Source organism: Megalops cyprinoides, chromosome 15 (genome assembly GCF_013368585.1).
Source record: "Megalops cyprinoides isolate fMegCyp1 chromosome 15, fMegCyp1.pri, whole genome shotgun sequence".
Lineage (NCBI taxonomy): Eukaryota > Metazoa > Chordata > Actinopteri > Elopiformes > Megalopidae > Megalops > Megalops cyprinoides.
The window spans coordinates 8005654-8127549 of NC_050597.1; the positions used below are offsets into that span (position 1 = coordinate 8005654).

The 121896-nt window shown below is 41.2% G+C and overlaps 7 protein-coding genes across 13 annotated transcripts in view; 1 reads left to right on the top strand and 6 right to left on the bottom strand.

Moving 5' to 3' along the window:
* Positions 1–12965, bottom strand: part of hkdc1 (hexokinase domain containing 1) — a 13821-nt gene extending 856 nt beyond the window's left edge. The window contains exons 1-18 of one of the 6 annotated variants that reach the window (XM_036546378.1): positions 10734–10801; positions 7931–8093; positions 7457–7605; positions 7170–7289; positions 6922–7017; positions 6514–6613; positions 6219–6402; positions 5732–5887; positions 5677–5682; positions 5406–5639; positions 4776–5080; positions 3760–3908; positions 3380–3499; positions 3096–3191; positions 2741–2840; positions 2214–2397; positions 1147–1302; positions 425–658 (exon numbers count right to left, since the gene is read on the bottom strand). In XM_036546378.1, coding sequence (XP_036402271.1) covers positions 425–658; positions 1147–1302; positions 2214–2397; positions 2741–2840; positions 3096–3191; positions 3380–3499; positions 3760–3908; positions 4776–5080; positions 5406–5639; positions 5677–5682; positions 5732–5887; positions 6219–6402; positions 6514–6613; positions 6922–7017; positions 7170–7289; positions 7457–7605; positions 7931–8093; positions 10734–10796 — 2615 coding nt within the window. In that variant the 5' untranslated portion in view covers positions 10797–10801. Of the gene's footprint in view, positions 1–424; positions 659–1146; positions 1303–2213; positions 2398–2740; positions 2841–3095; positions 3192–3379; positions 3500–3759; positions 3909–4775; positions 5081–5405; positions 5640–5676; positions 5683–5731; positions 5888–6218; positions 6403–6513; positions 6614–6921; positions 7018–7169; positions 7290–7435; positions 7606–7930; positions 8094–8131; positions 8147–10733; positions 10802–12947 lie in introns of those variants that run through there. The other 5 variants (XM_036546381.1, XM_036546377.1, XM_036546376.1 and 2 more) reach the window with 5 other exon arrangements.
* On the bottom strand, positions 12680–22366 carry supv3l1 (SUV3-like helicase). The gene is made up of 15 exons (XM_036546383.1): positions 21964–22366; positions 21526–21603; positions 21102–21209; positions 20804–20918; positions 20316–20484; positions 19485–19596; positions 18794–18871; positions 18359–18450; positions 17495–17675; positions 17300–17393; positions 16432–16651; positions 16002–16082; positions 15468–15644; positions 14568–14716; positions 12680–14164 (listed from the first exon to the last, which is right to left on the bottom strand). Exons 1-15 carry the CDS (start codon positions 22247–22249, stop codon positions 13762–13764), a joined length of 2343 nt encoding a protein of 780 aa, XP_036402276.1. The 5' UTR covers positions 22250–22366; the 3' UTR covers positions 12680–13761.
* A 2504-nt stretch (positions 22367–24870) lies between these two features.
* Positions 24871–32579, bottom strand: vps26a (VPS26, retromer complex component A). The gene is made up of 9 exons (XM_036546610.1): positions 32497–32579; positions 31060–31209; positions 29862–29937; positions 29046–29202; positions 28604–28768; positions 27744–27850; positions 26300–26368; positions 26018–26160; positions 24871–25699 (listed from the first exon to the last, which is right to left on the bottom strand). Exons 1-9 carry the CDS (start codon positions 32497–32499, stop codon positions 25586–25588), a joined length of 984 nt encoding a protein of 327 aa, XP_036402503.1. The 5' UTR covers positions 32500–32579; the 3' UTR covers positions 24871–25585.
* A 3629-nt stretch (positions 32580–36208) lies between these two features.
* srgn (serglycin) lies at positions 36209–40228 on the bottom strand. The gene is made up of 3 exons (XM_036546907.1): positions 40070–40228; positions 38955–39093; positions 36209–37363 (listed from the first exon to the last, which is right to left on the bottom strand). The coding sequence occupies exons 1-3, from the start codon at positions 40134–40136 to the stop codon at positions 37120–37122; spliced, it is 450 nt and encodes a 149-aa protein (XP_036402800.1). The 5' UTR covers positions 40137–40228; the 3' UTR covers positions 36209–37119.
* Positions 40229–61930: 21702 nt separating this feature from the next.
* Positions 61931–79484, bottom strand: LOC118789946 (phosphatidylinositol 3,4,5-trisphosphate 3-phosphatase and dual-specificity protein phosphatase PTEN-like). Its single transcript, XM_036546696.1, has 9 exons — positions 78978–79484; positions 70065–70149; positions 69236–69280; positions 69052–69095; positions 68726–68964; positions 68167–68308; positions 66124–66290; positions 65516–65734; positions 61931–64710 (listed from the first exon to the last, which is right to left on the bottom strand). The coding sequence occupies exons 1-9, from the start codon at positions 79054–79056 to the stop codon at positions 64525–64527; spliced, it is 1206 nt and encodes a 401-aa protein (XP_036402589.1). The 5' UTR covers positions 79057–79484; the 3' UTR covers positions 61931–64524.
* Positions 79485–88212: 8728 nt separating this feature from the next.
* On the bottom strand, positions 88213–92117 carry LOC118790151 (multiple inositol polyphosphate phosphatase 1-like). The gene is made up of 5 exons (XM_036546992.1): positions 91428–92117; positions 90876–91070; positions 89770–89867; positions 89277–89407; positions 88213–88877 (listed from the first exon to the last, which is right to left on the bottom strand). Exons 1-5 carry the CDS (start codon positions 92020–92022, stop codon positions 88526–88528), a joined length of 1371 nt encoding a protein of 456 aa, XP_036402885.1. The 5' UTR covers positions 92023–92117; the 3' UTR covers positions 88213–88525.
* Positions 92118–93583: 1466 nt separating this feature from the next.
* Positions 93584–120929, top strand: LOC118790152 (phosphatidylcholine:ceramide cholinephosphotransferase 1-like). 2 transcript variants are annotated; one of them, XM_036546993.1, is made up of 6 exons: positions 93584–93810; positions 115022–115935; positions 116272–116389; positions 117974–118127; positions 119865–120031; positions 120457–120929. In XM_036546993.1, the coding sequence occupies exons 2-6, from the start codon at positions 115313–115315 to the stop codon at positions 120628–120630; spliced, it is 1236 nt and encodes a 411-aa protein (XP_036402886.1). In that variant the 5' UTR covers positions 93584–93810; positions 115022–115312; the 3' UTR covers positions 120631–120929. The 2 variants fall into 2 exon arrangements, with proteins under 2 accessions (XP_036402886.1, XP_036402887.1); XM_036546994.1 differs by lacking the exon at positions 93584–93810 and adding an exon at positions 112935–113023.
* Positions 120930–121896: the final 967 nt, after the last annotated feature.

The window sequence follows — 121896 nt, forward strand, 5'->3', positions numbered from 1 at the left end:
CAAGGTTCATGACATTAAATACTAAACACATCAGCTCTTAGAATTGAATTAACCCCTTGTACTGTATAAGGCTGTCTGGTAATGTTATATAAGTGAGCAACAAAGCATTTTAGTGTTTATCTGTTTATGTGAAAAGAGGAGAGAAATAAACAGTAAATCGAATAGCTTTTAGCAGCAATAGCAGGAAAATTTCTGAACAGTGTTCACAGCGCATTTTCTTAAATATAATCAAATGGAGTCTTACAGTGAGCACTGTCATCTGTTTTATCTGCCGTAACATATACGAGACACACAGAAAAACATCACCTCCCATCTGTACATTCCAAACTCTTTTACACTGCCAGTGTACTGCGTAACCTTCAATACTCATCTGCCATGCCATAACACAAGCATACATAGTTGTCTCCTATTCCTTGATACTCACTGTGGGTGGAGTTTGTAGAGGGTCCCGTCCACCCCCACGGTGACGTTCAGGTGGTCCAGTCCTCGGTTTTCGCGGATCTTCTCGACCACTGCGGCCATGCCAGCGCCGCACAGCTGGGCCGCCCGACGAGACACGGCGCCGCACACCTCCTTCACGATGATGCTGTCGTCACAGGTGCTGTCCAGACCCAGGTTCTTCAGAATGGACCTCACCTGCAGCAGCGCTAGACGGTCACTGGGGGGGTGGGGGGGGGGGGCAATACAGAGATATCATGCTTCCTGTACGAGATTCACTCCAGTGCACTACATAGTCACTCCAACGCTGACTACCAGTGCTGCCATACTAGAAACAACTTCTGAAACAGAGCAGCGCCTGGTCTGGAGGGACAAAAAAGTATGCAGAAAATTTGATCACTTGTGTGCCCTTGCTTTTGAAGTCTGGACAATCTGGATGTATTGTACTGGCTATATCTCTGATATGGATAAAAAGGACTGAGAGAAAAAGGCAAGAACTGACAGGATCAGGGTACTTCAAGTCTGGAAGGCTGCAGTGCCACCTAACCACAGGTCAAAAATTACACATATGCGGATAAAGAGGTTTCATTAATAATGAGGGTTGTCAGTTTAAAAAGAGGAGATGTGTGTCTTTCAGAGCCTTACACTGTGGATATGCCTGTAAAGTGAAACAATTGAGACAAACATGCACAACCATGTTGACCACACCTCTCAATCTGGGAAAGGAACTTGGTCTCAAAGATGCCCCGGGTCTTCAGGCACTCAGTGATGTGTCCTCGGAAGAGCAAGCCTCGTTTTGTGAGGTCGGTGAGGATCTGCCTGACGATTTCACCTAGGTACATACCGCTAGTCATCTTCTCGAACCTACAACGGCCAGAGAGCAGCTTAGCCACCATATCCACAGCAACATCCTGTGCAATATCCTTACATGGTTTTATTCTGGCATTTAACCCTGAGGGCATGGTGCTCTCCAGTGCAGGGTTTTTAAATTTTATTTCTTGGTACACAGAGACGTTATCAATCCATAATCTCCCAAATTTATTAAATTGCAGAAAGCACTATTACCTGCAAATATCAATACTGCCCAATTACAGATAATTGTCTGTATTGATTATTGTGTCTGTATTGATAGTTATCATACTTCTAAATAAAGGAAAACAAGAAATGTAAATAGCAAATATCAGACCCACATGATATATTTAAAGTTTTATTAATTATTAATGATTAATTAATCATTAATAAGTCGATAATGAGAATGATTAATGCAATGATGCAACTCCTTTGAGTCATGTTATCCATAAGGTTTCTTCCTTTCAGCAATGGAGTTTTTCTCTCCCATTTCTGGGGGTTGGGCTCTTGTGGGGTTAAGCCCTGCATCTCTGTAACTCTGTGGAAAATTGCCTTTGTAAATCTTGCTATACAAAAAAATTGAACTGAATTTTCTCAAATCCTTTTGAAAATATATAGCATTACACATTACATCTTAAATCCAATTAAAAGCCTGTGCAGAGGTGATTCAGAAGAAACCCTGAATGTGCAACATACATTTGAATGTGCAAAGTACTGTTAGCCTATAAATATCCACAAAGATTGTAACCACCCAGCATTTTTACAGTGCTGGACATCCCTGCACCTAATAACCTTGTTGACCAGCCCAGGATGAAATGTGACATCATATGGCAGTCGAGCCAGTTTCTTTTGTCACTCATGCTACCTAAGACACATGACACATGCTACCCAAGTTTTTATGAAGTTATAAGCAGGCACGGACTCACCTCTGTTTCCCTACGTTGAGGGACCCCTCGTCCACCTCCCTGTCATACTTAGTCCTGATATCCTCCAGACACCCGTTCTCCCCGAGGCCCCCCCATTCTGTGTTCACGCACATCCGACCCTCGTCCCCCTCCACCGTCTCGATGTTCCTCATCTCCTCCATGTAGCACACGTTACTGCCCGTCCCTGTCAAACAGCACACCGCTGCTATGAAATGACACCCCTCTTTAGTAGATCAGGATTTTACACGTCTAAGGCTGTCAGTGCAGCATAGAGGTAAGAAGCAGGACTTGTAACTGAAAGGTTGCCAGTTCAGTTCCCTGCTGGGGCACTGCTGCTGTACCTTTGGGAAAGGTAGTTAATCCAGAATTGCCTCAGTAAATATCCACCTCTATAAATGGACAACTTTATGAAAATTATAACTGATGTAAGTCGCTCTAGATAAGAGCATCTGCTAAATGCCAACAATGTGGTGTAATGCTTGTTCCTCTCCAAAATATCTCCCATTACAAGAGGGTGCCTCACATACCTGCAATGAGTCCTATCTCACATTCAGGGTCTTCATAAGCACATGTCATCATTGTGCCTACTGTGTCGTTCACCACCGCAACAATGTCCAATTCAAACTCCTACAGAAGGAAGCGTTACACTGAGCACCTACTTTTACTAGCAAGGGATGCAGCACTACACAGTAGATATTTACTGGACTACTCATTCAATGTTAAATGCCACATGTGACAGAGAAAGACTCCATCTGCACATGATGTTGGACTTTTAACATGTTGTGGCCATCATATTGTTATACAGAAAGCACGTCCATGTGTTTATTTTCCATTAATCTGCTACACCTACAAATGGTACTTTTGGTGTGTACATTTCCTCACATTTCTTCTTTTGATGGCCTCTCTCAGCATGTCCACGACGTCATTTCCCTCACAGTCTGTCGCTTTGAAGCCTTTAGTCCAGCTGACCAAACTTCCCTGGAAGGAAGCAACACAATGGGGAAAAATAAAACACCATAACATGAACCAAGACTCTTTTGTTAAAAACAGTGCATTAAAAAAAGCGACTGGTCATCCCGTTTCTGCTCAAACAGCCCCGTTGAATGCTTGCTAGTTTCCTCTCGCACAAAAGCAAACACGCAGATAGCAGAATGGTTGCTCTTTACCTTATCGATTCCAGTCTGTCTGCAAGGGAAGGAGAATGTGAATCCAAGAGGGAGACAAGTGTTCTTCATACCCATGTAGTCAAGGAAGTCTGAGATGCACTGAACAATGTGGTCGAACAGCTAAAAAGTCAAACAGGAGGTCAGTTATACTGGGGTCTGAACTATAGAGTACAGTTTATAAAACAGTACTCCCGCTTGCTCCAAGGCAATGGACCCCTGAGGTTGATGGTCTTGAATTACAAGTCGGATAGGATGGATAAATTACAAGTTATCTTAGAGGAAAATGTCTTTCCATAATTAATATAAATATTACCTTCAGTGCATGCAAATATTAGATTAGCTGGCTGCAGAAATAAGGGATCAGACTGGGGAGAGCTCACCTCCTCTCCAGTGCCCTGCATGATCTCCAGGGGAATAGCATAGATCTTGTTGTACATGCGAACAGACTTGCGTAACCCAGTCCTGATCTTCACCACCAGCACGCGAAAGTTGGTTCCCCCCAGATCTAAAGCCAGGTACTTTCCTGTTTCTGAAACAGAAAATGCTGCCATTGGGCTACGACTGCCAGGAAGCTGTAAAGTTCTGTAACTGCGTGAGGCATTTTGTTCTAAGGGAAAATACTTTTAATTGTTTCTCTGAGATGGCAGTTTGTTCAAATGGTGATTGTACGAGTGCTGGCCAATGCACTGCATGTGAAAACAGCAAGAAGGAGAAAGTGTACAAAAATCAATAATATATATTTTAGGAATACAACAAAACAAAACAGAACCAGCTTTGCCAAACCACAGCTAACTGCTAACTGCTCAGGTCAATCCCCAGCCCTCCTACCACACACCTGTATTTAAAACTTTAAACTGCTCAGATCAATCTTTTAACTGCTGCAGCAGCCACACAGCCATTTTAACACCAACCTGTTAATTATATAGGTGATGCATGTTAACCAATAGCTGGTTTAAAACACATTCGTAGACATTCCACACGTGGACAAAACAATTAACCAGACTGAAGATTAAGTTGATTCCATGCGCTCAGTTATTAATAAATCTGTGAATTGGTAATTAACACATGGGATCCTACACAGACATCCGAACACCACTCCTAACACAACCATTGCTAATTATCCACAGGGGTAGGCACAGTTCCAGAAGTGAAGGCACAGTGATATTACATAATCCTTCCTAAAGCCTGTGCATGCTAACAACCAAAACAACAGCAGTAATCTCTGCAGCCAAACAGTGCTGGTGCAGCTACGTCATTCTCTATGGCCTCCTGCTTCAGCCGATCCAACCCCTGAGAATAGTTGTGGTAAATGAAGGACCCTGCATTCAGAACAGTGTTGTGGATGGAGGCATGGAGTAGCCCTGCCCTGAGGGACATGGCCCTGCGGTTCCCTCACCTGTCCCATCGGGGGTTCTGTACACATACGAGGGCAGCATCTTGACGGAGGCCGTGCTGTGCGTGTCCTTCTTCAACCCCCGCTCCAGCCCCTCGCGCATCCTGTCCCGGACCTGCTGCAGCTGCTGCCGCGTCAGGGCGAAGGGGGCCAGAGTGTCGTCGACCTCCCTGCGCTGGGCGACCAGCCTCTGGGCCACGGCTGTCACCATGGCGGCCCCCTTCCCGCTGCCGCTCTCCGACAGCACGAAGCGCACGTGACACTCGGGCACCAGCCGCCGCACCACTTTGTGGAGCCGCTTGGGGTACCTCAGGGACAAAAACGGGCAATGAGACACTGTTAACATGCTCGATACCGTACCAAGGAAAACAGTACTGATGAGAGTTAGGGTGTGCTATTTTAGGTTTACATAATATTTATAAGGAATTAGCCACGTGTAAGTGTTACTGGGGTTTATAGTGTATGGCTAGTTAAACATAAGGGCAAATGTCTTTGTGATTTTAGTGATTTCGTGATTTTGTGAGGTGGACTGGAGTCCTACTTAATGCTTTGTTCCCTCCCAATGACCACTGCGAAAATGGAGGAAGAATTCTGAGCATCCACCCATGGGAATCAGTAAAACAGCTAACTCACTGAGGATGCGTCCTGTAGACCGTCCCATCCACCCCCACGGTGGTCCTCAGGGTTTTCTGCTTGCGGTTTTCACGGAGACGGGTTAGGATGGCTGCAAGGGCGGCGGCACAAAGGTTGGCCGATCTGAAGGACACGATGGTGCAGACGTGTTGCACGGCCACGCAGTCATCCTCAGAGGGATTCAAACCCAGGTCCTGCAGGATGTCCCTCGTATTCTTCAGGCCTTCCTTATATCTTGAAACAGCACCAAGACATTACAGGCTGATCTCACCTGCTGCTACTGAAAGTGAGTGTGAATAGTTAGGCTTCGGGATGAACAATCTTACTTTTCAATCAAAGCAACGTGTTTGGTCTGGAATTTGCCTTTGGTTCGCAGAGCGTCTGAAGCCCGGCCCTCAAACAGCAGGCCCTGCTTGGACATCTTCAGCAGAATGAGCCTCACCAGCTCGCCCATGTACATCCCACTTACCATTTTCTCAAACCTGGGGCACAGCGAGTTTGAGAAAAGAGTCTTTGATCAACAATGCATTCCCCAGCACAAAGAGCACTATCTGTTACTTCTTCAAAAACTGCTCATTTTCAAAAAGTTATTTTTGAAAATATTTTAGGGGAGATGAAAGATCTATTATCCTTCATTATTAACACACCTGTCTACAGTGTATTATTTTACATTTACTAAGTTTATTATTTTATGAGGGATTTTATTTAGGACTTTACTAAGTTTATTATTTCATGTTTATAGATTTTTATGGAGCATGTCTATATTTATGAACTTCAACTCAGAGCTCACTTAGAAGTTTAAAGTTTGCTCACAGTTGCTTTCCAGGGTTGATAGAAGCCGCATCGATCTCTCTATCGAAGTCTGTGATAAAGTCATCGAGAGAACCGTCGTCCCCGAACGCCCCCCACTCGGTGTTGATGCACATCCTGCCCTCGTCCCCCTCCACCAGGTCGATGTGCCTCAGCTCCTCCATGTAGCAAGCGTTGGTGCCTGTGCCTGAGAACCCCTTCGAAATGTCAAAGGCTTTCTGTTCCTGATTCCATTGTTCCACCAATTCAAAAGGTTTATTAAGGTCATTAGATATTAGATTAGATTGCTAATTCTCACCGACGATAACTCCAACCTCACAGTGCTGGTCATCATATCCGCAAGTCATCATGGTGCCCACTGTGTCATTGACCAGGGCCAGAACCTCCACATCCATTCCCTGCCCACACCAGACACACAATCAGCACTTCAGTCTCAAAGCATGGCAATAATATTGGGTTAACAAGGAAATTTAATCCATGGCAAACATCTTCAGTCATCAGAGTAAGGTGATTTTATTCATCTGTACTTTCAACTAATGACCTAGTATGACCTTTGACCTCTGTCTGACGGTTTCCAATCACATTATTACTAATTCTGATAATGTTAACATGGGGTAATTAAAGAAATATGTACCATCCAAACAAATAAAATATGACAGATTATGATCCTCCATGCCAGATTAGCAAACGATGCCTCAGTAGTTACCCCAGCTCGGGCGATGGCCTGCCTTAAGGACTCCACCACATTTGTTCCTTGCACCCCTCTGGCCTTGTAATTCTTTGACCAGGACAGTAGCACACCCTGAGCCAGGATGGAAAACAAGGTAGACAGTCCAAACATTACAAAGCGAAAGAGTTGCACTTTTTTTGGTTTCTTCCCAGAAGGTGCTGACAGAGACATCTGTTTTACCTCACTAATTAGTTATTAATTAATGAACGCATCATTAGCGGTACCTCATCCAGCTTGGACTGTCTGCACGGGAAGGAGAAAGTGAAGCCCAGTGGTTTTTTCTTCTGATTGATGTGATTCTTCTGCATGAAATCCTTTAGGGACTCTGCCACATGATTAAACAGCTACAGGAAGAGGGGCCAGTGCTGTGTTAGCATGTTGCAATTAATTTAATTTTTTAGGTTTTTACAGTCAGCTATTATTGTAGTGCTGTGGGATATCTGACAAGCCCAGTTAAAGCTCCTCTACAAAATGTCCATCTAAAGAGAACAAAAGTATAAAAAAAACTCACATCTGCGCCTCTGCCATTGACAACCTCCTCTGGGATTGGATAGGTCTGGCTCTCCATCTCCACCTTCTGCTTACCATCCTCAGACACCTTTACCTGCAGCACTTTGAACCTAGAGCCCCCAAGGTCCAGTGCCAGGAACTCTCCTTTCTCTGGATGAGAGAACCAAGGGAAGGAGATTAACACAGAGCAGTGACTGACCCCAGTGAGACAGACAGAGAGAGCCTAAACCACAGACCAGTCACCAATCCAGACAAGTCACCTCCCCTGAGAAAGAGACAGAGAAAGATCACAATGGAACTGTCACTGACACCAGAGAGGGAGGGAGAGAGAGAGACAGAGAGAGAGAGAAATCATGATGGACCAGTGACTGACCCCATAGAGAAACCTCTAAGTACTTTGGCAGCTCTATTATTCTAGTCAGCTGTATCAAGTGGGTCCTTGACTACCACAAGTCTGATTCATTCAGTAACACACCTGATCCATCAGGGGTTGAGAGGACATGGGTGGGCAGCATTTTCACTGCGGCCGTTGGGTTGCTTTCCCCGTTGAGTCCCTTCTCCATCTCAGCCCGGAAACGAGCAGAGATGTCCAGAAGCTGGTCGTCTGAGAGACGCATGGCGTACAGGAACCTGTCCACCTGTAAGAGCAGACAGACACGGGACTGTCAAAAAACACATCAGCACCTGCAAGCAGATGCCTGAGGACACAGCCCCTTCTGTCTGAAGATGCAGCTCTACGGCTGCAGTGTTCAGCCTCTCTGTCACGTGGGGAACAGAGTCAGGTGCACCTGCTGAAACTCAGCTGACAATCTACAGTAGCAAGCCCTAATAAATCTCTGTAAAGGTGTATGTCTTTATATTTACACAGCACAGTCTCTCTGTCACTTCTATGTCTTATGGATTGCAAATACTTGTAAGCTCATATCCCAAGCCCAAGTTATTACCTTATATTATTGGCATTTAGCAAATTCTCTTATCCACAGAAACTTACACAGGTTACAGTTTTCATGTTATCCATGGACACAGCAGGATATTTACTGAGGCAAGAGGAAAGTAGCTTTCCCAAGAGTCTAACAGTAGTGTCCCAGCAGGGAATCAAACCAGCAACCTTTTGGTTACAAGCCCTGCTCCTTACCACTATGCTACACTGCTGCCCCAAATCCTACTGTGAATGATTATCGTTGTATTGGGTCTTTCGGTAGGCAGCAGAACACAACAGTAGCCTAGGTACATTCTATGGGACAAGTCCTGTCTTAGAGTTCTCTGCTCCTGAAAATGAATCCAACCAAATGCGTCATGTCTCCGTGTGTAACAGAGCTAAAAGCGAGCTGGTGAGCCCTACATAAAGCTGAAAAGAGGTGTGGACCTCTTTCACCTTTGTTATGTCAGTGCACTGACTTGGATAACTGGCTAAGCTCAGCCTGGCCACCAGAGGCTACTGCAGAGAGGGAGGAGGTCAAGAGGGGGTCAGCGCTGCAAAGCTAAAAGTAGCAGCTTTTGAGTCCTTTGTAAAGCTAGTAGGGTAGCAGAGCACTTTCAGCAGTGACATCACTTCCTGAGACTAAGCTAGTATTATTGCCTAAAGAGCTAGGGGAAATTTGCTTTTTGGTTAACTGATAATGCATTGGTTTTTAGAGTGGATTTCTAACTAGAAAAGAGATTTGAATCTCACTTGTGGAGGTGTTTACAGATTACTTACCATGTATGTGTCAGAGGGGAAATCAGGATTAAATCTGCACTCCACAGTAACACTATTGTCAGTGTTGCATTTTGTATATCAGTTCACACAACACTGAATGATGTCACGACTACAGTACTAACATACAATAAAACCTTTTGAAAATGACATTTTAAAAAAGTTAAATCTCTTTTTTTCAAATCTTGCAAAATAGGAAATGTGAAGTATGGGTATGTCTAAACAGAATGTTCACCTTTGACTGCATTTCTAGCTTTGTGCTGAGCAAGCTCACTGTTCTGTTGAGGATCACCCCTGATGGTATCTTCTGTAGACACATCCACCTCTTCCATTTCAACCATAAAGACACGTGCTGCTGTCATTTCAAATATAAATACATACCCAGTTGTGCCAATAGAAATATAAATGAGACAGTGGCCATAACCACATAAATCCCACAAATTGGGAGAATTTTATATATATTATACTGTACATATAGAGGAAGCAGAGGTATACCCAGGGCAGAAAAAGGCAGGAATACATAAACAGATAAATGCTCATGCTTCAAGTTGACAGCCGGAAAAGTTGCGTAAGCAATTCACAGCGATACACAGATAACCAGGGTGTGTGTCAGCTACAATAAATATGCAACAAATATACCGTTGCCGTGGCAACTAATGGTAGGACATTGGTAGCAAGACTAGATTCTCAAATGCATACAATAGTGTAATGCTCACTGATTGCATCTCGGTAGAGTTGATTTTGATGCAAACGGAGGCTCGCGCTCTTAAAATGTTCCATGCTGATAACAGCTGAGTGTTTTTGCATTGTGTCAATCTGCAGGCTGTGTGATTCAGTCCCAATGCGTGACAATCCTGAGGCTAAAGTCCTCTTCCCTACCCCTTTCCCACTATCCTCCCATGGTGATCTCTAATGGGATGAATAAGTTACTCATTATTGGAGCCACAATGTGTTTGATAGAACCACATTAACTGATGCAGCTGGTCAAGGTTTGCACCTTTATTCTGCAGAATGGGTGTGTAACACATTCCGATCCTGTTGACAAACTTTCCAATATGAATATACTTTTATGATAGTATATGTCATGCAAATAATGCCTTTCACTACTACAAACATGAATCAACTGAAATACTAGCGGCTACAAAATGCTTTGGTGTTTATTGCAAGATGCAGTATTACAAGAGTTTCTAATCTAATAAGTAACAATCTTTGAGTTTGCACCCATTGCACCCACACAAAAACTTTGCATCTATTGCTACTGTATTTGTTAATGTAAGTTCAGCTAAAATTAATAAATACAACAAAATCTGTCAGAGGAGTGCTATGGGACATACTGTTCGCTAGCCCTCAGGGCTACTGGTGTGATGTATGTTTCAACTTTTATTTCAACTTTCCCCCCAAATTTCACTATCGCTGCACACCTCTCAAGTATGATTCGTACTTAATATTATACAAACTCAATGACAGCCAACTTGCCACTGGGAGACATAGCTGTTAGCATTTTGCGCTTGATACATTTAGAGAACTAAGAACTGCTTCAAAGTTGTGCAGTCACATTGCTCAAACATCACAGGCATCTCACCTTCTTGATCTGATCCTCCTTAAGTTTGGAGAAATAAAAGGAGAGCAGGTGCACAGCGAACATCTCGAGTCCTTCACGGGTGGTATCTTCAGACTGCTAGAGGGTTCGCACAGACAGGATAATTTAACTCTCCAAACAGATTCAGTTTCATCTGAACCCCTGTGCTTTCCTAGTCCATAAAGCCCTTTCCTCCTGGCTCTCCTTGCTCTATCTCTCTGCTTGAAAGGGAACTTTTCACTTCTTGCGGCTGTTTTCCTCCTCAGTGAGAGCTAAGCCAAAGCCCACCCCTCTGCTGGCTCAATAATTAATACCTCAGCCTCCCATTAACAGCCCTCCTCTCTGCTCTCTCCTAGCAATGTGCTGGCCCTGTTCCAGCGACACCGGACTTTCCTCTGGGACCATCGTGGCTGGTCTCCGTTCGGTTCAAAGGAGTCTTGACACAGCAAGGAGTGAAACAATAAACCAAGGAGACATAACTCCCAAAGTCAGACTCAAGATTGTTATAATTCCTGATCTTTGATGTGTATTTACTTAACAGGAAGTGAAAAGGCATTGTTTTTGTCCTTGTATTTCAAAGGTAATCACACAGAAGCGATTATGACTTTCCCAAAGCAGGTTATCTTTCTGAAGCATTCATTTAAGCTTCAATCCTGAAAACTCTGCACCCTGTCCTCAAATACCACTGTTCTTACTTCAAGACTTCTGAAACCATTTTATCAGGTATAAAAACCTCCTCCATACTAACAATGTAACCTGGCTGTTCACAGGAATGAATTATTTTAATTATTTTAAAAAATTATTTATCAGCATAAGCATTTTAAAATGATCTGATCATTATTAACTGTAGCAAACTTCATCTACAGCAATTCTGTAACTGCTTTCAGAAACTTCAGTCTGTAAATGTGTTCAGGGATACAGATGTTACTTGACTGTGAAACAAAGTCTTAAACCATCTGAAGGTTTGATAGCCGCATCTCAATTGCTGGATTTAGAGGGGAAATTTGTTATGTGGGTTTTGGTATGAGAATGGGCACATGCTGGCTGCTCTTTCTGTGTTTTGAAAATAGGCTAATCCTTCTTTAACAGCACAGGGGCAGCACTGTTGAGTACAGCTTGTGTGAATGTAATCTACAGTTACTGCAGACATGCCTTGGGAAAATGCAGCCACACACTTCAACCTAAATCTAGAAATTTACAGTAAAATGTCATGTGGCCACCATATGTACTGTACCTAATATTGGAAAAGTTAAAGCAGACAACCTACACCTGATTCACGGTATTTGCATAGTCAGGAACAGCCCACTCATTTTAAAAGATTACATTATGCAAAATAAAATCTCTAATCAGAACAATAGGCACTACTGGTCAATAACTACTTTTTCTAAATTATTATTTCTACATAAATTCCTTTTGGCTCACAGAAGTTAGCTTTGGGTTTTTCCAAAGATAGGTTAAAAGTGTTTTAGGTTTTGACTGTGGAGTTTTATTCCCACATGTCTAGATTGAACATAAAAAAACACTTCAGAGTTGGAATCACTAATTGGACATTAGACTCATCTCACCACAACGTCTGCACTCACACAGGAAGAGTGAAGCAAGAGGAAGGCAGCCCTCCAGTACACTCCCCCAGTGTGTTACATTCCAATACACTCCCCCAGTGTGTTACAGTAAAACGGGTGCCCATTGGAGGACAGGCGCGACTCCGGTGTCATCATCTGGGCAACTGATCATCTGATTCAATGTCTGATGAACTGCACGGTGCCTAAGAGTGGTGTGGCAAAACCACAGCCAACCTACAGGGAGAATGTGTGTGGATTTATTCATCTCAGACAGGGAGAGTGAGCGTGTGTGTTCGCGTGGGGGTGTCTCAGACAGGGAGAGTGAGTGTGTGTGTGTGTGTGTGTGTGTCTCAGCCTGGGAATGGGTGCACGTGCATGCGTGTGTGTACATGTCCAGGGGTCAGAGTCCACACACACACCCAATGCACTGAATGAGCCATTACTTTTCTGCTGAGCCATTCTTTAATGCTGAGCCGCACTGTTCTCTTCACTGTAATAATTATAACATTACTGGTGCTACCTTATTATTTGCAGGGTTGGTGAGGAAATAGCAGAATTAAAGCACTGCCCATACACCTCTTACAGGAATATAACTCATAGAGAACAACAGGGTTGTGTTCACATTTCTGCATGAGAAACTGTTTTAATGCTTTGCCCCCTCATGCAAAGCTCGTTTGGAATAGCCAGTTGTATGTTAGGCTCATCTCACCATGACCTGTGCAGTCATACAGGAGTACTGAAGCAAGACAAATGTAATCTTCTTAGAAAAAACACTTGATTAGTTATTATCAATGCAAGTCCCACAGTGCACCACAGAGAAGCGGGTGCCAACCGGAGGATAGCTGCTCCACTAGCATCACACGGGCAACTCACAGGTACAGGACGGGTCGGGTTTTGAGAACAGCAAAACTCCAATCCACCCATACCTCCGGTGGAACAAAGGCAAGTTGTTCTGCTATTGTGGGATCCCACACATTGCTGGCCGATGACATATATTTGATCAAACCTAGAGCTCAGACTTCACTTGAGATGAATACATTGGCAACTGAGCCAGGAAAGACAAATGATATTTAAGAATGGAGGTTGGTCCACATCCCGAGAAAAAAACCAAACTGGGCATGACATTCAGGTAAATTTCACTGATTTGTTTTAGTCTTTACACCATCCATTCAACTCCCATCACCAAAACTACCTGCAGAATCTGAACGTATACATTTGTCAGCATAAAATTTGGTGGACACTCTGAAAGACACCCCCTCCCAGGATCTCAACCTTCTGTAAAGTAGCAGCTACGCAGCATCTGACCCCACAAATTTACTTTGTGAGTTACATTTGAGTCCCCTAAAACCACATGATAAACTTATCATTCCTTTCCCAAAAATAAAAACACACCCACGTTCTCCTGAACACATCAAATACAAATCTTGTATTTAAAAATGCTAAGAAATCAGAAACTCTGACAACAAGGGTCACTTCTTTTTCTTCTTCTTCCCTTTGCCTTTGCTCTCTGTTGCCTTGACGGCGTTGCCATGGTTACTCCTTTCCTCCAGCCACTCCCTCTGTAGCCGCTGCAGGAGGTCAGGGGTCAGCAGGCCATCCTGCAGCAGCCGGGAGGTGAGGGACTCGTCCATCTGTTGGTCGCCCGCCCGCGGGGTCACGGCTTTCGAGCCTCTAACCTTCCTCTGGGCAGGCTTCTGGAGCTGGTTACCGAGAGTGCGGGAGAGGGGAGATGAGGCGTCACCGCCGGTGTGGGACTCGGTCGCCCGAATCAGCCTCGTGATGTTGCGAACGCCCGCCTGGATCACATCATCCAGCTCCTTCTGAATGTCCCGGACGAGGATGGCATCTGGGAACATGTCCATGAAACGGTAGCTGCAGGAGATTAAAGAGTCAAGAGATTATTATTTCTGCTCTGCCATCCACTAATACAGAGCAGCTACAGGAAGAGTCAATCGGTTATTACTTCTACTGTCATTAGTCAATGGAGCAGATACAGGAAGAGTCAAGGGGTTATTACTTCTGCTGTGGTTTTAGTCCATATAGGTACCACATTACAACGGGATGTTAACAGCTGCAGAAGAACACAAAAATACAGCCCAAAGACTATTGTGCTGTGAGCCATGTGAGAAAACAGGCTGAATCTACAGAATGTTTCTGACTGAGACACAGTTGCCCAAACAGCGGCAGCGTAGTTGGTGACTTTTTGGCTCCTATCGATCCTACTGAACTTCTCCTGTTAAGGTGCTGTTATCTAAGGCGTAAAGTGTGTGAGAACCTGAGCCACAGGTAGAGATCCAGCACGTCGTGGACAGCCTCCAGGTGCACCAAGTCCTTGATGTTCCGGGGTGAGGCCAGAGGCCAGCCGATGTGTTTGCACACCCAGTCGAAGGTCAGGGGCTCATCTCTGCTGAACTGCCTGGCAAACTGGAGAGGGGCGGGGCACAGTTACAATAATGCCTCACCAAACCCCGCCCACATTAACTCTAAGGAGGGGCAACAATTCAGTTTCAGTTGAGCACATTGATGCACACAATTTACTAGACTGGACTGGACTTTCTAGACTGGTTCAGCCCTACAGTCCAACTACCACCACAACAATATAGTGTCTTGGGTTGAAAAATTAGTTTTATCCACAGGGTAACGTTTATGACAAAAGTGGACTAAAAATATTCTCAGTGGTGTCAACAATTATGACAACAAGAACATATTCTTTGGGTTGTTTGTCTTTACAAAGAGCCAGAAAGGATCTTTGTCATCTTTTTTGTATTTTCTGAAAGTTCAGTCAGAGAAAATTCAAAACAAGGGACTGATTAATTTCTATATTACATTACATTATTATCATTTAGCAGATGCTCTTATGCAGAGCAACAGTCTACAATTTTTTACATGTTATACATTCATACAGCTGGATTTACTCAGGCAACTGCAGGTTATGTACCTTGCCCAAGGGTACAACAGCACTGCCTCAGCAGGAAATTGAGCCGGCAAGCTTCTCGTTACCAGCCCTGCTCCTTACCACTATGCTACACTGCCTCACTGCCCATATTTTTGTGCGCGTACGGAAATTCCCACATGCTTTGCCCAGGGCCTGCTCTGTGGCATGGCCCACACAGTGCACACTGCTGCTCACTAGCACTCAGGGGCGTTTAGCAGTGCTTAGTCCCGCTGGCCTTACCTTCAGGAAGGAAGTGCACACAAAGGGCTGCTTCTTGTTGATTGGTGCAGTACAAAACACGTATCGAGAGCGCAGGTTTAGCGGAATGTGCTGGATCATATCAGCCAGGAACTTGAAGTCGTCGATGTTGCAGACAAAGTAGACCCCATCCACCTGAGACAGACTAACAAATATATCCTGTCGGAGAGAAGGAGAACCAACAGTTAGGGCAATAACTCACAAAAACTTACAGTTTTACAAATACAAATCTATAATTATTCACAAGACAAACACATCCTTCAAAGCAGTTACAATGTGTTTATGCATTTTAATTTTTGCAGTTTATTTAAAAAAAGCTTCTACTCACTATGTAGTAAATCAGGTGGAATGATCTACTTCGCAAGTATATTCAAAAAGAGTTCAATCGGAGTGATTCAGTCAATGAGGAAACTGACTGTAATGATGTGGCACTGTGTCTCTCTTAGTGCACACCACATGGCAGAAATCAGCTTTGAGCCTGTGCCTCACACTGTCCTTCACTGAAGGTTTACTTACGACCAGATTAGACAGAGTGGCGTCCGGAAGGTGGTAGGCAAACATTTCAATCTGCTCTGCTGTGGGGTGCAGTCCCGCTGCCTACAGGTAGAGGGCAGCGATAGCACAAATAAGTGGACCGCTAGTGAGTGAAACAACATTAGACTTGAAAGATGTGACAACAGGTACAACGAGAATTAGAGATTAAAAAGTAAGAAAACAGTGAAACAGAATGGAAAGAGAAGTGGATGTGCGCAAGCTAGGCCACCATCCACACAGAAGTGGCCATGAACCACCCTTCACACAGTAACCCTTCATTCGGTCATATTCTACCCTTGACACAGTAATAGCCATACAGCAGCACTACACCACTGTGCCAGAGGACAGGATTCTGCAATGCCGCATGTCCCAGACCTCTGTAACGCCGCTGCCAGGTGACCTCTTGCCTCACCTCGATGGGGTCGACCGTGCGGCTCAGGATCTGCTTGAGCACAGGGAGGTCGTCGCGGTGCATGGTGGTGACCTCTCCCTCCTTAAAGACGGAGCTGAAACGGCCCGCCCGGCCGGCGATCTGGAGGGCCTGGGAGGTGCTGATGGTGTCCAGCTCCTTCTCACCCTTCTCATTGACGGTCGGCTTCACCAGGGAGTTGAAAATGATCCGTTTGATGCTCCTGGAGGGCGGACACCACATTGGAAGTCCAATAACTACACACATGCAGGGATTAACACTGACCGTTTTGCCATGCTGTGTGGCAGTAATCAGGGTACAACAGGCTTCGCTCAACAGTACTGTCTCATTATATTGTTCACCACTGAGGTGCAGGACCAAACCAGCCACGATGGTGGTCAATGCTCCTACATAAACATGAGGTCATTTTGCCATCTCCCTTCTTTGTGCTGTGTTTCTCATAATGACGACTCCACTACGACTCCGAGTCAAGATGGAATGATTATTTACAGCTCACTGCACAAAGGGTCTGTGAACCACACTACATAAGGTAGCCTAATAAAACAACAAACAGTATACAGTGTGTAGCATGAGCACTCATGAATGAACACCAGGAATGGTCATGGGTACCCATGTATGCATAAAAACCCATGATGATTATATAAATACCCATGAACAGTATATAAAAGACCACAAGCACATAAATATCTATACATAAGCAGCCATCTCAACACTACCAGCCACCAAACAAGAAAACAGAGCTGCTTCTTAACTACTCTTAGCATTGTGATGCACTTATTTGGAAGTTGCTCTGGGTAAGAGTGACTGATAAATGATGTAATGTAATATAATGCTTCTGCCTCATACTTACAGGTTCAGCCCCATTCCAATAGCATCTGTTGCTACAAGGATTTTGCATGGATCGTCTGGGTCATTGAACTTCTTTGCTTGAGATAATTTGGTGCCTGTTGGGAAAGGAAATAAAATGTGAAATAAGTGAAATGAAACTTAAACTGTACTGATGATTGTTTCACTTGCTTGGAGGCAACGGAAAAGCCAGACTGACCAGGTGGCAGGCTGCCGTAGATGACTGCACACTCCAGGCCCCGGACCTCGATCTGTCGACTGATGCTGTATATATCGTTCTTGCTGAAGCACACGATGCAGTCCCCAGGACGCAGGTTGTCCAGGGATTCCAAGGCCTGGTCTAACACTGTAAAGGGTGTCAGCCTCTTGTAGTGCCGAACCTGGTGGGAACAAAAGACTTCTTAGCACCAGCCATCTCAAAGAATGTGTAAACTAAAAGAATAATATTGTTTCTTCTTCTGATTTCTATTTGAATTTCTGAAGTGGACAGAATAAATGCCAAATCAAATGGAACTGAGGTAGGAGTCTTAGTTTCTAGAGCAGAACAGTTCCAAAATGATCTCATAATTACCAGGTGCCTTTCTGCTCAGGGGAAATGTGCTGTTTAACAGGCACTGCTATGCTTTTATTGGAAAGGCAAGTATACCATGTCCCCAGACACTGGGGTTATGCTAGTGAGTCATATACACACCTATAACAAAAATGCTTTCAATGTAAAAAATGACTCAAGCTACTATCATATATTATTTATATGTCACTATACATACATCACTATGTATATATAATGACATATAAATAATATATCTCTCACACACGCGCGCACACACACACACACACAAAACACTTCTTTATTTACCTCACTATATTCCCACTCATATGCAAATACCAAAGAGAAACTTTTAGATTGATCTAGGTGAGGGTAGTATACGAAACTCCACCACCACAACTCTACTCTGTCCAATCTGACGCTTGTGCTGTATGCTCTCTGTGGCAGTGAACTCCACTGGCATACCCAATTGGTCATACACATGCTGATGATGCACACTAGATTTCCCAGACTCACCTCCACTTCCTCCCCTGTGGTGTACATGAGCTCTGTGATAAAGTTAATGGCTGCAGGCTCACCACACACGTGGATCTCCTCCGCACACAGGCCTGGACACACAAGCAGAGCATGGGTTACACACGGTAATAGCCAAAATAATACCAAAAGGAAAAAAAAAAAAAGAAAATATTTTGTCTGATTCAGAGATGTAAATAATTCTAACAGAGGTGGATCCAAGAAAAAAATATATTTCGCAGTGTGAGCAGTGTCTGGGACATTAGTAAGTGACTAGTCTAAATAAGCACACAGCTTTGAAAGGGCTCCAAGGCCTAAAAAAGAAGCAGGATTCCAGGTTTTCAACAGATAATGGACACTAATGGATAACAAGTACCTCAGTACTCTTGCTGTGCACCTGAAGCAAGGTACAGAGACACGTGACGTGAAGTGACTCACCTAATAGGGCTCTGGTCCAGGCCCAGCCTCTGGAGGGATCTTTGATCATCTGGATCTCATCAATGACTGCTACTTCATCTGGGAATATAGACATCATTATCTTGCACTCAAAAAACAACAAAAAAAACCCAAAAACTGCAGCCGTCTGGCAATATTTTGGGTTCAAATCAAATGAGAGAGGAGTGCAAACTGACACAGAAACGATGTTTCATCCATTTCAACCTTCATTCTCACTTGCAGGTTCACCAACCGTGGCGGTTTACATAAACGGGGTACATGAATTCCGCATTCAACACTGCAAATGAGCTGGCCAAATAGGTGCCTTTGCTGATTTTTGGTTTTTTTTTTTAAATAAAACATACATCATCAATGAAAAACTAAACCTTTTTTTAGATTCACTGATGTTCTATACTGTGAGGCTAATCCAGCCTGTAAATAATAATGTAAAAAATATAATAACATAAATATTAAGTTTGTAATTAAATTGACTCCCACACCAACAACAATAATATTGTCCATCACGACATTTTCCAAGGACACGGCCAAGGACACTTTCCGAGGAAATTTTGATATTGCCAAACCCTATTGAATATTTCTGACATCAGCACGTCAGCAGAAAATATCTGTTAGGACATGTTTAAATGTTTCCAACTGCAGAATAAGTTAATACAGTACAAAACGGGATACCAACATGGAGTTGTAACACTGCACATCTCAATGGTGCAAGCAACGTGACCGGCTGGTCTCCCCTCTGGGTCTACAAAGGTTCTCTCCTCTCCGGTCACCAGGTCACATGGTACACCCTGGGAAAAGCACACACATGCTCACTGGAACACCGATTCCACCCCCTGATGAGGGTATCCACTGTTCACATTACAGTTACATTACATCACAAGTTCCCTAACATCGTTGCTTTCATTTAAATGAGATGAAAGCTGCCCTGTACAAAAGCTGCCACCTACTTTTAGTCTAGAAAGTATACCTAATGTAGGCTACTCTTGCTGTTCAGATTGAGCAGTCTACTTTATTGCAGAAGCTAATTTCATCCTCTTTACTTGAATAGAAAATAATTATCTCTAATGAATGCAAGGTATAAACACGTATAACAGTTATGTCAACAAGTCATAGGTTACTTACTGATAGATCACATCTTTACCAGATATTCTTGTGTAAGGCTTTTCAGAAAACCGTTGAGGGATGTGTTAGCTAAAAACTGAGACCCTGGCATTACAACAGTTTTTGAAAATGGTTTGAACAAGTATCTAACTTTTTTTGCCTGTAATGCGATTGAAGACAGGACAATTCTCTTGAACCACAAATTACACTACCTTAGCTACGTAAACAGTGATTGCTGTCAATCCTTGCCTTTACAAATCAAACTGATTTGGACTGAAACATTGTCTTCATTAGCAAGCATGGAGATAATGAAAATGCAGACTGACAAAAACTCGGGGGGGGGGGGGGGGGGTGGTGGCAAAAATAGGTTATATGGAACACTTCAGAAGAGAAGCAACATACTTACAGCAGCATTGCTTTTCTCAAAGATCTCATGTGCAAGTAGCTTCAGTGGTCCACAGTATACACCAGACTTGGCTGCCAAGTATCTCTGAATGGCATGATGGGTCTTTCCACTGTTTGTGGGGCCAGCGTGGAAGATCACTTTCCTCTGGATAGCTCTGGCCTCAGGGTACCTGTAACAACACAATTCACATTCTAAGTGTTGCTGGTCCAAAATCCCCCAGTGGCCTGTACACTGAAACATCCGCATAGAAACAAAGTAGTTTTACACAAATACAAACTGAACTGCGGCTATAATCTGAAAATGCCTTTATCCACTTTATTCATTAGATTGCAATGGATATTAAAATGTCAACACAATACAAGACACAAAATAATTCAAACAGAGCACTGTGTGCCATGTTCAGTGCTTTGTGGCAATTTCCATTGTAAAAATGCCCTGAAACGAGTAAAATTTGACTGGCTGATTGATAACATGAATGATGCACCTACCAATTAGCTGGCACACGCAAATCACTGATCTTGCGCAGGTCATCCATGCAGTCCAACATAGGAAAGATCTGTTTAGCGTGTCTCATGAAGTAAGGGTAAATATCATCTATGTGCCCTGAAAATATATGAAAAAAAATACACATCGTAAAGTAATTCTATTAGCTTGCAAAATCATGTTTAATTAAGTTAAAATAATGTAATGTAATGTAAAGTATCATTAAATTAATTCAGGATTTTCTATCTCCACTTTAATTAGCAATTACACATGGTATTTTGTGTGGTTTCCTCTCCTGCTCACCGGCTCCACAGCAGATGTCATTTAGGATGATGTGAAGATCTGCACTGATCGCTCCTACTTCCAACACATACCTCCTGAAGCTGATGAAGGCCTGATGGAAGAGCCGGGCTGAGAGACGATGTGCACATCATTAATAAAGACCAGTCAAGACAATACCACAACAGCCTGAACTACTCAATTTTAAAGCGATTTTTAAAGGGCTGCCAGCCCATAGAAACATCCTCAAAAATAAAACTGCCCTGCATCCAGTGGAGAATCTTATCAATCATTGTCAGGGTGGCTGGTGAGAAAAGAAAATCAACGAAACCACCCAGTGACGTAAGGCAGGGGCACGTGATCTTAGGGAAACAGCACCTTTGAAACTGCCACACCAAATGGACTTTCACAGTGCACTTTCCTTTTGGGAATGTAAAACAGCTCTCACCATCTAGACCGTGCTCGGCTGCTAGTCTCTGCATCTCCTTCCTTTTGTAGAATCTGTTCAGTACTTTCAGCAGTTCGTCTGTATAACATAAATCGTTGTCAACAGCAATCACCAAGCAAGAACCTGTCCTTTACAGCAACAAGTCATTTTGTAATGTGTTTTAAGTAACGAGTAAGGGTAATGCAAATAAATGTATGCTATCTTGTAACAATATCGATTTTGCATTCATCTTTTACGTGCTACTGCATACAAATTCGCACGTGGCTACCTATACTGGAAACCTAGTCAACACAAGCGAAACTACCCTATAAAACATCTTTTACCCCACATAAACAGGTTAGCAACCTATTTTGCCACCTGAAAGGTGGAGAATAACATACGTATACAACTATCCATGGCAGGTCGGCAAAAACGAACAAGCTAGCTAATGTTAGTTACTTTTGTCAAGTGGCTGCGTGAGCTCTTCTCCAACAGCCCCGTCGACTGAGGCATCACTTTTAACGTCCAAAGGCACGAATAGTGAGGTGTCTGGAGGCCGAGACGAGCCGCTCGAAGAGGCATTTCTGCTTGAGAACAGAGATGCAGTCCGGGGATGTCTAAGTAGCGTTGCACACTGTCCAGAGCCTCTCTGGTCGACTAAACCACCGGCAGCATTACGGACAGAGACGCTGCTAAGTCGGGGTTTAACCCGCGAAAGCAGCAACATGCAGCGCTGAACCGACATCCCAACGCAAATACGCTAGGAGACTTTCACCCACGGTCTTTACTTTCCCATTTCTCAAATTCGTAAAGTACTATTCATAAAACTATCATGCCACTTCGGCAGAGGACGGTCAACATGAGTTTCTACATAACAACGTGCAGAAGGACCCTTCTTTTGTGTGGTGTTCAAAAATATGCCGGTTGTATTGTGTGGAAAAATATATTGTACTACAGTGACATGTACTGTATATTTGTAAATCAGTATGTGTAGTCAAATGTAAGAAATATGAGTGATAACATTTCAGCTCTTCGACCAGTTTTCTACGGAATATTTTGTTACAGTTTCTTTGGGAGAAAGGTAGGGGACCAAGATGAAAGTACAGTCGTAATCCTCGCGCAGACATGCGCACTGTTGTCATTGTCGCGTAAATAGTGTTTACATGCTAGTTGCTAAGTGTTACTGTTACTGGTAGTGGTGGCAGTGGTCGTTACTGAGTGACTTTAACAAGGTTGTCTCCAAGCTTGTCATTTGCTAATTAGTAGTGGGTCATGTGTATTATATGTAGATCTAATCCATATGGGCTGTGACAGAAAGGTAATGAATTACACTGATTAAAACATGTTCTTTAAATGTAATTATCCTAGTTAGCTCGTTAGCAATAGCTATGCATTTGTTTTCTTAAAATGCGCTTAATCCATGGCTCTGATCCAGATGCCTCCCAAATACAGTACAGCCGACGTATAAAACGCCTACGCGTTACTGCGCTCGTTAATTTGACACAACAGCAGTGCATTCTACTAGAAAAGTGACCCTAGCGGAAGTTGAAAGCTGCTGGAAAACTATGAGGTGGGAAAATACGTCACTGCATTGTCTCCCACCAGATCACACAGCGCCTACATTAAGCTGAATTCTCAAGTAGCCTGCCATTGGAAATATGAAAGTAGTTCGGTTTCCGATGCGAAAATAAGTAGGTGTTGGTCATTGAACTTCGACAATGTACTGTAAACAGCAAATTCATTCTTCTTCTGTGTCGGTAACATGCTTTAGTATGATTTCCGGGTTCCGCATGCCCTCAGTAATGCGGAGAGTTTAAGTATTTGTGGGCGGAAGCAGAAAAATACACGACTTCACACATGAGTTCCACGAACTCTCAGACCGATGTACTACCCATGGTATCTGTGTGATCACAGCATGATCATGAGTTAGCATCTCAAGATCAACAATAAATGAAGGATGCTTGTAATGCATGTCAGAGCATCTAGAAGGAAATGACCCAGCGATCTCTGTTGGAACAGATGACTGCTCCGGATGTGAAGAAATCTCGTTTTTTTTTTTTTAAATTAGGACAGTCGATTGGTATACCCCTATGACTCAGATAAAGGCGTTTATGATTCATGTACCATACATGCACACATACAATACCGGATACTTCACAACGTTTGGCATAACATCCACACCCAAACACAACCTCAAGTTTCCAGACACCCACGGTTACAAAAGTACCCCTGCCATCAGTGTTCTTAATATTATGTGTACATACATGCCTTCCATAGCTTATACATATGAAATATTTGTGTTGGTATTTCTATCATACCAACAAATGCTCTAATATACATCTATATTATTCCTATACTTTCCACAAATATCTCTACATCTGTCCTGTATGCCTCCACATGTTTAAAATTCAGTGTACTAAATAAATATACATCAGTATAAGTAAACGGCTTACAATACTATATCTACAGTAAACACCCCAGAGCATGTTACTCCTACCCTTTGTAACAGAACGGCCTCTATTCCTTATCACTTCCCCCCTGCTACTTGAACTGCTCACCCTGCCAATCCAATATCTTAATATCCCCAGTGCTGCAACATCACACCACCTTTACGCACAGAATGCTGTGAGCAGCACAATCACATGTAAGCAGCCTATTCTGAAACTTGAACTTTCTTGTGACACTTTTAAGGAGGATATCCAAATAGTACAGCTCACTTACCAGTAGAAATTTGAAACTTTTATTGTGTACAGGTGAATAAATGTATGGATAAATTCTATGTACAGTTTTTCCGAATATTGACAAATTTCACTTTGTTTAAATCTTTGTAAAAATGGGGAGAACATGCAAGTGACCAGAGGAGTATTTGGCATAACCATTCATTGGTTCCTTACAGGCACTTACACACAACAAAACAGGACTGGAGATTGCTCCTGTGTGGTCCTTTATATTGAAGACCACACTAAGCCAAGGACGAATTTACTGCGGCCTTATCTATGCACTAGTGCATTCCTAACCACTGAAATTTAATGCTACTCATCTTCTCAAGACAGACAAAAGTTAACTGACAAAATAAAAGTCAGTTGAAGTTCCCATACATAATTCCACCACATAGCATGGTGTGCAACAGAGGAAGTGAAACATCTTCATGCATCTCTAAAGTTCAATTAAGTTGATCTGAGGTGGGTGTTGGACAAATCTTAATAACAGAAAATTTCAAAGCTTCAAAAATATTCAGAAATCTTGAAATCTTTCACTGAATATTCTCAAATGCCTCTTGCAACACCATCAATTCAAACATAAATTTATTCTGAAATTTTAAAATGAAAACCATTCGCAACACAGCATTTGTTAAATGAGGGGAAAAACAAACATAACATATAATTCACAAACATAAATGCTAAATAAATTAGACTTTTGATATAACTTGTTTACATCTCCTCAATGATTTCAAAAAGGGCACCGTGGGAACATGGCTGTGGTCAGAATGTGTACTTTTAAAGGCGGGACTCATGGCCTATTTTTAACACATCATCATGACTCTATATTCACAGAAATTAACCGGCCTGCATGCATTAGGACATTCTTCCTAAGACGTACAAACAGTTTTGTACTAGTTGTATAGATTTCTTCCTGTTTAGACCTTCTTGCATGACTAAGTGTATTTCTTCGTGTGGGAGGCTCTAATGTGCGGTATAAAAGGAATGGCTGCTTTGAAACATTACAGTGTTTTAGTTTTCCCATTTCGTATGTTACAAGGACAACAGTCTGCAGATTCAGCAAGCTTGATTTCGACAGCAGAGTGGATGGAAAAAGGCGGTGTGAAAGGCGGCTGTGCGAGGTGGTGGCATGTGGTCACTTTTTGGCCTGCCTCACTTTTATTTCAGACCAATGGCGTTTCCCCTCCTTGCTTCCAATTTGCTACTTTTCAGAGTTCCCGCCCCCTTGCTTTCAAATCACTGCTCTGCAGAGTCCCAGCCCCTTGTTTCCAATTGGCTATTCTGCAGATTCCCCCCCCAACCCCCACCCTTTCTTCCAATTCGCTACTCTGCAGAGACATCGCCCCTCCTCCCTGGGTTTTTCACATTTCTGGCTGCTCAGCAGGGAGGGCTGGCCGGGGTTCGGACGGCTCGTAGCGCTGGTGGTAGTTGCGTTTCCTTAGTTTCTCTGGGGCCTTTCTCCACAAAACGATCTCCTGGAGATGGGGAGAACACACCCGTCTTTAGAGATGCAGCTCTGAGACAGTTTCCAAAAATATCTTTAACAATAAACATCAATTCAGTGCACTCTCATTAATTTATCTACAACCTCCATGATGAACACAGATCCCTGACTGCACTGAAAGAATGCTATAATATGACAAAGCAAACAAATTTACCAAAACTGTGAGAAATTTTTAATGTATCAGCTGCATTTGTGCTAGGTGTGGTTATGAATGCCTCCGAGTTCAAAATAGGCCTATTATTCAGATTCCATCACAACCACAGCATTCTGCTACCCTGGTGCTGTTCACCTGCTGTTTGAAGTATCTCCTGTCCTCCTCGTCAACCAGCACCAGGTTGAGGAAATAGCGGACAGAGAACTTCTTGTTGACGTCTCTCATGGTGGCAGTGAGGTCATAGCCGGCCAGGAACAGCCGAATAGGAATTGACTCTCCTGTAAAAAGAGACTCTTGGTCATCAGCATGAATGTCATGAATGTCATACTATGAATGTGAAAGGTGAAAATAACTTTCAAATAAGGTAGAAGTCTTGTGGGCTGATCATGTTTCCATCTCCCATGCTCCACTACCTACCTTTTACAGGAGCTCCATCCATGATCTCATACTTCGCAACCGTCTCAGTTTCCGTAGTTGTGCTTGGTCCTGGCGAGGAAACAAAATTACTGAAGCACGCTTCAAAGTGATCTTCAAAGGGTAATGCTTTCAAGATATCATTTTTAACTATAGTTATAAAAACTAAAATGTATACCTGCATTCACAACATGGCACTTTTATTACATTCACAGACCTGGATTAGCTGAAGTGCTAGGATATGCCAATATACTGCTTGTGTCCTGTCATACTTATGTGTTTATCTTTTGTGTCATAGTTAGCAGTTACTACACTTCTCTTTAAGAATTGTTTCTGTTGCAAGTGACTTTGCACACACTGATGCACTTTTGAACTGTATCTGTGATTGTACTGAACTGTGTCATACTGTTTTACGGTTGTATACATTTTACTTTTACTTACTTTATTTACTGTAGCGAGTGCATATTGTCAGTTGCTATTTTTTTACACACTAAGATGCTAAATTAACTTCCCCACGTGGGATAATTAAGTTACAACTGACATGAGCACACTGCACAGCAGAAACTGGCACGGTCTCACCTCAGACATTTCAGTTTTAACAAAACGGAAGTCAAAACCAATGAGTTATGAGCCCACTGCTTAACCAGCCTCATTTTTACAGCTACTGTGCCGTTCATATTGTATGAAGAAGAAATGAATTAGTCAATAGGAAGTATCGAACAGGTTATTAAATGATTTACCTGCTACAGCTGACCACAGAGTCAATTTATAATCACACTGGAGTGCATACAGTGGACCATGCCAATGTTTCAGCGCTGCAGGTTAAATCCACTGATACAGAAATTATCCAGCAATTCAGACAGACTGCGGTGAATCCTAATGAAGCAATCCTAAACACTATACTAACAAGCTCATTATTCTCCAAGGCCAAGGTCAAAGCCAGCAGTCAAGCTGGTGAATAACTTCTATATGCGAGCAGCCAGAGCCACCAAAGGTGCAAAAAGTGCACTCTAAACCTTTTTAAGTATGTGTGTACACGGTCTTAGAGGTCTTAATCTGCTTTATTTCATAGAATGTCACATGGCAGCGTGAAAACCCCCCAAACTAAGTAGTTTAAGCAATTTATTGTGATCCTTTAAACTAGCTGAAGTTCTTTACATTTTCTGCTCATCTAACAACCACCTGAATGCAAGTTGGATGATTCAGGCATTTTGTCTGGAAAAACCCTGACGTTCCAAACGAAAAAAGTACTGTCATTTATGGCAGGGTGACATTCCAAGTCAAGTAAACATTTTCTGTTCCCGTACAGGCCATAGGACCATTCTCAGAAATTAACGGCTATCATTTAGGAGTTTGTTCATGTGAAATCTGATAGGGGCAGGTTGTAGCAGTGGAGCGGTTTGATTAGAATAGCCCGTCTGTGTTTATTCTCTGTCTCATGTCTCACCAATTCCTGTGATCTCCTTCTTGATTAACTGTAGCTCCATGTGCTGGATTTTAATCCTCACCAGCAGGAAGTAGATTTTGCCCACAATGACATCTTTCAAGTGGTACCTGCGAAGGAAAATCAGAAAGTTGACATTAACTTTCCTCAAATCATGAGGAGGTTTTTGACCCTTTTACCCACGCTGGGCCCCATACAAAATTGCAATGTGAGTGAAGACCATCCCGTAGATGACTGTTTTCACTGCAGCATTTAAAATAAGACATCCATGTGCATGTTGATCTTGATCACAAAACGCTTACATGCACTGAGTATAAAAAAGCAATAGAATTTAGCGTCTTACATGGATAACTGAACTGAATGTAGAATAAAATGGTAATGTACAGGTGGCCTTTTTTTCAGAGTGCTTAAGGGAACTGTGCACTGAAGTGCAATAACAGTTATCCATGGATAAATGGACTGAATGTAAAATTTAACAAATGCCTATCCTCAGACAACGTTTGCCTCCAGATGCATTATGGGACTTGTAGAGTTAAAACGGCATGCACAAGAGTGCATATGTATTGGAGGACTGCAGTTGCCTTGTCATGCACTCCCACATGGGTTTATGGGCCAGAGCTGAGGTGGTGACAAGCTTAAATGCATTACTGGAGACTATTAGAATTGGTTAAAAATAAAAGAGAAAATGCATGGGTGAGGGAGATGTAGCACTGAGTCAATTTTAATTCTCAATGGGCAAGTTCATGTCGGAGGAAAAATAAGGGTACAAATTTGATGCCAATGTAACTCTGTAGGGATGTGAATATGACTGACGGTCAGCAACTACATGCTGGTATGTGGGGTTAAGGTCGCAGCCTTCTTACTTGGACTTGTTATACTCAAACTCTATGTGCAGGCAGTCCTCGATGCCCACTTCCATCTTGATGGAGTTATTGACATCGGGGTACGTGGCCAGCTGATGGACAATGAGGTCATACTCCTTAACCAGATCTGATAGTCTTCTAACTATCGTCACTTTGAGGAAGTACCTATAGTGGAGGGAACACAGTTGATTTGACTTCTACAGATTTATAAGTTCAAGATTTTAACATCAGTACTGTTTAGCTACACATGCACACGAATGCATGTAACACCCACTTCCCACCTGACAGCGACACTTTTACATACTGACATATAAAAGCTGTATATTCTTGCTTTATATGCAACTAGCTGGGAAATTCCAGCTCTCATGCAACCTTTTTCCTCTGAATAAAAACAACAACGATGCAGGAGGCTGGAGGAGGGTGGGGGCGGTTTCCAGCACACCTCAGTCGGACGTTTGCTCCCACGTAGGACTCGTATGGCTTCTCCACCTGCATGAACTCAAAGTCGTAGCTTCTGTTGTGCGTCAGCTCCCCCGGCAGGGCCAGCTCCTTCACCAGGTTCACAAACTCATGCGTGTTGCTCTTGTCGCTGAACAGCTCTGCCGGGGCAAAGGGAAATTTTAAACAGGTAGGTCTGAAACATTACAGTGTTTTAGCCTTCCCGTTTTCGTATGTTACAAGGACAACGGTCCGCAGATTCAGCAAGCGTGATTTCGACAGCAGAGTCGATGAGTCTTGTCAATGTAGCGCACAGGGATACAAACAGCCCTCAAGCAAAATGACTAGCAAACAAATCTTGTCAGATTAATTACAGGGCTTGATTTGCAGTAAAATCAGCTGATTTTGCATAAACTGTTAGTTCAACGTTCTACTTCACACACAATGAGGCAGTCTTCCCTGCAAATGTAGTCTTCCAAATAAATTGTTTGCATTTTCTGCATTCCTTCAGGTGGGCCCTTGAGCTTCTCTCTCAGTGCCAAACAGGGCTGTCTTTCTGTCACCACAGCTCAAGGTTCTTCCAAAATGACAGAAGTTATTTGGCTGCAAAGTACTGTCATCCTCACAACAACATATTATCTCCTTAGCATGCCTTACCACGAGTGGCTAATACGTCTTCAAAGGAGACACCCAGTCCACATACACCCCTCTCTCCAAAACACACAAACAGACACCCCAACAAAGACACACTCAAGAATGTGCTGAAAGCCTTTTCATGGATCATGTCATTTAACACAAAGACACAGGACTCGAAACCCACCGATCTGGCCAACAAACTCAATTCGGATACCCTGGTGCTCTAGTCTCTTCCCTGTCTGTTTCACAGTGAGGTTCACCTGGAGAGAAAACACACACATTGCAGTCCAGCAAGTCAATATTTCAGCTTCACAATTCCTCACACACACATCCCTGAGAGCAGACCAATGGATAAAAGTTTGATAGTAAGGCAATAATAACACACAGTACATATATACATTAGTTTGTTCCAGGAATGAACTGCAGGGCTTGATAGTAAGATTTTGGAATGGCCTGTTGTGCCAATAAATTTGAAAGCTGACTGGTTCACTAGTGGAGCACTAAGGTATATTTACTGGCATATGTACAAATGGATGCAAACAGTATTTCACTGTAGTTTGGTGAATGTCTGAAGAGGATGTAGAGCTTACAATACAAATATCTTCCAGGACTTCCTTTTACAGACACAGAGAAAAAATTATATAGCTAACACAGCTGCATGGCTGCTATATACTGCTGGGGATGCTGCAATTTCCTGATGCACAGAGTAGTAATGAAACAGATCTAAAATGTGTGGAATGTCATTAATATGCTAATAACTGAGTTCATAACGAGTTGATCATTTGAATCAGCTGTGTTGGAGCAGGGAGAGATCTAAAACATGCAGGGCAGGGGGTACTCCAGGAGAGGGTTGAGAAACACTGACATAGCACAATACAGTGGAGGGGATGGTCTCTGGAGGATAGGTGCTACACCACTGACGTCATCCAAGCAACTCTCAGGTGCCTGACATATCACAGAGTCCCTGAGAGCTGGGAGGACGTGGAATAGCCATAGCTGATCTACCCACCCCTATTCCCAGCAGGATGGAGCCAATTTGTTCTGCTGCTGTGGGATCCCATTCATTGCCTGCAAATGATACAGCCGGTTTCCAACCTAGGCCACAGGGCTAAGCCTGCGCTCAACGGGAATGCCTTGCTGACCAAGCCACATGAGAAATAATAGCCCATACAGTACACATAATATCCAATACAGTCATAGCATTTTCAGTATTTGAACAGTCAATGCCTGTATAGCTCACTGGGTAATCAATTACTTGTTTCCACACCTAGAAAAGAGTTTTGCTGACACAGTATGCTCTTGAAAAATACAAATAAAACATGTGTCTACAGGAATCTACAAAGCAGCTTGTTTCCCCTAGGAGCTGAGGAACATGGGTTTACCTTCCCCGAAACCGACTCTCCATCATAGAAGAGGAAGTGCTTTTCCATTTTTCCCTCCTCTGTCTTGAGCTCTGCCGTCTTCCTGGTATCCGCATCGTTGAGGACGACATCAATTTCACACACGGGACCGAATAGCCCTCCGAGGAAACTCTGAAACACAGGAAAAACAGCAGAATGTCACTTCAGGCCGGGCAGCTAAAAACAATGTGTCAGGAAACGCAACCTCTAACACAAAACCCTTTGGATGCTTCATCAGACAGTCAAGATAAATTTTACAAATCAATAAACTCTCAACATTTCACAATCACACAGACTAGTTTACATGGGTTAGTCCGCTCCAATATTACACGTTATGATGCATCGGAGTTAGCAGCTAATATCAATAACCTCTTAAAGATCACAGGATAAAACGGGCACTACGTAGAAATCATTCACAAATGTCAAACGTCATGCTGGTCTTTATACAAATTAAAATTGAAAAAGCGAGCCACTTTGGTCATGTAGACTGAAATCACTTGAAAGTAACTGAACAGGTCAAATAAGCAACACAAAAGCGTAAATTACTGTCAAGTATGATCGCAGTATTTTCACTGACTCTTAAGAGAATCAGCTTCAGTGATTTTGAAATGTGTAAAAAACGCACACTGAGGCTAGCACCCTGGAATTATGCCCACTGGGCACAGGCTAGTGTGATGAATGTTTTGCGACCCATTATAATATACATTTGTCACAGGCAGACTAGCTATCCAGCTAGCTAGCTATTCGGCTAACACTGAACAATAAAGCTGTTCCAAAACGTATAACAAATATTTTGCATGCATAAAACTGACACCAACCTTCCACGTGTGCAGAATATCACGAAACCATTTATTTACGCATATCCCTAATCAAGCAATCCCAAAGCTTTGTTTAACATGAGAAATTTAATATTCAGGTACGTAGCCAGCTTCATGTGTTCGTTTACTTAGCTAATGGTAACAGTTACGTAGCTCTCCACAACTGTAGCTAGCCGGGTTGCAGAAAATCTGTCTTTAATATTGCTACGGTATGACCATAGCTGAGGCAGCAAAACAGCGAGCAAGGTAGCGAGCTAGGCGGCTAATGGTGTGATTTAACGGTGTTTATGCTATCTCGCTAGCTCTCCAATCAACCGCGCTCGCAAAAAAAAAAAACACTTGTTACCATCCGATCTAGGAGTATAGTTCTGTCAAGCACTACAGTAGATAGTGAATAATATGGGCCTCGAAGCTTCCTGTTCCCAACTAAACATGCAGGAAACAGCACTTGATCAGACACACTGTGTCCTCAAGATGAACAATCAAAACAGGAATTCTGCCAGCTAAAATGTTCCTTTCAATCAAGAGCGGCGCTCAGTGAATCAATAACTCTGTGTTTACACGACACCTTACGCCCTTTTTTGTTTCGGTTTATACTCACCATTTCAATCTGCTTCCAGAAAGTATATGGCCGTAGTTTATTACGATCCCTTGTAAACCCTTTCCTAACGCTTCCTTAGTCATGTGACCCTGGGATTCAGTCATGTCATATGACTGCCTTAGCGCTTTAACCCAGCTGCCACAGATACTGTATATATTCAACGGTATGACTGTGTGACTAGTTTTCAGTTAACAGGAAAAAAACATGCATCATACAGAAAGTCCAAGTCCTTTTTCCGTAGTAAGTCAGAAAAAAAAAATATTGGCAAAATAGGTCGGCCATTAAAATTATTGATATTTAAATGAAGACGTTACACTAAACAGTCTGGGCCACATTGCCTCATACAAACAGGACCTGCACTTTTCCAAAGTAAACCTGCTGAGTATTTCCTAAATTCTTTCGTTAAATTTATAAAACTGTGTCTTTGGTCCGTTTGAACCAATCACAAGGCGGGATTTACAGTGACCTCCTCCCGTTTTACGGAGGCTGGAATTCTCTGTATTCCTAACTTCAGGCGCTCGTGAGAAACGGTTTATGTTGCGGAATTATAACAGGCTCTGGTAAATAGAAAGCATTTATCCACCAAAGGACCCTGCACCATGTTCTGACTTGAGTTAAAGTCGTACCTTGGGTGACAAATACAGTTTTTTGTTTGCTTGTTGTTTTGAAATATGATTAGTGATATGATATTAATTTTTTGTATGTTTTGCGTTGTATGTGTGGTGTTGTCTGCATACAATAGACTAATGAAGACTAATTAATTGAATGAATGAATGTAAATTACATTTTACAAAACTGAATGAGCAGTTTACTAAGCTATCATAACAGTCACCAAATAAACAACTAATGAAAAAATGGCCAAAATAAAATTAAGCTAATGATATGGCTATATGGCATGATAGCAACATAGCTAATGACTCAGTTGAAAAGTTAAATCTGTATTTCTTAGCAGGTTCAGCGCTAAGAAATACAAAGGGGGGGTGCATAAAAAGTCATAAATACTATGTAGACAGTGGGATATGGGGGTGTACTGAGGTCCATCTGGGGGTGCAATGCACCCCCACAGCACCTGGCCTGTTTCTTAGTATAAATATACATCACATTTTATGGACAAATGATGTGTGGTAACGTTACCTGGATTGATGGGATCAACTGTGGCAGTAACAACACTCATTGGGAGTGGCGCCTGTAACGTTAGCCTCTCACCACAGGTGAGCGACCGACTGGAGAACAATTTAGTTATAAAACACAACTGAACACAACATACTTAGAAAATAACAATGGTCAGGCCTTGTCAACCATAACAAGGACTTTCCCTTGGGTCCCTGTGTACCGCAAGAACTACACCCCACCTTGTGGAAAGAAAACAGAAATTTAACATGGCAGTGCCAATGTGCCCTAGCTTCCTAGCCTCTCTGAACAGCATCCCTTAGCACTACCTTAACTGCACTAATGGCTGACAGCGGAGCGGCTTTATAGTTATTTAGGGCTGTTGAGGTTAAACTGCCAGTAGCATTATTACAATTTTTTTGGCTAGATCTTAGTTATGTAGCTACTTGGCTAGCTAACTTCCATGGACAACCATGATGATGGCAACACCTTTTTTGCCAATTGGTAGAAGAAGTGACGTGCAATTAGCTGTAATGAAAATCTTTTATTATTATTTAAACATAGGAAGAGATAAATGGTAAAATGCGTGGATTGGTACGTCAGAGCATTCGTGATGACGTAATGCTGGCAGGAAAAACTAAGAAGAAGAAAAAAGGAAGAAAATGATAATGGTCTCAGTTTGGGTGATTATCGTGTTGCCATATGAGAATCTTTGCAAATTCTGTATGTTTAAGTGAAATTAGATGGTAAAGAATGATAGTAATGAGTCAGACTTCAGGGACATTGTGGTTATTTCTGTAGGAAACCCCCAAAAGGACATAATTGTACAGTACCAGCCAAAAGTTTGGACACAGCTACTCATAGAAGAGTTTTTCTTTATTTTTAGTATTTTCCACATTTTAAAAGAGAAAAAAAATAATAGTAAAGATATCAAAACTATGAAATAAGCTAAATGGAATTATGCAGTGACCAAAAAAGTGTTAAATAAATCAAAACTGTCTTATATTTCAGAATGTTCAAAGCCAAAAATATTTTATTTTTGGAAAATAAATTTATACATAGGCATCAACTTCACTATTTATATTTATCTAAGAAACAAATTCCAAGCATTTAAGTATAAGTCTTTCGGTCAAAATGTCTTTGAGGGAATGTTTCCCGTTACCTTAATCAGGTGTGTCCAGTGACTGGTACTGTGTATGTATGGAGTAAAGCATTGAACTCTCAGTGGTTTGTGTGGTGTAAAGGACGCAACAGTCAGTGCTGGATATGTGTGAATTAAAGGGCATAACTCTTGGTGCTGTTTAGATATGGGGTAAAAGGCTTATCTCTCAGAGTTATATAGGCATGGGATAAACTAGGTCTAACTCTCAGCACTGTATAGGCATAGGGTGGAGGGGCTAGCTCTCTAGTTACCTAGGTATGGGGTAGAGGGCCTAACTCTCAGAGTTACATAGGTATAGGGTATGCTCTGCCAACCTGTAACTTGGCAGTTAGCATCACCAAAATATCAGTGGAATGAACAGGTTATTGCAGAAGTAGGTTATGAGAAAAAGGGGAAAAAAGATGACGGCCCATAACGAGAACTCTGCAGACCAAGAAGTAAGGAAATGGCAGCAAGCTTATCTACATGCTGTCAAGTCACATTCTCTCTCAGGCAAAAAAGGCCCTGAAAATCCAGCGGAAATTTGTGCCATTCGGTACTTTGAGAAAAATTATCTTTTATGTGAATGAGGTAATGGATATTTCACTGATAAGTATCCTAGTGTTACAATTTCATAATTAGGGATGTTTCAGTTGCATGAAGCACTTGCATTTCCCTGCCCAGTGGGGAAGCCTGTTCTGAGAATATAATGAAATGTACAATACATAAAAATAACTTGTATAAATAAATATTCAGGACAGTCAAATTATTACGTCTGTGGGAAGAGTTTCCGAGATGGGAAGTTTTAAATCAGCTCCTTGACCCAAGCCTGCATCAAATTTGCCGATGCGCACAAACGGCCCAGAAATAAGACAGCATTTTTAGGTTACATTGAGAGTACACTGCGTCACAGGAAGGACTTCGTCGCTGTGGTGTGCCACTATCTTGTCAGCAGATAGAGTGTGCGCAGCATACAAAAGGGGGCCATGTCATATCTGATTCTTTAGCATGAGACTGAGCAAGATAAGATCACAGCCTCATTTTTCACAAACTCTCTGGCTCTAAAAACCCCAGAATGTTCCATTGCTCATAGCCAAAAGTCATGATTCTTTTCATTCAGCTGCAGCAGGAAAAGAAATTCTTCTGTTGTACATTGGCAGAGGATATTTAATTTTCACCTTTGTTCTAAATTATATGAAACGCAGTGGCACTGAGCAGGGCAGTCTGTTTCCCACCTTGTAAACTTGACTTTCACTCTGATCTGTTATTGCTTGGTTCTTTTAACCTCTGATTTCTTATAGTATTCCTCTGTATCAGAGTACTTTTTCTCTACTTACTGGTACAGAAAAAGTACCATATCTTGGATAGAAGTAAGCAGAAACATAACCTATCCAATATTTATAAGATGTAAGTTGATCATGGCCACACATTTCACAGAGAAAAAAGGAAACAAAGGTGTAATTACTGACAAGACAGTAGATAAGTTTTTATTTAATTTTTCACGTAATCCTTTACTCTTTAATATAATCCTTAATAGATTTAACTGAATGCGCTGGTCAACTGGTCACGTTTTGAGGACAGTTTCATAGTTTGTGCACATGTAAGCATGGGTCCTGACTCACTTTGTGACAGTCACAAAGATACTTAAATATTATAAAATACACATACCAAACCAACAGGAAGAGAGAAAAGGGTGCAGCGAGTGTCTGCATGTCATCTTTATCAAACTTTACAAGACAGAAGCCACAAATAGGAATGGCAAAAAGCATTCATTCCAGGAAGGTCCATTTTCTCGACCACAAGCATGCACAGTTTACACAGAAGAAGGAAATGAACACACCATATTAGTAATTAACACATAATTTTAGTCATGCTCATGTCCTATGAATAATTTATGTTCTTGTTAATTATTGTTAATAAATGCACAAATAGGCACCGGATAACCTTTATGCCCAGGCCACACAAGTGTATGTGTGTGTTTTCAGTCATGTTTAAGTGATCATTTTTATGTAGTATCATCTCTTTCTTGTAAATAATACTTTAATGTGAGGATGTTTTACAATATACTTGAAGTTGAATTGTCTATGCAACAATTGTCTGTGCATATGGTCATACATTTCATAATAATGTAAAAATATATAGACTGAGCAGAACAGTATGATAAATATACAATTATTATAAACAATATATATAATTTATTGTATTTAACCTGAAGTAGAGCAGGAAAGCGGGGGCATTTAAAAAGTATTTAACCCTGAGAGAGGTTGTTGGATATCTTGCTTTAATGTCATACTACAAAAACCATATCAGATTAAAGCTGATGTTTTTCCAGCAGGTTGGCAGGTTACATTTTTTCCTGTAACTGTAATAGACTACAGGATCAGGTGTTCTTCCTGCATCTCATTATTCAAGCCCTTCTTCACTCTCTCCGGGAAGACATATTCTGTGTAGTCAACCTCAGTGCTGCCCTCCTCCAGCTGTGTGCTGCCTTCTTCAGCTCCAAACACGCCAAGCTGTTGCCCATCTCTCATCCACTGGTCTCCTGAGCCTATATCTGCCTCGCTGGCACCAGAACCTTCGGTGGATTTGGTGTCCAGCTCCTGGTTGTTCTTCAGTCTGGAGAAATTACAGAAGCACACGAGCAGTTAGGGGTGAGGCTATGTCCCAGAGCCTAAGTCTATGCATTTTAAAAAACATTATGAATGCTTGACTTTACAAAAATACTTCATGTTGAGTGCCAGTGTATTGTTCAACATTGATATTTAAGCTAAATGTATGTCTCATCCAGGTTTTTATTTTGATAACCTCTGATCCTGTGTTGCTTTTCAACCACTCCATACTGCCAATACGGATGTTTTAGACTAACAGTTCCAAAAAACAAAATGTTTTTACTGTCTACACCGCTGGTAGGAGGTCGTCTTGTAATCATTCTTTTGTGCTTGCCTGTCTGCTATTAAGCAAGGTTGCTGGCAAGTGGATATACCTGGAAGAAACTTTCTGAAATTACCAGCTTAAGGGTATGGAAAAAACATTAGATTTTAGGGCTGAGAAATAGAAGTGCAAAGCACGAGACAGCCGCTCCAGCACAGATGAAGGTTCATGAAAAATGTATGTTTGGATAACTCCCCATGAACACTACAGCTGCCAAGAGTGGAGTCATGTGGATTATATCCATTTAGAGAGCATACAGAACTCATATATAGTGATATGAAAGCATGACATACCACGTTTAGCATGTCTGTGCACTGTCCTCGGCCCATTTCTTTAGGTTTATAAGCAATGGGGAGGACGCTGCCTGGCTGCCTGCAACATGTCCGCTTCCTTAGTTATCTAACCACTGAAGAGGAAGCTGCCTCAAGAGCAACATGACAGCAAGAGCTCGGCTTCCTTTCAGAGGAATGTGTGAAACAGGGCAGGGTATGTGTCTGTCTGTTTTGCTGCTGATTTCATAACCACAGCCTTCATAAAATAAATTTTCACAAATGCTTCAAACACAGCGGCGTGTTTATGCAGCTGTACGTGAATTCCATTACATAAAATACATCAATGTAAATACACAGATGACATGCAACTTTAAAACAAACTCTAGTTTGGTAGAGGTGTTATGCGCAGCGGTAGCAGAATGACACCTAATGCATCTACAGTCTGAAAACTTTTAATTGCAGGTATCTGGTAGAAAACTTTCAACATGCCTTGAAAAGCAAAACCAAGCTGTGAACACTCAGTGCTATGCATTCACAGCATCGTCTCTCCTTGCATGGAATCATAATTACTGCATGTTTTTTTGCACAAGGAAAAACAGCTATGGCTCTGGCCAACTTTCCCTCTATATCCTCAGCTGGGTGATTTCAGGGAGGAAATGGTATTTGTCTGAGAGGAAATACACTATTGTTTACAATATAAGAGTCCCAAACAATGATCAATATGCTGCAATGTAGTCCAAAATAGAAGGTTGGGTTACTTTTGAATGTAAGTTAGCAGTGTGAATGAAGGAAGAAAGCAGTTTGAGCCAGTTTGTTATTTTTCCTGCCTCTCACTGTCAGTGTCTCTTGCAAAACATAAGATATGTGCGCCAATCTTCTAAATCTGTAATGGTGTGCAGTTTCTCAGTGTCGCCCACGTGACTTCCTTAAGTGGGTGCTGCGCTGTAAAGCTTTCCGATATCAAACAATGCTTCAGGGTTTACGATTTCTGGTAATTTACTCACAGGTCCTTGACTGCTGAGGAGGGCAGGCGATTGCTGGGCCCAGGCAGGTCTATCCAGGGCCCCTGTTGCTGCTCGCAGTTGGAGTTTTTGCCGTCGGGTCTACATTTGACCCACATATACCTCCCTTTGGTTGGGGCGCCTGTGTAATCAAGAAAAGCATGGCATCAGATAATCCCTCTTTAGATCTCATCCCTGAAATCATAAACCTATATATTTACTGACTTTTATTAGGCTTTTACTGACTTTTATTTAATCACTTTTAATTTACTGTTTATGTCTTCATACATATTTTTTTCCTTATGTTTAAATTAAATGTTTGTAGCAATGTAGGTGGCTGTTAAGAGAAAACATCTTAGAACCCAACTGAAAGCGATGTAATCTGAATATTCTAATTTGAACGTCAGACATTTGCAGATAGGTGGACATTTGCATCGATGTATTTTTCACTGTGTACAGACCGCTGAGAAACTAAAATATAAGATGTTAATTAAATATTTATGTGCCACTCTTACTACTGCGTCACTAATTACAAACAATAGTTTTGATAATTACAATGAAGATTACTTTATGAAAAACCATACTCATGTGTATCAGTAATTCCACGATTACAATAATGATACGTAAAACTGATAATTATCACTGTTGCTGTTCATTATTATTTCTGGTAGTACGAGTGCTTTGTACACAGCGCTTTGTCACCACGCTTTGAGACAATCTTTGTTGTAAAATGCTCTATATTTGTTTGCTGTTGTTTTTTTTGTTGTTGTTGTAGTACTAATAGTAGCCTACCGTCATTATAAGAATCAGCCAACAAAGAGTCGGGAAGTCTGAAAACTTAGTGTCACCTCTTTAATTGCGTCACAAATGAGTGGTTATTAATGACTGTTTTCTGAAGGTAAAAATCGACGACTTGAACGACGATAACCTGAAGTTTGTCTTAACTTTTTTAATTTTTCAAAAGCCCCAGACCACTACAGTTAATTAGTTCACACCATAATTTCATGTGTTTTTTAAGGATACCGTTATCCAACTATACTTGAACCATCAGTGTTAAACGGAAAGGGAAAGTAAAGATGATGTACGTTAAATGTATATTGATTAAAAAACAAACCTACCTTGGGCATTGTGTCCTAGCAGGCATAAAAGTGCCAAAACCACCGATATTTTCAGAAAGAGTCCCATCCTTTACGATACAGTGGCCAAGAGGATGTATTCTCGAAATATCAACTTCTCTGAAGTAGGCTGCGCACAAGTTACTCACACTACAGAATACCCCAAACCCTGCCCAACTACGCGTCATGGTTTCCTGAAATCAATCGACGTCAGTTTGGCAAGAACTTTTTAACAGTCGCAAAGGAAAATTCCTCATGCATTGCAGATTTACCGTATTCTCACGCAATTGACGGTGGCTGTTACTTAGGAAAATTGCGTAACTTTAGTTCTCTATGGCTGTACATGTACTACCCATGTACTGCATGTATATATTGATCCAAAGCTTCACTGATATTGACAGAAACAATTAAACATGCATATAACCAATACAACTGTACTCGAAAAACTGACACTCAGCCCGGGATGCAGTCAACACGCAGTCTTTATCTCTGACGAACAGTTACACGTGTTACGTTTTCTTCACAAACACAGTTAAAATAGTTCATTGATCACCAAATGTTACGAAAAACGTTTTTGTATTGAAAAAAGTTCCATATTTTTTCTTAAATCAAAATTAAGGACAAATTGGGTATCCGTGGCTGTAACATTAAAAAATGTAAAGCCTTGTCTTGCCCATTTTTTGGAAATTAAGAAAGAAATGAATACAGCAATACTGTTCCGTTTACTGTGTCTCATAAAGGGAGAGTGGAAAAATATCACTCCAATGTGGTGGATGTGGAGACATGCATGAGTATGAGAATATGTGTTGTTGGTGGGGAGGAGGTGGGGGTGGGAGGTGTCCTGATGAAGATTTAGAGTAACTAAAGAGATAAAATGGGTGGGTCCTTTCATAATGTTAAGAGGAAAGTCGAGCCCAGTTACTGTAGCTCGCCATCGTGCTACAGGTGGAAAAGGGAGGAATGCAGTTTACCAAAATGCCAGCTGTAGTCTGCAGCCTCTTTTGTAACTGCCCTAAAACAGTTGGGCACTACAAAGCTGCTTTACAAGAGGAATTACCTTTAAGAGGTAGATGTTATTTTGCTATGTATTTGGGTGAAAGATATTTGAAAATACACGGAAGTGGGAGCATGGTGGAAGCTTAACCCACGCTTTTGAGTCAGCAGATGAGGAGTGTCCAGAAAAACTGTTACTGTGTGAAACAGCTGTCTTCACCTCCATGGCAGTGCTGTCAGTGTCAGGGGTGTGCCGATGTAGTTACAGAGGGAGTGAAGGAGAGGTGTAAGAGATATGGTGGGTTGAGAGGTGAGAAGATTAGTGTGCCTGTTGCAGGGGGTCACGGCGCAGTGCATTGGGGACGTCAAAGTCATAAAACAGTTCAGCAGATTCAGTGGTGCTCATGGTGGAACAACCCTTCCTGTATGCACAGAGTGAACAGCATTGGAGACAGTGGAGGTAAGCTTAGCCACAGCAACATATGTGGAGAGTTTTCTTTCATGCAAGACATACTACTAACTTGCATGTGTGCACATGCACAACATCGCAGTCTTTTACTCGGAGAACACGGTTACTTAGCTAACCTTAAATTATCTAATGTGGAAAGACAGTGGCTTGTACACATTGCAATATGTGCACCCTTTATGTCGCAAGGAACAGGATGTCGGCACATCCTGCACCAATCAACCTGAGGACAAGGGAACTAGGCTCTCAAGAACTAAATTAGGTCCCACAACACCAAACTCATGAGACAAATAGACACTGCAGCGAACAAACTAATAAACAGACTCAGAAGGAGAGACACCATCCTGAAGCAGAACTACATTTTGGAATTTAAGACCTGTTCAGTCAGCCTGGTGTCTATCTCCGGCACTTTATGGGACTTGACTCATGTATTCAGACTTGTCCTACACCAAGTCAGTTGGTTTTCATTTGTGAGCTGCTTTCTTGAGTTCAAACCACAAATATTTGAATGGAATCACACATACTCTCTCGACACTCTCCGGATGCCACAAATATTTGATATGAACCGCAAATATTCTCTGGACACTCTTAGAGGTTGTCCTCGAACAGCGGGTTGTCTACACCCCACAGCCTGTCTACAGGTGTCCCTGAAGGCTCTGTACTCAGCCCCCTCCTCTCCTCTCCATATGTAATCTATCAGCTGTCATCTCCTCCCATGGCTTTTCATACCACTTCTATGCTGACAACACACAACTTTTCCCGTCTTTTCCGCCATCTGACACAGGTTTCTGCATGCATATGAGCTTTCCTGAAAGATTTGTGGATGGTGGACCACCACCTAAAGCTTAAGACTGAGATGCTTTTCACCCCACCCAGGTCCTATTTCAAGACCTCGCCCTCAGCCTAGACTCTAGAAGCCTTTTCAGCAATAGCACTGTCAAAAGCCTTGATATAATACTTGATAACCAACTGTCCTACTCTTCTCAGAATGCAGCGCTGAGTTGGGTCTAGAGATTCTTTTGTACAACATTTGAAGGATCTGCCCCTGCTTCACTATGTTTTCAATACAGCTCCTAGTTCAGGCCCTGGTCCTTTCACACTTGGACTACTGTAACTCCCTCTTTGCTTGTATTCCTGCCTGTACAATCAAACCCCTACAACAAATCCAGAATGCAGCTGTACGACTTGTCTATAATCTCCTTCAATGTAGTCAAGTTACTCCCATCCTCATCTCATTTCATTCCTGTTATCACTTGCATCAAGTTCAAAACCTTGCTTCTGGCATACAGGACAGTGAATGAGACAGCCCCCTCATACCTACAATCAGTTCGTAGCCTATGTTGTGCCAAGACTACTGCACTCTGCAACCTTGGGGTAACTGACTGTCCTATCCTGATGGGGGTGCTACTCTTAGACATGATACCTGTCTGCACCGGTCCCTTAATGATGGAATGAACTGCCCACAGGGGTCAGGACAGCAGAGTCACTGGCTATCTTCCGACACAGACTAAAGATCCACCTCTTCAGACTGCATCTCGCTTCCACCTCTGTCCCCAATCCCTAACATCTGCTACTTGTAGTACCTGCTGTTTATTTTTTCATTTAGCATGTTAGGAGACAGTTCTGTGGAATGGAATGGTGTTTGATCTGGAGACAGCGATGTGTATTAGAATACAAACGCTGGAGACAAGTCATGTGTATTCGAATACAAAGTGATGCCACTACATCCGACCAGAGCCGAACGGCGCCTCTTGATGGTAACAGTCTACGGAACACAGGGTCCCCCATGACCACATATGGGCTTCACTTCCGAAGTTTGAACCCGAAGGAGCCAATTAGACAATGGGGTTCAGGAAAGGCCCAATTAGAGAGGGAGCTGTTTAGCAATTCACAGCTCCCCAAAACCAATCAAAAACAGCACGCCCTCTGGTCATTGTAACTCATGTAAATGCACCTACTGTAACAATATAAAAAAGAACTAAACCTTATACTTGTTGAACTTCTGCTCAGTGCTGATGTTCCCACGGCCGGCCGTGCAAATAAACTTTCCTGTCTTTTTCTACGAACATCTAATCTGCTTCTTTGTTGGAACGAAACACGTTTTGGTATTCGGGACATTTACTAACAAGTATTATGATGTGTTTTGGATTCTGTGTTCTGGTGACTCATGTATTGTATTATACTTGGCTTCTTTTGCCTAGTCAGATTGTACAAATTAACTTGTGGTAGGGCTTGAAGAGTGTTATGCTCACACTCACTGATCTGGAAGTGTTGTTAGCCTGGTCTGACACTGTTGCTCATGGATACACTTCTGTTCTGTTGTGCTGGAAGTCTTTCTGGATGAGAGTGTCTGATAATGTAATGTAATGGAATAGAATGAGATCTGGAGGTTGAGATGGTCAGTTGAGTGCAGGCCAGTTGTGCTCAGTTTAACCATTTGTTTGCAGGTTTGGATGAATTCTTTGGTTCATTGTTATTGCCAGATGCAAAACAACTACAAACACCTACAGCTACACCATAATAACCCCACCCCACATTGAACGCTGAGGAAAAGGCGCTTTCTTAACACAGGCTTCACCTTTTCATGCCAAACATCAAGCTGGTGAGAATATTCAAAATGGTAAATTTTCATTTCATCTGACTCTTTTTGCAGCATGGCTTCAGAAAGAGCCTTTAATTTAACAGCTGCGTTCTGAATCATTGCCACTGGTGGCAAGACAGGCATGCATTCTTTCCCTGACTGGGTTGCCACTGTCCCCATGGCCTCAAATGTCTAAATTAAAACTAAAAACCTTTCTATTATAATTTGTGTTTCTTCTGAACTATACAATTTGCTGCAAGCATGATCTGAGAAAAGTGAATTGAGAAATTCTTCTGTCACAGTCGGAGAGCTACAAAGCCATGCAATAGGTTGTTGCTGCTTCATAATATAGGTTGAGGAATTCCTAGGCAAGATGTGCTCAGAAGCCTCCCATGAAGGACAATGCATGCACACACACATTGTTCTGGATCTGCTTCATGTTTTTGCTGCCATGTTGTGGTCTAATGTGTAATGATTGGGATGGGAGTAATGATTGCTCCCCTGATGTTGCATTCTGTGGCATATAGGAGCATGAATGTACAGTTCCGAAAGGATGGAAATGTGGAAAGTAATATTCGTTCAAAGGATGGATCTCCGCTCTGATTCCTGTCTAAACTCCTTCTTTTGATTAAGTGCATGCATTCAATATCCTGTAAATAGATGTCCTGAGCGACAGTCCAATCCTTTTAAATCGACATCATTTTTGAGCAGTAAGTAAACATGTCCACTCTTCTTTATGGTATGTGGAAGCCTTGTCCAGACAGGAGGGCCTTCACCTGTCCTCAAGAATATGAACTCTTTAGTGTTTAATTATATTCATTGTATATGTTTGTTTAATTGTATGTCATGGTGCATCCTCATCTCACTTATCTTTCATTTTTATTTGCCATCTGAAAAACATATCTGTATCAGCTGTTTTTTCTGTTGATTATAATCAAAGCATTGCTGCATTCAAGGGAGTATTTCATCATTCTCAAGCAGTTCCCTATCATGGAGATTGCTAAATCTAGCACAAATCTTTAACTGGTTCCTACTGTTGGTTCCTTATTGTAGCCAGCATGCAATGATCATGCATTCAGGGGTCGGAAGTTCTGTTTGCAACTAGCAACTTTGGTAAATTTCAATTTAAGGTGTAAATATCTGAGTTTCAGCCTTTTCATGTCTTGATTTCATCTATTTAAGCCATACACCTGTACAAGAATATACTCTGCTACACCAGTGAATGGGGATCCCTGTGAGCAGACATATATTATGTGACGTAGAGTAAGAATACATGCAATGTAAGTCTAAGAATGTAAATACCATAATATGCCAACAATCATACAGATTGAGCGTGGAGAGCCAGTCTTTAGAAAACACACTGAAACTGCATGGGCAGGAAAGACTAAGTGTTATAGTGTTCAACATAACTACATTTAGCGCACTAGACACTCACATCAATTTGATGGGTTTGGAGGATAGCTATATCTGTAACTGTCGAGCATTGCTCAGACTGTTCCTAAAAGTGTTGTGCATCTGCTGCTTTCTTTCTGTAACTTGCAGCCCTGTGCTATGCTGCTTTACCCCTGGGTGTCACCCTGAAATGGTGGAGAGGTTGCTGGAGCCCTGGTGCTCTGCAGTGAAATATACAATAACAGTCCAGGCCACAGGGATGGGAATGTAGAGCAGAAATTGTTTGACTCTGCAGTGTCCTGTGTTTATCCCAGATGGTCTGTCGTAGACCTGAATGTGTGCTCTGTGGTTTTGGACACAACTGTAAGTACTGGATTCGGAAAGGACTGGCTACAGATCTGTACAGACGCTATCCTGACCCGGGTTATGGAGATCTCATATGATGGGGGAAGAAAAAAAACACTGAATCAACATTGTCTAGCGCCTGGGTGGGAACATGAGAAATTCAATTATTATGGATTCAGAAAGTGATATGGACCATGATGGAAGGCATATGGCAGCAATATGCAGCTTGCATGAAAGGAAGACATGCTGCATTCATCGAATATACTGTAATGTTTATTTATATCCCTAGTTCTCCTTGCAGTATTATCTTGGATAAAAAAGATCCTTCCTGTATATCACCAGATGGAGTTACTACGTTTTTGGCAGGAGATATGTGGATAGATCCCATGAATTACACACCCATGAGTACAGCCAATGAGGCTTCCCACAGCATTGCTGTGATACTGCTACAGTGCTCTTTGGACTAAAACTTAAATTATATTTTCCCTCTTGTTTCAGCCAACCGGGGCCAGCTCACACAGATCCAAACCACAGTGAAGCTCCACAGTTTTTGATTGGAGGCTCATATTGTTCATGTTGTCTCACTGCATACTGAGGTTTAACAGTTGTAAAAATGTTCCAGCAGATTAGGAAAATGCCCTCTTTTACTTAGCATGTGAGGAAGGGAAGCACTTCTTAATGGTAAGAAGAAAAACGAAAACTGTGCTCACTAAGGTTAACAGCTGCAAATGTAAATGCTTCCGCTCGTTTTAGAAACACAGTCTCCCCTTCCTTTCTTAGTCCAGTCCTCCCTCATTCTTATCTTTTAAAATGTTTTCAAGTCTGGAAGATGGACAGAACGGAAGAGTTGTTCTTCTCGGGAATTTCACAATCATCCTCCATGGCTCCTGGACAAAAGTGCCTTGCAAAAAGAGAGAGCATTTTTACATACAGTATTGTGCTTAATAAAAGCTTTACTGTCCACAAATAATTCTAACAATGTGGACTGGCATGGCAATCCTTATTAAAATTTTAACATAATAAATCTGGGGTGGGCAGTAAAACTCCACATAAAACATCTACAAAGCAAAGAATTAAAAGATCAAAACAGTCAACAAAATGAAGGCAATGGAGAGGGGAACAGCATAACCATAGCCATGGCTCCTGCCAAAAAGCTTGGGGAGAGACTACACTTGGCTGCACTTGTAGTGATGTGTGGGGCCCTCAGTTGAAACTAAACAGGATGTGATCCACTATGCAGAGGCCTACAAACCCCTTTCACCACACCATCCGTGGAGGTCTGCTTTGGCTACCATGGAGACCATTCTGATGAAATTCCTCAGCAGCCGGGGAAAACATCATGGAGAGAAACCTGTCCTTTTGGCTGAAAGACAGTTCTTCAACGATGGATCATTCAAAGGACAATTCTTCAAGGGTCGATTGATTCAAAGAGTTTTTTGAGGGAGGTTTGTTCCAAGCAGTTAGACAGCTGTTCAAGGGTGGATTGTTCCTCAGTGTTTTATCTGTATTTCTGGTGGCGTCTGGGTAGTCATTGTTTTGGCTTTAAGAAATATGTCTTGATGGGGTTTTATACTGTATGCAAAGCCTTGTTCCATCATCCTTGCTATGATCACATGCACGTTGTAGTGCCTAATTTAAATTGGGTTAAAATTTTATACACTTGACCAAGTTACTAATTCATGGAGTTTAAGCTTGTGATGGGATTATATAAGTCACATTATTGGTGAACAGAGGCCTCTGTATCTTTTACATACAGTAATGATTTCGATGGACAGAAATTGTGAACCATAGGTTTGATGTAGAGTAAAAGAACACTTGTACTTTGTGAACAGTTTCAACAGCCTGTTGGTTTTGTTCCCTCCATCTTTCAGTTTCAACCCAAGGTTTCGACCATTTTAGGTTCACCACAGTCTGTCCGTTGCACCTTTGTGCCAACAGATAGACAGAACATAAGTTCAAATGAGAAGGCTGTGGACCAATGCAAAAAAATCTGTGTGACTGACAATTACATACCACAACAGTGAAATGATCCAACCTCACTTCTTTTATGGTTTGTGTCCATCAAGAGAACGTGTTGTACTGTGTGCTACATAAGAAACTGGAAAACACACATTTCAAGGAAAAGATGAAACTATGGCAAAAGCTGCCTTTATGCTGATTGGTTCCCTGTTCACTTGGGTTGCTTGTCTGATGAAGCTTGTCCAAAATAGTTTCAGTAACCACAGCCTTGGGGAACCCCACTGATACCTCAGTTGTGTTTTAAGGCTTTAGAAGAATTTAAACAGGAACAGAAAGTTCACTTGCACGCATCTCACTGGGTCAGGGAAAGCCCTCTGTTCCCTACCATTGAGCAGTCACCTACAGGTGCCCTTTCCTGCCCATTGAGTCAGGGACAGGGGTAGGGTGGTTGGCCAGAGTTTGCTGTCACACTGCTGAAAACACCCTGTGGACGACTAAGGCAACTGCGGGCTACATAAACAGTATCTGGGAGATGCACCAGGGGGCTTAAAGTGTGAAAAGGAGTCGAGTTGGTTTGCATGGGTCGGACTGCATGCACCTTGCCCTATGCTCTCTGCAGGTGCAGAGGTTAATGCGATGGGGAAAACTTTGTGTCTTCAATAGGTGGGTAGAAAAGAGGGAAGAGAAACAGGGATGGAGGATATATCTCTAACACATGGTGGTCAAGAGTTCAACAGTGATGGTACAGGAAAACTAAAACCAGCTTGTCCTCACTTTTTTGGTTGTTCTGTTGGAATAAAACTAACACAGGCCTGAGTTTGCCTTGTGCACAATTTGACTAGTATGTGTTCATGTACATGTACAAGCCATTCTGGTCTTTAAAAGCAAGCAGATAAATCTTAAAACTGACACAGATAAATAAACACATACTCAATCATTTAAAGCCACCCATTACAGGAGTCCACCTTAGATCCGCAAGGACCATATTCTCCCCTGCAACTGCACTAGGTCCATATGATTGCACAAGCCTGCCTTGCTTACTGCCACAGGCCTGACAGCCTCATGACCGGAAGATCTATGCTGCAGGATCACACACGTGGCAGATAGAGAAAAGAAGCACAGCCACCGTTTTTTACTATTTCAGTTTGTTGGAAGATTAGTGTCTCAAGTTTTTGTTAGTGGACACTTCTACCTTGCCAAACAGCCAAACAACCTACAGTTATTTACCTCCCTTATTTTTTTTTTTATTATTGACATTAACAAGAATGTGTCTTTCATTTTCAACAAATTTACTATTAGTATTTACATTATCTGTAGCATTTTAGTTATGGCAAAATACATTTTGCTGCACAGAAAGACAGTGGCAGTGTTTCACAGATGCTCACCTTCGGAGTGCACGAGCGAAAAAGCCTAGAACTAACAACCAATTACACGTTGGCTGTAGCTTCTGATAAGTGCAAGAATTTCTTGCGGTTGATTTTGAAAGTGATGGCTCAGATATCTTCAAGAAGACAGATGGTTGGTGAAAACGGGATGCAATGGCTCATTTTCTGATAAAGTACTAAGGTTATCGTAAGCTTTGATGTTCACTTCTCTTAGTTGGAAATACAGCAATTGCAGCTTGGGTCTTTAGCTTTGGGAAATGAAAGAAGTGCTCTGCAGGTGTGATGGGGATCCTGGACTAAAAACGACACCAAGGCAGTAGGTATGTAAAATGAGAATTTTTTTTTTTTTTTTTACAACAATGTACGACAGTCCAGCAGAACACCACCATGTAATACTGTGTCACAAGGCACAATATTACACAGCACAGATGCAGCAATGCAAAACAGTGTTACACAGTAACATACAGCCCAGATATGAGCAGGTGTAGCTATAATTTACTTACTTATCCTCTTCACGCCTACTGACACGTAAGGCAGAGGCAAGAGCTTCACACTGCTGTTTGTCTGAAGCCTCTTTTGCAACCTGGCCCCGGGCCCAATTTCATTTCCTTTCAGCTCTTGTTGTTTTGGGTCATTCAAGTTTATGCCTTCCTTCAGGGGTCCACCTGAACACTGTTCCTGAAATGTTATTGTCTTTGCATCGCAGGAGGTTCCCCACTCTATCCATGTTCTGTTACTAAGGGTGACATCCATGGTGTCTTGAAAGCCAGAAAATTCACATAATGTACCTGAGGTATACATACATATTGCGTACATATTGGTTGGCACTTACACATCAGTTTAGGCTCTCATAACTCTTTAGCACTGACATTTGTTCATGTACGGTTAGGGGTGTGGTTAGCTTTTCATGCCACTTTATTACTATTACTCTTGCACTGAAGTGACTCTGAATAAGAGCATCTGCTAAATGAATAATGCAACTCAATGTAATGTATTAGATTCACAGTGTAAGTTGCTCTGGGTAAGAGTGTCTGTTAAATGACAATGAGTTTAAAAAAATGTAATGGTCAGTAGTGTTTTGTTTGTATGCTATTCCATGCCAGTTGAGGAGATGTAGTTTGCACTTGCACTTTCTAAGCTGATCTGGATAAAAGCATCTGCTAAATGTGCAGTGTAGATATAAAAGACTACAATGCATCAGTAGCTACTCTGAATGTCTGCTTCATTAGACCATGGAGCATGAGGGGAGTGAGGCTACTGAGACAGCATTCTCCAGCTCCCCCTTCTGGAAGCAAGGATGTAGTACAGTTTAAAGCTTTCATTTTCTGCAAGGACTTTAAAGTGAATTTTGCTCTTTTTAACTGTGTTAATACCTCAGATTTTCCACAACACTAAAGTTATTGGAGGGGCAACATATCTCTAGTGACTGTGCTCTTTTCCCAATTGATGGATTCCTTTTTATTTCTAGAATACACTCATTAAGGTATACAACATGACAAGACATATAGACCAGAACTGTTTTCTTATAATCAACATACATGATCATTATAAGATAATCATACAATTTTAATGATCAAATCTGAGTTGACTTTAGTTTAAGTATATATTTATTTTTGAGTGGTTTAAAAATAACCTAAACCTCAATTTCATTTAATCAATAATAAACATTTAATATGATTTTTTCATATGAAATCATTTTTACTCTCCTTAGGTTCACAATATAGGTAGTTGCTACTTAATGTGAAAGATGCCATCTCTTAGCCCAGAATGTGGCCTGGGAGATATTTACAAAATAACAACCCTTTGTCATCTGCTGTAAGGCAGGTTTTAGTAGATTTAATTTTTGTAGTCTCTGGTACCACCTACAGGACAAAAGAAGCAACCGTGGCAATTTATATATGTTTAAATTTAAAAGGGTTAAAGTATTGTTTTCATGCCCATAACATCTGACCAGGAGACCAAAGGGAGGAGGAGACCGAAACTTCAAGAAAAATATTTTTGATATATCAAAGTTCCCTTCGGCTATGTATTTATTCCAGGAGGGACGTGTATGAAGTATAGCTGTGGGCCAGTGGCAATGTTATAAAAATGCACTATAACAATAAAATTTGATTGAGACCAAAGAATTTTGCTGGATTTATACTACATAAAATATTTACTACTTTGCAACTGAATATATTATTTGCTTGCTAGCTAGAATAATATTAGATGAAAATGCCAACCGGTGTGCAAAGCGTTGTTAAACAGACAGCCACATGTTAACAAAATTCACAGTTCACACTCGCATTCTCTGGCATAGCAACAGTTAGTTTTTAAATAAAACACCTACTACATTAGAAGAAGGGCTAGTTTAATCACTGCAGCCCCTCTCTTTGTCAAGTACTGCTGGAGATAGGTGTTTCTTTCTGCTGAAAAAAGTTTTTGATGGAGGGAATTTTCTTTCAAATTAAATGCCCCTCGCCTCCTTCTCCTGTTTCATTTTTCTCCACTCTGATAGATCTATTTCTCTATTTCCGCAGATCATAGACTACTTGCAGCATGCATGCTATTAGTTAATGCAGATGCCTGTGCATGCATGTGAGTCATGATTGCTCAAGAGGAAATCTATTGGTGTATGTTGTTAATTTGTTCAGATAGTTTTCTTGGAACATTTAATTTGCTGACTTGCAGACAATTATAACATATCTAAGTTCTAAATAATACAATAGTTGTGTTAATCTGTCTTCAGACACGTATTTGAAAAAGATACAAGATTTGCATCCCTTTTTGAGAACTGTAGTGCAGTAATATGCTATGAATAGTACAACTGTAAGTTCTCCAGTTGGCTCTGTTATTGCTTCAAGATACCCTGTATGTTGATGTGGTTGAGGCCCCTCAGATGCGCCCCGCTCCACCCCTGGCTGTGACCAATTTGATTTAATTCAGATATTTCTGATGACATCAGACAGACAAATAAAGCCACTGCAGCAGTTTCTTCAGTACAGCGCACTCTGCACATGAAAGTTCTCAACCAGGACGATCTGACACTTGTAAGCAGTTGATTCTTAAAAGTGAATTTCAAAATAAAGGTGTAAAATATACTTGTATTTTTTAAGCTTTTTTCCTTTTAATAGAAAAAAAAGTTCAAATCTAAGTTCTTCAGACATGGGAAAAATGTATTTGAAGTGTTACATATAATCCTTTATTTATAAATGTAATCCTTTATTTATAAAGGGAACCCACAGAGGCAGAACAGATTAGCTTTGTTCAGCAGGGGGTCGGTAGGTCAGCCAGGGCCTCCTCGTCTCAGTGCTCTCAGGCACCTTGCAATTCATCAGGCACCTGTGAGTTGCTCAGATGACATCTGATTACAGGATGGGAAGGCCTCAACAGGTTGTCTCTTGACAGCTGTGACCTGAGCGCGAAAGTGCAGCTGCACCCTCTGCTGTATCACTGCAACAAGGAGGAAGCACTCAGCAGGCCCTCTGACCCCTGTGACCCCCGCAGGAAGTGCAATGGGAAACCCAGGCCAGGCCTCTGTGCTTCACATGTGGCTTCCCGAAGAGGGTGCGGTGCTGTAAAGTGCCATCACTGCCCTCTGCTGGCTATCAGTTAGAAGGCCAATACAAGTGAGGGCTTTGCTGATGGGTTTGACCCCAGAGAAGATGTGCTTTATCCTAGAGAGGGTGAACCACTCTGGTATGATGCCATCCTAAAATTTCCCCCCTGGTGCCTGTCAGTCACACTGGGGCGCTTCATCAGGCCTTTCACTTGGCATGTTTGACCCCAGAGACAATGCACTTCATTTAGGGCAACAGCACTGTGCTCTGGTGCGTGGATACAGTAGGGTGGAGTGTAACTAAACCTTTCACTTGACATGTTTGAATACAGAGCAGGAGCACTTTATTCTTGAGGTACATTACATGTGGGCGAGGGCGCTGTACTCTGAGACATGACTATAAAAAGAGGAAGTCTCACCAGGTCCGGCATATGTAACCCCAGGGGGAGTGCACCACTGCATGGGGTAGGATTTGCACTCTCCGGCAAGGCCCTAACTGATTACATTCACCTGTACATTTTGTAATTTTAGCAGACATACAAAGAAACACACATGCACACATACACACACACACACACACACACACACACACACACACACACACACACATACACACACACACACACACACACACACACACACACACACACACACACAACACACACACATACACACAGGAGCAAATAAACACACAGAGGAGCAAATAAATAAATAAATACATCAGTAAATACATAAAAAATAGGGCGAAGAATGAAATTGCAAGACCACAGCTGGACTGGGCAGAGTGCCGTGGCCTCACTCTATGGACTCTTGCAGACAGAGTCCCATTGTCTTTGTCTTACTGAGTCTTTGTACACAGAGGCTGAGAGATGAGGCTGCTGCCTCCGTTTCCACTTCAGCAAAGACACACCCAGGAAATGCCCTGCTCAAGTTGACAGGCAGAGGAGCAGTCACCTAAGAGGGGGAAGCCTAAACTACTGACTAATTAGCACTTAAATGCATCCCCAAAACTAATTTTTAATAATAAAAAAAAGTCATATGATATCTATAGGAATCTACCTGATTCCCTGCAGTGCTTATACACTGTTAAAACACAATACAGTTCCAACATCAAGGTTAAAGTTGAAAAAGTAAAAAAGCTATCCAAACTACATACGCACATACACTGGGCCTAATTATGTTTTCAAACACACAGACATACACATACATCCACACATAAAATGCACGCACAAGACCCAGTTCTGTAACACACCCACACATGCACACACGCACAAAGACACAAAGACACACACGCACACACACACACACACACACACACACACAATATGCACACGGAAATGCACGTACACACACACACATACACCTACACATGCACACACACAAAGACACACACACACACACACACACACACACACACACACATACACGCACATGGAAATGCACATACACACAGATACACCCACACATGCACACACACACAAAGACTCTGTTGGGCATTGTCTGCACATTAATAGAGAGATGAATACTCAATTGCTGTAAAAATGCTCAATGAATATTTCACTACTGCAGAGAATAAAGTTGAAATTTCAGAACTCAAGCTGCAGAAACTCTTCAAATTTAGGGCATGCTTTATAATGAACAAGAACCCAAAGAAATTATTCCCAAAGAAAAAGATCAAAGGAAACCAGAGCAGGCAGCATTAGAAATGTACCATGATCATGGAGTAATGAGCCCAGAGGCCTTCTTAATGGCGCTATCTTCTAATTATAGAGAGAGAATTCATTTTTCAGGATTCACTAGATACATGACAAAGAGTGAGAATCTTAAAAGCCAAGGATTTGGAGGCTGGTTATCTCCATACAGGTCCCATGCTCTTACAGGGTGTTATTGGTGTGTTTCTGAGATTTGCTCACATAAGGTGCAGTATAGGGAGGCCTTTGCAAACTAGAATTAATATAGTATGTCCTTGCTGAAATCAAGCATACAAGAATAGGTCTCATTAGTGTACTAAAATCCATTTATGTGAATACCACTTATATTTAAGTGTGCATCTTTTCAATAATTCTTCACAACTTTGACTGTCTTCGTGCGATTCTCATCTCAGTGGTTGCTATGAACAATGAAAAAACACCAGTCCCTTTGTCCTCTTTAATCTGAACTTCTAACTGTTGGTCATCTTTGTCCTACCTAGATAAAATAGATGTTTTTTGCTGTGCATTTCTGAAGCTGACAGCTTGTCAGTGTGCCTTCAGCAAGGTCTAATCTATAAATATACATTATATGCACCCTTACAGTCCAGGTTGTTTCAGATAACGCATATATCACATCTCCCTTTTGGATTCAAGGATAATCACATCAAGAATAATCACATCCAACATGTCATGTCCCAAAAAAAATCATGACAAGAAAGGTGACAGAAGGTGACAGATAAATGACTCAGCTCATTCCAGGGGTATAAACTCCTATCCTGTCCAAAGTCAGAGACAGACAGGCCATGAGCATGGCAGAAGGACGTCAGTACATATGGGCAGAGATGGGCAGTAGTGCATAGTGAGATAAGAAATGTAACTGAATGCGGTGGTGTGGTTAAGGACCCACTACACCACCACCAGAGTTTTGAACAGAGATGAGAACAGAGATTTGCAGGGGCGTAAAGACAGTAACAAGTACAGATTGTACAGATGTGTTTTGAAGTCATGTTTGTACATTTTCACTGAAGTAAGTCAGCAAATGAGAACGTTTTCCTGCACGCCGTTTGCCAGTGAAATGCTCCCCATGCAGCAACAGTCCCTCATCATACCAGTTTCAGACACACTGCACGCTACGCTGAGCTTTGCCTTGGAGACCGAGCGAAGCATGAGGTGGCTTCGCTCTGGTGCCGCCTCAGGGTCTGAAGGTGTGGAGGTGGAAGTGCAGAGGATGCTAGCTGTCTCATGACTCTCCGCCAGGGAAACAGTAGTCATGTGTGCTGTCATGGGGAGCTGTGTGCTGAGCAGCTCAAGGTTCTATAAAAAAAAAGAACAATCAGGAACAGTCAGGCCACCTCAACTATCGCAGGAAATCACAAGCTGGTTCAGCCCTCAAACCTTCCTGACCATTCAATACTGAATGACAAGGTGGAAACTAGCTTGTGTGCTTAATACAGAACCTCCACAGAATCTATACGTGTATTTAAAAAAAAAAAAAATCAGCAGGCTCCCTTTGCTTGGTGAGTTTGCTGCATTAAGACTTTTCTCAAACTGTCAAAGGCATGTTCACTCATCTCTGACAACATACAGGGGGCAGAGGTTTTTTTCACTTCCTGCTTTATTCTTGGCTTAATACAAAAGCAGCGCAGCTGTGCAATGGAGCCAGGGGGAGGATCGTCAGCAGCGGGCGATTCAGTTGATCTAGCAGATCACAGGTACAGATGTGAGTAGATGTGCCTTACTTACAAAACTGTGCTAACAAAAGACGAGCTGGCTTGCACTTGGCAGCACAGTAAACGCTTCCCGTTGTGTACCAGGTTAAAGGCCTCACAGGAGGCAGAGCTCCAACTGTCACCAGCAGAGGCAGTGAGGAGAAAGTGAAAGTGTTAGGGATGGGTCACTGCTGTTCCAGCTGTGTCAACTGCTGGGTCTGTCTGTCCAAGATCACACATTGGTTCAGAGACGATGAACAAACAGAGCCTTTAAGAGCTCTTGGAAAGCAGTGCAGTTTTTACTGGAATTTAAAAAAATTACACTTTGTGAATCTTTTCTACATTACCCTGAGCTTTCAGTATATTTTTGAGAGAATGTAGTTGGTATTCTTGTTATAATAAAAACCTAAAACCTACACACATGCTTCTAAGGTTAAGAGTATTCAGCCCTCTTGGCTTAATTATGGAGCCGGCCATGGTTGTTAGCTTTGTGTATATCTTTTCCTGCAATAGTACTTCCAAGGTCATACATACGCACTGTGAAAAGCAATTCCATTAGCTAGCAAGCCCATGCATTTTGAATTCATAATGTAGTTCTGTGAAAGCAAGACAGAGATGGATGCTTTGTTCCTGGGAAGGTGAAGAGCTGTTGCAGGACTCCCCAGGGAACGGAGGGACTGTAGGTATGTAAATCTGTCCAATGCTGGCTCTGGGAGAGACAGACTACAGACAGCCCTCAGCTGGTCAGGTCAGCAAGGTCAGGACCTGGAGTGTGTGGGACATCTGTCTCCCAGAGCACCACTCAAAGGCTGCAGGACCTGCCTAGCCTGCTGTACTGAAGGACTGCATTCAAGCAAAGCTGCTCATTTGCTCTCGAACAGATATAATCAATCTGGAGGGGACTCTAAACCAGCAAGAACCTCTAATTCAGCCAAGGCCTGAAATAAACACCTCCACTAAATATGAGGGTTCCAAGTGTGGGGCTGAGCACTGACTGGAAATGTTATAGCTGAGCTGAGAAGTATGACTAAGAGGGAGAGGTTTGGAGCAGTAAACCTCCTGTACCCAAATAGGATAAAACCATTATGGTCCCACTGCAGAGGACTGCTCACCTTTTGACATAGCCCAGATTCAAACCAGCAATATGAAGTAAGCATCCTTACAGACTGAGGTACTTTGTAGCTTGTTTTGTTTTTGTTAAGAGTACTACTGATAGTTTGATTTTTAAGAAAGGTTGATTGTAAAAAGCTGGTAAAAGGCAGGACCAAAGGAGCCTTTCACCCTGCCGCTGATTTTACACAAAAGCAGGCTATGAGTTTCAGTCCTTCTTGATTAAATGTCCTCCTCTGCACTGGAGTCTGGGAAAGCACTGGCAGGTCACACAAGAGAGGCCGCGTTGAGGCAATGAGTGTATCTGAGGACATCGCGTCCCTTGCGGACTCCTATGCAATGAGATCTAATCACTCTGCTACAGCACGTACTTCAGCCCGGGATAAGAGTTCCTGTAATTATCAGCACAGCATGGACAACCTTTACGTTCAACCAATTAACCCACTCCTGCACCGGCTTCTCCGCCTTGGACAGAAAAATTAAATATTATAACTCTCAAAGGGTTTTCTCTTCAAATATATTTTCTCCTGATTTGCCCAGGCCTTTGGGGTAAACATTGATTTCTGTTGAATGTTTATCAGGTTGCAGCTTTTTCCAGTTGCAGCTTTTTCCTGCGGGTGTAGTGATAATGTAGTACATGACCTTTGATATCAGTTGGTGAATTTCTGTTCGTAGGTTCATTTTCCTAAGAATTACATTACAGCACAATTGTATCAAAATGAGTGAAAGAGCTTAAAAAATAAAAAGACAGACAATTTGCATTATATTGCATTTGTTTTTTAACCATTTTTGTGCCAGGTACTAAAATTAGAAGATGCACATAATTCAGTCATGTAATTAAATGCAATTAAGGGTAATCTCTGACTATGGTACAAATTATCTGCCTAAATAAACAGGTAAATCCAGAAAATGCAGTGTAGAGTGTAAATTAAAGATGCCTCTGTAGTGGTGTGCCTTTATGTGTGTGTGTAGTGTATCAGTTCTGTAAATAGCAACACATTGCGTGATAAGACAAGGACACCGTTATGCAGTGATTATGTAAAGCCCTCTCTGTTTCTACACTCCCTATAATGCGTGCGCCTACAGGCAACCTGTTTCTGTTATCTAATGAAAATACAGTACGGTCTGTCGCATACACCATCCTACGCGTTTAAACACAAGCTGCCACAGCAAGCAGAGGTGGTTTTAACTACAGAGAGACCTTCACACTTAATTTAGTCAATTTCAACATTTAGAGGCTCTTACTTAATCTATGGAAACACCTTTTCTGAGATCAAACAGTTCAAAGGCAAGCAGCCCTCTGCATCTTAAAAAAGGAGATTTAAATCCACACGCAACTTTAAACATGACAAAGTCATGTTTAAAGGGGAAACAGCTGTAAGATGTAAATCAATCATGTGCTGACCACTGTGCTACACTGGGGTGGCAGTGTAGCATAGTGTTTAAGGAGCAGAACTCTGAACCGGAGGGTTGCCAGTTTGATTCTACCCAGGAGTGCTGCTGCTGTACCCTTGGGCAAGGTACTTGACCCAGAATTGCCTCAGTAAATATCCAGCTGTATAAATGGATAACACTGTAAAAACCTGTAATTGATGTAAGTTGCTGTGGATGAGAGCGTCTGCTAAATGACAGTAATGTAATGTAATAACGTCTGACCAAAGCAGCCTGACTGGTCATTGTACTATGGTAACTGCTACTGAATGAGAGATTAGGGGACCTACCCTGTCAGAATTCTCTATGTAGAATCCTGAAGTCTCACCAGACATCCCTGAAATAACTGGAGAAGCAACAGGCAAACGGGATACTAATGATATGTTTCTATATTGTGAGTGGGAGGGGGGGGGGGTGATGGCATGTTGCAATGTAATTAGAAGAACATCCGCACTGTAGACATTCACCAAGTCTTTAGTTTGACCGTTTATTTTGTGAAAAAAGACAATCATTTGGATGGATGATGAGGAAGAGGAATCGGTGGTGATGAAAAACAAGACGACATGAGTTAACCCTGAGTATTGAACCAAAAAAAAGTTTTTCAGAGAAAAAGGAAAGTCCAACAATAATCTGATTGAAGCCTGAGGATGAAATGCCTGTGTAACAAAACATAATAAAATCATTCAGACAGAATTACAGTATGTCCAATTTTTACTAGTCAGGTCTACCAGTCAGTTTCATACACTTGACCCTTTGACATATACTGCGTACACACACACACACACACTCACACACACACTCACACACACACACACACACACACACACATTTTTCAACAAACCAATATGCACATTTTAATGAATAAGGTCCATAATGTCTTCATAATCTTCATTTCATTTAGAGATCCTCAGGGAGTTGCAAGCTTTAATTGTGACTTTCCAGCATTTTCAAGCCTGAAATTCAGGTGGAGAAGTTTCTGATCTGAACCTAACCAAACCTGTAAAAAAGTACCCATCATGTATAGGCATAGGGGAAGCCTTTGATCTCAGACCTTCTTTTGAATAAACCACATCAGGCCTTACTTTGCCAAGTTTGAGAGTGGGGACCCTGAAATTAACTGCCTTGTATTTTGTTCAAGGGTCACATAGTCCGTGCTCACCAGATGGACTTTATTTTCGTTAACACTCTGACTAATTCTTTTATACAACCCCAAGTGCACTTCCCCTTTTAGTTTCAGATCATTGAGAAATCAATTGGATTGGTGTGCTCGGGAGCCATGATGTCATATCCTTGTCTGAGTTCCTCTTTTCGCTCACATGGTGTGGCCCAGTGTTCACATTTTTATTGGTTAAAAAAAATTGGAGAGATCTTACCAGTACATTAGCCAAAAGCGAACATGTTCATAGTGTATAACCTGCCAAATGCAACTCTTTCTTTCTGCCTATCAACTGTTTCCAGAGGACAAGAATTGCCCTGAGTTCCTATATCAAGACAGACTTCAACCAACGCAAGGAAAATTCAAATGTCACACAAAAGAAATCCAAAGTAGTCTGGGGATTCAACCTGTGTAAACTGAACAGAAAGCCCTAGGGTGTCACGGATTCCTTTTCAAAAAATATTAGACTCTGACAGAGGTTTGGAGAATGATACAGAGCCCCGAGTACTCTCTCTCTCTCTCTCTCACTGTCTACAGTCACTGTGGTTAAGATCGTCTCATAGGGTGTACGAACAACCATTACAGTGAACTTCTGTGAACTTAGCTCTCTCACACCTGAAAATGAAAGTAGAGAAGCTTTCCAACCACAAGCCTCCGAGACCAGGATCTGAAACCCACGTGACTCATCTTCCTGAACACCCGAGCTCCAGCAGAGCGTGCAACTGCAGAGGCTCTGAGGACATTTCACTCTGAAGGACATCCTGTGCTTCAGAATGATAGGCAAAGTTTTAGAAATCAGAGGAGGGGAAAATGAGTGGCTGTCCAGGACACTGTCACAGTTAACCAATATACATTATATTATTGTCATTTAGAATACACTCTTATCCAGGGCAACACACACAGGTCACAGGTTTTACATGTTATCCATTTGTACAGCTGGATATTTACTAAAGCAATTCTGGGCTAAGTACCTTGCCCAAGGGTACAGCAGCGCCTTGGCAGGGAATCAAACCAGCAACCTTTCGGTTACGAGCCCAGCTCCTTACCACTATGCAACACTGCCAAAGATAGCCTATCAGGATAACCACACTGAGAATGAAGATGTGAATTAAACCTCTAGGCCATCGGCAGGTGACAGGCCTTTCATCAACATGACCCATTTTGACTCACTTCATCCAAGGTGTTCCTAACATCCCATGAGGTGATGTTAATTTGCCCTATTTTACAACCCCACAGACACTCTGACTTTAGACACACAAACTAGTTAAAGCCTAACTTAAACAGCTAAAAAGTGAGCACCGTAGTGAGACCATTTGCTGAGCAGACTGGTTGGAAGCAAGTGAAAGGGCATTAGTCCTGTCAGAGGCGCAGAAAGCGAGTTCATGTTCAAGGCTCTCACCCACCAGAACTTTTGGAAGAGTGAGCCAATGAGAAACTGCTAAAACCTTACATCACAAACCGACATCCTTCCCTCCATGAATTGGAAGCATGTGACCTCATTGTGCCAGCAAATACACTGCTGCACTTACAAGACAGGGTGCCCATTCGATGACTGTCTAAATATATAGCATTGCATCTTATCTAATGTCTACCTCAGGTGGCACGAATCCATCTCCAACACACAACAGCCCAGATCTCAGGGACCAATAGCGTCAAAACAAATTCTCACGCACAATGACAAGAATGAGATTTTAATTGGTTTTTATGTCGATTTTTTTTTATAACACTAAGATAAAGGGTATTTGAACACATACAATAACAAATGACATCTGACGTGTATGAGCATCATTATAACCTGTACAATTTTCATACATGGTTGGTTGTGTATTCTCAGTGCATAGCATTACACACAGGGTAACTGTTGCACAGCACAATAATATCCAGACAGGCTGAAATGGAATAAGGCTGTCTTACAGACTGAAGATATATACAGAGTATATATACTCTACATATAATGAACCCCGGAAACGTCAAAAGGCAGAGCCACGGGAGGCTCTGCCCACTTCTGCAAGTAAAGCCCCCTTTGATTTTAGTGCAGTTCCACCCCTTTTCCATTTGCAAGCATGACAAATGTATTCTAACAGTATTCAATAATTAATCTTTTTTTCTTTTTTTTTTCAAACAGTAAACAAGAGGCACTTTGTGGCAACCACAGGTATCGTAATAACAATATTGCACAAATATACTAAGAGCTAGTGACATTGAACTTGCACAGTGGCACCTCTATGAAGGTTTAAAGCAGAGACTTCATTTCAATGCTGCCTGTCAACTCCACTGTAGTTTTCACCTGTGCCACAGTTAAGGGCCTCAAAAGGCTGCTCCAGTGCCCAGCCCCCTGATAAGTTACTTTCAGAAGAGGCTGCAGATGCCTGGAGACAGCCTGGGGCCTGACAGGGCTCCCAAATGGAGATGCCCTCGAATAGATTCACACATTGAAGCTGCAGAGAATTCAAAGTAAGCATAGCATCCAGAGTCTAGGGACAGAGGGGAAAAAAGCCTGCAGATGGTCTTTGCAGTGATATTCATGAATACTGTCAAAGTTTCACTTTATTAAAATGTTTCTCTTTCTTACCCCCCCAAAAAAAAAAAAGTCAGGACATTTTCAGTCAAAGTGACATTTTCGTCTATGGGAATCCATGGATACAAAAATGAAAGTTCACACAAGCCATTTTCTTCTATCTCCACTTCTAACTGATTCTATAGCCTTGTTTAATGGGGGGAAAATGGCATCACTGGAGCAGGCTGAAACTGCATACCAGCAACCATGTCAATCTCCAACACATGTAGCTTTAATGCCACGCACGGCATTAATACATATATTACATATAGAACTTCCACTATATAGTCAGTGCATGGGCGAGAAAGCAGAAGCAGTGTAAATTTACTCAACTTCAAGTAAGGCAAAGAAACAAAGATGAAAAAATAGAGCATGCTTAATTTTGGCAGGTTTTTCGGTGATGTAAGACGTAACCAATCACTTTTATGCCTACATCAAAAAGGTATGAATTGGGTTGGCTATAGCATTTTCTACAACCCCCCCAGCCCCTGTCCCTTTCAATAAGTAGGACATATTTTAAAATACGAAGGCAAGCTGAACAGCAAATATAGTGGACTAACGAAAAGGGTGGAACCATACAGATTACATCTTTTTTCCTCACAGCATTCCAGCCAGAGGAACTGTAGTTTTTTTTTGATTGCACTGTAGTGTTATGACAGTTTGGCATGCCTGCAAACGATACATTTAAATATTTGTATACAGAGCTCTAACTTCTCAAGCAAGCATGAGACTTTCATTGAAACTGTAGCTGTGCTACTGGCAGTCCAGGAGGAACAAGAGCAGTTCGAATGAACAAACTCGGCGAGGGACAATTACTGCAGACGACCAGAGAAATAAGCACATGGCTGTGCGTCACCTAGCACCTGCCACACACAATAGTGCACGTCCATACTGCCACTTGCACCGTATGTTAGCCATCGTTTTTTTTTTTTTTTTTTTGGCTCCTAGTTACTTTGAATTTAATAAATGCTTTTTTTTGGCAGTTTGTAAGCACCACTACTGGGATACAGAAATGATCCAGATTTACTTTGACCTCCTACAGTACAGAAAAACAAAACGAGACGAGACAACATCGCCCGTCTCGCCCGACGCAAAAAGGGGACAAGTTCACCGACTTAGCGGTCAGTTCTAAATGAAACTGATAAGCGCTTTTGTACAGGTACCACACAAAGATAACCTTCCAAGATGAATACTGAAAATGGCTTACAGCTTAATGGATGGGGAGTTCCATGCATTACACAATGCGATCCCATCTGAGATTGCCTATTGTAGAAAGGCGTGTTATACCTGCAAACTCCAAGGAAATGCTCAATGCTATTTGTTAATGATCAGCCTAAATATGATGAGCTTAAACAATGTGAAACCTCTTAAAAAAACATTGTGCACCATTTATTAAACATGGACATCAATTTCCAATAACATGCACACTGCTTTTGCTGTTTAAATGTATTGTGTTAACATTATTGCAACACTGTTTCCCTGCTGTTTTGTGTATTATATTTTTTATTATCTTTGAATAAAAAAAACATTGACAATTACATAGGATGCCTTTTTTCTGCATATTGTCAACAGAATACACAGTGAAGGAATGGCAAATGCTTAGATGTCAAAGTCTATTCATAATAATCAAGACTGCAGAGTCCTGACATGCGCACAGACATCAGGGTCATGTGACATGACCTGCAAACAGCATGAGAAGCATTCACAGTAGGATTGGGGGGCAGAGGAGGGGTGCTGTGGAGCAGGAGGAGGATAGAAAAACTGACAAAAGCACTGGCCTTGGTTTCAACAGGAGATGGAGCAGCGTGTTCATATTTCACTCTTAACCTCTTCCCATACCTTATCTCCCATCTCCTGATTGCTTTACATTTATCCATTGTCTTTTTGACACAAATAGGTATATACATTAACAGCTACGAAAAAACCTCTTTCCAACGGGCAACAGTGTCAACATCTTGTGGATGTACAGGGCAAAACAAAACAAAAAAAATTGGTCAGCATAACTGTTCCTATAACTTGGTGGCATTAAACAAGACACGAATGTTCTATTGCCGTTTGGGGGAAAAAGGGATTTCCTTTCAGTTTGTATTCAAGTTTTGTCCTTTTTTTTTTTCCTCTGGTGCAATTTTTTCCCATAAAAATATTTCAGACTTTTGTTATCTGTGGGTGTTGCTCTTCATCATATGGTTCGTTCTCTGGGTCAGAGTCCGTGGTGTCTGAGTATCTATAGTGATCGGGTTCATTGTCACTAACATCCGGAGTCACTGATGTCGAAGTGCTGGCCTCAGAGTTTGACGGCTCCTCCACGGTTTTTGTAAAGTACAACTTCACCTGAGGGAGGAAAAGCACAAGTTAGGATGGAGTAGTGTGTGTGTATCTGCAGTGTGGTATGGAGGTTAAGGAATAGGGCTTTTAACACAAAGGCTGCTGCTTTTTTTTTTTTCTTTTTTTTTTTTTACACCAGGCTGTGGTACTACCATTGTATAATCAGGTGAAGTACTTCAACAGTGCCTCAACAGTTGTACAATCTAAAATGCTATGCTTGAAGTGTTCCAATGTTATGCAGAACTTCATCACAGTAAACACAATGGGTACTAGTGACTCATGAAATGAATACAAATCATTCCTACATAAGCAGCTGTCTTGAAGCAGGTCTTCACTCCAGCTTCAGTTTCCTAATTTTCCTTCCTCAATTCCCTGCTCCTCACACTGTCTCTGAGGTGATTACTGCTCTGCCCCTTAATCTGGTTCTGATGTAAATCCTACACTAGACATCTGAGAAAATTAGCACTTCAGGAATGTAGCATCTCACTTTACTTAGAAGTACATTTGTACACAAACTTGAACATTTTTCAGTCTCAATGGGTTAATGAAACCTGTTCTATTAAAGAACATTCAAGCAGGACTGTACAGACTAATTTGGCACCATATGACTTGTACGAGGAGTGGTGACATTTACAGTCATTCATACTCTAAGAAAGAATCTGTGGGTGTGAGCTGATTCATTACTTCAATCTCCATAGCAGTAAATCAGTTAATCATACTATCCTACCTATTTAAAGGTTGAAGGGTAAACATACAAGGTTTTAAGAAAATCATACCAATGTCACCCCCCCAGCTCCCAAAAGTAACTCACCTTGAAGTTTGGAGAGAAGTATCTGTTGGCTTTGTCTTTATTTGCTTTGTCCAGATCATTCTTGGTCAATGACAGAATAAGGTATTCCTTGTCATCCACACGTTCCGCTGGCTGTATCCCATCCATCTCCTTCACCAAGCTTCCATTCTCCACTTTCTCCAAATTCTCCTCTGGTCCAGGTATGAAGAAGGTGTTGACCCAGAAGTGGAACATCTTATCCTGCCAAAAACACCAGGACAATCACAATCCTTCACACAATAATTAGAACTTGAGAAAAAATTATATTGATAAAATCTGAGGACAGCTTGGTATACTGATTGGCTGGAGATGATAAATATTTACATAATGGTAAGGCATAAGCCCCCTAACCCACAGGTTACTGGTTTGATTCACAGGTGGGGCTGCTGATGTACCCTTGAGCAAGGTACATAATCCAAAAATCAGAAAATATACAGCTGTATACATGGATGACATGCAAGTCAAGCAAATTTAAGATGCATCATGCTGCAACTGGTATGTTAGCCAGAAAGTCAACTATAGTATCTGCAACTATCTTCAGAGTTGATATCTGTACATGAAAACTAGCTACTAGACCAGAGGAAATGTACCTTTTTCAACATTTTGTTTTGCTTGTGGAAGAACTCCACTTTGATGTCACCACACACTGGCAGGGGCTGTGGGAACCCGAAGTACAGGTACTTCTCTTCACGCCTGGTGTTCGCTGGGTTGGAAGTGTGAATCTTCACCTTCAGCTGGTACACCACAAACTGCGGATCTGCAAAAGAGGCAGCAGCGGTTTCACTACACATGGAGGGTCAGTCTGCACTTATGGCTGACCTTCCCACCTTTAGAAGCAGCTGAAGAGAACCAAGAGAAAAAGAAGCCAGAAAGAGAAAGGCACTGCAACAAGAACAGCCAAGACTGGGGACGTATTGCAGCTGTCATCGGAAAAGGGGCACTAACGGCAACATCAAACACACTGGCAGCTGAAGTGCACATTCGCATGTTGGGAGACTGCGGGAACGTTGTGTGTGGTGTGTGGACGTGTGTCTTCACAGACACTCAAACCCTCAACACAGCAGTGATTACCTAAATTGGAGAACTGAAAATGAAAAATGGATTAAAGATCGCTTTACCCCAGTGCCAATTCCCTTTTCTGAACCCATGTGGAATCTGCTCACTCTTGTTTTTAAATGCAGTTTCCCCTCAGAGAGAAAGAGGGAGATTAAAAGGCAGACTTGAATCCTTCCTTGGATGGCGATCAGAAACATGTATATATAATACATACGAATATTTACACATACACTGCTGGATATTAAGGACATATTTCTATATCAACATGCAAATTGTGGCCATGTCAATATATTTATAATCCAAAAAAACCTTTTGGTTAACTGAGAGGAAGTACAGCTTCAAACTGAAACCTCCAATGATGCACACAGCTGTCTAAAAATACTTATATACTTTAAGTGATTCTGGGCTGAACATGTACAGCCCTAAAAAATATCTAATCTTTCTGTGAATCCATGTAGTGGTGGCCAGTGAGTATTTCCAATGGGTCTCGTGGAACTATTCTACTCATGGAAATGTGATCAATAATACCTCACAGCACTGACGCAGCTGTGCAAAATGTCATTTTCATGCACAACACCAAGGCACTAAGCAGGTTGTTGCTAAGAACTGGAAAATTGACAACGGGTTGCTTTGAGAACAGAAGTGAAGTGTCACAAATTCAGAATTGGGCCCTCTGAAAGAGACAGCTTGAGAGTTAAGAAAAGAAAAAGGCATTACTTTAAGCGTCAGATGTCAGGGAAGGCCTTCACACCAGTTACAGCAAGACAGCATTCGAATTCAAACTGACCAAAGAAAAATCTCCTGAGTGACTCACTGGTTAATGCGCTCACTGTTAGCAACCGCGGAGCTCTACAGCCTTGGTTTGATCACAGCCGTGTCATCAGCCAACGATGACCAGGTGCCCACAGTCATGGAGCAAACTGGCTTTGCTCCACCAAGGAGAGGGGCAGGTAGGTCAGCCAGTGTTTCCCTGCCTCACCACTCACACACTCTGGGACTCCCCAGGCAACTGCAAGGTGCTTGCATGACAATAGCGAAGTAGAGCCTATCCTTGAATGAACGCCCACTCTACTGTAGTAGGCTGGGTGGCTTGCAGGGAGAAAAATAGCCGTTGGCTACATCTGAGTGCATTGGAGGATTGCATTTGTCTCACTTCAGTGCTTCTGCACAGGTGCAGCGGTTGCTGCTGTGACAGCAGCTTAGTATACAATTGGCCATTCCAAAACAAAAAAAATAGCAGGTAGCATTAAGCAGAAAAAGCATTTCAACACAAAATTAAGACTTCATAGTAAGGTTCCACACATATCTTGGCAATTTCGACAAGTTTAGGAGTGCATTTTGGATAAAGACAACCCAAATGGCCAGAAAAATAAAGACAGGTTAAGAATGGTTATTAATACTGCTGGTCATAAATAAATGGCAGATTGGAAACATAATGCCAATGTTGATATCAGCATTGGGAATCTTCAGCAAAATGTTGCTGGACACACATTCAGAGCAGGACAGAGAAAAAGGGAGTTCAGCATTTCAATGCTCTGCCGCAGCCTCCCAAATCCCTCTGTGAACAATGTACTTACTGCATGTTCCTCCACTGAACATGGGGACCGTCTCAAACACCATCTTATGAAACAGCAATGCCACTGGTTTGTACTCCAGCTGGTTTTTCAGCAGGTAGCTGTAGTAGAAGACGTAGCGCCTCTGGCTGGGAATCGTCACTCCCTGGGGAGTGAACAGATAAAAAGGCATTTGTTTAGATGCAGAAGTTCAAACGTAACATACCTGCTCTCAGTCTACTACTTGGGAGTTGTTTCATTTGGCACCGGCCCAGGCAAATAAGAGCGTTATTCAAATCCAGCACTGAGAATATTACTTACCTTGATAACATGAAAATCAGGGAGGAACATGATATCTCAATTCAGTGTTTAAATCAAATTAAATTGCATACACTGGAACAGTAGTCCAGTGTTGAAAGCTGATTACTGCCCTAAAGCAACAGTCCTCCTGTCAACCTGTGGCAAGGTCTTCAGCAAAACGTATGTATAAACACGTACGTATAAACACCATAGGCTTTTTGAGAGTGACTGACACAGCTGGTACAGCACTGTGGAGTTGAGAGATGAGGACACAGTCACTCACCTTCTTGTCTCTGGTCCTCACTTCACCGTAAAAGTCTAATGCTTCTTGTGCTTTCTGGAATTTCCCTCGGTGCAGTAAGTAAGCACAAATCATGACGCCCGTACGTCCCTTTCCCGCTTTACAGTGAATCGCCGCAACGTGATTGTCATCCTCACTCAGCCATTGGTCAAGGTCTTCACAGAAAGGTTTGATAAGCTCTAGCTGGGGAGGGTTGTGGTCTTCAAAGGGGTACTGTGCAACTGAAATGTAAGACTTACATTTAACCAACTTTTCTTAAGTGAATGAACAAATGAGAAATGGTTCAAGGACACCTTCAAACAACTCACCTCTGCAGTTAAATTTGGCAGCGTCATAGTGTCTTTCTGCACATCTGGAATGAAAAAGCGCTCAATTGTTATAGCCTTTCATATCTTTAGTAATCCTTGCGTGTAAATGGAACATCAATTACATTGCAAAACAATGACGTACAGAGAATAATGATGCCGTTGTTGAAACTGAAAGTATACTTACAGATTGTATATCTTGTAATGGTGTTTATGTTTAGAATCCAGAAACCTAAGGGAAAGGAAAAACATTTAAATCTTCGACAAACCACAAAAAACAGACTATATTTCAAGTTTCATTTCTCTGCTTTCTTAATCTTAATTGAAAGATGAATCATAATTAGGACTCAAAAGACCACCAAAGTGCAACAAATCCTTATTTTGGAAAAGGTTATTTTCAATACATTGATTAAATTTAATCATCCCCTATGGCAGTGGAATGTCTACAAACTCAAAACAACCAAACTGAACTTGTCTGAGTGGGTATTAACCTTTTGTGGTATTAAAACAATTTTTATGTCAGATCACAGACCTCGGCCAACTTCACTGCTGTCCCTGAGTTTAGTGTAAAAAGTCATGTATGTGCTTTAAGGTTAATTATGCACATGCCTAACCACTAATACTGTGCCAAGATGTACACGTATTCAGCTTTAAAGGCTTAGTCCTACTCAGACCTGACTGGTTTGAAGAAAACTGAGGAGAGACGATGCAAGCTACTCATCCAACACCCTCATAAGGTAATAGCAATACAAATACAGAAGCTGAAACATGACATATTTATGAACAATGACAAAAATTGTTAATTTGATCTATACAACTGAATAGGACAATGTGTTTGCAGGCTGACAAGATCATGTTAGCAAATCACACAGACAGACCAAGTCCATCATGATTGAAGTCCACAGATGAACAGATAAACAGTCTTCACAGAATTGCGCCAACGCTGTTGAAACTTGTAACCCATGACAGCATCAAAACCACCGGGGCATGTGGCATATGAAAGCAAAGGTACTTACCTCACTACATCGTCTATGTTGTTTCTGTAGACGCCCTCAAGTCTTTCAGCAGGAAAGCCCATAGCGATAATGTTAGGATAAATATCTGAATGCAGGTGTCAAGGAAACCTAGAAAGAATGTCTTTAATGCAAGTCCAGCAAATAGACAGGTAAGGTATGGAATGATAATGCATATACTGTATATTCACTCATGAACAGAATAAACCATGAAATACAGATCTAATGGATGCTGTACACTGTAGATGATTCAACACACATATTTCCACTCAAGGTCAAAGTGAAGAAGTGAGCACTTGGTAAGATACAAGGATGACCACAATAAAATTCAAATATAGTACAAATATATGCACAGCCTCTATTAAAACCAGATAAACACTTGTCGTTGGTAAGTCCTCTTACAGGAGAACTATGGTAACTGGAATACTTTACATATCTATATATTTTGGAAGCAGGGAAATTCTGACAAGTCAAACAACTAGAAATAAAGGCTATGCAGAGATTTATTTGCCAAAAATGTCTCACTGCTGGTTATACTGGACTTAAAGAATAGAGTCCACATTAAATCACGCCCAGAAACGAAGCATTCACAATGACTAGCGCCTTCCTGTTGTCGCGCAATAAATTGCATTGTCTGTGGAGAGATGAATGCAGCTAGGCACAGCCCCAAGAGGGGTGTGGGGGCGCAAACCTCTAAATATTTCAGCTTTCACCACACTCCTCTCACCCCATTACCTGGCAACAGCCAACCACTTGAGAGCAAGAAAAAGTAAATCATATGAAAATGATGGAAAATTAGATCTGCAAATAATCACTCTTGAAAAAATGACTGCTATTTCATTGACTGCAAACAATAAGTATTCTGAAATCAAATAGCAACAGCAAGGGGAGGAAAAGAGACCTACTTGGAAGCAATAGATGGCCTTCTCTATAAGAACCCAGGAGGAGAGAAGCTCTAGTCTAACACACCACACATGGGAATGTGATCCATCAAATTATGGCTGAATCTGTAATTAGCTTTTTTTTAATGGAACATAATGCAAAGCTATGGAATCTATGTGTACATAACCGGATTTATACAGTCATAGGTATCCGCCACTATTTGCACAGCGTAATGAGTCTACAGTAAATCAAGGTAAAGAGGTAAGCCTATAAACATACAGTGGCACTGCAGATTTAACTTGGTATGCATGGCATTTATGCATATGAAAACTGCAGTCAGCATTCAAACAATGCGATAAAGATGCATGACTCAGACACTTCCAGTAATAATATAATGTACAGTTCCTCAAACACACTTACGAAACCACCACAGGACAGGTTTACTTGTTAGGAGTCATTAAAAAACCCATAAATGATTAAATTAACTTAAACTGTAAAGATAAACATCTGTATCAAGGTTGAAATAAGTAACACATTCAAACTGTTGAAACAGACAAATCAATAAAAGAGCCTTTGTTCCCAAAACACATTTCTAAAGCTACCGTGCTATATTGCAGGTACAGGAATGGTCATAATACCACTTTTTACCTTTATAGTGACTTTGAAAAAGAAATCATAACTTCTCTGAATGCATCATTGTTTAATCCCACACATTTAAGCACTGACTTTCACATATGTCTGAAAATCCTGGCCAAAAGGCAAATACAAATGATTGTCACTGTCATTTCAATGGTGCTCAGAATTTCAAAAAAATTCATTGAAATCTTTCAACACACACCATCATGAAGCTCTCAAGCAACTTGAGACTTTTCTGAAGCTAATGAGCTCATTTTCAAAGGGCAAGCTGGAAACCTCTCGGCTACAGAGCTGTTACAAAATCCCATTCATCTCAACGGGGCTCAGTGTTTCAAATGTATTCAAAAAAAAAAAAATTCAGAACATCATCATCAAAATGAAACCGGCTACATGTGCAAAATGAGGCAGCCTATATTCTCATAAGATTTTTTGCCCAAAACCCCTTAAGAAAACTGTCCGTAAAGTACTTTCTTGATAGAACAACCTACTGGACACCTGTCACTCAGACAGCCTTCACCTCTGTGGCTGTTGCCCTCTACACATAAACGAAGACTCGCTGTCCTCAGGGATCATCCTCTGAGTCTGTAGACTATTTGATCCTCCTGTCCACTTTCACAGAGCTAGCAATCTCATACACCACCCCATGCTGATTCTCTTCTGCTCGTTCATACCAGGTCTCTTCAGGACTCCGTCACTCCCCACCAATCCCTCACAGCATGCATACAGCAAGACTCAGTCCCTGGCCATTAACTCTTCTACCTGTACATCAATCACTGGGTTGTCCTCATAGGCTTTCATGTGTTCTATACAAGCGTTTCGGCATGAAGACACCGAAAGAGATCAAAATGCCACTGTGATATAAAGGAACGTATTAAAACAGCAATATACAAAATATGAAATAAAGCAAAGAACTACTCTGCTACCCAAATTCCCTTGACAATGTCTCATGACTGTTCATCGATATGCTAGGTTAATTACTGGAAAACTCGGGAGCCTGACAACAAGACATTACTTCTGAAGACAATAAAATTAATGACTCCAATAAAAGTACCTCTTGGGACTCAAAATATGAAAAAGCTACCAAAATGAGCATGACACTAATAAACCATCACATAGAGGTAACACACTGTAAGGTACTTTCAGAATCACACTCATTTCCAAAGTTTAGTCCTCTTGTGGAGGTGTTGCGATCAAGAAGTTCAAGTAATTGCACTACATCACAGCATGTTAATTTAACAGGAGTGAGCTGTTAACCAAGTACAGTGACTAATTCACCCTAGCCCTACATTATGATGAAGTGGATATTTTATGTCAATTGTCCTTTTCTTCATGAAGACAACTACTATCTTGTTGTAACTCATTAATTAAAAAGCAGATGATAGAATTCTTGATATAATTCTTTCAGGGCCAAGTAACATTTCCTGGTTTTGGTATGACTGTATAATGACTGGCCTCCTTTTTGCAGTCTGACCACAATAACCTACCAAGAGGAAGAAATTCACCCAGGCACCCCATCAGCCTATGTCTTTCTGTCCCAAACACACAAGTACACTGAAATATTTCAGCGTTTCATTGATCATGTGTGTATACATGTGGTAAAATAAATGTATTTTAGGACAGAGCTGGCACAAAGAAATACTTCTTTGTGTCATAAGTAATATACTAGTGTGACATACAGTATAATTTAATGCCATATGCAGTTTTCTGTGGATCTCTGCTCAAAATCCTTTCAGGTTCATGTGGACATTTAAGGGTAATGTAGCAGAATGCAGAGAGCCAGTTAGTGTGAACAAACCAATTGCCCCTGATTTTCATAAAAATACATCTGCTAGATGAATCGCATAAGTTAAAAAAGTAAAAAAAAAAAATTTACATTTTAAGGAAACAGCTGAATGAAGCAGGACAAATACAGAAACAGGTGTTATTTACAGGCCTTGTAGTTACACTTATCAGTTGTAGAAAATGTCAGCTTATACATACCTTTTTTGGTCATTCACAACACATAAAATGAACACGTCTGAGATCAGTCTAAGTGACTTCTAAAATTATCAGCTGCACTATTAGGCAAAACACTATCCACACAGCTTGTCCAAAAAAAAAAAAAAAAACTGAATTCAAACCTGCAAAGATGCTTTTTGCTGCCTGATGAAGATCCAGCTGGACGTTCTATCAGTTATAGACACTAAGATTTTCTATTCTCCTTTCTCCTAGCCAAAAGCTTGTCAGATTCAGCAAAGTATTCCTTGGTTCTGGCAATGTGGGGTGGGTAGCTATATCTCAACTGAGCCGAGGAAAGTGGAAAGAATAAAACTAAACAAGACTGATCAGCTGTCACCATTTGAACAAGAGATAGACCGGGGCCTAAAAATGACTGCTTAGTCAAGACATTTCTACCAAGTAGAAAGACGAGGGACACTTGTCAAGAGTTAACATTTGACAAACAGCCACACATTTATATAAATTATCCTTTGCATAAAATAAATTAATGCAAAGGATTTTGAATTTTGGAGCATCTACATTTGCAGTCTGAAAAATAAAAATGGTGGATGACAGAGAGAACTCTATTGCAAATGTATGGTCTTGTGGATGCTAGTCTCAGAAAAGAAGCAGGTATACATAAATGAGCACACTGACAGAATGATGCACAGGAAAAGGATTAGGCTACATCCCAGCTTTGTACGGAGAAACAAATACATGTCCAGAAATGGAACACATACTGTGCAATTTAAAGAGGAGATATGAGATTTAATTTCACCAAACCAGACGCATATCAGAGCTATCAGACAGCATTTGTAGTGTACACCACAGAGTCTAGCTAAAGATGGGTTGACTTTATCTAGAAGGACTAATTCTTGCTATTACAATCTCACTGCTTGTCTGCAGTGCTGCCTTTCCATGACGATGTTCAACAACTGAGGGCCAAGCCAACAATCTGACTATATGCCACAGAATGACCCTTATAACCTACAATTATCAAGAAAAAAAAAAATCAAGATGCCAAACAGAGGACATGAGGGTTGATTTTGAGCAAATATATAATTACCACTTGGTCATAAAATACCATTAGACAAAAGCTGTGACAGCTCCCTAAAGGTAGACCCCACAATGCCCATAAGACATCATATTCTTTTCAGTGTCTTAATGCTTAACAGGGACCTTAATATAACATTACACTTTTTAATAGTTAGTTTGATGCTGTGGCCTACACAATACTCCTTAGCTAATCAACACTTACACACCAATCCAGGAACTGACAAGCCAAGTTGCAGTTTTTGTTTAATTTCTGCACCTGGACTAAGCACTTCCAATATCCTGCCATCTCATTTTCTTCTGAACCAAGGGCATCTGCATCTCCGATACAGTCATTACTCCTGCCTTCAGACAGATAAGCACATAATGCTTAAGCACACAATACGCTTCCTGGATAACACATCGACTTTGTTGTGGCTAACAGCGAACATGCAAGCAAAGAGTGAATAATAAAAAGTTTAGAATAAGCAACTTAAATTTTCAGCTGCAAATCTTTCACCATCTGACAAGCAATCATTGATTACACTTAAATGTTGATTCAAACTCTAACAAAAACATGCAAGAAAATATAGCATAGTTATGTTCACCTTTTCCCTTAAAGCTGCATCACAGTGACCAGTGGGCACAGTGTGAATTCTTAGACATCAAAACCCATGTGGTGACTCTGCACCGACTGCCACATTCTGTATTCAAGCCCTCTCATAATATACATCAGGTCTGCCCACAGCACACTTGCTTGCAGTTTTCAACAATCAGACTGAGTACAAAGTTTTCTGGGGAGCAAAAAGGCTAAGATCCAAAATAAAATGCCTTTTCCCCCCATGACTACATTCACAAGCAAATGCATTTTGTGGTACTCCCCATCTATTAAAATAACATGATGCATGTTCCTGATATAAGCTTATACCTACATAGGTTAAAAGATTTTCAAGGAATCTTGAGGCATAATTCAAGCTAGCTGTCATGGCTAACAAAAAAACAAGTTTGCAATTTGCAATTTTGTTAGCAACAAGCAGACAACTGCATGCAAAAATATCTTGCACGTGTTCTAACTAAACACCACACGATAATGCATGTTCTGACCCATTCAACCACATAAGATAATGAGTGAAAAAAATTCACCTTTACAGGACTTTTTCAGGATACTCTGATCAGCATGTATACAGGGATATTAGCAGTAGAGGCATTTCACATTGTATGTAAACCACTTATTCAGAATATGGTGGTAACCAAGGTAAAGACCACTATCCACAATAGTGTGTGCATGTAAACATAGCACAGTCAACCATGTTAATCTGCATTACGCCACAGAATCAAAGTCTTCATGTCAAACTTCCAAGCTATATGCAACTGTTGTCACAGGTAACAAGCCAATTTGTTGAGCGATTTAAAATGTACGAATAGGAATAAAAAGGTAAATTAATTCTTTACAATATGGGCAAGAATGAGGAATGTAAAACATTCTGATTTCTTCTGTCAAGCAAAATTACCAGCAGAAAGATAAAAGCTATTTTAGGAACAAATTAAGCAAGGGTCTTTCTAAAGCCTTGCTATTGTAAAGCTGCAGCTCCACACAGAACCACCACAGAGACTGTGCTCTATTTTAAGGCCAATTTCTAGAACTCTGATACAGCATTACATAAATGGAGAAGCCATATTGTTTTAACCAGCATGCCAAAGGTATAAAAGGCTCACCCAGCAGCCAACATACATTTCAAATTAAACATCACAGCAAATTAAGGACTTCTAACATTACTTTTTTCTTTGGATCCGCGGTTATCAGGATGACACCCATACAGAAAACTCAGAACCCCGTGACTTTGTTTTATGCCCAGAAACCATTTTATGCTTCTGACACTAAATGACTGTTAATAAACTTGAACAGCTTTAGTTTGACTCTTTACATGTGGGCGGCAGCGGCTTGCAATGGCTGGCCCTGATTCATTTTAACAGCCATGATTTGCTGAACTTGACTATAAAAAAGGCCTTATGCAACATGTAAACCCATTTTCAAAGTTATCATTACTTTCATTGTTTTACAGTGTACGGAACACATGGCTGGGAAAAGCACATATGCAGAAACTAAATGAAATCATGCCAATGAAATACCATAATGCAGCCCAACATCATCTGGGAGATCTTAAAGCCTCCTTAACTAAGCATGCATTCATTTTTACTTTCACTTTCCACCCAGCAACATGGTTACATACAAATGTGCATCTTACCATTAGACTCAATCAGTATACCATCTCAAAATATGACAATATAATCTTAGAGATGCCTTCATCTTTCACATCCATGTTTGACTTTTCAATTCCATGGTGAGGATCTTTTTCATTCCAAAACTTCTGTCAATCCAAATTAACATCTAACATGACAAGACCCACAATACCCATTTCACATAAAGCAGCACAATGACAAATGCCACCCAGTCCACAAACTAGTTACAGCCAAATGGTAACAGGCACGTCAGAAATCAATGTGGACTGCTGGGCAGTTCAATATTAAAAACGATTGGCTACTCAACTGCTTGCATAGGTTTGTCACTGAACTAAAGGCTAATAGCATGGTTCCCTCTGTAGCTTCTTAACTGCAAGGCCTTTGGCTACGTTTGAAATGCATGAGGAAGCAATATTGAATATCACATATTTATTTGATTGGAACATGCTCTTATTATGGCCTTACATAGTTCCATTAAAAATATCATCCATTTATACAGCTGGATATTGGCTGAAGTAGGTAGGTCAACGGTCCACGTGGGAAGAAGAACGTGTCACAATTATTGTGTGACATATGTCACAACATAAATCTACTGCAACACATATTGCAAAATAATGTAAAATGAGACATGCATAACATGTTCAATGTATATTACTAGCTAACATTAAGAAGGGCACTTCACAGAATATGAATTGCATGCATAATATGCAGAGTAAAATTTCAAAATGTCAATTCATTTCAAGTTTACCCTTACTTGCATCCCATAACTAGGTCACACACAAAGCTTTACACGTTGCCCAGCGGCTTTTAGAAAACGGTACACTTGAAAATGGTGAGGCAGAATTCAGACACACCAAGTTCGTGCTGACAACCATTAGATTTCTGTGCTAGTTTGCTTACAGCTAGGTGTCAAACGAGGAAATTGCAGACGCATGGATACTTCTCTTAAAAATTCATAACAAACCTTCATAAAATGTTTCAGTGCAAAGCTGCCAAATGTATCTGGTAAATGCACACAGTCTACACAGCATGACCATGTTTGTGACTGCAATAGGTAACTGGACGGTTTGCTCGCAATAGCTAGCTCGCTTTATTTTTAAAATGTCAGTATTTAAACAGGCAAACGTGTATCCCCCATTGAAACAATAAACACTACTCTAAGACTCTGCCAGCTCATTTTATTTGTAAAACTAAGTGGCTACCTTAGCTACTAAAACGATAACACATTTCAAGACCCATTCCTTATAATAATTTCTAGTCTGGCCAGCTAAGTATCGTTGTCTTGTTAGCCTTCGGGTAAATAACTTAAAACTAACATTAACCTGCCTGGCTGATGGCTAACGTTACATCAACAGCTGGCTAGTTATATTGTACTGACATGTCATTTGTATTTCAGTCATTTAGCTGCAAAAAAAATAACCAGCCAATTCGATATTTTCGCTAACTCTTCATCCAGTTAAGACTCTAGCAAGCTTGCTGCATAGCTACCCATCTACCTAAACATAACTTACATCCAAAGGACAACAATGTCGTCGATGTCATGACAGTTATACAGTAAGCTAGCCAACTGTTAGCTAGCTAGATGCTGATGCAATGGCTCTTTGTGTACCAGTGCACTGAATGTGAACTTATTAGCTAGCTATCTAGCTAACGGTTAGCCTAATCCAACAAGATAATCCAGTACTTTTGCCATCTAGGCAAAAACCTGCACCTAATTTTCAATTCCATTCAACCCATGTGCAACATTAAATATGACATCGATGTTGACCAAAAGGCTTTAATATTTAGATCACTATATTAGTTACATAGCTAGCTTGCTACTTAACAGGATGCTCGCTAACGCACCTCAGACCTATTACCAGCTGGCTCGCCAGCTATGCCAGGGAGGTTGCTGGTTAGCTATCAAATTGACTGGCGAATCCAATCTAAGTAACGTTAGCGGACAGCCACCTTTGCTAGCATGAGCTGTCGATATATCAATTAACTCGCTTAAAACACTAGTGCCGGCTACCGACCTAGCTAACTCGCCAACCACTATTAAGACTTACAGCTAGGTTGCTAACTAGCTATCCAGGTGAAACAGATGCTAGCAAGGTGGCTAGCGCCTTACCGTTGAAAATCAAGAGAAACCGAGAATAAAGAGGATACAGGTCAAGTCCAAATCGAATCCATCTTCCTGGTATCTCCTTTTGTTTCGGCTGACCATTTCCTTTATGATCGCAGCCATCGCCGTGACAGGAGTCTTTAAGGTTTCAGGACCAAGATATGGTAGCGTTATTGTTGTCTTTGTTAGAGATGGCTCTGTCCCTGATCGCCTTCTCGATTTCGCAGTTCCCTCGGTGTGTAACAGGCTAGCTAGCTAGCTGTCGATGCGGGCTGGATTAGAATGGCTTCGGCCGGATCATAAAGGAGGGCCGCAGTCTGTTCCTCCACAGGCCCCGCTTCCCCGATCCAGGAATTCGTTTTGAGATCCCCACAATTTAAAAACACATATAATTCTCCACCACTCGAGGCTTAATGCATTAAAAACGGCCAAAGTCTCTGAATCTGCTGCAGCCGCCGTTTTTGAGTCGATAAAGTGGAGAGAAACCTCTCCTGCTCCTCTAACCCAGAAAACTGACACTCTCTCACACGCATTCACACGTAGCTAGCCAGCTAGCTATGTAGCTAGCTAGCTTGCTACACAAGCTAATAATATATATTTTTTAAAACCCAAAGCCTTCAAAGGAACATTCCCGGTCGTAAAATGTCAGATAGTGAAAAAACTGACAGCCTCCACCTTAAAATATAGAAATTATACGGAAACACCATAACCAGAGTCTTTAAAATATTTTTTCCACGAATTAGTCCCGGCGTATCTTCTTTCCACGAATATCCCCAGCTAAACTCTCAAACTTCCATCATGGCTTCCAACAGAGAGGAAAAAAGACAAACTAGGCTTATACTGTACCACATATCCTGCCGCCATGCACATATATAGTTCTAAAATGGCTTCTGGTGCACCTCTCCTACAAAAGACCATCTATCGTGCAGGCGAGTAAATTTTTTTACAGACAATATATAACGAATTAAAATGTAATACATCCGATTTTACTCTTAAAATGCCTTCGTTTGTGTCGTGCGGACACCGTTTCTGAGAGCGGAAGGACACTGGCACAGCGCAGGGAACTCTTTTCTGTTGCAAGATAGGTCACGTGTTACACTAATTGGGGAAGTTACCAATATTATATTTTTCATTTCACCTTAATAATTGACGTTTTGGTCATTTTTGTTGCTGTCACTCCGGTGATTCAAAAGTAAATGTATGCTGTGCTATAGCTTAATCAAGCCATGCCGAAAGTGTCCCAGGAATTTGAATTTGTGTCCAGAATAGCGAAAAAAGTCAGATAGTGCTCGCTTGGTTACAAAGCCAGCAAACTTGTGAAGTGCTTACGCAAGCAGAAAGTATTCGCTGCCAACCCGAGCAGCGAGACCGGCCAGGCGTGTCACAGAGACGGAATTGAGACATTTTAAAAACACATTTGATGCTTAACAAAATACACCTCCCACAGAGTCTGATACGAGTGACATGGTGAGCACGCAGATTTAGTGGGTTCATCTTTCAACTCTCTACGACCAAAAATAAAATAAATATAAATAAATACATCCATGGCGCCACCTGTCAGGTGTGTTTGTTGGCGTGTGTTGCAAGTGCAACCGTATCTGGTCTGCCTTGTTCCAACCAAACTGTTGCTGTTAAACCAGTAACATTAGTTGCGATTTGACTATTTATCTTCGCAAAAAGTAGCGGACTATATAATAATCAGAACAATCTGCTCAAACCCGTTACTTGAAGGTAACAGTATCCTGACATTACATTAGGAATTTATTTTAGGTACTCATTTGCACATGTGCAATCGCTTGACGCTATTTTGTGCAGTTCTAAGCCTAGGTACTTCAAACACAAAGTTTATACACATTGGCACCGGCATCACAGGCGTTGCAAAAACACTCTTTGACCACCACACAAAGAAACGGCATCCTGAGAGTCTATCAAGACTAGATTTAACGGTAATCAGAAGTGTAAATGTTTTTTGTAGCGCAAAAGTGTGTGGCCATTACAGCTATAAATATGTAATTTGTTTGCACATAAACATGTATTTTGTCATGGCAACTGACCAAATATAGAGACAAGCATTGCGCTTTTAATGATGTTAGTCAAACTAAATTGAGATGGATGAGAGATAAAAAGGATTAAGACCAGTTAGGAATCTGGGTCACACACTTTGGACTACGGCCATTTGGAAACATACATTTTATGTCTTATTCATTAATGCAACTACAGACAGAAAACATTTATGAACAGACGGATTTAATAATATGCAAGGGGAGGCGCTGCACATGCTGTTCATACAGCACTGCACACACTGTCTATTCACAATTACAATGTGCTTAGAAGATGGTCACTACTGTATTTCATCATTTCTGTATTTAACTGAGTAGTGAAGTGGTGGCCATACATATTTATGTCCTATTTATTTCCAGATGAGGATGTGAAGATCCCATTATTAGCTTTATTTACTGTTCTCTATTTGAGTATGGCTACTTGTATTACTTGCTGTTTCTTTTACGTGTAGTACCACAGAGATTTGGATTCTGTGATCTAGTTGCTGTGATGTATGGTAGTGTGGGTATGTGGCTTCCCTTAATTCCCAGGCTGTCTAGTCAGGTTGCACAAGTTAACTTGTGGTAGGGCTTGAATAGTTTAATGCTTGCACTCACTGGTCTGGGAATGCTGTTAGCCTGGTCTGACACTGTTGCTCATTCAGCTTCAATGGATACACTTATGTTCTTTTGTGCTGGAAGTCACTCTGTATAAGAGCGTCTGCTAAATGAATGTAATGTAATGCAATGTAATGAGTACCATCCAAATGACCTAGAGTTCAGGTTATAAATTTTAATGGAATTACCTGAAACATCAAATGATCTGATCTTCTGGATATCTAACTGAAATCTGCTTTATCATGAGACATTTCTTCTTCATGATAGAACATTTATATCTTGGTACAATAAGCTTCTAAACAAGCTGTTCCAGTTATCTCTGAAGCTTGTACTAATGATGGTTCCTCTGCTTTCAAGTCTGCAGTTACAAATGACTGGAATGTCTTACAACAGAGGCTACAGATCAACACATTCATCTCTGGCCTGGTTTTTAATGATTTAAGTCCTTTCAAGCTAAACATTGAAATCTTCATGAGCTCTCGCGAACTGCGCAAATACTGGCAGCACTGGCAAAGTTTGAGTCAGATTTAGGGGATGTAGACATTGCAGTGAAGTCCAAAGTGAAACTGTTGTGCATACTAGTTGCATCTGTGTATTTATATGGGAGTGAAACTCCAAACGTCATGGTAGAGGTAGCAGAATCAGAAAGGACAGTGCAGACACTGGAGATGAAAGAGTCCTCAACATCTCCTACTTGGACCATCTCAAATCAAGATGTCCACAACACTGTCCAGTGCACTGGATAGGAAGGTGAAAGTTAGAGGGCACAAGTTTAACAATGCCATAAATGGCCTAGGACAGCATTACAAAATGGTTTCTATAATAAACGCCAGGGTTCAACATTAAGGGTTGCCTGATTGCCCGGGGGCAAGCCTGGGGACGTATGTTACTTGCTTGTCAAGCGAGTAAAACCAGCCATTGACTTGCCTGATTGGAAGTGGAAACACACTATACCAACTGTCTAGTGTCACTGAGCACTATAAGGCATGCAATTTTTTCAGCTCTGCATGCCTTTCGCAGGGGCTTACACAGTTTGCAGTTTCTACACTAGGTTGCGAGAGAGGAAAAAAACTCCTTTTTTTATTGCTCATGAAGTAGCAATAGCAGCCTATAGGTGAAAGTTTTAATAAAGTGACCAAATGGCAGTGACATCAACTATAGCATGGCAAGAAAAAATTTTGACATAGAGTTTGAGTAACTTACAGAAAGGTACAAGTGTAATGAACCACCTAATTAGGTTTTTATTCTTAGTGTCATATCATAACTTAGTGAGTTCAGCTGGTTAATATATGAGCTAACTAGCTAATTGCTTAGCAGCTGGAAAAATATCCAGTTAGGTAGCTAGCTAGCAAGTTGCCATATATTGCAGAAGATGACTTTCAGCAAGAAAAGTTTAACTGGCTTGGATTCATGTACAGCCGGTCTCAGCTTGTAGAAACTGCTCACAGAGGCACCTAATGCAGTTTCCAGCAATGTACAGCTGTGAAGTTAGTTTTCCACACATATTCATCTGGGGGAAAAAAAAGTGTCACTGCCCATTCTGATGTGACTGATCCGCCGGACCTGCCTGCATTGTGCTGCAATAAATTAGGTTACGTTACATCATTTTCTTTACCATACTAAATAGGTACCCTAAATTTAGATACTCTTATCCAGGGAGACTGACTTACACACCAGATGTCTGAATGAGGTGAATAAACCACAATGCAAATGCGCAGGTGATCAGAGTTATGATAAAAGTCATTTTGGTCTCATACCTCCTAGATGATTGATGTATGACACTTTAGTAGTGCCTGTCTGGTTTAGCATGTGCTTCCCCTCAAATCACCGAAAGGAAATACGTAAAGACAGATACCCTTTGTTCTTTCTGTGTGTTATCATTCTTCATGCTTTCCATTGCGGACATTTCAAACCAATGAAGGTTTTTTTTTAAAAATTGTTGTAATTCTTTGTAATTCTTTCTATGCTTTGGATTACTTTGGGATGATCAGGGTCTATTTTTCTTTTTGAATTTACAAATATCTAGCTTTCCCTTGTCCTGCTTTTCCCCTATGACCACTTCGTGGAATCCAATGAGAACTTCATGCTTAGGGTTGGACAAACTCTGAATCTTCTTCTTGTACTTTTTTATTTGTTGTCTTTTATGAGCAATTACACGGGACATTATACAGTAATCTGAAAAACAGAAATTTAATTTTTGGCTTATAAATTTAGCATAACTTAAGTAAAAGGAAACACTGGTGGTATTTGTGATTTCTGTACTGCAGTATACATTCCAGTCACGAATCATGATTTTTAATCAAGCCTTTTCAAGCCTTCCAACATTACATCTAATACATATTTCAAATGCAAAAACAAGTCAGATATTAAATCAGTGTGAAACTGCCAACACATTTGTGTGTCTAAAACAAGAAATGACTGGTTACCCTTTAACTAACTGGTGCTGTGCTGCAGTGGTCCAGAATGTTTCAGTTGTGAATTCAGATGGTCTTGTGTTCTTATACTTGATAATCATCCAAGGCATAAATTGAGCAGCTCTGGTCCAGGTCCTGTAAGTGATTGGATGGTGAAGGTCCAACTCATGTCAAAAGGAAAATGGCAGCTGATGCTTTTGTGCTGCGAACTGCTATTGTTGTCTGAGAAAATACTGTGATGTGGCGTCCATCTGTTTTTTGCACATCACAGTGAAAGGAACTCTTTACAATATGATATTTACACAATACTTGCATAAACAAAAGCTTTCATCTCCTAGCAATCACAGTGCAGGTGGCCTCAAAAGTCCAAATAATGACAAATGTGATGAAAGATTTATAAATCAAAAAGTACAATCTGTACATTTTTTTGACAGTCTAACACACAGTGTACCTGCAGGCAGTTCCCAATTCAAAGGTTAAGGATATAAACCTCAAGAGCTGTGGAACAGGCATCAGCTTGTGTTTTCTCTGTTCAGCTTTGAATCTTTTTACACCTTTGGTGGTCACTAGAGTTGTGTTCTGTAGTGCCACCTGGTGGCTCAAAGTATCAGGAAAAAATGCAGGAAATTAATATCGCACCCTGAGATGGCCAAATTCATAAATTCCATATGCACAGGCCTGCTGAGTTCATCCTCCACACCTCTGGCTGTATGGCAGTATGCTCGCTCACAAATTTATCTGCATAAGCACTGCACATTAAAATAGCTTTATAAATGACAATGAAAATGTTTTTATTGTGGTCAGATCACAGACCTTTCACAGAAGTGAGGTTTATGATCACAGGTTCTTCTGTAGGGAGCAGTAGTGCCTCACATGAGCTTCTGAGGCCATGAGAGCCATAGCATCATAAGGGGGTTCTTCCCATTCTTGGCCAGTGTCCTCATTTTGGTGTCGGAGATTAACTGAAAGTCACAGTATCTGAGGTGACAAGACAGAAGAGAGTGAGCAGGCGATCCAAAATCGCAGTTGAGACCTGACTCCATGACTCTTTTGGTGTTCACGTAAATTACCATGGTGACAGGAATGATTTCCACAGATGTGAGACCAAGATCATGGTGAGAACCCTGCCCGCCCCAGCTTGGGTTTATACAGGACCTGCTGGATGTCTGTGTGGGGCATGCCAGCTAGGTGTTGGCCCACGATGTAGAAGTTGGCGCTAACAATCATCAGGTCCCTGCAGTGTCATGTGGGGGGCACACACACACACACACACACAAATACAGACATGCGCATGCATGTACACAATCTTCACTGACTTTTAAGATGTGCTTTTACTTGTGCATTTTCTGCTGTATATTCTGACTATTTTATCACTCCAACTCCCTCTATTGCATTTATGTTTCCTACCTTACATATTAATTAGCTAGGCATTCATTCTGAAAATTTCGTATACATTAATTTGCTGGTTCATTTAAAATATATTAACATTGATTTAACTGCAATGGTTTATGCTTATGGCTCACCTTTTTTGTGGCTTATTTATTGTATTATTTTGAACTGCGTTTTTATGTACGGTTCTTTCTGCGCACAAAATTGCCCACTAGGACAGTGATGTTCTATTGATTGTCTACTGCTGTGAATCTTTCTGTTCTGATGAGTGGCTGTGTATTTGTGACTGTTTCTTCTGGAGGTGGGAGTGCAAGTGTGGGGCCTGGGTCTCAGCTGAAAAGCAGGGTGCAACTTTATTGGCCCTGTGCACATCACAGGTGAGGGATGGTGGAAGCTGGCTTCAGGATGTCCTGCTCTTGGACGGCTGCGTGTTTCCACACACAGCAGAGCAACGGGATGGCGTGATCCTTGGTCCAGCTGCCCAGTGGATGAAACAGTAGAACTGGGTGTGTATAGCTCCATTCCAGCAGCTGGTGCTTTGCGTCATGGATCAGCAATGCGTGTCTCATTGATTTTATTCTTCTTTTTCTACAGTCCTTTTTCTGTATCTTTAGCAAGGGTGCCAATAATTCTGGAGGTAACTGTATATTCAGTGGATCCCCAGCTCCTCCTTCCAACTGCTTTTATTTCCTGACAGAATTTCTGATGGAGCTGTCTGGATGTCAACCTTTTGATTTGTCCCAGTGCTTCCAAATCCCCACTTACCACTCTCTATCACCATCTGAAAGAAATAAGTGATACCATGCAATCAAAAGCACACAGTGAGATACTGAGATTGAGGGAGGCATTCTGCCACTGATCAAACACAGCTGAAAATATTCCTGATGTAAATTATATCCACCATGTATATGGCATCATCGATTCTGGTGGATAAAGCGATCATACAAAGCAGATGGACTAAAACTGTCATATAATATTGATACATCTTACAGTCAGCCTCAGTATTGAACACTTAAATGTATTATTATACTATAAATGTAACAATAAATCTTTGCAATCTGAGAATACAAGCAGACATCTATAGACAACACTGGTTTATAGCAGTGGTTGCCTGGTGATTACAGATGGTTGTGGTTACTTTGATATAAGGACGGTTCCTCACTGCCTGGCACCACGTTCTCTTTACAATGCTCATAAAACTGAGGGATGGGAAGAACTGCTACTCTGCGACCTTTGAACTCCAGGATAAATGCAGCACAGCCATTGAGCTTTTCCTTGTCCTCTGTAGAAATGGGCACAGAGAACAATGGACACAAAGAAACTGAAGGTCCCACATGCCAGTGTCATTACACTGTGTTACTCCCCATCTCTGAATCCTATTTGGCAGAGAAACAATATGAATATTATGTCACAGTAATAAAAAAACAACCTTGTTAATCATGTATAATAAAAATGTCATGTAACATGTCTAAAGCTCTCTGTTTTAGTGTATTGTCCTACTGGTGCTGTACCCAGATGTGGTACCAAGTAGTAACCTTATTAGCTACATTGTGGAATCAACAGCGTGCATCCAATTGGAGGAGGAGATAGCATTATGCAACACTGGTGTATTCATTAGAGCAGAATAAGTCCTAGCAACCTGACAGACATTAAAACAAGACCAAATTTTATTCGTACTTAATGTTTAAATTAATTACGTGTTTCTTTTAATTTTTCAACTGCAACACCAAGTCACTATATATCATGGTTGTGAGGAGTGCCATGAAACATTTTTAAGGAAACTTGGAAGTCATGAATGATTGAAATCAGAGCCATTTGAAAGCAGTGGAACAGAGTAGGGTGTTGGGAATGGAGGAATCTTCTCACCATTCACCCAAGTGCTGAAGTGTAGAACCTCGAGGAACCCCACTCATGAATCTCCTTGGAGGACTGATCTATGCCTGTAGCCACTGTAGGTCCAGCTTCAAGGAAGCAGGATCACCTGTCCATCCACAGAGGAGACAATGTAGCCAACCCTGTTCCAACTTTATAAGCAGCAGGAGTCAGTGGGAAACATCCACAGAATCAATCAGAGTATACCACTCTGTGTTTTGAATAAAGATTTCTTCACAGACAATGTAAGAAAGTTACACTTCGTTACAAAATACGTATTCAAAGATGAAAAAAACTTTCACAATGTCAGTATTATATGAAATCTGAAAGAACCCCATCCTCTCCTGAACATGAACTCATGTTAAATATTAAATGTAGGTTAATATTAATTTGTTCATCTTAAGAAAATGACTGCAGGTGCTCTTTAACTGGAAACAAATGGATTTCTTTATTTAGGCATTATTTAGGTTTGTGAAATAATCCATGTCAATCAATCTGTCAATTCTGTAAAGGTCTGTCCTATAATGTGGAAAAAGAAAAAAAAACATTTTATTGCAGCCACTTTTGCTATTCAGAGCTTATTTACTCAACACAGACTTTGACCCTCTTGGCTAAGCATACACAAAGTGTACACACATGTACACTCACAAACCTGTGTAGCCTTTGCCCTGGGGTAGCCTTTGCCCTCTCCTACAAGGCCCTGACAGACTACATTCACCTGTACCTTTTGTAATTTTAGCAGACATACAAAGAAAGACAACAATACACACACACACACACATACACACACACACACATACGTGTTTTGATAGCCTTATATTTTCCTAAATTAAATGTATGTATAGCTACCATGGTCTACTTTCCTTAGGCTTTTAGATGTAGTGAGAATAGGAAAATGGGAAAACCACACGAGGAAATCATGGCTCTGAACAAGTAGCACGTCGGCAGCAAGTCTTTATTTTACATCTTCATCTAATAAAATGCATAAAGCAGCTGGACGCTGATGCTGCAGCCATATTAAAGTTTTCCTACTTTGAATTCAATAAAAGCGAAAGAAAAGACAGCCAAGACAAGGAAAGCTATTGGAAACTCCAAATGCCTGCAGTAGTACAACAACACTAAACAATTTAATAAGGAAATCTCACTTCTGATAGCTGACAGCTCAAGGCATAACTATGCAAAATCCTCTGCAAAGGGTCTTAAAATTACACCTTGAAGATTTTCAGATCAGCGCTGTGCGCACACGGTGCTCCGGGTGACTCAGGGCATCTCGCACTCTTTGCGGAAATCACAGCCCTGCAGCAGGTCCTGGAAGGCCTCTCTGACGGCGTGGTACAGAGGGGCGGGGTGGCTGATGCTGGGGAAGGCCAGAGGCTGCTCGTTGAGCAGGAGCTGCAGCCTGAGACCCTCAGAGCAGTCGTACATCACCAGCACCAGGTTGGCGGCGTAGGGCATGAAGCGGCTGGTGCGGTAGGTGCGGTTCTGCTGCGCGGCGTAGTTGTCGGAGGTGAGGGTCACGTCGTCTCTGAAGAAGCCCATGAGGGACAGGAGAGGCAGGAGGGTGTCTGCGTGGCCCAGTTGCACTGTCACCGCTTCTGTCACATCACCAAACCTGGACAGCCAACAAGGAGGCAGAGGTGAATCCTTGCACAATTGTTTTGAGGGGAACAACTCAGAAAAGAGTTCATTTTCAGCAAACAAAGGCAATCCATTCCAAGGAACATATCTACATTAATTTGTTCATTTTAGTTCTGAAAGCATCACTGTCGGAATGAAATTGTCAGCAATATGCTCATGGATTCTAACTGTTTTACTTAAGCTGTTAAACCATTTGTTGTTTCCATCATTTAGGTTCAGAAAAAACATCATTCACAGATGTATTTTTCAATATTTTACGTAGGATTATGGTTGATCCTCACTAAAACAGTTCACATTCATCAAAACGCAATATATTATATTTCTAAAAATGCTACTAATGCTGCTATCCCCCCCCCCAAACACACACACACACCTGCTTGCATTAGCAATGCGGTCAAGGCGGTTGAACACATCATGGAAGAGAGAGCAGCTAGACTTCTGGTTAATCTCATGACCATAGCCCCTCTTCCAGTACTGTTTCAGGTCACTTGCATATTCCAAAACCTGTCAATCAAATCAAATTACTGATGAAGTGAGTATGTACAGATTCTAAGAATAATTTAACACTGGATTTATAAAGACATAATAACCCAGGACTGTCATGGCAATATTTAATGGGTTGTTTTATATCAGACAAAAATGCAGTTGCAAATACTATTAAATTGATTATCTAACCATTTCTCATAGTGTAAACAGAGACTCTTGGATTTTACAGGACCAGATTTGAAATGGCGCAAAACACATTCTAGACTGTAAGCAAAATATTAATGACATGCATAAATGGACACGCCTATATCTTACTGTCATCTTATGTGTTTCTCACATTAACTCTACTCAACAACCTGCTTCATGCTGTATTCCAATACCTGGGCATCTGTTTCATCAAAGAGTCTGCACCATGGGGAGTTTATGGTCTTGATGGCAAACTCATAAGCACACAAATAGAATGCAGCCTCGACTAAATCTGTGGAGAAAATGCAACAACAGTCATCATACCTAACTAATCACAAGGAATCAATGTACCCATTTGTTTTCACTCAATTTAAAGCATTGTTAATGACTCACATTGCATACTGCAGTATTGTAGTAATATTGTGTAGTGATAAAGAACAGGGCTTGTAACCCAAAGACCGCCCATTAAATTCTCTTTTGGGGCACTGCTGTTGTATCCTTTGACTAGGGTGACCATACGTCCTCTTTTTCCCGGACATGTCCTCTTTTTGGGACCTAAAAAAATGCATCCCAAAAAGAGGACACGTCCGGGAAAAAGAGGACATATGGTCACCCTACCTTTGACAAGGTACTTAATCCAAACTGTCCCAGTAATTGTGTAGCAGTAGGCTATATATGGAGAAAATATTTAAACATAGCACACAAATTGTAAACTTTGTAAATCACTTTAATTTTGAGCTTCTAAACAACTTTATGTCTGATAGCTTTAAACCAGGCAGAATTTCTAAATGTGGTCACTAAAGTATTTACCACGAATATTCCATATAAGGAGACCTCCCACGGATAGAGGGTAGAGCTGTGTCTGCAGTGAAACCTGTATGTTTACCATGTTTGTTTAACTGCGGCCTGGTATCACAGCCAATCCAGCTAACGCACAACGTTGCAGCAACGTCGCCAGCTAGTGCTCATTTGGTCACCGCGGAATATGGTCGCCAGGACTTCGAGGTTATGGACGGACAACGTCACAAAATTACGTTGCCGTTACGAAATGGCACCTTTACTTTCCACGTTGTTAGCTGGGTACGTTGTTAACGAACTATAGGAAATAATTTTGTTGGTTGGTAAATGGTAAGGCTGAAGCAACAGCATCATCTGGCGGCATCTGCAATACCGGCATCCTTTCACATAATGTGATAGAGATTGGTGGAATCTATCTCTTATTTTAGCCTACCAAACACTACAAACGTACATCGCTATTACCTGTTTGATGCAGTCAGTCATACTAATGAAATTAACTAACCTGTTGTGATATGAGTGTGCGGAATTTGCAGGCGATCAGCAACCTTCTCCCGTACACTCCTCATTTCAGCTCTTGACCTGAACAAATCAAACTCTGCAAGAGCTGTGCTGTTTTGGGCAACGTCTTTGATAAATCTTCTGCACCGATCGAAGAATCTCATCAGCTCGTCATTCACTTCATGATCAAACTCCATATCTGTAAAAAACAAAATACTTGTAGACCCGTTTCCCATAAAAAAATAGTTATCCGACACCCAGGCATAAACTCAAAGTTAGGCTATAAATAGGCCTATTGTGATATTATAATCATAGGAAAACAAGTGGCCATTTTAATTTATGCTCATTTTAAGGGGCAACTACTAAACCGTACTGATAAACCTCCGAGTACACTGTAACTTATCTTTAGCCTTTTAACCCACCTGTAACGTTTCAGTGCATAACCCACAAACTAGACCTGGTTTACATCATAATCAGACAGTATTATTCGTTACTATCAGTCGTTATAGCCAACAAACAACAAAAACTGGGTAAATGTGCCACGTTAACAGGTTACCTTCAATATTCCAGAGATTCTTTAGTCCTTGTTTGAAAGAGTTGATGCTATCCACACATCTGTGTTTTGAGCTGGTCATAAATTTGATGCGATTACCACGTAAATTTCCTTCAGAGATCAAAGTTGGGAACGCCGTAGCCAGCCTAACAGCCAGGTGCCTGAGATCCTCTCGGCCCTTTTCCACGAGGCGACCGTCCATGTCTTCGCTATACCACATGTTCCACTTAGTTTTAATATCTTGCAGCCAGATTTCATTGCCACTTGCCTGTGTTAACACAAGACTGGACATATTTTGCATCTTTTTGACATTTTGTGTCGTGGGATACCTTGTTCCATGCCTAATCAGAGCAGTTAAATGAACTGCGTTGCAATCAGCAGACGGGGGTTTCAACAGGGATTTGTTCACAGACAGTATGTCATATATCAGATGTGGATTTACCTCTTCATATCTGCCTTTTGTACCGAAATATTTTGCAATCTCTGGTATATCCGGAATGGCAGAATTGACGTTTCCAGCCGAAGAAATCGAGAAGCGACCCAGAATAAAATTTAAAGCTGCCAATATAAAACTTAGTTTTGATACTGTACAAATCATTGTATTATTCTAGAAAATTATTATGACGTACTTAATCAAATCCTTTGTCTGTTTTATCGCATAAAAGCACATCGGTTATTTTGCCAGCGACTTTTAAGCGGTCCACAAGAATAATTAACTAGATTTTAACATTCTCTCAATGGAATTGTGGGATGTTTGGATTTGGATTTCACAACAGTGGACCGAAAGGGGCAAGCAAAAAAAAAAAAAAATTGCCTGACGTTTTCTGCCACTAGAAGGTGCCCAATAGCCATGATTGATTGGCTTCAAACGCGCTCGTAGGATGTATAGTATTTGTATCTGAAGGACAAATGGAATTCGTAATAATATGTTAATAATTTTGACAATGTCATTACTTCAAATTATTCCAAATTCCCAATTAAATAGAGGACCTGGGTCCCAACCCCAAATCCTCAGTCTGGATCAATCAACGTTGATTGTTGCAAGGACAGAGTATGTCATGCACGCCGGTACACGTGAGGCACCACCGCATGAATGATAACAGGACTGACATTGTGAAAGGGGTCACTTCCAGGAAACATTAAGAGGAAAGGCCTACTGTCTTTGTCAAAGATGTTCTAAATCGTGCAGTAATAAATCTTTTTTTTTTCATTTCTCGATACAAAACTTTTTTTTTTTTCATTATAAATGTAATTAGAATGAGAACACTGATCATGCTCTAAGACGTTAACTGAACTTTGAGCAGAAGGTCACAGATATAAATAATACATGTTTAAATAATATATATTAGATATTTAAATTGTTTACATAGCCTTCAAATAGGCTTCTGTACAAAAAAGATCGCCCCTCCAAAAACAGAAGAAGGAGTTATGCAGTGTAATAGTTCGAGAGAACTGGATACATTGTTAATAGATCAACTGAAAGGGCAGTAAATAGTTACAATCTTTAGATCCGATTTATTTAAATCACCCTGAGTGAGTAATACACAGAGAATGCATTTCCACAGGAAGTCTGCTGTAAGATTTATAAATAGTTTTTATTTAAAGGAAAAGTGTACACGTAACCCGTAAGTCTACATTTTGTGGTTTCACTTTTCTAAACTGCGTTCTGGTTCATGTGTGTCGCATGAAACATAAACGAGAAAAAATATCACTATTCAGTTTTCAGAATCTCAAAATAGACTTCAATGGTCAGTATCGACACTACCCAACACATATGTGTATGTTGAACAGAGGTTATTCAATGAGGCATATAATAACAACGATATTATCCTTCTGTTCCTGGCAGACGACTCGCAGAAACAATAGCTAACTGAACACTACTAACAAAGCCTCAGTTTACTCTTGAGTGGGCATTGTCACTTAGAGGAGTACTTCAGAACGAAATGATGAACTCACAGACCGAATCAAGACGTTTCTTGTTTTAAAATGATCATGTGGGCTCAGAATATAATAGGACATCCACGCCAACACAATAGCCAACTCGTTCCAGGTAATGGTAATCGCCGGACCCTCCGAGGTTGCGTAAAATGACGCTGTGGATTGTGGGCTAAGAAAGGAACCCCCCTTCTACGCGCATCAAAATCCGTAAAACGTAGCCGCCCACCACACCATAAGCTACGTTACAAATTATGTTAGTAAGTCGCCAGAACTGCGGGCAAACCAGCATGTGAAGTGAAACGATCAGGTTCTAGTTAGTGGAAGACATACAGGCAATTATAAGTTTTACCTTTATTTCAAGAAAGAAGAACATGCTTGTGGGTTTACTGCTATTCGCCAGCTGTGCCAAGATGATGTACAAGTAGCTAGCTGGCTAACTCAGAGATCGGTGAGTACACTCAAAGTAACAATGTATCAAGGGAGCTAACTAGCTACATAACTAAGGTTGTCTGTCTGCCAACTAATTACCTAGCCATACCACTCATTTGTGTGGTTAGCTGGCTAGCTAAGGAGATGTGTAAAACAGCTAACTGGCTACTTCATCCGAAGAAATGGCCGTGTTGCTTGTTTACGCTGGTGAAAAGTAATTAACGTTAGCTAACCTACCTGTTTCTAATGGAAGTCTATACACTTATGTTGTTTGCTGGCTAACTAGTAAGCGTAAACTAGTGGCACTTTTTTCTTAAAAATCAACTTAACATTAGGTAAGAAATTGTTGAGGTTGAGAGCTAGTAACTATTTGTAAGGGAAAAGGTGTTAGCACTCTCTATTTGTAAGGTATTGGCTAACGTTAGCTAGCCACTTTATGTGTTTGTGTATATCTGTGGATGCGGTGGGCTCTCTTAATAGTGAGCCTTACTGACTAGCTAGTTAGTAGCTTTAGTGATATCCCTCACCTGTTAGCAAACGTTATCTATATATTGCCAGACTCTACCTAGTATCGAAACAAAGGCCAGTTGTTGGTAAGACAGTGACTGTGTTTCCCATAATGCAGAAGAGTGGGTTGAGTTTTGTGAAACTGATTAATGTCAGCTTGTTATTTTGCTAGCCATGTAGCTAACTATGTCTTCTTTGGTCTTGAGGCTAGCTAGTTCATTTTAATTAGCTTGATGGCTTTGCGTGGTGTGGTTGCATGCCTGCTACATATTTAGTCTACCTGTTGTCGTCATGATCAGTAATAATAATAAATAATAAGACAACTGTCTAGATTGTTAGCTATGTTAATTAAAGATTGTGTTTGAAACCACTGTTTAACCAGCTAAGCATTCATAGAAACTAAGCATTTCAGATGTCCGATAGCTGTAGCTAGTTAGAAATTGCGGCTTGCCTTGAGAAATTGAGAAAGGCCTAAAGCCCTGAAAACTGCTCGGATCCCTTTCTGTTGAATCTTACTAGAATAATATCTTCCTTAAGCGCCATACTCAATTTTCGATGTAGACTGTTCTGAAGAGTGACTGTAACATACATTAGTTTCCAAGTTAATTGAGGTGTCTTGCCTGCTAGTCTAGCTATCTGTCACCATATATTCACGTCCATGGTTGGACAGGTATTTGGCTGATGATTTCGTAATACAAATACTTGATAGATGATTCCTTTGGGTGATGTACGTTTCTCGCGATATTTGCCAATAACTAAAACAAGCCCTTTCAGGTTTAAATGATGAAAAGTGTGTGCATGTTGAAGATCAGCAATATGTGGAAACCCCAGTGTTATGAACTGGCGTGCTTCAAATTTTAAAAACCGATTTCTGCCCAAACTCTTCATCTATAGTACAGTACTTGTTTCATTCACACACTGTTTCATAAGGCAACATTTAGCGACTCTATAAACACACAAAGCAGGTTAGAGAATGCTTTTAATCAAGTGGACTGTCAAGTATTTCATTTTTAATATATGTAACATTTATTTTGCATATTTCTTCCTTTCTCTGAACTTTTAGCAAATATCACGCCAGGTGTTTTCTCAATTTGCCCTGACTTGTTTCTGTGTCAGTTGTAGAATTTGATAGACCTGAAAAACTCCCTTTCTCTCATAGCCGGTAATCATTAAGCTAATCATTCATAAGCCTATTCTATGCATTGATCTGTTGACTGAGTAGGGCTACTTTAATATCCTGTTATAGGGCTGGATATTCACTGAGGCTGTTGTGTGTTAAGTACCTTGCCCAAGGGTACAACAGCAGTGGGCCAGCGGGGAATCAAACCAGCAACCTTTCAGTTACTAGCCCTGCCCCTTACCACTACTCCACTGTACTTTCTGTAATTTATTACTGAATAAGTTCCTCAAATAATTTAATATTGCAAAATTAGATTTTTAGATGTGCCAAGCACTTTGCAAGTTGACTTTACAAGGATGATTGTAGAACACTTGTTAGAGAAACTCAAACGTTTTCTTTCTTTTAGAGAAGAGCTTACTACCAGCAGCCAGTGAAAAATTAGCCAGTCCGTAACATAATGTTTCAGCATCTGTTTCAGGCAAGCTATTTCCTGTAGAACCACACCATCAAAGAAGGAACAAGAGAGTCATTGAATGAGCAGGATTTTTTTTATTATTATTTCCTGTGAGTCTCTTGAGAGAAAAAAAAAAAACACTTGTGTATTAACAATACAGAGTACAACATCACACCAGTATTCAAAGTCATACACAGACAGAGATAAGTAATCAAGTCTATGACAAACAATTATGTGCCCCACAAACTGTGTTCTGCACAATGGCTTTAAAGTGTCTAAAAGATTTCAAAGTACTTCTGATTTCAGAAGTTGTGGCAAGTTGTTCCATGCCCATGCAGCACAAGGAAAGGCAATTTTCCTTAGCTCTGAGAATATCCTGGGATCATTAAAAAACAACCAGCTTCTGTAGTACTGAGGACACAGTATGCATGTGCATAACTTCACCATAGTCAATCACAGATAGAAAGGTTGCTCAGACAGGTCTTGCCTCAGAGGAAAAGCAAGACGTGTTTCAGAAATACAAGCCCAGTTTTATTTTAGGTTTCCTCACAAGGTTATCAGTGTGTGGTTTGTAGGTGAGCATGCTGGCCAACCATTTAGGGGCAACAAGATGAGAGGACTGGGTGAAAAGTGAATATTGGATAGCAGCAAATGACAAGCTTTTTGAGTTGTGGTGGGAATGGGAGTGTTTATTTGTTCCATCAGCAGAGTCCTACCATGACCAATAACAGAAGCAGAGTGGAATGATTGAAAGCTAGGTGTCCCAGTTGAAACAGTAGGTGATTTTGCTCTTTCCAGATTTGTATTGTCTAGCAATAAAATGACAAGCTTTGTAACACTAATAGTAATAATAATAGCCAGAGCCTGATTTGGTGTCGCATATGACAGCTTCACATTTTCAAAAATCATGAGGTGCATCAGAGCCAGCTCCCAATGATTCTGCAGATAGAGCTCCAATGCCTATCTTGACAAGTGTGCTGGCTGTATACGCACTTTCAGAAATGTGCTGCATACTACACTTGAGCCAGAATGGTCTTGCATTCTGTGGGGTACCCTGTGGTGTAATGTTACTAATGCTAGCTATTTGAGTAGGAAGAGTGCTGGCAAGGTAACAAAAAGAGGATTGGAGAAAACATGGTTTGCTGTATAATTTCACAACCAGTATGTGGTGCAATGAATGATTTTTTTGAGTGTTCTCTATATGTTTTAATTCATACTCTGAATTCATGTGTTTTGAAATTGTTTTAGAGATGATATGTTGAATATTAATCCTCCTAGGCATTCAATATCATTAAAATGTGTCTTTGCATTTAAGGCAAGGTGGTTTAAATTTCTTTTCTTTTTATTCTCAAGGTTTCCCATACCATCAATTTTTATGGTTTATGTATTGCATTACCATCACTTTATTAAAAGTAATAAATATGTCAGATATTAATCATCACTCTTTTAAATCACTGAGGAAGTGATAGTTGAGTATTAGGGCTTTTAAGATAAAGCAGATCTTATTTGATCCCCTGTTGTGTGACCTGGTTTTTTCCATGGAGCCACATGAAACAGGCTTTTGCCTGGGGATAGGGAAGCAAACCACAACAGAGATATTTTTGCTCTTGCTTTTTAAGAAGGTGGGTTATGTGGTCACTCCCTTGAGGTTCAAAAATTCAGGGATAGAGTAGAACTGAAACAAAGTAGAGTCTCAGGATGAAATGTTGCTAGCGTTCTGAACAGTAGCATTCTAAGTGGGGTTATTTGGTGAAGAAGGTAACAAGATGCTTAACAGTATGCCTGCCATAGAGCGAGAGGGTACAACATGGTTTGATGACCCAGAGTGAATGACTGTTTTGTCATCATGGATGCATCGTTGACATTTAGCACACCTCTAGATCTGCAGATGAACATATGGAAGAAAGAATCATCTCTGTGAGTCTAGACACTAACCTAAGTGTATAATTAGGATTTTTACCCCCAGTTGTCTTTGCGGTGATCAGGTGGTGGCAGACCCATGTGGATGCTGTCTCCATAGAAACATTTGCTTGAGTTTAGAGGGTTTTGAGGAGGTGGTTTTCTTCTGTAAAGAGTTTAACTATAATTTTGGTGGTGAAACGCTTACTGCTTATTGGTTAGCCCATGCACATACAATGGTGGTATTTGTGGTTGAATGTTTGACTTGACAAAGTGGTCTGTCTTCAGTTGCTGATACCATTCTCATTCTGTATTGTTTGTCTTGCATATTAATTGCTTGATTTACTTATGTAAAGCAATTCCCATATTCCATAGGTAGTCTCCATATTCTATGGGTATGGTGCTACCTAATGGAACCACATCTGTTATTGCCTCATAGGACTTAACTCTAGTGTGTGCGTACCACATGTTGTTTTCCTTTTGTATTGGGATGCAGTGGTACGTTAGAGGATGCAGATGGGGAAATCTTGCACAGAACATGACTGGAGCTGCTTGCCTGTTGTTTTCCACTCCAAATTGGAAACACATGAGAGAATTCTCAGAAACTCACACAGTGTGTCCAAGTTTATTGCGTCTGAAATAGCCAGTCACACACGAACTGGCCCTCTTTGATGTATGTGGCATAATAGGACTACCTAAGATTCGCTTTTTGTTTTCACAAACATTGCCTGAATTTGCAGAATTTTTACTGTTACTTGACCCCTGCTTTTTTTGGACACATTGCTAACTGACCTTTAAGCTCCTAAGCCAAAACCGTTAAGCCAAACCACAAGACGTAAACTGAAATGGCTCTCTCTTATTTTTGGTGTCATCAGTTGTACACTAACCTAACCTCACCATTACCACATCCTTCGCACTTGGGCAGCAGTGTCGGAGCATTTACTTATACATGCGCCCACTACAACTATTTTTCCACAGTGCCCCAAGAGAGCAGATGCCCACTGGAGTCTGGGCAATTGGTACATCTCCTTGACGTTATCTGAGCTCCCTCATCTGAGCTCCATCATCAGTAATATTTTGTGATATACAAGGTGAAGGTGAAGAACAGTGATGTGGATTTTTGAGGGTTGGTGCCAGTTAGTCTCTGCTGGGACGTGGAGAGGCTGATACCTTGGCCCCCAAAGCTGTTTTCCCTCCAACGCAGGCCCTGACCTTTATATAGTGCACTTATAAAAATTCCCTGTTGACTCACAGTAAATCTTCCTTTGGATGTGTTTTGGGTGTAATGCCGTACAGACACTTTGCAGACTTTCACAGATGCTGCACAGATTCACTAATCTTAATAGCTTGTGGATTGGCAGATGTACTGGGCAGGCCGAATGGGGTCAGCCGTTTGGATGATTTAAAAAATCAATGAATCTGTGCTGCTCACTTTCTGATACAGTACTTATTACTTAACATGGCCAAAGGTGACTTTTGTGATGTTATATTATACATTATGCATTTAACTAACTGGTGGCAAGAAACATTACAGCCAGTACCCTGTTTACATTCATGCAGATGAATGTCGACCTTTTTGTCTTGGTGTCTCCTGATTTTTAAGCATCTGACCGTAGATCAATAGTTTAAGCTATCTCTGCCTACAAGGCAAAGTGGTATGAGTCATCAACTTCACTTCTGCTGTACAGGGACAAGACTGAATATGGTGGCCGGTGTGCTTTCAGGAAGGGGAATTAACTAACCATCTTACTGGGCAGATTTGGACACAGCCCGAACAAGCAGCTCCCCTGAGGTGATGACAGTACCTTAATTCTGCCACTAGATGGCATAACGACACACTAATAAGGGTATCTACCAACGTAGTTATAGCCTCTGAACAGTGCTTGTTCTGTTCTTGTTTTCCAGCTAAAAGCACAGGGCAAGTTGTATTTTGGTCCAGTGTCCTCATTTATTTGTCCCACTTAAATTAAACCTCAGATGACTCCAAATATAGCAAGAGGGTTGCAGTTACCTTTGTCTGATATTGATCATCTGCCTGGAGTTGTGTACATGCAGGCAGTCAGACTGCATGTGAATCGAATGCACTGTGTGGATGAAGCCCTTAGTGCCACTTTCTGTGACTCCCACAATTAGGTCAGAAGACCACATACATGAAAGCGGTGTGGAAGAGTGGGACTCTATATAGAGACTGTTTATTCAGTTGTGTGTTGAGAAAAAATTGTGCTGAACTTCTATTTAACCCCCTTCCTTACCTATAAACAGGTAAAAACCTTTAATTAGATCTTCTGAAATTCCTCCCAGTGAATCACTATTAATGAGGATGGTTTTCAAGTTAAGCAAATACAGAAAATAAGGAACAGGAATGAAGAAGAATGGAGGATGTCACCTCTCTTGTAACAGTCAGGTGCTCAGCAGATTCATCAAGAGGACAGTAATATCATAAGCAAAACAAAGTGATTCCTTGCAGTGTCTTTATTTTTAATATCTCACGCGATCATTTCCCCAGAGTGGCTCTTCAGACAGCAATCAGTGACAGACAAGCCACATGATTCCAATTCATTAACAAACAGCATCTGCCAGGGGTGCCATCTCCTTGATTACGGTCCCTCCAGTGTTCAGAGAAAAATGTGCTCGTCATGTTATTGGGATGGTGCTGGGAAATATTTCCCTAGGTAACAACTAAGCTTGTTAAAAGGCCTGTGTGTTGTTATGATATAAGGCAACGTGTTAGCTCAGAAAAGCTTTATTGTGTGCTAGACCTGGGACAACCTCAAGTACATCTAGGAGAAGCTCTCGCTACGTGGAAGTCCAAAGCTTATAAAAGTTTCCCAGTAAAGTTATGGCATGAATTTTGCATGACTTTCAGCTGTCAAACCTATGGAAATAGATCAGAACCTGTCTTTACAAGGAATCAGATAAATTTCTGTAGATGAAATGTTACTGCAGGAATTGTCGGCTTTTGTACTGCATTGGTATGCTGCATTTTAGCTTCAATTAGGGCAGATATGCATCATTTCCAGTTGAAGAGGACACCATAAACTCTTAACATTGCTCTTTCATTATTTTTAAATGAAGAATTTAAATTATGAAGTATTCACCATTCTGGTAATGGTGCCTTAGAAGTTTTAAAAGAAAACAAAGCGCTTTACACTCCTAAAATGGTGAGCCAAACTATGATAAATGAAAAGCCATATACTGTATTTGTCAGGTAAAACTGCAGTGTTGTTTTGTATTATTAACACATCATAAGTTGTGAAAACAGAACTGCCTGTTTTCTGAGGCTTTCACATGGCCTCTGCACTCTAGTATCAAAGCTGTCGCATCATCAAAAGGCATATTTTTGTTGTCCAAGAATTTCAGTAGTGCTGTCGTCAGTAAATCTGTTCAACTGATTATCATTTCTCATATCATTCCTCAGCTGTCAGCATGGTTCATCCATGCCTGCTATCAAAGTGTGATCAGCAGGACAAAAATGCAGACGCATACCGCTCAAATCCATCCAGAGTGCTCCATAATCTCCACAGTGTGTTACTACCAGCAGTCAAGAGACCGTTGTCTCTCTTTCTCATTTGTCCATTTGAACTGTAAAATCACACAAACTGGCAACAGAAGAGTTAAGCGATTTGCTCCAGAAACACAAAAATGTGGGGATGAACCTGTAGTGAACTGATTATTCGTTTACCAGCTCTCGTGTTTCTATTCCACATTTCACACCTATTTTCTGACAGCAGGGAATTGCTTTTCATTTTTCCTGTTTGCTCTAGGTTGGCTTTTTTAAATTCTGCTTTTTTATGCAACTTTATTGTTTGCAAATCAGTTTGACTTTTAAAAATATGCCAAGATACAAGGGCTGATGAATTTTCTTGGTGTTCTTGTAGAGATATTCAGATTATGTGTTTTACAGAAGATAAAAACTTTGTTACACTTAGTCCTTGGCGCATGTCAACATGGACCTCTGAGTCTGTGACTACAGTAACATTTAATGCTGCAGAGTAGGTTCTGAGGTAATTCAGGGGAAGTAAAATGTTCCCTTTGTGTCACGGCTTTGGCATTGAGTACTTGGCTTTCCTGCTACAGTTCAAAGACATGCTGTGTTGTCAGCTCCAGATTGTTTCTGGTCCAGGCGTGTGTGTGTGTGTGTGTGTCTGCACGCGTGTCAACATGTGTGTGTCTGCGTGTGTGTGTGTGCGCATGCATGTGGGTGTGTGCGCATGCATGTGGGTATGTGCGTGTGCGTGCACGTCTGTGTGTCTGTGTGTGTGTGTGCGCGTGTGTGTGCATGTGTGTGCGTGTGCATGTGTGCGCGTGTGTGTGCGTGTGCATGTGTCTGTGTGTGCGTGCGCGTGTGCGTGTGTGTGTGCGCGCGCCTTGTGATGGATTGAAGTCCTCTCCAGGTTGTATTGCTGCCCGGTGCACCGGTGCGTGCCCTCTGAAGGGTAATGCAGTTACTGAAAGTGGACGGATGAATTTTGTGTCCTAAGAGGTTTTGTTTCAACTTCTGAATTAGATAAAAGAGCCACAATGTATTTGGGAAGAAGGTGGAGCCAGCGTAATGACATTGCTCACGAGTATGATAGCTGACTCAAGTGTTTTTAGAAAAGACTAAAGCTTACAGTAAGTGCATACTTAATAAACATATTCTTGTGCCATCTCTTCGAGTACAGTAAACCAGTGATTAGGCTGATAATGCTTAATCCTTTACTAGCCCTGTTCCACCTTGATGCATGCAGCCTCAGGTTATGTGGTCTAGCCTTAAGTGTTACATAATGCTCTGTGCAGAACTGCATCTTGTGGGAATGCTAAATGCACCTCCCACATTTTGTAATTTTCTCTGCATGAATATCTTTTACATACCCATTGCAAACTGGCAATGCCGTCCTTACTTGTGGGAACTTGCATTGCATGTGTTGGGGTTAGGCCTGTATAAATTTGTCTTAAGTCACTCTGGGTAAGAGCATTGTCTGAGTAAATAAATCGCAATGAAAACAGTAATAACATAAACAGCAATTGTAACTGACTAGTAGAAAGTAGCAGTGGTAGAGTAAGGCCAGGCATTGGGCTGACAAACTGATATCTCCAGGGAGAAGTGAATGCAGGCACTGGGCCCACAGCTGATATACTTTGAGGTGTTCACCTTCAGGAGCACAGACAGAATGCCAGCATATCTCACTACGTTGGCTCGCAAATCTAGGGTCTTGTGGTTGCTGGTAGTATAACGTTATATTTGGACCTGTGAAGTGCATACATAGTATGGATTAATGTATGGATTAATTTTGTCCCTTGCTTTAGATTTTCGGTGTCAGATGCATGGATTGAAATGCCACTTAACATTTGCAATTCTATTATATCTTATTCTATTATATCTATTATCTCTTTATAATTTTTATTTAATTTTCAGTTGTATATCTTTAAATAATTCATTTGTTGCAGAACAACTCGGAACCTCACCGATCATTCAAAAGAATTTTTTTTTTTTTAAATCTAGTGCCTTCCTTTGTCAATCTCTGAGCATTTCGGTGTCTGTCTGTCTCTTGAACCCAGCTGCTTCAAGAGCCTATGGTGTTCATGCCGTAGGTTATTAACACTTCTAGACAGCTCAGCTGTCAAAACAGCAGTCATACAGAGTGATCCTTCTCAGCCTCTCTCTCCATTTGGGCACTTACTTTGCAACTGAGATCATTCTTGTTTTAAACAGTGACAATCACATGTCTTGTTGTAGAGATGGCACCAATTCCAGAAAAAGTTTTCTGCCGCATGGATAGTTAGCTAGTAGGTAAGGATTTTATAACAAACTTTGGCAATTTCTTTAGCCATTGTTTATCTTTCATGGTTATGGTCAGCTGGAATGTTAGTTTTGTGTAGCCTGTACGAGGACAGTTGAGTTAATACAAGGTTCTGGTTGGAGGAAAAAGTTGCCAATATTTTAATTCTTGTGCATTCTACTGTAAGTGTGATGCCTTCTTGATCACTGCTGTAAATAAGCACCCACAACGACCCATTACAGTTGGAATAACTTAAAGGTCCTTGGTGATAATGATCTCGTATGAATAGTGTAGCATGTAAAATAATGGTGATAATCTGGTTAAAAAATTTCTGCAGAGGGACATCCAGGAAATGCTAACTCTAAAGACATTTGAACTATATGGACGAGATGAGGATAACATGCATGACTTAAAAAACCCCATATTTGGTGGAACTCAGAGGAAGGAACTCCTTTGCAATCTTTGCTGATTAGCTGAGTGTTTTCTTTTTTTGTATCAGTCAGTTGGTGGTTGTATGAAGGGAAGGCAGTGAACCTCTGCATAGCCCTAGTGGTTTGTCAGTATGCTTAAATTTCACGTGGTGACGATGCAATGTGCTGGCGGTATGGTTTGTGGTATGCCAAGTTTGATTTGCAGAACTGGTTTTCTCTTACCATCCTGGCTGTTTCCTCAAAGTACTTCCATCGTAGGGACAACAGGCCCAAGCAGTGCAGGGAGTGAATGTGTCACTGTGGTTTCACGTCTCAGACCTTGGCCAAAAATGGCCAAACCCTGAAATAACTGGCAGGTTTTGACAGTGTGTTTAAAAAAGAAGAAGCACTTATGAAACACTTTTTTTTTTTAAAGCACAGTATTATCAGTCCTCATACAACACGTTTTTAGGAGTGAATAGTTTTCAAACAAAGTCAAATCTTTAATGTGCTGACCTTTTACGATATTTCTGACAACTCAGCAGGGTTTGCAATGTTCCCGTGAGTGTGCACGCATGCACACTCTTATCAGAAACTGCTTTCTGTTTTATCATTTGTCTCCCTAGCAGCTGTTCTGCACCCTGTTCTCAGCCACCCTAATTCACACATGTTCTGCAGTCTGTCCCGTCATTTTCCTATGGAAGTTTAGCATCAGAGTTGTAGCAGCGTGTTGTGTGGTTGTGTTTCTTGGAGGACTCGGTGTGTGACTTTCCCAGGAGTCATGTGATAGAGTGGGAGGACAGAGCGACTGCCTTTACTGGAAACTGCAGTAACTTTTTCCTACTTTTTGAACGCCTGGGCTGCATTTTAGAATGCGTTGAGTCATACCTAGATTATAAGTGACCCCTCGATTTAAAGCAGACAGTTCCCTAAAAAGGGATGGAAGTAGAACAGTGAAACATCACAGAACTAAAGCTTTTATATTATACAGAATATAACTACAGAATATACATTCCTGAAAAGGTTCTGGCGTGTGCTGGGAGAAGATGAGGAAGCAGGAATACATGAATGTGGAGGTATGTGGGGTATTTATACTGTCTGAAAAACCGGTTTGACCAGGTTCATATTGGAGGACATTTGTCTCAAAAGTCGTCCTTATTGAGCATTGTGTAAAATTCCTTTACGTAAGACCCATTGTGCTCATATCCTGGGAGTCTGAGATGACTAATAAACCAGTTTCAGCATGCAAAATATGGGGCAATAATGGGGCTTCAGCACCTTATCAGCACTACTTCATTAGTCTTCAGACGAATGTTTAGCAAACAAGAGGAGGACGCAACAGCACCGTGGTACTGCGGTTCATAACTGTGTTCCATGCCGTGACATGAAAACCCCCCAGGAATGACGAGGCTAATCTGAAACAAACTGCTGTAATTTGTTATTTACTGGCATTACCCCGCATCAGAAGTGATCTGGAGAAGGAAATCTGCATCATATCATTCCAATAGTAGAAGGATCAAGTGGGCTGTTAGTCGTTCTCGGAATGCATTGTAAAATTAACTAATTTTGCAATGGGGTGGACATGACTAAGTGAATACGCAAATCCTCAAAAAGAACAAGTGCTCGAGCGTCAAAAACGCTGCTGGATTGCTTGCTGATCGGTAACATACTAATTACGTAGATCAGCCAAAACAAGCTTTGGTTGAGCTGTTCAGTTAAAGGTGCATTCGCTTTAAAGAATGGGTGTCCGAGGAGGACAGATATTACCATAATTTAATAAGAGAAGGCACTTCTGAACTGTTCATGGTCCACAGCCTCTAAAGGGGTGGGAGTGGGCGGGGGTGGGGGGGGGTTGGGTTGACAAGGCATTCACCAAACTGTTTGTATGTAGCATCACCAAAAAGGATGCAGAAATAACATTCTCGAGAAACCGTAGCGGTACTCACGACCGACATTCACAGTGCAAAGCAAACTTGCCACAAAACCACCACCTCGGGGCATCACTCAGCTTGCGCAGTTAAAGCACGCCGACAAACTTTGCAGTCAGCAGCAGGCAGCAGAAGGCAAATCGCTGTCGCCTCGCTCACACAGCCGTTCACTGACATGACCCCACTTGGAGAGCCACTGAGGTCTTCACCAGACTGCTTGCTCAGCAGCGGTTACCGCTGAGTTTTGTCTAAGGTGAGCCTGTTATCGCAACGTCTTGCGGCGTGCCCTCATTCAGTCGAAATGGTTCTAATTTTTGTAGGGGGGGGGCATTCAGTGAGCCCCCTCTCTGCAGAAACGTTTTTAATTCAGTTGACACACTTTTCTGAACCTTCAAATTAAAGTAAGTGAGGTGACATTCAGTGACCTACTTTTGATGGCTAATGTTTTTGCTGTGAAATAGGATATATCCTGTAATCATGAAATCCTCATTGGTGTTTCTTCAATTTGCATGTGATTTTTTTTTAAAGAACATTGAAACACTGACTTATTATTCGATTTTAGATTAAAGTATCCTGACCTGGTTGTAAACGACTTCACTTTATCATTTGCGGTCAGAAATTCCAGTTGGTGTGTCTCATCTGCCTGTGAGTAAATTGTATGAAGATGTTTTGACAAGCATATTAGTTAAATTACCTGCAGGCTTCTCTGGACCTAAACTGATCACTTCTTGTTTGTTAGTCAATGTTATACTGAGGATTTAAAATAAAATCAGGGCTGTGAGGTATGATGTGTTTGTAATTAATATTTTTGTTTTATTCTGTTTTATTTGAAGGTATTAAGGGGAAATTGCTTGCTGATGTAAAAGATGTTTGTTGGACTTTATGGAAAATATAATTCATAGTTTACAATATTTGAATGTGATCAAGCAATATTTCATTTTAGAAATGAATTTTGCTCTCAGTTTTTGGAGTAAATACTTGCTGCTCATCTCTGGTCTCCAACCCCCTTTGCGGAGAGCAGCAACCTGGGTCAGATCGTTGCGGATCACACCAAATCACCTGTTCTTGGAATAGAAGGGCACCTGTTAACCATTGACAATTTGGAGACCGCTGGCATCAGGGTTTCCATGTACAGTAGTAGGGTTAAGGAAAGAGCACACTAAAAATAAATAGACTGAAACACTACCCTGAGGTTCTATGAAAACATCAGAGGACCATTTTATTGTTTCGCTGGATATAAATGGTACTAGACTTGTGAATAAAGACTTGCTAGTAATGCATTCCATCAGAGAGGCAATGTGATGAGAAAACAATGCCTGTCAGTGTCTGATGAAGGGGGATAATAAGGGTTATTACTGTCTGGGACTGCCATTTAGCTTAAAGTCATTGCAACTGAATAATTTCAGGCGTCTGCTTAGTTATAAGGTCATGTTTAAATTGAGGTTTGTGCAGTGTAGTTAAAATGTTGTAAACCGTTGACCCCATCTTGGTTTTCGGTACTGGCCTAATGTAATTGTTGAGGAGAAATATATATGTATGTATGTCAGAGGTGGACACCCCAGCTTCAGAAAGTAAAAATCCTACCATGTGTTTGCTATTCACTAAACAAGGTGATTTCACTAATTAGCTCCTCTACCTGGCTGAAGAGTTGTGCTAATTAAATTCAGCTGGTGTAGTACATAGGTGGAACAAATACGTGGCAGGACTTTTACTTTCTGAAGCCGGGGTGTCCATCTCTGATGTATGTACATATTCTGTATTCCCAGAAGTATTGAAGTTGTTCTGAAGACACAGGGTGGCTCAACAAAAATAAATATTCATGTATTATTTACCTCCTGTGTACATTTCCAGACATATATATGTACTCTTTGAAATGTATTTAATCCTTTGTCTTACAGTATGCATGTCATTGAAAATGGAATGCATCAGAAATGGCTCAAATTGTAGCTTTATGTTTGATAAATATTTCTTTTTTTTCGTTTGCAGTGCTATTCTGAGACCATGAAAGCAAACAGCACAGTTAATTTACTTGTAGTACCCAGCAGCATTCATGTCAGTGATTTAGTGGATTCATAAAATCGTGTTTACTTTCACACCTGTCTGCATATCACAGCATATCTGCAGCATAGTCTGCATATCCTGTTCATGTTCGGCTGTGTGCTGATGCTGGGCCTGTTCTATAATTTTACATGCATTTCAAACAGCTGATGAAATGTCATTTCAGCTGTGTTAATGAGCTACAGTGCAGATACTGGAACTTCATCATGCCTGGGTCATTGTAAAGTCATGTTTTGCAAAGGCGTTTATTGAGTCTTTTTAAAATGTTTCTTTTTCTAGAATACAGTGTTGACTCACCTTCTCAGGTGAGTAAATGCTACCCTTGAAATGAACCGTAACTTCATTTCCTCTTTGGATAGAAATGACTGTGTGGTTTATCATGCGTCGCTAGATTTAACAATCACGGTCCTGTTTTGATACCTGAGCAAATGTTGCTTATCTCATGCTTCAGGTCCAGTTCCTGTTACGTTTGTAGACAGTACGTGCAGGAGAGAGGAATGGCAAGTTTGCAGTCTAATGCAAATGGTTTCATTATTATAACACCATGCAGTGTTCTCCAGGACACAGCTGTGTGTGCTTGTGTGCAGTAAGGGGTGGGCTGTAGGCTAGCACCTCTCCGTGACCAATGGAGCCACATCCTGCAAATGCCGTGAGATGCATATGTCTTGTAACAGCGAAAACAGGAAATTATAGTTTTATGACGTTATTTTTCTGCTAGTGCGTAACCCCTCCATGTAGTTCAAAGCTGTGCTCGCTTAGTCCGAACAAGTAGCAGCTGTTGTACACACCTTTTCCTTTTGGAGCATATGTTCTTCACAGTGTTCATATGTTTCCTTTTAATCTTTACTGTGGCTGTTCCAATAAACTGCTTGGACTTGGCAAATATTATTTGTTCAGCACTGTTCAGGAGGAAAACTCTAGGAAGCAGCTATTTCTTTCTTTTTTTAAATATAGCCTAAATGGTGAGAGTATCAGGTGAGCACAATGTGAGGATGGATTTCTTCAGACTACCTGAACCATCCACCCTGATAGTAAATGCACACTTTTTGCTTCACCAAAAGCTACATAAACCCACGTGGAACTCGAAATGTTAAAATAATTTGGTTTAGCATAAACAGCTTGGTGATTTCACAATGGTGACTTGCAGTTCTGTAATCTTTGTTCAAGCCATCACTTGATGGACAGTCTTTATCTTTCCACTGCTTGGTGTGTGAACCTGATATGTTCTATATCAGGGCTTATCTCTGTGGTTGTGAGGGGGTGATCTGTCCTACTCTTTGTTTTCTCATTACATTCAGTTTTAATTTTGAGTTTGGGCAGGGGGTGTAGAAAGGCCATTGAATTGTACTGATATAGTTAAGTTAATTGATATATTAAAGTACCATTCACAACCTATTACATAGACCTAAAGGTTGCTGCTTCGATTCTGGTGGGGGGTGGGTGGGTGGATTTATCGAGGACACAGGTGATATGTAAATGATTCCAACAGGATGATGTATTGAAAGCAGGAAGGCCTCATGCTATTTACTGCCCAGTGGGCTTGCACCAGGACCTTTAAATGTGTTTCAGCAGCAGTATGAAGCCAGTGAAGAACGCCAAGGGTGGCAGAGACAGGGATGTCTTTAGAAAGGCTGAAGCAGCATTCTGAATGAGGCTAAAGTGGTCTGGCGCTATAGGCAGAGGGTTGATATGTACTGTTAATGTCCAGGTTTCTTTAAATTAATTTGTACTGATGTGGAGACAGCACCCTTTATATTGTCAGTGTATTGGAAAGGAAGACCTGCACAGAGTGTACTTGCCAGCGTGAACGTACAGACCTGTGGGGAATGTATATATAGCTCTGTTATGTCATGCTGCTGATTCAGCTTGTTGTGATGGAGACACTGAGGTGTTTTTCTTCTTAGGGGTAAGTTCAGAAGCATTTTCCCAATGGCTTATCATACCACCTAAAGCATTCCGGACAAAATTTAGTCCATTTCTTTAAATGTAATGGAAGCAAATTTAACAAACTGCACAATTGCTAATCTAGGAAATGGTTGCCGCTCTCTCAATGAGTTCAATTTCATATATATATATATATATATATATATATGTGTGTGTGTGTGTATGTATATATATATATATCTAATATATATATATATATATATATATAATATATATATATATATATATATATATATATATATATATATATATATAAATAATTAGTTCAAGAATCCAGATTTCCATTTCCCTACTTAATGTGAAGTTTTATGTCTTGTTTTGGTCAGGAGTGATTTCTGTCATGACCCTACCTTAACAGAGCACTTGCCCCATAGCTGTATGGCTTATGTGATTCTGGCATGGAGACACACACCAGTCACATCTGTCTTGAATGCACTGATGCTGGCAAACCTAGGTTTAACAGGCTTGCAAAGTATCAGATGGAAATGTGGGATTACCTTGGAGCATAGCACTGATGCAAGTCGCATTGTACCCCGCAGTCCAGACACGCCTGGTTTCCTTTCCATTCACTCTGCACTGTCGTACTTTGCCCAAAATGTTGTTATGGGTTAATGGGCTTTCAGGCTCTGAGATTCATAGTTTCACTGAAAAACCTGTACTTCAGTGAACTTTTTTTTTTTTTTTTTTTAACTGAGCAGATTACTGAAAGCTTGACTGAATTAATTACTTGCATATATTGAGTTGAAATGAACGTTAATACCCAGTCTAAATTCCATGTACCACTCCACACATGCCTAGACTTGCTCTCAGGAGACTGTGGTATGTATATCTCTTGGCTCTGCATGATTTAGAGACGGGAGACGGCAAACACATTAATGTGGCATTCATGGAAACTTTTTAATTAATATTTACAATTAAATCTTCTGCTTTTGCATGGTCTTCAGGAGGAAACTCAGATTATCATTTGATAGCATAATATATAGAAATAATGTATTTCTCAAGGGCTATAATGAAAGTTACAGGGCTTACTGGACTGTTTGGAGTATAGACACCAAGGTACAGCACATTATGGCTATATCTCTGCTACATGGATATTTGGACTTGTGTAGGCTTTAACAGAAGCTACAGGGCTTTCTCTCACAGGAGTGTACTGTACTTGGAAAGTGTATGTGTACAGCAGCAAGTGTCTGCTCCTTTTCAAGGTTTTGCACAGATAAAACTGAACACACTCGTTCATGTCCTCTGAAAGACATGAACGAGTGTGGACATTTCTGCTTTCATCCTCCTTATCACCAATCTCTCCTAATCTTTATTTTTTTCACTGGCAGCCCAGCAGTCCTTTCAACCATGGTGGATTTCAGAACAGAGATGAGTCCAAAAAAACATAACAGTGAGAACAGAAGGTGACTATAGATAATATGTCATGGCAACAGAAAATACCAAAATAATGAGTATCCAATGGAATAGATATTCTTTGGAAGTTGTTACATGAATTTACTAAACAATGATGCCTGTGAAGACACATTCAAGGACAACCACTGATGAAAGTTCAGGGAGAGAAAAGAAAAAGGAAATTAAATTATTCTTTAGCTGAATGTTGAGGTGATACTCATTTTTGTCTCTACAACAACTTAAAGATGTACATAAAGCTGATAAAATATCTATACAGATATGTGGTGCATTTTTGACCAAAAGGAATTTTTGAAGTCTGAAGATACAAAGTGTGGATTATCTCTAATCTATTAAATCAATGTTAAGAAGATCCCTTTTAAATGAAATGTCTCCATAGTGAGTCCCACACTGATATCAAAAGAGTAAGAAGACATTGTGAGTATCTCATTGCATTTTTAGAAATGTCTGTTTGCCTGAAAACTTTTCAGTTGATGGATTCATATTTTCACCGCATGTTGGTGATCCACAGTACTTTGTAGTCACTATCAGTTACTGTTGTGAAATGTTGATGTCTGTGTTAGAGGTCGTGTGATCGGGTTTATGAGAAATCAGTGATTCCCCAGTAAGTGAATGTGCAAACTTGAATGAATGGCTGAAAACGAAAGGAACACGTCACCAGGGCCACACTGTTACACATGAGCAGAAGTGGGCCTGCCATACCTGTTTGGCAGATCCAGGATGGGGCTGATAAGCGCGAGCGTCGCTCTCCCAAACGCAGGTCTCTAGAAGTCAAGTTTCAGAGGCTGTTTTGTCTGCTCCTGTCTGTGTTGTCACCATCGCATCACTGAAAGAACGGCCAAAGGTCTGGCGTGATTAGCTGACTCAGACGGTTAATCTTTCTCCACTACTGCTGCTGTAACTGGTCGGACTCGCAGCTGAACCTGGGTGACGAAATCCTGCCTGAGGGCCTCCGCTGTTGTTGGCAGACTGTAGCAAAAGGTCTCCCTGTAAGGGGATGGAGAACACGACTGACGCCACTAGAGAGGGGCTTAGGGTTGAGCTGCAGTTCTGCGCTACAGAGGAGGTTTTGACATAGCCACAGGCACGGTTGTATGTCCTGAAATACCACTTTCTCCACTACTCGCTGCAAACCACTGAAGGCAAGTAGCACTTTATCTTTATTTAGAAATTGCATATGTGTTTTTATTTTCAAGTGACAAGGACTGTTGTCATATTTCATTCAAGGGTGGGGGGGGGTGACTTTGAAACTTATTTTCACCTATTTTAGATTATTGTAGAATATAGTGCTTTTTCCTGTTAAGACTTAATTTGAGATTAAGATTTTCATACATTTAAGTAACAGGTCTCATAATTAATCCTGAAGTGGTTTGCTTTGCGAGATGACATGAAACCCATATAAACAGTGCTCCAACAGGGCAGTGCAGTGTAGAACAGACCTTTTCCAGGTGTGGGCTGAGGGGCCAGGCTTTGTACAGGTGGCACTTTACCCAAGTAATTAATGTCTCCCCTCTGCTATCTGAAAACAAGATTGTGAAATGGCTCAGCCTTGGCTTATCACTGGACCTTGAGCTCGATGATATAAGACAACCCACCATGTGACTATTGAAGTAAATGTGTGTAAAAGGACTCCTCTATGCTGGCCACCGGCAGCCAGGAATAGAAACAGGTTGGGAACATCTTCAGGAAGTGGAGTCCCATTGCTTTGACACATGAGGAAATGAAAGCGGAAGCCGAATGGTACAGACCGTCCTCAGATGTAACCCGGTTCATCTCCGCGTGTTTCTCTTCAGGGAATGTGTTTTCAGTTACGACTGACTCTCGGCTCTCTGTCATTGTCAGGGCTCCTCTTCATGTTAGCACAGAATGTGCTAACCAGTCTGCTGTCATCTGTACTGCTATTGTGATATGAAACACGGAATGCAGGAAGACTAGGGGGAAAAGCTGGTGATGTTTATGTGGGGAAACTGGTTGTCATGTAGCTACATCAACCTTGCCTTTTTCTCCAAAGCTGTTTTGATCTGAGTGCTCATCACAATATATAGCTGTGGTTGAAACTATGGTGAAAATCATTATTATTAAAATGTTTGATGGTGTTCAAAGTGTATAAACATATAAAATCTCTTAATTGTTTTTTCATTTTTGTAGCTAAACTGTGAGGTATGTCTTACCAGTGAAGACATACTTCACTTGATTTATTCTCATTTTGAAATTGTGTTCCTTTTTTTGTTGTGAGTATTTTTGGATTCACTCATACACATTCAAAAAGATTGAAAAATGTTTCCTGTTGAAAATTTTAGTGGAGGCACGATAACGATTGGACAGAAATAGTGTATAGTTGCCTGCGTGTTATGTATAGTGCAATCCAGGGAAGTGTCTCCTTTCTGGTGTATTATCTGAAATGTAGAAAAGATTACGAGAGAGAGGACAACTCTAATTTCAGCCACACAAGCGTCTCTGATCACAGACAGAACGATAGTGTAAACAGCAGTAGTAAATCTATGAGACGTCCTTTTAGTAATAATTAAGCTTTTAATAAGGCTGCTCCACCTTTGTCTTTCCCTAAGGGGCTTCTGTGAATTGGTCTTTCTTAGAATGTGGGCTTGAGATATGTGCACAGCGCTGTAGTGGCAGACTTTCTAGAAAATGGACGTTTTTTTTACAATTCTTGGAAGTTACAAGCACATATCGTACCTCACCGGATAAAGCGCAATTACTTCAGTTAGCAACCAAAGGGCAAATCATGAAGTATATACTTGCGCTAAAACGATCTGTCAGATTCTCTGTGTCATTAAGCCCTGAGTGATGAGTGTGTAGAAAGAGAGAGTACACACCCAGTGACATCAGTGGTGCTAAGCCAGCACTAATGTATTACTTCATACCTATCCTTACACATAATTAAACATCTAAAACATTTAAATTATAGATTTTTTTTAAATAAAGGTTACTAGAATTGCAAATAAAAGTCCATTCTTGTGTTGCCTCCACTTTAAACATCATCATATTGTGTGACATTTCTTGTTATTTAGACGAAAAAAAATCTAACCTCATTGGGAGTGATGGATAGCTTTGTGCTGTGTACAGGATCCAGGTTCCTTCTGGCCACCCCAATAGGCACTTTCATGTTTAAATGACCTGTCAGGGGAATGTAACTTCAAAATAGTAACCTGGTCTGTCTAATGGATTTGAAAGCTTGACCTCCCTCCCTCTACAAAGCTTCCCTTCAGGTTGTCACAGTTTCCCAGAAATCCCAAGTGCCCTTGCAAAAAATGTAATGCTTAGAAGAAGTTTACATCGTAGCGAGAGAACTTGACAGGTGTAGTTTTTTTTGTGCTTTTTTTTGTCCTTTATACGACCCTGTTTTAGAATCGGCGGTTGTACGTTACTCATTTCCCTCTCGCAGGAGCAGTGAAGCGAGACGAATGTAATCCTTTGACGCAGTCGCTTGTAGCCAGCAGCGGATTTTTTACTGTGTAAGTCACACTCACAGAGTGAATCACGGGCTGCCTGAGAGGTGTGACGAGGAAGCCCTGGATGACCCACCCACGACTATCCCTGGCAACGTTCGCTCCTCCAGTTTGTTCTGCCGCTGTGGGCTTCCTGTCATTGTGAGCAGATACTTGGTTTCAAACCACGGCCAGGGGCTTTGCTGACTGGACCGCTCTGGAGCAGTTGATAATTTATTACCTGCATGCAAAGGTTTATATTAATATATTTGTCTTGCGTTTGTCTCCACAGGGAACAAGTGGATAAAATACACTTGATGAAGCAATCTTGAGCGTTGTGACTGTTGGACACAAAACTCCAGTGGATTATTCACGACTCTTACTGAACCTGGATCAGCCCCCCGCCCACCCCCCTCTGAGAGGGGTGTGATTTGACTGGCTTCCCCAGGCGTCCGTGTCCAATGTCCTTGAAAGACGATGTGCAGGACCCGGACAGGACTCTGTGTTCAGTAGACCAAGTGAGTGGCACCGGCGGCCCCCACAGCCCCCCGACCCCCGTCCTGAGCCGCGCCCCCAGGCCGAGATGAAGAGCGTGGCGTCGTGGTCGGCGGAGGAGGTGTCCCGCTGGCTGGCGGAGGAGGGCATGCCGGAGTACTCGGAGTCCGGCGTGCGTCTGAGCGGCCGCGAGCTGCTGCAGCTGACGGAGGCCGACTTCCAGGGGCCCCCGCTGATGCTGGTCTCCTCGGACAGCGGCCGGCGGCTGCTGGAGAAGGTGGAGACCCTGAAAATCGAGCACCACATCGAGGCGCACAAAAACGGCCACGCCAACGGCCACGCGGTTGCCATGGGCGATGGGCACGATCGCGGCGCCGGCGGTGAGGCCAAGCGGAACGGGGCCATCAACGGGTTCCACAAGGAGAGGGAGATGGTCCGGATCTCCATCCCGGAGCCCAAGCGGTCGTCCTTTCCCATGGAGTGGGGCAAGACGGGGCTTTCCTTCCTCTACGCAGTGTGCTGCTTCGTGTCCACCACTGTCATCATCTCCATCGTCCACGAGCGCGTGCCCCCCAAGGAGGAGAGCCCGCCACTGCCGGACAAGTTCTTCGACATTTTCAACAGGGTGGAGTGGGCTTTCTCCATATGCGAGATCAATGGCATGCTGTTGGTAGGCCTGTGGCTGCTACAGTGGACATTACTAAAATACAGGTAACTAACCAAACGTGCAATTACTGCAAGGCAGATATGCTTTGTAGCAGGTAGCATAGCGATAAGGAGCAGGGCTCGTTTGCTGGTTTGTTTCCCCATTGGGGCACTGCTGCTGTACTCTTGGGCGAGATACTTAACTCACATTTGCCTCAGTAAATATTCTGCTGTATAAACGGATAACATTTAAAAATTGTAACCCGTGCAAGTCTCTCTGGATAAGAGTGCCTGCTGAATGACAATAATGTAATGTAATGTAGTATTTCCACGCATGCACGTGTTGAATTTCGTAATGCTCATTCTCTGCATTTACGTAGTTGCTTAAATCCTCCTCTCCAGATCCATCGTCGGGCGGCGGTTCTTCTTCATCGTTGGCACGCTGTACCTGTACAGATGTGTCACTATGTATGTCACCACTCTCCCTGTGCCTGGAATGCACTTCAAGTGCTCTCCCAAGGTATGTCATCCAGCTGCCTGCAGTGATAGAGAACTGTACACTTAAGGTTGGCTTTTCCTCGTAGTGAGAGTAAATAAAACAAAACTCAAATGAGCAACTACTATAAATACAAGCTCATTTCAAAGTGACCTGATTTCACGCAAACTATTTGGGTATAATGCTGATTGCTTAGTTTTGTGTCTTAGTTTGTACCATAGAGCACTATTATGTAAGGATTTTGACTAATAGAAATGCTAAAAAATCTATTTATTACCCAAGTTATGAAGAATATACTGACATGTAGGTTAAAATATTTTTGAGTGTCAGTTTTAATTTGAGTAAGTATTTTGTTAGTTTTTTGCTAAAGCTAGGTCACCAAGCTTGAAGAAATGTAGAAATGTAGAAATGAAGAAATGTAAATGTAAATACATCACCTTCAGCCAAATAATTTTTTTTTTTTTTTTTTTTTTTTTTTAATTTTCATTTTTTGTGAATAATAATGTGTTCCATCATGCCATTACACCTTTTTATTAAAAGGGATGAACATATCAATCTCAATTTAAATATGTGTATTTTTGAATGTGACGAGAAGCCAGAACTTTGCATTGAATGATGCCGTGATAAAGGTGTAGTGGCAGGTTCCATTGAGAGGCCAGTGACAGGCCCAGCTCCACAGAGAGCTCATTCCCACCACCAAGGTCAGGGGAAGCCGCTTGTCTGCAGAAAGACAGATGAGAGCATTTTCCTTTCTCTCGGGTCCTGGGATTGGTTTCCTGTTTAACTAAATTATCACAGGCTCACAGGCTGCCTTCCAGCGATTGGTTGCCTGGCTTTCATCTGTGCCCATGGGTGTGACTTTTTTTTTTTTTTTTGCCAGTACAACTGTATTTTACGAGTCATGTGGTTTTATTTCAACACTCCAATTCATAGTACAGATCCTCTGGGTAGAGGGACTTCATTGAAATAAGCGTTTAACATTTAAATTTTGCATTCTGTTTCACTATGACAAGATTGCTACATGTAGAATATGATGTTTTTATCCATAGGTTTATTTGTTTGATTTATTTTTTTAATTGAGTAGGTCACTGATATATCTGATATTACGGAGCCTTAATTCCGAAGTTATCATACATGTTTACAGTCCACTGTTCAGATTTATGTGAGCAATATGAAAATAAATAAAAATCTGTAATTTGTACTCTAAAATCAATATGGTAAAATAATTTATTTTACAAATCAGTGGGGGTATGAATTGTGACGCTTTCTTCTTAAAATAGTTTAGTAGTGCTTGGATAAATTCAAGTAGGCCAATGCTATAATCAGCTTGTTGGACAGACATTTGGAGAGTTGCCTGAAAAGTAATGCCCCACTTTTTTCCTTTGCAAACATGTTTTGAAGAAGCGTAATTTGTCCTCATCATTGGTGGATTTTGTTGGTGATATGCCTGTCACTTTTCCACATAACCTGTTTCCACATCTGGAGCTTTTTTTCCCCCCTCCCTTTCCTGTGGAAAAAAATAATTGGTGCAGGGGTTTCTAAACAACCATGTAGGCCTATTTAAAGTGCAGTGATTTTCATGCTTTTTGATATGTGTTGTTGTTGCAGCTTTTTGGAGACTGGGAGGCCCAGATGCGCAGGGTGATGAAGATGATCGCTGGGGGAGGCCTGTCCATCACCGGTTCTCACACCATGTGTGGGGACTACCTGTACAGCGGCCACACCGTCATGCTGACGCTAACCTATCTCTTTATCAAAGAGTGTGAGTAGCCCTCTCCTCTGGCCTGTACTAGGGTCGGCAGTGTAGCATAATGGTTAGGGAGCAGGACTCGCATCCAAAAGGTTGCCAGTTTGATTCCCTAGGGGGCAGCTGCTGCTGTACCCTTGGGCAAGGTACTTAACCCACAATTGCCTCAGTAAATATCCAGCTGTAGAAATGGATAATATTGTAAAAAAACTGTAAATGGTGTACGTCAGTCTGGATAAGAGCGTTTGCTAAATGCCAATAATGCAATGTAATGTACTGTACCATTTATCATAAATATCAATATAAAAGCATAATTCTTGCAACAGTCTACCAGGGCTGATAGTGGAAGTTAGTGGAACACTGTTGGAGTGTTAACAACCCAGGCTCAACACATTGCTAGATACACTCTGTACTATAGGCGAAATCACAGCTCTACCTTGGCCGAGTAGCCCGTTACTTGTCATTGAAATTATGTTCTCATGCTGTACCTCTGTGAGCGCTATACTGTGTGCAACAGCGGGTGATGTCATCTCCAAGAGCCAGAACAAGGGTATGTTTTGTTCCCTTATCTGGGGACCTTGGTCTCTGGCTTGGTAAGCAAATCATAGCCCTTGTTATGCTGAACAGATGGTGAGAGTTGCAGTTAAAACTGGAAGCATTTCTGCCCTGTTACACACATATCTTTAGCAGATTGCATGGTTCATTGTCCATGTTATCTGCTGTTGGGCTCAGAGGAATGCTGCTTTCTTGTAATTTGAATATTTTAAAGTGTAATGTTTGGTTTATCCACAATTAGATCTTTTTGCCAGTAAACTTCAATATTCATCAGATCCATAAAGCTCACAGAAAATGTAGAAAAATAGCCTGGCAGGTATCTTCAGTGTGATGTCATTCTAAAAACATGCTGCACTAAGCATCAGAAACATATGGTGAAAATGTTTGATTTTTTTTTATTGCTCAAAATAACAATAACAAGAAAAATGGAATTTTGACAAGCATGATTATCACTATTGGGAAGTCTGTTGATGCTACAGTGACATCTGGTGGATGTTTTATGTACTTATGGCTTGAACGCAATGAAAAATGACTTAAATCAGCACTAAACACTTGTAGTATAACTCCGGACAAAAATAGTTTTTTCTTAAGAGGACTACAGTAATAGATTATCTGTTACTGTGTGTCATTCTACTGTTGAGTATTCCAGACAGCATCTGTAAGTGTGAAAGTGATCATATAAATACCAGGAACCATGTAGAATAACGTCTGAGTTTATCCATGAGAGGTCTAAAAATAGTAGCAGTTTCATTGTTTGACAACTAAATGGAACCGGAGACGAAGTAAGAGTCTGAGACTGTGGGCTCTAACTCCCTCCAGACTTGACATTCCCTTTCTGCTGCAGTAAATATAGAAAGCACCAGTAAAAATGCAAACACTGATAAGAAACCAATCATGGTTCATGTCTCTACCAGCTAGCTTTTACCTTGTCCAGCTGTTGAAACCTGGTCATGCAGCACTTCTAATATTGTTGACTTCTTATATGTTTTTTGCTTGTGTTGTACTCTGCCTCACTTGTAAGTTGCTTTGGATAAAAGGATCTGCCAAATCAATAAATGTAAATGTTCATGATTGTATAGAATAGGACTGGTTCTTGATGCTCAGTGTTGCTTTTAAGTACTCCACACATCTTAAAACATCAGATGGAAATTTTTAAGCAGGGCTTTCATATCACTGTGATCACATCTGGTTTTCCAGATTCCCCGAAAAGATTCTGGTGGTACCACTGCATCTGCTGGACTCTGAGCGCTGTGGGGATCTTCTGCATTCTGCTCGCACACGACCACTACACTGTGGATGTAGTGGTAGCTTACTACATCACTACACGGCTCTTCTGGTGGTACCACACCCTGGCTAATCAGCAAGTAAGTGAGAGACGGGCCAGGCATGCTGTGTCGCTCCGCTCGGTACTCTTAGCTGTCAAATGGCTGAAGAGAGAGTCGCCTCAGGTGTATTCCTCCGTGGTGTGGCATGATAACCAGAATGGATTTTGATTGTTTACTGAAAGAATATTGAGAAGAAATTGTGACCATTAACTTATGTTTGGGGAAACCCTTCCATTCCTTAAATAATATGATAATATATAATAAAATACTTGTTAGCCCTATAATCATTTTGCTTTCATGTATGATCCACTGTTTTCTGTAAGTCTGGAAGATATCTGGCTGCTTGACAGTTACAATTATGTTATCAGTCAGTCAAGTAATACTTAAATGTGTGACCCATTTTGCTTAAATCCAGGTGAAAATACAGAGATGTCATTTTTTTCCCCTCTCTGTCCACTGTCCAGGTGCTAAAAGAGACCTCACAGAACAACCCCTTCTCAAGGGTCTGGTGGTATAGACTATTCCAGTACTTTGAAGAGAATGTCCAAGGCGTCGTCCCTAGGAACTACCAGCTGCCCTTCTCATTGCAAGCGGTGGCGTGGAGCCGTGTGAGATACAGCAGGATTGACTCGGAGTGACTGGGAGAACCGCCTCGAGTGCTGTCTCCCCTCGAAGAAGACGCCATAGCCGGCTCTTCGTAGCTCCTTTTACCTGGAGCGGTTCCCTTTTTTCGACATATCCCAGTCAAGCTGGTCAGCACTGTGACTTGTGTTTTCTAAAGCATTTCATGATGGAATGGATCAGTGAAAGCACTGTAAGCGCTACTTCCCTCAATGGATTTTGTGTTGTGAGCATTAGCAAGTGCTCCATGGTAGGGCTTACAAGCTTTGCAAATTTTTCATGAAATTATGATTGAGTTGCTCAAGAATTGTCTGGATCTAAAAAAAAAACAGGTTTTCTATGAAGACACTTTACTTCCACAGGGTCTACTATGTAAAGCTTTATTCTCAGTAGACATGGCCGAGGTGCAAAAAGACTTTTCTAAGTATATCACAGGTTTATTTTTCAAATCAATGATGCTCAGAAAGAAACATTTAGATTTTTACATTTTGAAAAGAAAAGCAAACAGAAATATCTAAACTGGTATTTAGTGTTTTCTAGTGCCTTTCTCATGTAAACTGTACAGTCTGTTGGTGTTTTCATTAATGTATTTCTTTTTGTTTTATTGAAAATGTAAAAAAAAAGTTCATTATTTTGGCTCTAACCAGGAGGTGAAAGCTCAAGAGGGAAGCTGGATTCGGAAAGTGACAACCAACAAGCATTTTGTCTGTGTTTCGAATGTAAGAATTATTAGCCTTATTAGGTATTGGTCTTCCCAAGCCAAAAACCAACTAAGACGAAAAATACGCTGTATTTTTGTTTATTTCATGTATTTATTTGAAGCCATTATTTGAAATATTCCCATGTTAAAGTCTTTCACCTTAATCTCATATGCCAAGTAGTTATTGTAGTTAAGCTTTTGCAGGATTGGTGCAATGGACAGAGAATCAGGTGATCACGTCGTGAAGCAATGAGGTCATTATGGTCTTTTGGATGCCTGACAGGAAGAAAATTCAAGCTTCTCTTCCTCAAGACTGTACTTCAGATTAACCCATTACCCTCTATGTGTTAAGCTGCAGTCAGGTACTGAACAGCTGCAAGAATACATTGTAGGCACTGTAGGCATTAAGTGACCACTGTCAGCATACATTGTAGTGACTGTTTTACTGTGCTTTTTGGGCATCTAAATGTTTGTTACCAGGTGCCAACTCGAACAGTTTAGTAACTGAGAAGTTAAGCTGTGTGCATACGTGCAAACAAACGACAAAGAAGAGTCACTGTTGTGAACGGTTCTGTTGTATTCG

What these genes read in the sequence shown, in the direction of transcription:
- LOC118790151 (XM_036546992.1), bottom strand. Translation starts at nt 92,022, where the DNA reads ATGATTTGTACAGTATCAAAACTAAGTTTTATATTGGCAGCTTTAAAT. An exon ending in GCACACTCATATCACAACAG is followed by an intron (nt 89,868 to 90,875) that starts GTTAGTTAATTT and finishes TTTTCTCCACAG; the next exon opens with ATTTAGTCGAGGCTGCATTC. An exon ending in TTGATGAAACAGATGCCCAG is followed by an intron (nt 89,408 to 89,769) that starts GTATTGGAATAC and finishes TTTGATTGACAG; the next exon opens with GTTTTGGAATATGCAAGTGA.
- LOC118790152 (XM_036546993.1), top strand. Translation starts at nt 115,313, where the DNA reads ATGAAGAGCGTGGCGTCGTGGTCGGCGGAGGAGGTGTCCCGCTGGCTG. An exon ending in TGGACATTACTAAAATACAG is followed by an intron (nt 115,936 to 116,271) that starts GTAACTAACCAA and finishes CCTCCTCTCCAG; the next exon opens with ATCCATCGTCGGGCGGCGGT. An exon ending in ACACCCTGGCTAATCAGCAA is followed by an intron (nt 120,032 to 120,456) that starts GTAAGTGAGAGA and finishes TCCACTGTCCAG; the next exon opens with GTGCTAAAAGAGACCTCACA.
- srgn (XM_036546907.1), bottom strand. Translation starts at nt 40,136, where the DNA reads ATGGGACTCTTTCTGAAAATATCGGTGGTTTTGGCACTTTTATGCCTG. An exon ending in GCTAGGACACAATGCCCAAG is followed by an intron (nt 39,094 to 40,069) that starts GTAGGTTTGTTT and finishes TTGATTACACAG; the next exon opens with GCGCCCCAACCAAAGGGAGG. An exon ending in TCCTCAGCAGTCAAGGACCT is followed by an intron (nt 37,364 to 38,954) that starts GTGAGTAAATTA and finishes TAATTTCTCCAG; the next exon opens with ACTGAAGAACAACCAGGAGC.
- vps26a (XM_036546610.1), bottom strand. An exon ending in GAGAGTCGGTTTCGGGGAAG is followed by an intron (nt 29,938 to 31,059) that starts GTAAACCCATGT and finishes TTTTCTCTCCAG; the next exon opens with GTGAACCTCACTGTGAAACA. An exon ending in GAAGGAGATCACAGGAATTG is followed by an intron (nt 26,369 to 27,743) that starts GTGAGACATGAG and finishes TTTCCTCGCCAG; the next exon opens with GACCAAGCACAACTACGGAA.
- LOC118789946 (XM_036546696.1), bottom strand. Translation starts at nt 79,056, where the DNA reads ATGGCTGCGATCATAAAGGAAATGGTCAGCCGAAACAAAAGGAGATAC. An exon ending in CATTACAAGATATACAATCT is followed by an intron (nt 69,096 to 69,235) that starts GTAAGTATACTT and finishes TTTTCATTCCAG; the next exon opens with ATGTGCAGAAAGACACTATG. An exon ending in TGAGGACCAGAGACAAGAAG is followed by an intron (nt 68,309 to 68,725) that starts GTGAGTGACTGT and finishes TTCACTCCCCAG; the next exon opens with GGAGTGACGATTCCCAGCCA.
- supv3l1 (XM_036546383.1), bottom strand. Translation starts at nt 22,249, where the DNA reads ATGTCGGTTCAGCGCTGCATGTTGCTGCTTTCGCGGGTTAAACCCCGA. An exon ending in TGACATCTGCTGTGGAGCCG is followed by an intron (nt 20,919 to 21,101) that starts GTGAGCAGGAGA and finishes ATATATTTTCAG; the next exon opens with GGCACATAGATGATATTTAC. An exon ending in CCACAGGGGAGGAAGTGGAG is followed by an intron (nt 17,676 to 18,358) that starts GTGAGTCTGGGA and finishes TGTTCCCACCAG; the next exon opens with GTTCGGCACTACAAGAGGCT.